Source organism: Nicotiana tabacum, chromosome 17 (assembly GCF_000715075.1).
Source record: "Nicotiana tabacum cultivar K326 chromosome 17, ASM71507v2, whole genome shotgun sequence".
NCBI lineage: Eukaryota > Viridiplantae > Streptophyta > Magnoliopsida > Solanales > Solanaceae > Nicotiana > Nicotiana tabacum.
The window spans coordinates 134,043,014-134,186,261 of record NC_134096.1 but is presented as its reverse complement, the minus strand read 5'-3'; the positions used below and the strand labels follow the sequence as shown (position 1 = coordinate 134,186,261).

Sequence of the window (143,248 nt, the reverse complement as noted above, 5' to 3'; positions counted from 1 at the left end):
GGAGGACACCATTCCATGGCCGGACTATCTCTCAAAAGTGAACATCATTATTCAAAGGCGTCATGGTTCAAAGTCACCATTCTCATAGCCCGAGGACATCATTTCATGGCCTACGAATCCCTTGTCACATGATTCATGGCCCAGGACGTCATGGTCTAAGGACATCATCCTCACCGTCCAAAGACAACTTTCACTGTCCAAAGGAAATTTGCATCATGTCTAAATTCTCGCAATAATCCATATATACTTGCGTGCATAGTGTTTAAGTTTTGCAGGTAATCCAGGAAGTAATCGTTCTCCTAACGGGAGCAATCTTCGCTTCGGTTTCCGTTCAACGTTCACATCCTGCAATTATTTCAAACGCAACCAACCACCATCAGTTACCCACTTTTACTTGATAACCATTCAGATACTCGTTCTGAGATACATCCATAACATTTCAAGATTCACATTCATGATTTCGCGCAAATTCATCTGATATTGTCCTACCCTAAAAGAGCCCTTTCCGAAGCATACGACTATTCTTATAACAACTCCGTCGGTTCAGTTCACCGTTGGATCCAGAACTACACACGGCCTGATTCCCGTAACACTAGGGATATGTAGGCAACTCAATAATAATTATTGTATGCAAAAACGTATTATCGCTTTTAAATATGATGAAGATCAAAGTCATACTGCTATGTTTATAAGTATTACTATTTATGAAGTTATTGAATTTTATAATCTTAAGAAAAAAGTATTGTGTATGTCTTTTGATAATGCTTCTAACAATTGTTGATACCCAATTTTGCCCTCATATTTTCTCAAACAGTATATATATTTTTAAAATATCACTTTGTGTCATTACTTAGTTTACAAGCATTTTCTATAATTTTTCATAATTTTTAAAACTCAAAAATTAATTTCTTTCTACATTTTTATTATATAAATATCTAATAATTATCCTTTAAAATTATTTTGGGATGACTTAAGTACCTAAAATTATTATTTTCATCCATAATACATATTTCAAATATTTTCACTTTATTTTGTAATTACAGTGGTATTTTAAGCTATTTGCACAATATGCTAAGTGTTTGAATTTGTGATAACAACCAGCTCTTTGAGTTTTGTGATTCTCTTTGCTTGTATGTCACCTTTGTCATGCCCGCTTTCAAAAAAATACAAATGTACCTCTTCAAATTCTACCCTCTTGATCACTATTCCCTCACTCTCATTTGTTACCTACACTATTCTGAATATATCACTCTTGGCCGGCTGAAAGCCAAGGCTACTAAGACTTCTGTATTGACCACCCTAGTGTAAGCACTGCTCGGGGTCCATTTGAGACCCTTGTGAACTCTGACACACTAGGGCTTGGTCCTTAGTCACTCCCTCAATCTCAAACTGTTCCTATTCACTCTACTTCCCCTTGTTATGTGTTGTGTACTTAAATTGGCTGATTTAAATGGTGCAACACTTGGTGCCATGGTTGAGTAAACTGGTTCTAGACTCCTCTATGGATCCCTGAGTTGTGTATCAAATGTGGCTCTTTGTTGAAGGCCTGAGTATGCTGTGTAAGAGCTATTGAAGGCCTAGACAATGCTGGGTATTTATTTTATTTGGGCATGTTGTGGGCCTCTTGTCACAGTTATGTAATATTTGTTAATTTACTCATTATTGGGCCTGTAATAATCTTTGTATAAACAATTGGGGTTGTTAGTAAAAGGGAATGAGGTAGATTTTAATATTCACATGTGATGGGTAGATAACATGCCTATAGGACTTAATGATATGTTTGTTATATGTGTTGTTCACTCTCTATGTACACTATAGAAATCATGCCATTAGGAGAAGCACACACTCACACTACTTGCCTACTAGCAAAGCATGAGCTCAAATGCTTTAATTATCCTCGTTGCTACATGTTATTAGAAAACATGCCTATAGGATTTGGATCACTTCATTTGCTATTGTATCGCACTGATCACTAGAAATCATGCCTATAGGATTTTGATCATTTCATTTGCTATTGTATCGCACTGTTCACTAGAAACCATGCCTATAGGACTAAGTACAACAATAAAATGAGTTCCAAGCGTCAGCTGGTAGAGAACCTACCCATAGGGCATAGTTACTCGTTCTATATTAATGATGAACCTCTAAAAACTGTTTACTGCTTATTCATGCCATTGTCATCAAGCATAAGTAATTCTGGGCTCCCCCCAATGGTCTTCATTACTCCTTACTGCGTAAGTCACCTAGAGTCAACATGGTTAATAAACTGGAAACATGTAATCTTAATAATCATCGTGTATAATCCTGTCTATGAGCAGTGCCTGGCCTCTGAAGCTGCTTGTCTACTTCGATGCCTTGTCACATAGAAATCATGTCTATAGCGCTTAAGGTTCTTAATTAGGAATTAACTAATATGAAAACTTGTCTTGCGTGCATTTGTTGCTTAAGTGTGGAGGCAAACTTGAGCCCTTAATTGTCCATACTTGAAGTCCAATGTGTTTTTGTATGTCGCCTAGTTTTGACATTTCTGAGCAGCCAAAGTAAGGTCTAGAACCACCCAAATAGAGGTCCAAAATCTCCTGGACCATAGGTATGGGACGGGTAGTGCACGCATAGGGTACAACCTATAATTGAATTAGAACGCTTTTAGGTAACAACTTTAACATAGTAATCGGGTAGCAGGAGATGATAGTTTGTGCCCGCTGAATAATATGAGTAACACCCCATCTTGAGGGAGTTACAAAGTATTTTTTATGTTGCACGGGGTGATCCTTTAGGCTAAAAGACTTAGGACCCCCCTCTTCTTTGTATGTCGTTATTAGATCTAAATAGTCGTATCCCTATATTCTCACTAAGATCTGTATTAATCATGTTGTAATAAAGTTCTGTAACTTCTGAACTCCTTGGTTTATTTGATCACCTAGATTAATCATAATCCCCATAATCTTAAGTTCAGTCGGGACCCACAATTGTAGACCTCGAGGAGTGCATAACACCTTCTCTTTGAGGTAACTTGAGCCCTTACCCGATCTTTGGTGTCATAGATTAGTCAAACAGAGTTATTTGCAAATAGGTGCCCTAACGCACCTTAAAAGTCATTAGGTGGCGACTCTCCTCTTTTAATACCTCCTTTAAAAGAGTTGTCACACGTCGAAATCCATTTTTCGCGAGAAAAATGGGGGAGCGACATCTGCTCCGTTTATATAGTCCCCAAATTTTCCGAGGGGGACTGATAAAGCTTGTTCGTCGGGTCAGCAAAGCCCCATTTTTGAGTATCGATGAGGACCGGGACTGAGGCTGGCAGGGTTGTTTTGTCCGGGTGAGGACCTCAGATTTGCCGAATTCACGCCATTCCTCTAGAAGTGGAATACATTACGTAAGTAAAACTTTCCCTCAAATGTTGATTTCATGTTCATCTCTCTTTTTCTCATTGGTATTCGTGGTGGTGCAGCTCTCGCCAGAGTCCCAAATGTTGTTCTTCGACTCAAGGAGTGGGTCGAACGTATCATATCACAGATGCCCTACTCCGAGCGCTCATGGCGCAAACTCTCGAAGGGTCGTTGGGAGGCATGTTCCCATGGTAAGATTTTTCCCGAGTAGGTTGTGTTAGGCTTCTTCTCTCAGCACCATGTTCTCATTATTTTTTCTTTACTTCCCTTCTGCAGGTTTTCCTAAGACCGTCGAGCTTTGGCCTTCGGTTGGGGATGAGGACTTACCTACCGGTTCTTCCGCTTTAGGATAGGCCGGGGCCACAACAGTAGAGAGGAAAAGAAAAAGGGCCCCAAGTTCACCAAGCTCGGAGAAAAAGAAAACGAGAAGGAGGCTAGTTCGTAAGCCAAAAGAACCTCCAGCTCCCAAGTGCTTGACTCGGCATCACTCCTCCGGCTCAGAGACGAGCCTGAGGAGGACGACATCTTCATGGCCCATGTGCCATCTGTCCCCGAGGAATGGGTGGCAGCCGAGGGGGAAATGACTAAAGCTCCCCCCCCCCCCCCAAGTTTGCAAGGCTAATGCCGAGGATTCGTGAGATGTCGATCCTGCCCCACCCGGCATTATAGGTATTTCGGGATCGCCTTTGTTCACGGAATCAATGTTTGATGAAGTGCGAACGACGAAGGAACGATCCCATGAGGAGGCCCATGGAGCAGATGATCCCCTCCGAGGCTTTTATGACGGTATAGACTCATCCGTCCTGGAGGATTTTACCGGGTTGGCTGACGTAGAGGTACCAAGGAAAAGTCCACCTTTGGAGGCTGGCAGGTCGAGCTCAAGCCCGAAATTAACCAGCTGGTTCCCTGCTCCGAGCACGGATCCTGGTCGGAAGCGGACCATCATTATCACCCTTCCAGAGGATGCCAGAATCCTTTCTGCCCCCGTAATGTTAGCCAGTTACCTCCGGTGTTTGGTGACCGAAGCATACCAGGCCAAAATGAACGAGGTAGACGCGCCATGCCTATTCAACGTAGCATAACAGGCGCTGAACAGGGTAATTCTTGATAATCCTTGATGACTCTAATATCTCTCCTGATATTTGAACTAATTTTTGACAATTATAACATCTCTTCTTCATATATGCAGGCCTCGGTGCTTCACCATGAAACCTTCCTCCGGAACCGGGATGAGCTGAGCCAACTCGAGGCCGAAGTCAAAGAGCTTGCTGAGAAGAGAGGCATGTATAAGCTTCTCAGCGAGTAACGTGAATGAGAAGTCAAGATCCTCCAAGACGAGTTGGATGCGACTCGGAAGGAACATGCCGACCTATTGGAATAGGTAAAAATCTTTGAATTTAGTGATGATGATCTAGACACGATGTCTAACGGTCAGAATCCATAGGTCCAACAGAAGATCAATCGGATCGACTAGCTCAGGGCTGAGATGGATGAAGTCTAGGCCATGGCCGAGGAGTGGAAAGGCAAGATGGACCGATTGGCTTTGGAAAAGGAGATTGCCCAGGAGCAGCTGGCCTCGGCGGAGGCGCAACTTCGATCGGTAAAGGAGAAGGTTGAGATCTGGTCCCGAGAAATCGAAAACCTCCAGTCTCAACTGGGATCGGACATTGCCACCTGGGATACCCTTGTCAAGGAGCTCGAAGTAGCTAAGTCAGAGGCAGAAACGACTAGGGCCGATGCTGAAGAGATGGTGGCCTAGTACAAAGCCGATGTTGAGGCAGCTCAGAAACGCCTAAAGGCCATAGTCGAATATATGAAGTGGCAGTCCCGAAGGGAGGCTCTCGAGGAGGTTCATCCCGGGGGTTTGATTTATCGGCTGAGCTTGAAAATGTTAAGAGGCTCGAGACCGAGGCCAAGAGGTTGGTGTACCCCAAGGATGAGGAAGATTCTGAGGGTTCAGACAGATCTGAGGACGGGGAAGATTCTGATGGCCCCGGTAATGAGGCGGGCTCCGATGAGGCCTTGTAATTTTTGCTTTCGAACTTTTGCTTTTTGTTGAGGTCGTTTGGCCTTTGTAAAAATTTATGTATATATATAAGGCTTTTTCCCTTCGGCAAATTTCAAGCTTGTTTCCTTTTGCTTTTTTTCTTTATGATTGCAAAGATTTTGGATGCCTTACCACGTAATAATTAGGTCTTATTCGGAGGTTCGAACATTATTCGTTTTCGATCTTATTTTGCTTAAGACTCGTGGGGGCTTGGTATGACCGGAAGCTTTTCCCAAAATGTTTACTTAAAAGTTTTTATAATTTTGCCGAGGGTAGCCTTCGAACTAGTTTAGAAATTTTGAAGGCCTTGTGTTTTGGTTACGGATCTCGGACGTCTCTGAGCTGTTCTAGGACGGCCGTAGCCTTTTAAGTTCGGGTGTTGCCCAATGAGCTTATTACCCCGAGCCATCCGGGCTTGCCTGGGACAATAGTCCCCGAATAGAGATGGCCATAACCTTTGAAGTTCGGGCACTGCCTAATAGGTTTTGTTCCCCCGAGCATCATAGCCCGAGCTGTTCTTAAGGTGTGATCTCTTGAATTCAGATAGAGGTGGACCTTGGGCCCGATGTCCTTAAGGTACATAATACAGTAGTTTTTCAAGAGGAAAAGTTTGTATCTACAAGGTAGAAACTTTCTTTTATTTTCGTGCAACATACAAGACTGCAAATGTGTACAAGTTTCATCTCGGCTTAAGTGGCCTATGTGGGCACGGTTCATTTGACCGTTTGGCCCTTACAACAAATCCTATCCACCAAGCCTAGACTTGTTTGAGCTCGAAGTTTCCTTCCTTGCTAAAATCAATATCCGATGGTGATGGCCCCCAGTGTTCGAGGTCGATTTTAGAGAGGGCTTGGATACTGTTGATGCGAACCTTGACGCCAGTTCATAGTCGGTCTCCAATTCTAAGTTAGCACGATCCACTGTTGCCTCATTAAAAAACTTGCCGGAAAACCCATTTGGGACAAAACCGGTTCGAAGGGAAAAAGAGTGCAACGCGTGCTTTCAGGCCTAATAGTCGCATCGTTCCTTGGTCATTACCTGCAAGTGTCAGCCCAATCCGTAATATATTTAAAGAAAGTCAATGAATGGGGTCGTACCTTAGCAGTAGTATTATTTTATGTGGGATATGTTCCAGTTGTTTGGTAGTCGTTCACCGTTCACCATTTCGAGTTTGTACGATCCTTTGCCGGTGATCTCGATAATTCGATATGGGCCTTCCCTATTCGGTCCCATCTTCCCTTCATTCGGGTTCCGGGTGCTCAGTGTCACCCTTCTTAACACCAAGTCCCCGACACTGAAGTTTCGAAGGTTGGTTCTTCGATTGTAATACCTTTCGATCCATTGCTTTTGGGCGGCCATTCGGACGAGGGCGGCCTCGCGCCTTTCATCTAATATCCAGGTTCGTACTCATGGCCTCATCGTCTGATTCTTCAGTCGCATATCGGACCCGGAGACTCGGTTCTCCTACTTCAACCGGTATAAGAGCTTCAGCACCATAGACCAACGAGAACTGAGTAGACCCGGTACTGGATTTTGAGGTCGTACGATATGCCCATAGGACTTCGGGAAAGATTTTCCTCCATTTTACTTTGGCATCGATCAACCTCTTTTTGAGGTTCTGGAGTATGGTTTTGTTCGTGGACTTTGCTTGCCCGTTTCCACTAGGGTGATAGGGTGTTGATAGGATCCTTTTGATCTTGTGGTCCTCGAAAAACTTGCGCATTTTGCTGCCAATAAACTGCTTCCCATTGTCGCACACGATCTCTGCCGGTATTCCGAATCGGCATATTATGTGGTCTCATATGAAATTAATAACCTCATTCTCCCTTACTTTCTCAAATTCCTAGGCTTTCACCCACTTAGAAAACTAATCAGTCATAAATAAGATAAATTAAGCCTTACCGGCCGCCCAAGGCAGGGGACCAACGATGTTCATCCCCCATTTCATGAATGGCAAGGGCGACAAGACTGAATGCAGCGGATCCCCGAGCTGGTGGATCATCGGAGCATGCCTCTAACACTCGTCGCATTTTCGTACGAACTTCTTTGCGTCTTTTTCCATATCGATCCAGTAATAGCCGGCTCTGATTATCTTCCGAACCAATGAATCGGCACCTGAATGGTTCCCGTAGGTGCCCTCGTGGACTTCCTCAAAACGTACTCGGTGTCTTCCGGACCCAAACATATGGCAAGTGGGCCATCAAATGCTCTTCTGAATAGGGTACCGTCTTCGGACAAGCTGAACCCGGCCGTTTTCGTACGCAAAGCTCTCGATTCTTTAGGATCCGAGGGAAGTTTTCTGGTCTTCAGGTAATCTATGTACTTGTTTCTCCAGTCCCAGGTTAATCTTTTTGATTTTATCTCGGCGTTGCCTTCCTCCACTACCGATTTCATGAGTTGCACGACCGTTCCCGAGTTGAATTCATCGTCGTCGACCGACGATCCCAAGTTAGCAAGAGCATCGACCTCGCTGTTTTGATCCCAAGGTACATGTTGTAAAGTCCATTCCTTGAACCGATGTAGCGTTACATATAGCTTATCCAGGTATCTTTGCATTCGTTCCTCTTTGACTTCGAACGTTCCATTGACTTGATTCATCACGAGGAGAGAATCGTACTTAGCTTCGACCACCTTGGCCCCCAGGCTTTTATCCAGTTCAAGACTTGCAATTATGGCCTCATATTCGGCCTCGTTGTTAGTCAATTTTACAGTTGTAATAGATTGTCTAACTACATTACCCATCGGTGGTTTCAACACGATGCCAAGTCTGAACCCCTTTGCGTTCAAGGCACCGTCCGTAAAGAGGGTCCATATTCCGGAAAAGGTCCTTGAGTTCAATAACAACTCTTTTTCGACCTCAGGAACTGGGGCCAGCGTGAAGTCGGCCACGAAGTCCGCTAAAATCTGTGATTTGATGGCGGTTCGGGGTCTATATTCGATGTCGTACCCGCTGATCTCCATGGTCCATTTGGCCAATCGTCTCGAGAGCTCGGGCTTATGCATTATGTTTCTCAGGGGTAAGTAGTCACAACATATATGGGATGGTATTGTAAATACAACTTTAGCTTCCTAGAGTCACTTAGTAATGCGAGCGCCAATTTTTCTAGGTGAAGATACATAGTTTCGTCCTCGACTAGAGTTCTGCTAAGATAATAAATAGAAAATTGCGTACCTTCCTCTTTTCGGACTAGGACTCCACTTACTGTTACCTCGTATACCGCTAGGTACAGGTACAACTGTTTGTCTGCCTTAGGAATATGAAGGAAATGCGGGCTCGAGAGGTACCGCTTAAGTTCCTCCAGGTCCTTTTGGCACTCAGGGGTCTACGAAAAGTTATTCTTCTTATTTAACAGTGAAAAGAACTGATGGCTCTTATCAGAGGACCTCGAGATGAATCGATCCAAAGTGGTTATGCGCTTGGTTAACCTTTGTACGGACTTGACACTATCCACAAAAGTGATGTCCTCGATGGCCTTGATCTTATTGGGATTAATCTTGATTCCTCGGTTGGACACCATGAACCCAAGGAATTTTCAACACCCGACTCCGAATGCGCATTTCTCCGGGTCCAGTTTCATGTTATACTTCTTCAATGTATGGAAGATTTCCTGTAAATGTTTCAAATGGTCCTCTTCTCGCAGGGACTTAACTAACATATTGTCAATGTAAACCTCCATCAATTTTCCTATTTGTTCTTCGAACATTCGATTTACTAAGAGTTGGTAAGTGGCACCGACATTGTTTAGTCTGAATGGAATTACATTATAGCAGTAGGTACCGTATTTAGTGATGAATGATGTTTTTTCCTGGTCGTCCGGGTCTATCCGAATTTGGTTGTACCCAGAGTAGGCGTCGAGAAAACTGAGGATCTCGTGGCCGGTCGTTGCATCTATCATGCGATCGATGTTTGGCAGGGTGAAAGAGACCTTAGGGAATGCCTTGTTCAATTCTTTATAGTCTACACACATTCTTAATTTATTTCCCTTTTTAGGGACTACTACTACGTTTGCTAACTAATCTGGGTACTTAACCTCCCAGATGGACCCTATTTTAAGGAGTTTAGATACCTCGTCCTTGATGAATGCATGCTTCACTTTGGACTGAGGTCTCCTTTTCTGCTTGACCGGATGAAACTTTGGATCCAGGCTTAGCTTGTGAGTGGTTATCTCTAGCGGGATCCCTATCATATCGAGATGGGACCAAGTAAAATAATTTATGTTATCTATAAAGAATTGACTGAGTTTTTTCTAAGATCGGGACTTAACCCCGTGCCCAGGTGTACCTTACGATCAGGAAGATGTCCGATCAATATGACTTGCTCCAGTTCTTCTACTATTGATTTGGTGGAGTCGGAATCATCGGGGACTATGAAAGACCTGAGAACTCTGTAGTCGTTGTCCTCATCCATCCCCTGCTTCTCTGGTTCCATCGAGGCCGGTATCGGTAATCGCTATTTGGTTTCGTCCTTGGCTATCAGGTTCAGCCCCTTTGATGTCGAAATTGCGGATACCAGGATAACCTCTTTGACTGTAAACATCTCCTTTATGGCTGGTTTCTCTCCGTAAACTATTTTAATTCCTCCAGGCGTTGGGAATTTCAGCACCTGGTGCAGGGTCGAGGGTATTGCCCTCATGTTATAAATTCGTGGTCTCCCGAACAAAGTATTGTACCTCATGCCTCCTTCGATCACGTAGAACTTCGTTTCCTAAATGGTCCTGACAGTGTTCACCAGTAATGTTATCTCCCCTTTAGTGGTCTCGCATGCCATGTTGAATCCGTTTAGAACCCTGACTGTAGACACGATTTGGTCTTGCAAACCAGTTGTTCCATGACCCTCGATCTAATGATATAGGACGAGCTACCTGGATCAATCAACGCACGCTTAACTCGAGATTTATTTATCAGCACAGATATTACCAGTGCATCATTGTGGGGCTGCACGATACCTTCAACGTCCTCGTTGTTGAAAGACAAGGTCTATTCGGGTACGTAATCTCGAGTCCATTTTTCTCTCGTGATGGATACTTTGGTGCGCTTTAACATCGGCACTTGGGGGACATCAACCCCACCGATGATCATATTAATGATGTGCTAAGGTTCCTCCTGCTCGGTCTGTTTATTAGAATTTCTATTCCTGAAATAATTTTTGGCTCGATCGCTCAGGAACTCCCGGAGATGTCCGTTGTTGAATAACCGGGCTCCCTTAATTGTCAGCAATCCTCTGTTCTGTGGACGTGTGTGCCATGATACTTGCATATTAAGTTGGGATCCCTTTGGGCTTGATCGTACAGTAGAGTTCGAGGCCATTTGGTGTCTCTGATGCCTCCGATGGCAGATACGATAGCAATAGCATCGACATTGAAGTTGTACTCTGATAACCTCGGCGCTTCCTTAGGCCCGTTGGGCCTGTAAAAAAAGTTTTTGCTCATGAGTCCCCGATTATTTTGACTCCAATCGTTTCTCTTTTCATTTCTCACAGGTTTTCGTCCAGATCCGTTACCCCTACAATCACCATTGTATGGCTGATATCGATCCCTACTTGACCTTGATTCACGATCAATGACTCTTTTGGGTTTGTCACTAGCTCGGACAGGATAAACAGACCCGAAAGGGGCCCCAAGCTGACCATCTCCGACTCTAATTTTTGACTGATATTGGTTATGCATATCGGCCCAAGTTATGACCGGATATTCTACCAAATTTTGCTTAAAATGTTGCGAAGCTAATGAGCTTCGAGTATTGAGTCCTTGGGTGAAGGCCTGAACGGCCTAATCGTCTGCCACCGACGGCAGGTCCATCCGTTCTATTTGAAATCTTGACACGAACTCCCCGAGAATCTCGTTATCTCTTTGCTTTTACCTTGAAATGGTCTGAATTCCTGGTCTCGACCTTGATGGCTCCAACGTGCACTTTTACAAAAGCATCTTCAAGCATGCCAAATGAGTCAATACAATTGGGGGGTAAGTTGTGCTATCATATCATGGCTCCTTTAATAAGGTCTCCCCGAACTTTTTCAACAAGACAGATTCGATCTCACCATCTTCTAGGTTGTTCCCTTTGATGGCACACGTGTATGAGGTCACATATTTATTTGGGTCAGTTGTCTCGTTGTACTTAGGAATTTCAAGAAGGCGGAACTTTTTAGGGATCGACTTTGAGGTTGCGCTCGGAGGGGAAAGGTTTCTGAACAAACATTTTGGTGTCTAGGCCTTTCAATATCGGTGGCACTCCGGGGATTTGGTCAACCCTGGAATTTTAAGTCTCCACCTTCTTATCGTTGGCTTCGATTGTCCTTTCTCCCGTTTCCACCCTCTTTTTCAATTCCTCGATCATCTTTATTATCTCGGGGTTGGTCTCGGACTCAGCTTCATTTGGCCTATCTGCGGCTGGTTTATTTCTGCGAGTGTTTTTCCGGGATGATTCAGGATTAACTCTACTGGGAGCGCAGCTTTGGTTCTGTAGTTGAGCTATCGCTGCCTGCTGAGCCTGCATTATTTCGAAGATCACCCGTAAGTTGATCCTATCTCCTTCACAGTCACGAGCATTTTGGGCTACTGACCAGACTCCCCCGCGGACATTGTTCTCAGGATCGGTGGGTAAATTCGTGTTGATGGCCACATGTGAGCTGGCGTTGATCGGCGGAGGGCACCTCGTTACCGGGCGCTATATTGTTGTTCTCGCCATGGTGGCTAGAGTCAGCATCCGTGTTTAGAGGGGCAGTTGGGAGTTCGACATTTTAAACATAGACCTAAAATCAAAGACACTTCAAAGAACAAGTGTGAATTAGGGTGTGTTATGGAAATTTGTATCAAATTGCCACTATTATCCTTAGCCCCATGGTGGGCGCCAAACTCTTTACCCTCAAAATTGGATAACAATTAAATTTGTAAATGGTTTTAAGGATACGCGGATTAATTTGATACAAAACGATAAATTGGATTAAAATGAACAAATAGAAATACAATAAATCCAAACCACGCGGGGATGATGTCTTCAGCCTTAATGAACTATTTGCCCTAGATCCGGGCTCACAATGGTCAATATTGATGAATAAAAGAAAAGCTTAGAATAATAGTGAAAATAATAGTATATTGCTTTGGAATGCGTGTTACAACTTGGTTAATGAATTATCAGACCCCCTTTATTTAGCAGGGGAATCCTACTTTTAAGTATAACTCTATAAAAGATAAAAAAAATCTTCTGTTTAATTGATTGCTGGTTCTACATCGATACGTGCCAAGATCCACGCCGTGATATCCGGCCGGTCACGGATATTATGGCCTCCTGTTGGCCGCGCTTGATTACCCGGCGACGCTCTCCTAAGTCCTTCAGGTTTTAGGTCGATCTTGAATCATGACCCCGATATTATCGAGGGTCGATGGTCGGCCCCCGTACTCTGACTCGAAGAAATCCTTGCTTCGATTCCGATCTTTCGCAATCATATCTCGAGCTCGTTTTACCCTGTTGGAGGCCAGAGTGTATCATGAGCCCGGTTTTTACCCGTACACAGTTAGTTTATTATTAACCGCTGATTTAAGATTTGAATGGCCCTAAGCATGAAGAAACAAAGACAAAATTGTTAAAACTTCCAATTTGATACACTTTCTTTTCTTTTCTGTTTTCAATTTATACTCGGAAAGACACTTTCCTTGAATGGCTAAGTTCATATTACTTTGACTTATGAAATGGTATTCTTTGCCTTATTCGCGATGTTGTTAGGTAAGCCTCTGAATTAGAAGAAGATCCACTTGTTGCTGTATACTATATGTTACTATTACAACTAGCTCATTTAATTATTTTCTTCTTTCTTTTGGCCTTTTCAATGTTTTGAACGGAAGATCTGCTTACGTCCCCTTAGCTTCATCTAACTGTAATTGTATATATATATATATATATTTAATTCTGTTTTCCCTTCAATTTGCTCATCTTCTCTTCTTTTTTCCGCTGCAATTTCTTCAAAAAACTCGTCACCTACGTAACAGCTTTTTGCATCCAAGTGAAACTTTAGGCAAATTAACTGAACTTATATCCTCCTTTATCTCAAAAGTTTTGTCACTGTATGATTCTTTAAGGAAAATTTGGATACGGTACATTTGACATGTACTTTATTATTTGAACATATATAATTTAAACATTATATTCTGAAATTAAACATAATTAGTACTAGAAGGAATTTTTTCTCGAAAATTTTAAAAAGAATTTTATTTATAATTCTAATCAGAAGCTAACACATTGATGCTTGAAAGGTCTAATTAAGCGATGGGATAATACTTACAAGACATGAGGAGAAATTATGTCAAATTACATAGGCAGAAAATCCTATTAAAAAGCATTACTTAAATAAATATTTCTATATTTGATTGATTTTGAATTCCTTAATTTAGAATAAAGGGCCTCGCATTGCCCGTTAAGAATAGGTAAGCGGTTCTCTATCTTTGCTTCTATTATATATTCTAACTCATTGTATCACAATATTCTATTTTGCGAGATTAGAAAATTACGAGAAAAATTTATTCGCACAGGGTGTTTACACCCCGGTTGAGTTAAGTTAACCATAAATAAACTCATTAAGGTCTATTAAGCTCCTATTTTAATAAATAAAGAAATATAAAAAGAAGTAAGCTCATATATAATAACGGAACATTTGAAGGTTTTAGGTTGCAATGCATTTGTCTTTCTTCTCCTTCTGCACGGTATTTTACGAAAAAACTCAACCGAGAGTGTAAGGGGGAGATAATTTTTTAGGTATTATTTAGTTTGTTATTTTGTGCTGAAAATTTTCCCTAAGCTTCAGTTCAGTAGTAACCCCACTTAGGCTTTTATTGTCTTCACACAAAAAAAAAAAAAAAGCCGTTAAAACATAATTTTAAAATTTCTTTTCAAGATTAAATTTGATAATTTTTTCATGATTAGTAACAGTGTAATTATGCAAAGCCGAGTGCATTTTCTGAAGTTTTTTCATATGAGTTTATTCTTTTTGAATATACATGTCCGATGTTTTCACAAACTAAGCCACTTTTCTTTTGTGTGGTAATAGCATATCAAAATAGAAGGCCACACATATTCATCATTAGTAGAAAACAGTACTGTCGATGTACTTGACGTCTCCGTTTAGATGATAACATGGAATAGCAAGATGTTAGGTATTTTTATATTAATAACTAACTAAGGTTATGTAAAAAATATATGGTACTTAACTATGATTAAGTACTAACAATTAAAGTTAAATAAAGTGACATGTATCATTTATTTATTTGTGGGGTGTAAATATTCGGTACGGATAAATTTTTACCCGAAAATCATCATCTTAACTAAGAATTGTATGCCTAGATACTAATGTTTATTTAGCTAAGGATTCTCTTCAACTAGTTTTAATTATTCTTCTAGACACAAAACAAAAGACAAAATTGAAAATTCAAAAAAGTCTAGTCAAGTAACGCGTAAAATTGAGACATTTAATGTGAACACTTTCTTAAATTAGTTTTCTAACAGTCATCAACTCGGAGAAAGTAGCCGCTGTTGAATTTCAACATATTTAGACTGCTCCTTTATATATAGTCTGACCAATAATGGTGGATCTTGCCCAGAACCATTATCTCCAAAATACAAATCCTCAATTTTCCTCTCTTTCTTCCTTAAATCTTTCAACAGAAATGGACAAGAACGAATTTATCTCTCTTAGAGATCGTCCATTCCCTTGTAGATTTCGTTATATACCAGAAGATAACATTCAACAAACATCAATTACTGCCAAAAATCATCAACCAAACCATAAAATTGATGAGATAGAAAGAGTTGGCAATAATGAAAGAAAACATTTCAGCCATCGACATAACTTGTTAATGTACTCGTTACGAGCATCAGATTGTGTTCATTGCTATTTTTGCGAGACAATTATTTCAGGCATGGCATATGGTTGCAAACGTTGTAGATACTTTCTACACGAATCCTGTTCTGAATTCCCACAACTTATTGAACATTTAGCTCACCCTGGCCATCAATTAACCCTCAAGTACACTCCCACATTTGATAGTGGCTATATTTGCAAAGCTTGTCACGTTGGTGACAATCCAGCTTTGTTATTTAACTTCCATTACTCTTGTAATCTCTGTGATTTTGCTATTCATATGGGGTGTGCTTCTATGCCTTGTAAAGTTTTTCACAAGGAAACTGGGCTATCCCTTTTCTACTCAAATCCTTTGAAAAATGAAGCTGGACCACTCCTTTGTGATATTTGCAACCACTCAATAAACAAGACCAATTCTTGGGTATATTATGACCATAGTCATAATTTCATAACCCATTTTGGTTGTGCTGCTGATTCTATATATGGAAAAGGAAAAGATGATAAATCTTATATTATGGGTGTGAAAACTGGATTGACAAATCTTGACGGAGATGACACTTCTATAGTTCACTATCAAAAATATGATGAAGGAAAAAAAGATGAGCGATTTTTTCACAGACATGGTTTGCATTTATTGGACCGTTCACAGGACAATATAGTGAAGAATCATAAATGTGGAATATGTGGATTAGATCTAAGTACAGACAAGAAAAAAGGATGTTCTACTTGTGATTATATAATTCACGAGAGATGTTCTCAATTGCCTGAGAAAATTCAACATCCATTTCATCCACATACACTTACACTTGTTCCAAAAAAAGATGGAGTTGAAGTTCAGTGCAATGGATGTCGTCAATCTAGTGGTTGTCATACCAATTACACAGTTCTTTACCAATGCAAGATTTGTGATTTTCAACTTCATCCATCTTGTGCAGCTTGTCCAAGGAGATTGAAAAAGCTTGATTTGACTTTATGCTATTCATTTCCTTATAAGAATGAGGTCTCAAAATTGTTTTGCAGCTATTGCTCCAAAGTTATTAACAAGGATCAGTGGCTCTACTATGGAAGAAATAAGGACGAGAAGAGACACATTACTTGTCAACTTGCTGTTGGTGTTTCAAATTGCTATGTCACATTACGTGATTTAGAGGTCGAATAATCAAAATAAAATATCTCTCCTACATAATGATTATGGTCTAAAATTCGAGTGGATAACAAGTCGGTCATAATCCATATTCCTGGTAATTCGGACAGATCGACCCTTAAATGCTTCATTGTTTTATTTATGAATAAATTAGAATGAATTGATATGTACTTAGGAAAATTATTTTTCTGCTGCGGAAGAGACTATATGTTTTGTTTTCCTAGAATCAGGTCCTCTTTCTTTGTAAATTTCTAATAGTACTCTCCAAAATAGAAGCTTCCACTGTAATCTAAATTCGTGTGTTATATTTTCTTTTATTGATTTATAATCTTGTCTATATTCATTGTTTTGCTTTGACTTCTTGCTTTCTCAACTGTTCTTTTTAACACGGAATACACTTTCTTCGTACTCCCTTATTTACAAAAACTGTTTTTCTTTCAAGTTGACTTCTCAAAACTAAAAGAAAATTAACAACAATTGAACGTTGAATTTAGTTGTATTATTATATTTGAAATTACGAAACCGTGCACCGTACCGTAGTAGAATGTTTCTATTGCGTATTCTATCGTTTTCGTTTCTATCAATTTATCTAGAGGAAAATTGAAAATTCTAGTTTGGAAAAGTCTCGTATTACAGTTTGATTGTTTAAGTGCGCTATAAATTTACCCTACTATGGCTTTTTAGTGTATTTTTTCTTCGAGCGTTCTCAAACGGATTGCTCCATGTGCTTTTAATCGAAACTAGTACGTAACTTTTTTAATTAATTTTCTGCATGTGTTAAACCGGTCGTTACTTCCCTTTGAAAATAAAGAAGATTTTCATTGTACTCTTCATTTTTAAATTAGATACGATATCTATCAAACCACGTCAAAAGATCTTCCATGTTGAAATTAATTATTGATTCTTGTCTTGATCCACATGCCTAAATCAAAAAAAAGTAATTCGAATTACGTCTTAGACGTAAAAACTTTTACATATATTATAAAAATGAGAACGATGACGATTATATCGGGAGAAAAGAAGTTTCTGTAGTGAAAATGATGACGTAAACTCAATATGTTAGAAGTTTTCTTTTGGGAAACTATTGGAACATAGCAGATAAATATTTAATGAACAATATAACCTTCTTAGGGAAGTAGCTTTCAAAACTGTCCATTCCAAAATACTTGTTACGTCTAGCTTCTCAAGAGTAAAACTATATAAATTTTGACTAACATATTAATATGTATTTTTTCACCATATTAATATGAGTAGAATTGCAAACTATAGTCCTTTCATTTAGTTTATGAATATGTAAATTTTGATGTAAAATATTGAATTAATCTAAATCAATTTAGCTTCAAAGATTAGTTAAATTGACACTCAGAGGAACGACTTCCCCCTTAAGGAAATGTTCACAATCCACAGTACACCCTGACTTTGTTTGCTTAATCATTGTCCAAGAACTTCCAGAATAAGAAATGAAAGATCAGACATTCGGAAGCAAAAACCTACATATAGCTGTGATTTTATATATAATGATGTACAACAATGTAAATACAGACAGAATTGCTTCTAGCCACAGCAATTCTCGAGAGACATGCATATGATGCATCCAGGTAGTGTGAAATGAATAAGTAAAACTATGTAAATATCAAAATATACTAGACCGATCCTTATAAAATCATGAACTGGATTTTCTACCATTTAGCAGGGATATTAAATTAATGGATGCAGATAGCAGCAATATCCGCAGATACAAGTTAACAGCACAAGACTCTTGATCTACCATCTTCTCCCCGAGAATCGGATCTTCAAGGTATGAGCAGACATTCTCAGATGATCCAATATGTTCAGAGTGAAAGGTGATTGAGAAAATGTCGCCAGTGTGGATCATAATGTTGTCAAGATCCCTGACTGGTTTGAACACAGACAAGAACAATCTGGTTCAGTGAGCTCCCTTTTCACCAGTCGCTTGTCACGATTTATCATTAACTTAACAAGCGGTAACTTCAAAGAAACCTGTCGCCAAATTTCTTTTACTGTTCCATTTGGGTCCTCATATTCAAAGTAATGCTTCACCTGGAGATGTCACAAATTTCAGGAGTACATATGTAAAACTCTTCATTCTAGAAAACAAAAAAACAGATCCGAACATGTTGCTACGAAAATCAAAGGGTTTCTTATGTTGATTAGATGTTAAAGAGTCCTATAAGCTAAAGCATGAAACACTTGAAGTTCATTCAGGAAAGATAAGATGGAGGAACAAGCAACACAGTAACCTATCCAGAACAGACCATAGTATGGTCTACTTGCAAGGAACTATATCATGCATCAACTAGCTGATCTAGCCACCAATAGGTTTTATATTTCATGATTAAATTGCTGACATAAAGCACTAGAATTAGCTGGATAAGAGATCTTATGCCTTCGCTTGAAATTAAATGAGTCAAGTACTTGGAGAGCTCATCTATGTTTCCAAATAAACAAGATTTATTCAGCTGATACCTCATATCTGAACTTTTTCAAATGAAATTGAACCCCTTTAGTTTAATATGTTTTTTCTTTCTTTAGCTTAAATTTAAGGGCTGTCCAATGTCCATATATTGGCACCATTTTTATACAGTGTTCAAAGAAGTAACATTTAGAGAAAAAATAATAAAAGAAAATGAAAAATTTAAACTAAAAATAACCAAACCTGTTGATACATGTTTCTCACCCTGAATAGAGTTTACAGTACCTATTGTTTATGATTTCCTGGCATCTGACCTAAATTTGAAACCGATTAACTGGATATTTGTCTGTTTGTCTCTTGAAACAATGCCCAAAATTCACAAACTAATTTCACAAATTGAGAACCAAAGCTGCATCCATTTGCAGATCTGAGCATTAGAAGAGACAACTTGAGATGCACGCAGTCACAATATCTATGTTTTCAGTGATCCAACAGGTAGAGAACAGCCCTATAGACAATGGGACATAACAGACTTACACTAGTCCTTGCCCATAACTCCTGGCGATATTTCTAGCCCTGTTTTTATAGTCCATGTATGGTTGTCTAGGAACTTTAGTGCGATAGGTAAAGGAATTATATTTTTTTATTAAGGTACAACAAGAACTAAGCTCAATCCGAACAAGTTGGAGTCGGCTAATATTTTGATAAAGGTAAGGAATTATAATTTATTGGTTAAGTTAAAAGAATTATAATAAAAGAGCAACCCAAGGGAATATCTCCTATAAAAGAAGTATAACTCGTAAGAGTCCAATAAAGGCCAAAAATAATAATGAAAAGATTCTGTTCTTGCCAGATTACTCCCTCGATATGATGTCACCCCCAGGGGTTAATAAGCTCAATTCTCCTTGTCAAATTATCAAGATTATTTCACACATCTTAAGTGCATCAGCTTTTGATGTTGTTTCTCTAATTCTTTTTTCCTTTTGCTTTTTCTTCTCTGTCTGAAATTCCCCAACCATACCCCCCTTCTGCTACCGCAGATTCCCATCTTTAAGGTAGAAGTAGGATAGGTATTTCCGTATAACTTCCACTCATTTGCATCTTTGTTGTCTCTGTCAAAAGACATCTTTGAACAAGACAAAAAAAGGAAAACACGCACGTCACACGCAAACACACACACACACACACACACACACACACACACACACCGTAGAGTGCATGTGTATATCTATTGGTTTTACCACTTCTCAATCATAGCAGCAAGAAAAAAAGGGCAAAAAGAAGAATTATGTGCTAGTGCAATATATGCATGACTACTTTATTTTCTGGCTGTAACAGGAAGAAGAATTATGTACTAGTAAATACCTTTTTCAGCTCCCGTTGGAATTCCAAAATCCTCTCCATGCGTACTTTCCTTAGCTTTTTAACCAAGAACCCCGGCTTCACAGCTGTGTTAGAGTCTACAAAAACTGCAATTTTCTTGTAGTCTATAACATCCTCAAATGGCAATTCAATGTAATCACTGATGATTACAGGGACGCACAAGCTCACAATAGCATCAAAAAGTCGGCAAGCTGATGGAGTATCACCAGCTGGATGCAAACAAAATTTTGAAGTGTGCATCCCTTTTCTTGCCTCACGACGGCTCTCCCTAGATTGTGCACCATGTTTTATGATGACATCTTCTTCTTTCTCAAGTAATTGAAAAAGCAAATCACGAATCTTTCCTCCCTGAAACATTAGCAAAACAAGCTTTACGTAAATAACTATGGAACTATGATGTGAATTGATACCAATAAACAGGAGCGATATCATTTTTCTTTTTTTCTTTTTGCTGACAAGTATAGTGATACCAATTTCGTCAAATAAAGTATCCTTAACAGAATAAATTCAGTAGTAGCAATTTCTGCAAAAGAGATGTCTTAAGGAAAGACGTTATTCTTGTTAAGAAAATAGACCTTAAGCCTAAGTCAACCCCAAAATGAGATGAGGAATACCCAAGACCATATAAGGGGACATCAGCCAATATCCTCAACCAATGTAAGACTCTAACACCCCCTCCCTCTCGTATGCACAGGCCTAGACATTTGGAGAGTGGAAAACATAAAATGGAGCCCGACATTGAGTAGACCAAAAAATAGAGATAGGCATGGCTCTAGTACCATGCAAAGAAAGTAGACGTTGGGCCTAACTCAGCCCCAAAAGCTAGCTCATGAGGTAAGAATTGCCAAAGATCATATAAGGAGACAACAACCTATACCATCAACTAATGTGGGACTCTAATAAATCTCTTTCATCGGTTTGAATCTCTGAGAAAAAATTTACTGAACAAAGCCAGTAAAAGAGATAAAGAAAATAGTTAAGTTAAAAAAGAAAAAGGAAACGAAATGAGGTAAAGAGAATTTTGTTTTGAGCAGAGAGCAAGAATTTAAAGATTATGTAATGACTGCACACAAGCTCAACACATCCATTGACCTCAGATACCATTTGACCAGTCATTAATGGGTTGGCCCTTTTGTATGCTCTTCACTAGTATTAGCTCAAGGAACTTGAGCACTTACACAAGTTCTTTTAATAACCGAAAAATCCCCTAGTGCCTGGCGCACTATTAAAACTCGGTGGATAATGGACTCGTTTCTCCAAATTAAATAACAGGCCCTATGGTAGGGTTCGAAACCGTGACGTGCACCTAACCCACACATCACGTGCTGCACTTGTACCACTAGACCAATGTCATTCAGCCATCACTGCATCAGATTAAGAACCCTATGTCCTAAAGTTTAAACTGTGTGCAGTGAATTCATTATTGCCTTGGTGGCTGTGTCAAAATCACAAAGTCTTTTCTTTCCCAGAGTTTCCCATTTGGGGGGAGGGGGTTGGAATGTAGGAGGTGGAAATACTCTGTAGAATTTTGAATAGCTTACAAGTGATGAGAATGGTCAGGACTCAGGACAGATTAGCTTACAAGTGGAAATACTCTGTAGAAGTTTGAATAGCTTAAGCATTTCTATAACTTATAAAAAAGATTTTAAGCCACTCTATCAAGACAGGTTAGCATAGCAGACTATTCGGTGAACTTATGGAAGACCATCCCAACTCGTACTTGGTGGATTTTATTTATAAAGAGAAAGACACCAAAGAAGTTTGAGGGCAGGATAGATTCCAACCTTAGTGGTCGGTACAACTGCATAATTTTACTAGCTTTTTGGTGTAGGTTGGTATATGTAAATGATATAGACACACTCCTAGTTTTATCAACTCCTTACAAGCTTAAAGAAGGAAAACTTCATCAAAGGCATATCTTTCAGCACCACCTTGCCATAAAATCTGTCTTATTCAGGAAAAGAATGAACTATGTGCCCGTCTGTAGTAACTCGGCACAAGGAAATGCAGGATATCTTACTTGTCAAAAAATGCAGGATATCTTAGTTCCTTCAAGTGCTGTTGCTTTCTAGACTTTGGACTGGATGGATGACAGTTAATCAGTTAAAAGTGTTTATTCATAGCAGACGCTAGATAATCAAATACCAAATAAAGAAAATTTTCCTATCAATTACCTCCTTTCTATATCGATTGCCCATGAAGAAGAGCAAGGAATTCCGATTTTCAACGCCAATATCCCCAGTATATGTATTGATCCGATGTGAGTAGGGCAAGATGACATCCTTAACAAGTGATGCTTGATTACGAGCCAATCTTCCAAAATCAGAAACTAACAGCACCCCGTTCTTCACCCTATCTACAACCTTGTATAAAGCATTAGGATCCTGGCATATAAACACATGATCCCAGCCATTGTTCCTTTTCCAATACTCCTGCTGCTCCAACCATTCAATTAAAGACTCCTGCAACATGAACTATGCTATCACATGCCATTTTTATGCAAGAATTAATTTCTGAACCAAAAAGTTATGATCAGAAACAAATGCATTTACGGATTTAAGAAGCATGAGGAGACCAAAATTCTCTCTCTTTTTTTGTTTTTGTTTTTAATGATTACAATGTAGTCCAACCCAACTTGTGCACACCTCGGCTAATACATTGAATACCGGCCAACACAGGTGAATAATTATACCCACCAAGTTTAGCCAGATGGAAAGAATTCACCTGGTCTTCTCGATCCTTGGTTTGCAAGGTTGTCACACCAGCTCTTAAACGGGTTACCACCTTTAGGGTTGAGAACCATAATTCTCAACAAGACATTTGCAACAAACAGATCAGGGTGTATAAGTATTAATCTATGTTTCCCAAACTCAACCAGGATAGATCATTTAAAACACAATTTACCAATTATAGCTAGCGTAGCTAAATTAACAGTATGGACTAAAAACACAATTAATGACAAAAAAGATAAAAACTTTAACTGAAAAACACAAAACAAGGCAATTCCAGAAGCCCAAATAATGAAAAAATCAAACAAATAGGCATAAAAGGGACCAAACAAGCTGCATTAAACTCAAAAGAAATGCTACCATGCTGAGCCTGATTGCTAGAATTGATAACATTTTGATAATTTTCACATCTGACAAACTACAAGTTAAAGATATACAAGATCAAAACTTTTAACTTGATGACACCATAATGCCAGAAAATCTGACAAAAATGCAAAAGAGTCCAACAAATGCAATCACATTAACCCCAATTGAAAACAAACGCTTCCACAGCAAATAGCAGTGAATTCCCACCTGCATTTCCTCATCACTGTATACAGGCCTATCCCCGGGTGCAACAACTGTACCGGGTCGAATCGGATTGGCCACAAGGCTCAACGACGAGAAGAAGGGGACGTAAAAAAGGTCAGCTTCCTCAGGGTCCAAAACCCGAGTGAACGCCGAGTCAACCCGTTCTCGACTCGGCCGGTTCAGGTCAGAAAACAAGTACCACTCAGCAGAATGCTGATTCCCAGGATACTTAAGCAACGAATCATCACTCTGTTTCTCACCTCCCCTTGCTAATGCATAGCTCACGATAACCCCATATGTAAACTTCCTAGGCAGATCATACATATATACTTTCACGGGTGGAAAATTCTGGGTATTTTTATCTCTGAAACCAAATAAAGAGTTTCTTGTAGTGGAATTGTTTGGTGGGTTAGGGAAGATGAAGTTGTTCAAGAAAGCATATAAAGCTAAGATTGAGAACAAAGTGGTGGCAAGTGTAAGAGTAGTGGGTTTGAGAGTTAATTTTCTGGGGGGCATTTTGTTGTTGAGATTTGGGGTTAGGGATTTGGGAGAGGGGGGAGAGGGCAGTGGTGGTGATCTGAGTTTGGGTCTTGGATTCATTGATTGTTCACAAAAAGCTCAGAGGTGGAACCATGGGAAATCTGTAATTTTCCTTTCAGAATGGAGTAACTTTTTTTTTCGGTCGGGATTTAGACGTAACTTCAACAAAAAATTGCACGGCATGTAGGCCAATGAAAATGGTCTTGGCAAAATGTCTTAGTAATTTTTTACGATTTTAGCAAAATATATTTTACTTGAACACTATAATTTTTAATATTTAAAGCTTAAAATTCTTATTTGGTACTAATAGAAAATAGAAGGTTAATGATCCATTATTGTTAAAATTTATTTGAATGTTCATAATTTATGCTTAAATTTTTAGTTCAACCACTCATTTTGTGATTTACTGTAAAAAAGCACAAAACTCTATTGTTGGACCTTAGAAAATATTTTTAAAAAAAAGACAAAGTGTTATTTGACTAAATTTGTAATTCGGGATTGTTTGTGTTGGTATTTGGAAGCTTTGTTTCAAATTTGAGATCATTTAGAGCAGATTTAGGTGGTTTGGCCGAAGTGAAAGTTGCAAATTCGAAGAACACTTTGTTAAAATAACACAAACACATTATGCCATTCGAATAGAATTCGGTGAACAACTTAACATATATGTAGAGTAAATATAACATAAACTCTATCAATCCTGTAGAGATCCCTGAAGAGCAAAATCATGCCAACCTGGTAAACTTTGACAAACAACTTAACAGATAGGTAGAGTAAATATAGCATAAACTCTACCAATCCGGTAGAAAAATGCTGAAGAGCAATAACTGAGTGCGGGTCCGGGGGTTATTTTTTAAATACGGTCAATTTTAAGGACATTCGGCTAAGACTAACCCCTTGTAGAACCATTCTTGTCAATTAAAATATTATTTAGAAAACAATATTTTTTTGTTATTTTAACTGAAATTGAAAAACTTGTTTAATCTATTTCACCTGAATAAATGATTAATTCACAAAACTTTAACTAATTTTCCAACTTCTAACTCCAAACACTCATTTTTTTCATCTTCAACTTAATATTGCCCAAACGGGAAAGGGAAGGGAAGGAAATGGAAAAGTGAATGGTAAAGGTGAAATAAAAGTGATGAAGGGATCAAAAAGAAATGATACACCTTGAATTATTTTTACTCCTCTTTTATCTTTTATTTCTAATATTCTTTATTTTTTTTATGTAACCATCTGGTAAGTGTTTCTATCATAGGTTTCTTTTTATCGCCTATGCATTTTCCATATCAACAGTCTTCAAGCGTTGAAGGAAGGCACTGAAAGTATGATTATTCTATAAGCTTAATATGAGTATATAATTCAATATATTTGTATCGATAAAGGAACCCGTAAATAGGAACTTAAAGAAAATCATAAGGATGGTGCTTTCAGGTTTATAAGTATACAATAGTCACCCAAACGAAATGGTTGACAAATAGTTACAACTTGGAGGAACTAAGGATTATCAATGCCTGCCACAAATTGACTAAATCAGACATGAATCTCACATTTGTATTCAACATTGGGAATTCGATGTTTCTTTTTTAAGCGCACCTCGATTATTCCCATGGGTAACTGCTACTTCCCACTAACAAAGATATCGAACAAACCCATCCTTCAAGGCTCAGGAGATAGAAAGAAATCACAGAGTGTTTTTTGTCTTTGCTTGGAATTGAATGTTTAACACTTCGTTCTTTGTGGCTGTTCTAAAATGGGAAAACCAAATGTCTAGCTACTTCAAGAAATAACTTTAGAGAAACAAATCATGCAGAATAGGGGTTCAGCATAGCACATACATAGATTAATACCAACAGCAGAAATTAACGGCATTATGGAGAAAGAAACCAGTTGGAATTCTTCACAAAATCCATGCAATGAAGAAAAATATCTAGAGTCATTCACCAAATACACTTGAATCATTTTTAACAATAGTACTTTAATAATGGCAGGCCACAGAAGTTGAACATTGGTTTACATGTGATGTTTACATCAATGCGGGGAAATGGAAAGCTTGCAGGCAACCAGGCTTGATTCTAACCGGGGGGCCATTTCAGTTGTCTCCCACCAAGTACGTGCAAGTGAAGATGGTTTTGGCTTGCACTTGCAGAGAGAGAGAGAGAGAGAGAGAGAGAGAGAGAGAGAGAGAGAGAGAGAGAGAGAGAGAGAGAGAGAGAGAGAGAGAGAGAGAGAGAGAGAGAGTAGTAATAACTTCAGTAACTAGGTACTTTTTTTTTCTTTCAGTAAGTACTGTTAAACTTTTTTTTGATTCCTAAAGATGCAAAGAAAACTTAAGATGCATATGAGATGTAAATAGCATCGTATCAAAAAATTCCCCTTTTAGTTTGAAGGGAGATAGACTTACATGCAGAGGCACCACTATTAATGACAACTCGAAAGCCATCGACAATGCCTTCTTTCTCCGCTACTATCTTGGCAGCATAAAGGAGGTGACCCAATATATCTTCATGTCTTTGTTCAGCCTTCAAAGATTGGAACAGAACCAATCAATTACCAGAGGAAATGGCACGGAAATGAACATCAGCAAAATTGACTTTTTTTTTTCCGAATGACAACTGCTAAGTTGCTAACCTATAAAGTTGTTCACAGCCCCAAGATTCCACTCTTTCCCTAAATACTTCTATTCTTTCTTCAGTAAAATCATCACTGCAAACTACAAGCACTTTTCACATACAAGTGCTACAACTTCATAATATCACACAAAAACTAATGCAAGGTGACCGCCTTTTACATCCAAAATATGTGTTTGCCTTAACCAACAGGACTCTACAGATCCCAATTACAGGGGCAAAAGCCAGTACGAAAAGGGATATCACCTTGTGGAGATATTGTGGTCATCTATTTCTGCTGTGGGACAAATAATTTCGACTCTCACACCCCAAATTTTAGTAGAGATAATTTGTGATTTGTGCTATACCAAAAGTCAAGATGCGCATTCCTTGAAATTAGGCATGGAATGTGTGCTAGAATACATACCACAGTGATAATATTATCAGAAAAGTAGATGTTTTGCTTGTACTTTGAAAGTACCCCCTTGGTACTTTTTTGAAGTTTCTTAAAAAAAGTTACCTTACCTGATCAAAAAAAAAAATGTAGATGAAGGGAAAAAAAAACACCACCTTTCCAAGCTCTGTTAATCCATCCCTCGACTTCGGGATAACTAGAACATGAATGGGAGCTTGAGGATTGATATCGCGAAAAGCAAGAACCTTTTCATCCTCATATACTACAGAGGCAGGTATCTCCTTTGCAATGATTTTATCAAATCTGAATGCAGAAACAAATTAATCAGAATGCGGTGAGCCCAGATGATCATTCAGTCACCGTGTCTGACATCAAGTCAAACTGTGGATGTTCACGTCAAATTTACTAATATGAAATAAGAGCTTAAGCAGATCGTCCAACTTGGGGGAGGGGGGGAGTATTGAGCTTATAGAGTTGCAGTATACTATTGTATTGTATTTATTTGTTTGTGTTGTAATTGAGTTAGTTAGTCAGTTGGTTAGCTTAGGTGGTTAGGAGTAAGGAGTTGAATTAGTTACAAGGATAATACGGTAATTAGTTGCCATACATCTGTCACACTTTCTCATTTTTATTTTTCCTTATACGTGTATAAGTACTCAGCTTAGTTAATGAAAAGAGATACAGAAGCTTTACCCATTTTACATCATCTCTCTAGAATCTTCCTTTCTTCTCTCTATACGAGCTCAAGGTCAGACAACAATGGAGGTTAGTCTGTCATCTTAGCTTCAATTTCGATATGGTATCAGACCACGCTCTAATTTCTCGACATAAACTTTCTACAATTTCATCAATCTCTTTTCATTTCACAAAATCGGAAATTACAAGTTCACACTTTGACAGAAGGATTTTTGAAATTTTCATCTGATTTCTTCAAATTGAGGGATCAATCACTAATTTTCTAAGAACCTACTTCAATCGATGGCAGGAGATGAGGAAACTCAAGGTACAACTAGTAATTTGGATTCGACTAACCCACTGTACATGCACCAGTCGGAGAGTGCCGGAACGACGCTAGTTCCTGTTGTTTTTTACGGAACAGGCTACAGATCCTGGAGAAGAGGAGTTCTTAGAGCTTTGTCAGTGAAGAACAAAGTCGGTTTTATTACGGGAAAGTGTAAGAAACCTAACGCAGATGAAACAACTTATGATCAGTGGGCTCGTTGCGATGATATGGTTACATCGTGGATTCTGAATTCACTCTCAAAGGATCTAGCGGATAGTCTACAATATGTCAATGACGCTAAGGAAATATGGCAGGAGTTGGAAGACATATATGATCAGACTAACGGAGCGAAACTTTATCAACTACAAAAAGAGAGTAGTGACCTTAGTCGAGGGACTTTGGACATCACAGGGTATTACAAGAAAATGAAACGACTTTGGGAGGAATTGAACACCTTGAATGCACTTGCACAGTGCAATTGCCAATGTACTTGTGGTGCAAAGGCAAACATGCATAAAGTTGAGCAGGATCGAACACTAATTCAGTTCTTAATGGGCCTGAATGAGGTTTATACAGTTGTAAGAAGTAGTATATTGATGATGAATCCGTTGCCCAGCATAGCACAGGCTTTTTCTATCCTTATCCAAGAAGAAAAACAGAGAGAAGCCAGACCAAACAACAGATTGGTCATGGAATCTACTTCATTGAGTGCAAATCGACCTGGCAATACCAAATTCAAAACCAACTACAATCAGAGGGGAAGCAGTACTGGGCCTAACTCATACAATTCAAATAAGTCAAACTATCCACCTGCCAAGTCTTGAATGTTTTGTGACTATTGCAAAAAAGCCAAGACACACCAAGGACAACTGTTACAGAATTCATGGTTTCCCACAAGATTTCAAGTTCACAAAAGGGAGAAATGCAGCATCTGCTGCAAATGTTCATGCAGATTGTGAGGAGATGGAAGATGGCAATCAAAATCAGGGACTTCAGAGCCTGACAAAGGAGCAGTACAGCCAATTACTCAGCTTATTGGAGAAATCCCCAGGAAGAAACACAGGAGAAGGTCCTAACAACAACATGACTTGTGGAGCTGCAAACTTCGCAGGTATTCTAGCTTGTTCTACTTATAAAGAGATTGCTGAAACAACTGTGTGTAGATGTTCTAAATCAGTTGCTGACTTGTGGATATTAGATAGTGGAGCTTCAAATCATATGACATATAGAAAATCCTTTTTAAAGAATATTAGAACCTTGTCCTACCCTTTCCTAGTTACTTTACCTAACGGATATAGGGTGAAAGTGACAGAAATTGGAGATGCATTTCTTGGTCCAATGTTAACCTTAGTCAAAGTGTTGTATGTGCCTACTTTCAAAATTCAAATACAACCTCATCTCTACTCATTCCTTGACAGATTACCTCAACTGCATAGTTAACTTCAATAAGTACCTTTGTATGATGCAGGCCCCTTCAATGAAGAGGCCTCTGGAGATTTGTAAGGCAAGGAGTGGCTTGTACTTCCTTTGCCCTAAATGTCATGGTTGTTCAGAGTCTGATTCAATTTCTGTTCCTGTTAATCTTTGTTCTCACTCTTGTTCTCCTGCATTGACTGATGATGTAAATACATGAAAGAGTCACAATCTACCTTTACAATCCTTGTCAAATGTAAATAGGTCATCACATTCACATAACAATGTAAATACTCTTCACTCAAGCAATAAAACTGACTCTTCCTTTAATGTGAATATTCTTCTATTGTCTTCTGCATCTCATAAAGAGAGTGTTGAGCATCTATGGCATAACACGCTAAGCCATGTACCTTTTGTGAAAATGAGAAGCCTTTCCACTATAACTGTTGATTTTTCCCCCAAACAGCCATTCACTTGCCCTGTCTGCCCTAGGGCAAAGCAGACAAGGTTGCCTTTTGCCCAAAGAACTTCATTCACCACCAAAATATTTGAACTTTTACACATAGATTTATGGGGTCCTTATCACATAGCCACACATGACAATTACAAATAATTTCTTACCATGGTTGATGACTTTAGTAGATCAACCTGGACATATCTTTTAAGTAGCAAAAGTAACACTCTTCAAGCCATCAAGGCTCTTGTTTCCATGATTGAAAATCAGTTTAGTACCTCAGTCAAGACTGTTAGGTCAGATAATGGGCTGGAGTTTGTAAACAATGAAGCTATATTGTTCTTTCAAGAAAAAGGCATAATCCACCAGAAAACCTGTCCATACACACCACAACAAAATGGTGTGGTTGAAAGAAAACACAAATACCTACTAGAAACAGCTAGAGCCTTACTTTATCAGTCCAAATTGCCAATGAGATACTGGGAGAGTGTATATTAACTGCTACATACTTGATAAATAGACTGCCCTTTTCAATTCTCAACAAAAAAATGCCCTTTTGAGCTCATTTACAACATAAAACCAACTTATTCACACCTTAGAAGTTTTGGTTGCTTGTGCTACACCACCACACTCAAAACTCACAAAGACAAATTTGAGCCTAGAGCCACTCCCCATGTGTTTATAGGATACCCTTTTGGGACCAAAGGATATAAGGTCCTTGATTTAGCCACAAAGAGGGTACATGTATCTAGAGATGTGTTTCATGAAAATGTTTTCCTTTTTGCCATTTCACCTGAACATTCTTCTTTTCCCATAATTCTCCATAACCCAATCCTACAGTGATCACACCTGATGATCATTGTAATCATAATAGAGATGCATCAACTTTTATCACTGACAATCCTATATCTGAAGGCACACTCACCAGACACTAGTTCATTGCCAAGCCCTACAAGCACACCAGACCATATTTCACATGTCAACCCAAATTCAGAACCAAATGTTTCACCTTAAGGCCATTCAGAGTTCCACACAAAATCATTCAACCAAGTACAACACAACATAGAACTCAATGTTAATCAACCAAATACCACACAACATAGAAGATTAGGCAGGAGACTCAACACCCCTTCACACATCAAGGACTATGTCTATACACTACCCAATCTACAACTAGACAATCACTTAAGCAACAATACAAACCTTGAACATCAATCAGCCTCTACATCACTTACTGTTCTTTTCTCCAATAACCATTCTGTGTCCTTTAATACATTGAGCCATGACAGCCAGCAACTAGTTAAGAACATTTCACATGAGTGTGAACCATACTCTTATGAGGAGGCAGCTTTGAATCCTGCCTGGCAAGTAGCAATGACACAAGAATTTGAAGTTTTATATGCTAACCATACTTAGGGATCTAGTTAAGTTGCCTGCAGGAAAGAAAGCCATAGGGTGCAAGTGGGTGTACAAAATAAAGCACAAAGCAGATGAAAGTGTGGAAAGGTACAAAGTAAGACTTGTTGTGAAGGGATATACACATGAAGTTGGGATTGACAATACAGAAACTTTTTCCCCAGTGGTGAAGATGACCATTGTTAGAGCCCTGATCAGCATTGCAGTAAAGAGAGGATGGGATCTTTACCAGCTGGATGTGAACAATGCATTCCTCCATGGGGACCTACATGAGAAAGTGTATATGGAAATCCCACAGGGCCTAATGGTAGAGAACACACAACTTGTGTGTAGATTAAGAAAGTCTTTGTATGGCCTCAAACAAGCCAGTAGACAGTGGTATGATAAGTTGACAGAGTCCTTATATTCTAGAGATTTCAGACATTCAACCAATGATTACTCCTTGTTTTATAAAAAGCAGGGTAATTCATCAGTCTTTGTAGCTGTATATGTTGATGATGTGATCCTCACTGGGACTAACATTGAGGAAATTAAAGCACTGAAGACTTACTTGCATAATCAGTTCAGAATAAAAAACTTAGGCAAGTTACACTACTTCTTGGGGCTAGAGATGCTCTATAAGGATGGTGGAGTGTTGATCTCCCAAAGGAAGTTCACCACTGACCTATTGAAAGAGTATGATTGTCTGGGGTATTTTGTTGTTTCATCTCCTCTAGATTCATTAACTAAACTAAAAGCTGAAGAAGGTACTTAGCTTTCTGATCCATCTTATTATAGAAAACTAGTTGGAAAGCTCAACTTCCTCACAAACACAAGGTTGGATATCACATACAGTGTACAACACTTGAGACAATTTATGCAAGCACCAAGAGAGCCCCACCTTAAGGATGTTGTACATGTACTCAGGTACCTGAAGAATGATCCTACTCTAGGCATCTTTCTGTCCAATGATCCTTCATACAAAGTCACAGCTTATTGTGACTCAGATTGGGCAGCATGTCCTGATTCAAGGAGATCTGTAAGTGGGTATCTTGTACTCCTTGGAGGCAATCCTATTAGTTGGAAATCAAAGAAGCAGAATACTGTCTCATTGTCTTCTGCAGAAGCAGAATACAGATCATTGAGAAAGGTGGTTGGAGAATTGGTATGGGTACAGAAATTGTTAGAAGAACTAACAGTTCCAAGTACTGATCCTATTCAAGTTTTTTGTGATAGCCAAGTAGTTGTACACATTGCTAGGAATCCTGTGTTCCATGAGAGGACAAAGCATATAGAAGTAGATTGCCACTTTGTGAGAGACAAGTTGCATGATAGTCTTATTACACTTCATCATATTTCTACTCATGATCAGCTAACTGACATTTTAACAAAGGCTCTCACAGGGATCAAGCATTCAGATCTCCTTAGCAAGTTGGCAGTGAGTTCTTCACCTCCAACTTGAGGGGGTATTGAGATTATAGAATTGTAGTATATTGTTGTATTATATTTATTTGTTTGTGTTGTAATTGAGTTAGTTAGTCAGTTGGTTAGCTTAGGTGCTTAGGAGTAAGGAGTTGAGTTAGTTACAAGGGTAGTCTGGTAATTAGCTGCCACACATCTGTCACACTTTCTCATTTTTATTTTTCCTTATACGTGTATGAGTACTCAACTTAGTTAATGAAAAAGAGATACAGAAGCTTTCCCCATTTTACATCATCTCTCTAGAATCTTCCTTTCTTCTCTCTGTACGAGCTCAAGGTCAGACAACAATGGAGGTTAGTCTGTGGAGGTTAGTCTGTCATCTTAGCTTCAATTTCGATACATTCTTTCTCAGGAAAGGCAATCAAGAAGCATATAAACAAACTATTGTCACAACAAACATTTGTTGCCTTGTAAAATTCAAATGTCCAATTAACTTCAAATTTTTCCTTTTTTCTCTTTAAGATAGAAGTTGTTAGGTGATTTATAGTACAAAATGTATTAGATGGAACAGTTGGAGGCCAAATATGAGGTAACATCTTGAACAAAAACTGAACGATGATATTTAATGAGAATTGAAGTAATTATTTTTTTGATAAGGGAGAATTGGAGTAATTATTTGAAGAGTCAGAATATCCAATTACTATCTAGGTCACATTCTTCTCAAAAGTAGACATATTTGTTGTTCTTAGAGATGCATTTTTAGTTATCATCTACCATAAGTAATCAACAAAATATACGGGAAACAAATAACGGATGTTGTAGCAATCAGCCTTTTTATTTTTGCTGACTGCTATGTGCGTAAAAAAAACCCTACGTTCCAATGCATCTGATTCCAAAATCCAAACTCCAGTTCTTGAGCAAACCTATACACTAGGGAGGTTTTTGAAATGAGAAATGCAAGTGAAAGGATACCTATCCAAAAGAAAAGCACAATAGACAAAAAGATGCAGACTTCAAAAATAATGGTATTGACGTAAAAAATTTAGTGCCTACGACTTCGACGTTTTACTTAAAGGATAACTCTACAGTGTGATTCTTCTCAATTATTATCTCCAGTAGTCAATAAAATTAAAGGACTTCTATTTCCATATTCATAAGGAACACTTAAACTCTATAGACAATCAGAAAGAGTGATATAAACACTCTGTTAATTTGTTTCAAGTTTTGACAATCTAAACTTAATCAAGTAATAGAACTAAAATCGTTCTATCCACAGGAAAATAGTACATGGTTGGAGCTCCAGTATCAGCATTTACAGCAGCTGTCCTGGCAGCTGCTTCCTCATCATGTGCAGCAGCTACATAAGACCTGTCTTTACAAAAAGAAAACAAAATTCAATGAGAAACTTGAAGAGGAACTCTGGGAGCAGAGAAAGCACGTTCTAAATTACAAATATTCCTATAAGTAAGCTCCCGATTCGCAACTCTTTTAATTAAACATAGATCATAACTTTTCATGCTCAGGGGCTACGCTACAAACTTCTTTTCTAGCACAGAAATAGTTTTTTATAAGTATTTTATTGCAAAAGCAGCTTCTAAGATAGTGACGAGATTATATCAGATTCTTGCCTTAAATTGTTTGATTTGAAACTGTTATCTTGTGTAGAACGTGAAGATTTGGGATATGACTTGATTGCTACTAATTGGAGTTAAACTAACATGTAAAATTTACTAATCTATGTAAGTAGTACAAATTCATAACAGCTTGTGAGAATAATCATGCTTGTATGCCATAGGTTAAAATTCAAAAAAGTTGTTCACAGCTGTACTGATCTACTCTAAAGTTCCTATCTCGTGAAGTCCATCCATGCAGTTGATAAGAGGTCATCATTACCAGCAATAGAGAAAGCATATGAAAAAAGAGAAAAACTTCCATGCCAAACAATACCTTTCCGACTACAAGATAAAACTCTACCCACCAGTAAAAGAAGATTATCTCCCATGCACAAGTTACTACAGGTAATGCAGATTCACTGACAGATATAGACCCTTAAATAATGTATTCCTGATTATAATTCCTCGCAAAGGATTTTAAACACATCAAAAACAATTAGGAAACCTTTATGAGGATCAAAGTATTATTTCTATGATATTTTGGAACAGTCAAAGTCTGGATTATAGCCTCAGTTACAGCTTTAAAGAAAGAGAACGACAACGATGAAGGGAATTCACATTCAAATGACAACTCACATGACTACAATCACATATTATGCGTAATGTAGTAAAAGAGAAGCAACGCAGAAAAAGCATTCCACTTTGAAATGAAAACAACAAAGACTCAGACTACCAAGAAGAGTAATCATCCCTCGAAGAAGATGACATAATCAAACATTCAGTAGCTCCACACACTGTACAACCTCAGACAACCATCACAAGAACTTGCATTCAGATGACAAAATATGTATGGAATGACTTGTCAGAATTAGTATCACTCTGTCTCAATTTTTGTGACACTCTTTTCATTTGGGAACAACCCGTAATGTTTTAACACAATTACATTTCTATAAACAACTGTCAGTAACTCGAAATTCATAAAACTTAATTCAAATTTTTAAAATTTTGACCTGTTGTTTTGTCTATCAAATAAACTTTTCAACCATTACTGAAGTAGATTCTTAACTATCACTAATATATTTGCAAGTCATTTAATATCTTAAACACAATAATTAAAACAATACAAGAAACCCAGTCTGCAGGAGCATGTCAGGAAATGATAGATTCCTCAGCAAAAACAAGACAAAGTTAATAGTACAACAGCTCCAGCATGCAGTACAAGCTCACCCCACCAAGAACAACATATAAGCAATGTCTGTTTAATCGAATATGGATATATTATTGAACCGCTGAAGTCCGGTTTTCGTGAGAATTTACAAAACCTGAGAGAATGAAGGGGATGACGCAAGGCTGGTGGAGTTGTTGCGATGAAATTTGATGCCTTTATGAAACCCAAAGCTTTCACTACGGAAGAAGGGCCTCTGCAAAATCACATCTTTCTGAGAGTAGAGATGGAAAAAAGGAGAAAATGGGCGGGGGTGGGGAGAGGAAAATGTACCGGAAAAGGGTGAGAGAGCTCGTCATAGCAGCCATGGGAGTGAGAGAAAACGACAATGCTGCAATTTATTGATCGAATAGAGGAAATTGAAGAAAATCTAAGGGTCTCTGAGCAATTACTTTTATTGCGTAATTTCCATGATGGCAATTTATTTTTTAAAGTAGTACTAGTATGGCGTAATTGTTTTGGATAGAATTCGTAAATGCAATTCGCAACTCATAACATTTTCTCTTTCGGGAAATTTAACTACTCCCTCGTTCTTATATTAATAGTTATGATTATTAAAAATAATTATTTCAAATTATATGTCATTTTAAAAGTTTAAGACAAAATTAATTATTTTTTTTCTTTTTTACCCTTAGTAATAATTATTTTTGAAGATAGAGATAACACATAAATAGAATAAATATTCAATGAAGAGAGGTTATATCTTAAGACATAAATAATGGTAGAATTGTCTAATTCTTTTCCTAATTAATATTCCTTAAGTAACGTGTAAAAAAGAAACACGACACATAATATGAGCCGGATGGAGTAATTCATTAGTAAAGTCAAAATTTGCATAAGGTCAATCTTCAATTTATGGCATATTAGCTTTGTTAGGATCAAGAACAAATAATATTTGCTAATGACAAAAAGTTTTGAATAATTCGAAAATTTAACCGATATTAAAATTAAATTATTTATTAAACTAATATTTTATACCATTTTCTTTCAGATTGGACAAATTAGGGGGTTTCTCTTCTTCTTTTTGGGAAGAGAAATCTGGGACAATTGGAGACCTCTTTATATTTTGTTTACCTGGGGAGTACTTACTATTTACTCTGCTATACGATTTCTCTTTTTAATTTATAAGTAATTCTCTTTTTGTTTTATTTATTGTTATAGTTTGATTTGGCATAAAATTTTAAACGGATGACTTTTGAAATTTGTGATATTAAATAAGTTATCTATATCTATATTATTATAAAAGTATGAATATAATGTCGGTTTAAGAAAATAGTCTTAAAATATCTATTTCATATTGGATAAAATTGTAATAACCAAACTTTTGCCTAATAGCTAGACGTTGAGTTATTTCTATTTAACGTTTGTAACGGAGACCACTAAAAGAATCTTAGTTTGAATAGCCCTGCGACTGGTTTGATTACAGTCTGTATTTACTTCCATATGTGGTATTCCTTCGAATAGGGAAAATCGTAAGGTAAACATTTTTTCTAAAACTAATACTTAGGTTTCCAAAGTAAATTGTGAAATGAATATGAATCATGAATGAGCTGGCGAAAAACCTTAAGCCAATGGATTATTTTCATATTTAGAGGTAGGTCTTGCACATAGGACAAAAACGTACTACTTTGGTGTATGTATCTTAAACTTAAAGTATACTACTAATTATTATATTGGAATGTGCTTCCACTATTTTTGTGTGCTTCATCTAACATCTATGTAAAGTGATTTCTTGCTACTTTCAAGAATTTTTTTTTGTATATACAATTTTCAAACTTTTAGCTTTTATTCCAAAGTTTGATTTTGCTAAAGACTCTATGTTGATAAGATAAGAAAATTCAGTAGGTTGACAAGAAGTTATTAATACTTTCTTTAATTGTTCTTATTGTTCTTTTCTTCTGAATTCAAAGTTCAATTTTGCTATAGAGTCTATGTTCAAAGGAAAAAAAAATTAATTGACAAAAGTTGGTAAAGGGGAAACCAATATCCATTACCAAGTATTGTGTTTTCCCCCTTCATAACACTTTTGTAGTTTCCTCCTTTGGTTTGTTATGTTGACATTTTCTATATACCGGATCATGTTATAAAACCAGTATAATTCACATAATATTTATACAATTATTATTATTATTATGACAATACAATTGTAAGTACTGAAATATAAATCAAAATAGTTAGAAAAGGTAATTTTCACATGTAAAGTTTACAACGATGTTAAAGAGTGTAAATCATCGTATGCTATCAAGTGATAGTTTATACAAATTTTGATGTAAAAATTGCAATTCCTATTCAAATTACGACTTTTAAAGCAAAACCTTTTTGGAAACAAAATAACTTTTTGGGAAAGGACATAACTGTAATAATTTATTTTTGGACGATAATACATTTTATGTTAATATTTTTTAATATTTAATATTTTAAAATTAATAAAATTTTATCTTTTAAATTCTTATTAATAATATGTATGAAGGTTTAATAAAATTAATTTCATAAGAATCTTTCATATTGGTAATACATTACCACTTCATAATGTCCAATACCAAGAAAAATAAAAGTAATATTAAATGAACTGCATTAAGCATTGAAATTGAGAAAAAATATCTCCACAATAATATATTTTTATATTATATTCGAACTGTTTTCCTACTCAAATAATATCTTTTTATTATTAAATTTTGGATAATATTAAAAAATATACCCAATTATCTTAAAACAACTAAGAAAATATTTAAGAATATACATGTGTGAGAAAGAAAAAAAAAATGGTTGGTAAGAGTCAATACCACTAATGATTTTGAAAACATAAAAGATCTAAAATTGGAATGTTAGATCGATCTTTTTACTACTTTGAAAATAAAATTTATGGTGGATAAAATTATAATTACAATTACATATTCAAAACAAGAAATTAACTAATATAAAGAATTTGAATCAACATAAAATAAATTAATTTTTATGGTAAAATTAAATAATTAAATCTTTTAATTAATTATTTAGCAAGAGATACCTATTCAATTATTTTTTAAATTCATCATATGAGTAAAATTATTTTTCAAGTTAAAAAAAAGTCTTAGGGTACATAAATTTATTCCATAAAAAGAGCGTTAGAGATTAAAAAAAATTAAAACACAAAGTAAAAAAGGGTTAGTATAGTATTAAAAATCAAAAAGTTATACAAGTGTCTGAGAAAGCACAATCAGAGCTAAATCCTGAATAAGAACAAGCTTTCAAGACTATATTATAAACAGTAGACTCTGGTATTGCAGGATTATTCTTTATAGATGTTTCCTACGGAATCAAAATAATATTCATATATCATGCATTACTTGCAAATGTTAGATCAAGAGGCATGATTGTCACGACCCAAACTAGCCCTGTCGTGATGGCGCCTATCGTGAAACTAGGCAAGCCGACTCATTTCCGAAACAAACTGAAATTTTCATTTCAAAGAAAATTTCAAGGCTATTTAACATAAAAACCTTCGTAAAGGAGTTCGAATCAAAATAAAAGTACGGAAAAGAAAAGTCTGACATCGGGGTGTCACTAGTCATGAGCATCTACTACAATTTGTCTGACAATATCGAGACTAACATAGTCTGAAAAATAGCTAAATATAACTAAAGGAAGATAAGAGAGAGAAGAGCAGGGCTGCGATCGCGAGGCAGCTACCTTGCTATCCCCGAGAAAATCTGCAACCGGAATAGTTAACAGTCGCTACCATGTTCAGCTACACCTAGATCTGCACACAAGGTGCAGGGAGTAACGTGAGTATGCCAACTCAGTAACTAACAACAGTAAATAAATACTGAGCAGTAGGGACGAGCAATAAAGCATATGAAGTTCATATCATGAAATCTCGGTAAAATACAACATGCTTTAAAAATAAATATTTGAATCAAATCATCTCGTTTAAACCCAATTCCAGTAAAAATCATTTAAAGATATATATTTGTTTCAACAGTTTTTCAAACAAAGGCTCAATGCAAAAGGTGAGCAAAAAAATGATGAAATCATAGTCAGCCCCTAGGGCAACATCACTTGTATACAGTCCCTCGGGCAAACCTCACAATCACTCGTATACAGCCCATCGGGTAAACCTCACAATCACTCGTATACAGCCTATCGGGCATACCTCACAATCACTCATGCCTCCCAGTCACTCGGCACTCGCACTCAGTAGGTACCTGCGCTCACTAGGGGGTGTACAGACTCCGGAGGGGCTCCTTCAGCCGAAGCATTATATCAAGCCAAATCATGGCATAAATCAATCAGGCCCTCGGCCTATATCAAACATGTTGCGGTGTGCAGCCCGATCCCATAAATATCCTCACAAATCAGGCCCTCGGTCTCACTCAGTCATAAACCTCTCAAGCCACCCGGGCTCTCAGTAAAGACAGGGTACTCAGCCCAAAACAACATTTATATGCATCAAAACAGAGTAATAAAACTGAGTTATGTAGTAAACAAGTATAACCATGACTGAGTATAGATTTTCAATCGAAAACAGTGAGAGGATAGTAAGAAAAAGGCCCCTAAGGGTCCAAACAACACTGGCACAAGGCCCAAACATGGCACTCCCATCACAATCCCCAACGGTGTACGCCCACACGCCCGTCACCTAGCATGTGCGTCACCTCAAAATAGTATAATGATATGAAATTCAGAGTTTCATACCCCCAGGACTAGATTTACAATCGTTACTTACCTCAAACAGATCAAATCCCTACTCCGCAATGCTCTTGCCCTTCGATTTGGCCTCCAAATGCTCCGAATCTATTCATAATCAGTACAAATACCATCAATTTATGCTAAAGGAATGAATTCCACAAGAAAAACTACCAATTTAGACCAAAAACCCGAAAGCGGCTAAAACCCGGCCCCCGGGCCTACGTCTCGAAATCCGACAACATTTACAAAACTAGAAAGCTTATTCACTCACGAGTCCATACATATGAAATTTATCAAAATCTGACCTTATTTGGTCCCTCAAATCCTTAAATCAAACTCTCCAAAATCCCAAGCCCTAACTGTCACGCCCCGAACCTGGGAGCAAGACCGGCACCCGGTGCCTCACCTAACCTAGCACACCAAATTGCAACTAAGGGACTCTGAACATATAATGTCATAATTTGTCCATGGGGCCACCTTGCAAGACAATTTGTGAAGCAAAATATAAAATTGAATGAAAACTAGCGATGACTAAACATCAATGTAAAGCTGGGCCGACAAGGCCATCATAACTACTACAACTGACAAATCACCAAAATATACATACCAGGCCTACAAGCCCAACATACTGCACTAACTAACAGGATATGTCTACAAGCCTCTACTGATGGATATATTGTGATCGGAACAGGGCCCCGACCTACCCATAACATATATACATATATACAGAAGATGTACACGAAAACCTAGACCCGATAACTCCGAAGGACGTGGAGATTACCGATCAGGCAGAACTCTGGAAACACCTACTGAGGAGGTCTACCCGTCTATCCATCTGAACATGCATGCATGAAATGCAACGTCCCCAGAAAAAGGACGTCAGTACGAAATAATGTACCGAGTATGTAAGGCAATAACATAACTGAAAGCTGAAACTGAACTGATAATATAATAACTGGAAGTAACTGGGAGTCAAAGATGATCTGGAGATATACTTACCTGCTGATACTGACTCAACTCCTTCAATATAGTAAGTAAAATAAATGTCTGGCCCTATAAGGCTCGGTACGTGTAACTGCTCGTACGTAGCAGGCTCGCTCATAGGTGCTCGGCCATACTAGACTCTGAATCTCGGCCATCCTGGGCTCTCTCATAGGCGCTCCGCCATAGTAGGCTCGGTATATATAACGTACCATCTAATCAGAGGTTGCCCAATAAGGGCCTGGCCATCAATTATAGCTCGATGGTGGTGAAAATACTGTAATACTATATAGATATATAGACCCTCTGCTCACTTGACTGGAATAAAATAATACTTAATTGAATATAAAGTCCCGATAAGGGAGAATACTGTAACTTCTGAGACTAGGATAATGTTAATAAACTCATGAATACGAACTTCTCTTTATGTCTCGTTATCAAACATATGTAGTTACGGGATCATGCCAAAATGAAGGAAGGGCTTAGCCTTAACATACCTTATCACAATCTTTCCAATCACCAAGTTGAACTCGCCTCTTCTCACCTTAATCTACAACAACGATAATAGTACTATCATTAAGTTACGAAAGGTACAACTATCGCACAACGAACGACATGCTTATTTTGTATTAAAACGGACATCATCTCCCCTATAATCCTTACTTCCTCCAAATTCAAGATAACACCAACAGCACCAAAAACAATAATAACAACATATATACATTATTTTCTAACCTTATGTACACCACACAATATTACAATATGGCCAAACACACCCCAATCTCTTCATACACAAAACGACCACCGTAGTAGTGTCAACAACCCAAAAATGTTACGACAAACGACCAGCCCAACATCCTGCATTTATGTGGTGTTTATCCACACCCTTCCTCCTCCAAAACTCTGCAAAACAATAGTAAATTACGCAGCCCAATAGCAACACAAAACAGTCCACAAAACAATCCACAAAATAATACGCTATAAGTGAATAACTCGAACTCATGACTTCCGATCACTGTCACGTGAGTTTTTACAAATATAGAACAACTTACTATGCATCTACAGTAGTAAATAATGGATTAAAGAGAGCAGTAAACTTACCTTATTTGTTGGATAACTCAGCTCCTATCTTGGTTCTTCAAACTCTAGGCTTTACCTCCAATTAGAACTTGAAAGGGAGAAAAAATCAATTGGGGTTTGTGGGAAATATTTGGGAGGATTTTTGCAGAGATTAAGTCTGATTATTTTGCCTTGTTATCATCCTAATATATGGAGGGGATAGGCCTTTAAAAATGCCTCTTGGAACGACCCGAACTGGTCCAGTTTTGGACGACCCGAACTGTCCCAGTTTTGGATTCTCGTTTAAGCAAGTAGGTGACAGTCTGCGCAGTCTCGCAAAAACGCTCATATCTCTCTACTCCAATATTGTATTAACAAACGGTTTAATGCGTTGGAAACTAGATTCATAGATATTTAATTTGATGGGTGGAACACCCTATAACTCTAAGTATATTGGGAGAAAATAGCAGTTACATTTGACCCAAAGTTTCAGTAAAACTTATGAACGTAACTTGTGATGACTTTCATCGACTTTTGTTCCACCACTCGCTTGACTTCAAAACATAACACACGACTATCATACGAATAACATAACTCATAACATAACCTCCTTATCATGTTAAACACCCTGGTATCATCACAAAAGTATATGTTATAATATTCCCAACTTGTTGGCTTTCGATGAAATATTATTTTCTTCAATCCTTTAGCTTCTGAACCTTCCAACCCTCCTTGTACTTGTTGTTCATGATGTTCAATATTTGTAACTTCCGAGGTAACATAATTTACTTGATTTATATATTTTCAAAAATGATCTCATTTTTGGGTCCTACATTAGTTTGCTCACAATGCAGTTTTACGTACGAAAATATATGGTGTAACACTAACCCCTAATTTTCACTAATTACATGATTAAACAACGAAAAATCACCATATATACGAGTATTAGGGCTCACGCAACTTACTTCACTGATATCCCCTTGAATCCCTCTTCAAAATCACTTCCAAAAGCTTCAAAACCGACTATAAATGGTGAAGAATGGACCAAAATTCGCGAAGTGTGCAATTTATACTATCTGCCCAGACTTTTCGCACATGCGGCCTATTCTTCGCGTATGCGGGACCGCACCTGCGGTCAAATCGCCGCACCTGTGAAACTCACTTAATTCTTTAGCCTTCGCACCTGCGCCCAGGCCTCGCAACTGCGAGCTCGCAGGTGGGGCCAATCCTCCGCACCTACGCTCTAGCTTTGGCCTCCCATTTTCCGCATCTGCGCTCCAAGTCTTGCACCTGCGGGCTCACAGATGCGACAGACTTCTCGCACCTGCGCATCCTGCCTAGCCCAGCACTGTCCACACCTGCAAACTTTCCAAATGCACCTGTGACTCCCCTTTCGCAGGTGCGGAAACACCAGCAGAATTCACACCAGCAGCTCTCAAATACCAAAAACTAATCTGTCGATCTGAAACACGCTTGAGGCCCTCGGGACCTCAACTAAAAATACCAACAAGTCATATCTCAACATACAAACTTAGTCGAACCTTCATATCACTCCAAATAACATCAAAACACCAAATTACCCTCGGATTTAAGCCTAAGAACTTCAAATCTTCTGAATTCCACAAACAACGCCGAAAGTTACCAATACACATTCGAATGACCTCAAATTTTACACACACGTCATAAATGACACCACGAACCTACTCCAACTTCCAGAAAATCCATTCCGACCCCGATATCAAATTTTTCACTGCCGACCAAAAATTGCCAAATTTCCAATTCGCCAATTCAAGCCTAATTCCACTACGGACCTCCAAATCACATTTCGGACGCACTCTCAAGTCCAAAATCACCTAACGAACCTAACGGAATCATAAAAATTCAAATCCGAGATCGTTTACACATAGGTCAACATCCGGTTGATATTTCCAACTTAAACTTCTAAATAGAAGACTAAGTGTCTCAATCCACTTCGAAACTACTCCGGACTCGAACCAACTAACCAGGTATATCATAATATAGCTTAAAAGCATAAAAGAAGTAGAAATAGGGAAAACAGGGCTATAACTCTCGAAACGACCGGCCGGGTCATTACATCCCCCCTTCTTAAACAACCATTCGTCCTCGAAACGGATCTAGAAACATACCTGGAGTCTCGAATAGGTGTGGATATCTGCTCCGCATCTCCCGCTTGGTCTCCCAGGTGGCCTCCTCCACAGGCTGACCTCTCCACTGCACCTTCATCGAAGCTATGTCCTTTGACCTAAACTTCCGAACTTGCGGTCCAAAATAGCCACTGGCTCCACATCATAAGTCATATCACCCTCCAACTGAACCGTGCTGAAGTCCAAAACATGGCACATATCTCCAATATACTTCCGGAGCATGGAAACATGAAACACTGGGTGCACACTCGACAAACTGGGTGGCAAGGCAAGCTTATAAGCCACCTCCCCTATCCTCTGAAGCACATCAAAAGGCCCAATGAACCGGTTGCTCAACTTGCCCCCCTTCCCAAACCTCATGACACCCTTCATGTGTAATACCTTCAGTAAAACCTTCTCCCCAACCATGAAAGATACATCATGGACCTTCCTGTCCGCATAGCTCTTATGCCTAGACTGCGCCGTGCCAAGCTGCTCCTGAATCAATTTCACCTTATTTAATGCATCCTGGACCAAGTCTGTACCCAAGAGCCTAGCCTCACCCAGCTCAAACCATCCAACCGGAGATCTACACCTCCTTCCATATAAAGCCTCGTACGGAGCCATCTGAATACTCGACTGATAACTGTTGTTATATGCAAACTCCACGAGTGGCAGAAACTGGTCCCATGAACCCCCAAAGTCAATGACACAAGCGCACAATATGTCCTATGATATCTGAATAGTACGCTTGGACTGCCCGTCCATCTAAGGGTGAAAAGATGTGCTCAACTCAACCTGAGTACCCAACTCTCGCTGTACAGCCCTCCAAAACTGCGATGTGAACTGAGTACCTCTATCTGAAATGATGAAAACAGGGACACCATGCAGGAGAACAATCTCTCGGATGTAAATCTCAGCTAACCGCTCTGAAGTGTAAGTAGTACCAACTGGAATGAAGTGCGCGGACTTGGTCAGCCGATCCATAATCACCCAAATAGCATCGAACTTCCTCGAAATCCGTGGGAGCCCAACTACAAAGTCCATGGTGATCCGCTCCCACTTCCACTCTGGGATCTCTAATATCTGAAGCAAGCCACCCGGTCTCTGATGCCCATACTTAACCTGCTGACAGTTGAGACACCGAGCTGCAAACCCAACTATATCATTCGTCATCTGCCTCCACCAATAGTGTTGTCTCAACTCCTGGTACATCTTCGTGGCACCCCGGATGGATGGAATACCGCGAGTTATGGGCCTCTTAAAGAATCAACTCCCGAAGTCCATATACATTAGGCATACATATCCGGTCCTGCATCCTCAACACACCGTCATCACCAATAGTCACATACCTATCATCACCTCTCCGAACCCTATCCTGAAGAACGAGCAAGTGAGGGTCATCATACTGACGCTCCCTGATACGGTCATAAAGAGAAGACCTTGAGACCATGCAAGCCAACACTCGACTCGGCTCTGAAATATCCAATCTCACAAGATGTCCGGCTAAGGCCTGAACATCTAATGCTAAAGGTCTCTCTGCTGCTGGAAGATATGCTAAACTCCCCAAACTCTCCGCCCGGCGACTCAAAGCGTCAGCCACCACATTTGCCTTCCCCGGATGGTACAAAATAGCGATATCATAGTCCTTAAAAAGCTCCAATCATATCCGCTGACGCAGATTAAGATCCTTCTGCTTAAATAGATGTTTCAGACTTTGGTGATCAGTATAGATCTCACAATGAACCCCATACAAATAATGGCGCCAAATCTTCAAGGTGTGAACAATGGCTGCTAACTCGAGATAATGGACAAGATAGTTCTTCTCATGGGTCTTCAACTGGCGCGAGGCATAGGTAATCACCATACCCTCCTGCATTAAAACACAACCAATGTCTATCCTCGAGGCATCACAATACACGGTATAAGAACCTGAAGCTGATGGCAGAACTAATACTGGAGCTGTGGTCAAAGTAGTCTTGAGCTTCTGAAAGCTCTCCTCACACTTGTCCGACCACGTGAATGGAGCACCCTTTTGGTTCAATTTGGTCAAAGGCGGAGCAATAGATGAAAATCCCTCCACAAAGCGATGGTAATAACCCGCCAAACCAAGAAAGTTCCTAATTTTCGTGGCTGAGGATGGTCTAGGCCAACTCTGCGCCGCCTCTATCTTCTTCGGATCCACCTGAATACCCTCAATGGACAACATGTGCCCCAAGAATACCACTGAACTGAGCCAAAACTCACACTTGGAGAATTTTGCATAAAGCTTCTCCTCCCTCAATCTCTGTAATACAATCCTCAAATGCTAAGCGTGCTCCTCCTAGCTACGAGAGTACACCAGGATATCATCAATGAATACAGCAACGAATAAATCTAAAAAGGCCTCAAATACGATGTTCATCAAATGCATGAATACTGCTGGGGCATTGATCAGCCCAAAAGACATCACCAAGAACTCATGATGGTTATAACGGGTCCTGAAAGTTGTCTTAAGAATATCTGAATCCCGAATCTTCAACTAATGATAACCAGACATCAAATCAAACTTGGAGAACACCCTCGCTCCCTGAAGCTGGTCAAATTAATCATCAATACGAGCCAAAGGATACTTATTCTTGACTGTGACCTTGTTTAATTGCCTGTAATCAATGCACATTCTCATGGAACCATCCTTATTCTTCACAAATAGAACAGGTGCACCACAAGGTGACACACTAGGCCGAATAAACCCCTTATTAAGGAGTTCCTTAAGTCGTTCTTTCAACTCATTCAACTCCGCCGGTGCCATACGATACGGTGGAATAGAAATGGGCTGAGTGCCCGACACCAAATCAATACCAAAGTCAAAATCCCTGTCATGCGGCATGCCCGGCAGGTCTGCAGGAAACACATCCAGAAAATCACATACCACCAGAACAGAATCAATGGTAGGAGTCTCTGCACTAACATCCCTCACAAAAGCCAAATAAGACAGGAAACCCTTCTCAACCATACGCTGAACCTTCAAATATGAAATCACCCTAATTGGTACATAATCTACAGAACCGCTCCACTCAACCCTCAAAAATTTCGGCATCGCCAACGTCACGGTCTTTGCGTGACAAAAGGTCGAGTATTAGGGCTCAAGCAACTTACCTCATTGATATCCCTTTGAATTCATCTTCAAAATCACTTCTAAAAGCTTCAAATCCTACTGAAAATGGTGAAGAATGGATCAAAATTCGCGAAATGTGCAATTTATACTATCTGCCCAGGCTTTTCGCACCTGTGGCCTATTCTTCGTGCCTGCGGGACTGCACATGCGGTCAAATCGTCGCACCTGTGAAACTCACTTAATTCTTCAGCCTCCACACCTGCGCCCAGGCCTCGCACCTGCGGGCTCGCAGGTGTGGCCAATCCTCCGCACCTGCGCTCCAGCCTTGGCCTCTCATTTTTCGCATCTACGCTCCAAGTATCGCACTGAGGGCTCGCAGATGCGACAGACTTCTCGCACATGCGCATCCTGCCTATCCCAACACTGTCTGCACCTGCGAACTTCCCCAGCGCACCTGCGGCCTCGCACCTGCGACCCTCATTCTGCAGGTGCAGAAACACCAGTAGCATTCACCCAAGCAACTCTCAAACACCAAAAACCAATCCGTCGACCATCTGAAACACGCATGAGGCCCTCGGGACCTCAACCAAAAATACCAACAAGTCATAAATCAACATACAAACTTAGTCGAACCTTTGAATCACTCCAAACAATATCAAAACACTAAATTACCCTCGGATTCAAGCCTAAGAACTTCAAATCTTCCTAATTCCACAAACAATGCTGAAACTTATCAAACCACGTACGAATGACCTCAAATTTTACACACACGCCACAAATGACACCACGAACCTACTCCAACTTCCGAAAATCCATTCCGACCCCGAAATCAAATTTTTCACTGCCGACCGAAAATCGCCAAATTTCCAATTCGCCAATGCAAGTCTAATTCCACTACGGACCTCCAAATCACATTTCGGACGCACTCGTAAGTCCAAAATTACCTAACTGAGCTAACGAAACTATAAAAATTTAAATCCGAGATCGTTTATACATAGGTCAATATCTGGTTGACTTTTCCAACTTAAACTTCTAAATAGGAGACGAAGTGTCTCAATCCACTCCGAAACCACTCCGGACCCGAACCAACTAAACCGTTATATTATAATATAGCTTAAAAGCATAAAGAAAGCAGAAATTGGGAAAACAGGGCTATAATTCTCGAAACGATCGGCCGGGTGGTTACAATAATACTGTTAGCAATAATAACAAGTGGTATACCAATAACGATTTTATTATGAGGTCGTAAAAATCACTTAGATTTGATATACCTCTTCAAACAACTGAAATAATCATCACAAATATATCAAAACAACGCAATGGTGCTAAATTTATGAGGAAAACAAAATTGATAATATGGAATGAAGCGCTTATGGCTAAGCGTCAAACGATCGAAATAATTGACCAGAATATTTAGAGATACATTGGATATCAATGAACCACTTGGTGAAAAAGTATTGGTTTGGGAGGTGATTTCTGTCAAGTACTATCATTAGTTCCAAAATCGACGAAAGCAGAGACTGCAAAAGCTAGTTCGCCAAAATTATACGTATGGCCTCAAATGAAAAAAATTCAACTAACAAGAAATATAAAAGTAAGAACATATCCAACATTCAGTGACTTCTTGCTTCGTGTCGGAAACGAAGAAGAACATCCAATAAAAGACGATTTCATTATTCCAGAATACTTGGATATCAACCCCAATTGTAATAGTAGTGCATTTAGTAAAGGAAATATTTCCATCATTAGATTAAAATATAGTTTATACAAATTACATGATAGAAATTAAAGAGCTATCTTATCTAGCAGAAATAAATATGTTGATCAACTAAATAAAATGTTGAGTGCTAAGTTTCATGGTAAAAATAATTTTTTTTCCAGTTTATTACCAAGAAGAATACTTAAATACTTTAATACCAAATGACCTTCTACCATACATGTTTGTTGTCAAGTTTATTATTTCTTACGTATGTTAGTGTCACCGTATATATAATAGACTAAGTTAAAATTGATCTTCAATTTTATATATTGATTTTGAAGAAAAATTTACCTGGCATGCTACTAAAAATTTTAGATCCACTGAATCGCTTATTTAATAGCACACATATGAAATATATAGAAGTTTTGATAATAACATCATACATACAGAAATTATGATACTGGTCAATGTACTTCTATAAATGTGTTTATCCCCAAATTTAACTTTCGTCTTCTGAAACTAAAGAATATCCTTTCAAATTTTGTGAAAATAATTTTCAGTATGTTTATGTTTTGTAATTATAATAAATAAACACACAGGGAGAAACATCCTAAATATTGAATAATTTTTACCGTAATATGTTTTATTACAGGAACAACTATATGTTGCACTTTCAAGAGGGATATTATATTTATTTAGTTTCTTGACAGCACGTTGAACGAGAAGCTCTAACGTCTCTCTCTGATATCATTCACCGGACTTCCGGCGACCACCAGACCAGGTAAGACCCCTACCCTAGCCCAGCACCACCCACCCCACCCCTGTCTTCTTTTCCTCTCTCTCCTGTGTTCTTCTTCTTCCCCCTTACTCCCCTCCCCCCTTTTTTGCTTTTCAGATCTACCCCTCCCCTTTTTTATATTTTCCTTTTCTTCTTCTCCTTTATTTCTCTCCCCTATACCTCGTCTCTTCCACCCCCGTCCCCCTATTTTCTGGTGCACTGATCTAGCCTAGCGGCGGTGGCAGTTGCGGCTTAGAAAATTTTTTGGCAAGCCTTGGGCAAAGCGGACGGGAACTTCCAAAACATAGTTGTTGTGGATAATACCTTTCTCGGCACTCGTGGTGACTTCAGATTCTATTGTTCTTGCTTTGAATTTTCTATTCTGCTCGCGGGAGTTGGTACCTCCCGTTTTCCAGTTTCCTTTTGTTGTGTGAGTTAAATTGCTGGCATCTTACCTCGTACTAGTTTATTTACCATATTAGTGTGTCTGTTGTTGCAACTTGTATTCTTCTGGTTTGGTCGGTTGCCTTGTGTGATAGTGATTCCCCTTACTCTGCCCTAGGTATAGTGGCTGTGGTCTGGGATAGTCGAGTGAGGTCATGTCCTCGGGGGGTGGGGCGGGAGGTAGGGCAGGGTTTAGGGTGTGGGGCGGGAGGCAAGGGAGGTGAAGGGAACAAGGGTGTCTGTAGGTTGAGAATTGGGTCATGGAACGTAGGTACATTGACAGGTAAATCTATAAAGTTGGTGAAGATCCTCCAGAAGAGGAGTCAATATCGCGTGTGTCCGGAAGACAAGGTGGGTAGGGTCCAGAAGAGGAGGGACGTGGACGGGTATAAACTTTAGTACTCAAGAGTCCAGAAAGGTAAGAATGGAGTGGGCATCTTGGTGGATAGGGAACTCAGAGAGTCTGTAGTTGAGGTTAGACAAGTGAATGATAGATTGATGATTATTAAGTTGGTGGTTGGAGAGTGCACCCTAAACATCGTTAGCGCCTATGCGCCGCATGTGGGCCTAGATGAGGAGGTTAAACGGCACTTCTGGGAAGGGTTAGATGAGATAGTGCGCCAGGTTCCGCCTGTTGAGAAGCTATTCATAGGAGGGGATTTCAACGGGCATATTGGGTCGACTGCAGGTGGTTATGGCGAGGTGCATGGAGGCTTCGGTTTTGGGGAGAGGAACGGAGGAGGTACATCATTGTTGGACTTTGCTAAGGCTTTTGGGTTGGTGATTGCGAACTCTAGATTTCGGAAGAGGGAGGGGCATTTGGTTACTTTTCAAAATGTGGTGGCGAAGACCCAGATTGACTATCTCCTCCTCAGGAGGTGTGACAGAGGGTTGTACAAGGATTGCAAGGTGATTCCGGGTGAGATACTCACGACGCAGCATAGGCTCTTGGTGATGGACGTTGGTATTATGTTAAAAAGGAGGAAAAGGTCTACTCGAGGAAGACCGAGAATCAGGTGGGGAGCCTTAACTAAGGATAAAGCCCAAGTGTTGGAGGGGCGGTTGTCGGCTATGGGAGCTTGGAGGAGCAGTGGTGACGCGAGAACTCTGTGGTCAGTGACAGAAGACTATATTAGGGAGGTTGCGAGAGAGGTGTTAAGAGTCTCGACGGGCGTATCTGGTGAGCACAAAGGAGACTGATGGTGGAATGAAGTGGTCCAAGGTAAAGTGGAAGCAAAGAAGGCGGCGTACCTGAAGTTAGTGGGGAGGATAAGTGAGGAGGAGAGGCGAATGTGCATGGAGAGGTATAAGGCAGCTAGGAAGGAGGCTAATTTAGCGGTCACAGAGGCTAAGACTGCGGCTTATGGTCGTATGTACGAGGAATTGGGGAAAAAAGGTGGGGAGAAGAAGTTATTCCGGCTGGCCAAGTTGAAAGAGAGAAAGGCTCGGGATTTGGACCAAGTGAAATGCATCAAGAACGAAGATGGTAGAGTATTGATGGAAGATGCCCAGATTAAGAGGAGATGACAGACTTACTTTCATAAACTTCTGAATGAAGAAGGGGATCGAGATATTGTGCTAAGCGAATTGGAGCATTCCGAGAGTCACCGTGACTTTGGAGTACTGTAGGCGTATCGAGGTTGAGGAGGTCGTGGGAGCTATGCGTAAGATGAGTAGGGGCAGAGCGACCGGGCCAGACGAGATTCCGGTGGAATTTTGGAAGTGTGTGGGGAGAGCAGGTTTGGAGTGGTTGACTAGGTTGTTTAATATTATTTTTAAGGGGAAGAGGATGCCGGATGAGTGGAGGTGGAGTACGGTGGTTCCATTGTATAAGAACAAAGGTGATATACAGAGTTGTAACAATTATAGGGGTATCAAATTACTAAGTTATACCATGAAAGTGTGGGAGAGGGTGGTTGAAGCGAGGGTGATGATGACAGTGTCTGTATCTAACAACCAGTTCGGGTTCATACCGGGTCGTTCGACTACAGAAGCTATACACCTTGTTAGAAGGTTGGTGGAACTATACAGAGAGAGGAAGAAGGATCTGCACATGGTATTTATTGACCTAGAGAAAGCGTATGACAAGGTTCCAAGAGAAATTCTCTGGATATGTCTGGAGGCAAAAGGTGTGTCAGTTCCCTACATTATGGCGATTAAGGACATGTATGATGGGGCTAAGACTCGGGTTAGGACAGTAGGAGGCGACTCTGAGCATTTTCCGATTGTAATGGGGTTACACCAAGGTTCTGCACTCAGTCCGTTCTTATTCGCCCTGGTGATTGACGCATTAACACACCATATTCAAGGGGATGTGCCATGGTGCATGCTATTCGCCGATGACATAGTTCTGATTGATGAGTCGCGAGCCGGTATTAACGAGAGGCTGGAGGTTTGGAGACAGGCTCTTGAGTCTAAGGGTTTCAAGCTGAGTAGGACGAAGACAGAATACCTGGAGTGTAAGTTCAACGCTGAGCCAGGGGAAGAGGACGTGGATGTGAGGCTTGATTCGCAGGTCATCCCGAGTAGAGGCGGCTTCAAGTACCTTGGTTCGGTTATCCAGGGGGGAGGGGAGATCGACGAGGATGTCACACACCGTATTGGGGTAGGATGGATGAAGTGGAGGTTAGCATCTGGAGTCCTGTGTGACAAGAGAGTGCCACCGATACTCAAAGGTAAGTTTTATAAAGCGGTGGTTAGACCGGCCATGATGTATGGGGCTGAGTGTTGGCCCGTTAAGAACCCACATATCCAGAAGATAAAAGTAGCAGAAATGAGGATGTTGCGGTGGATGTGTGGGCACACTAGGATAGATAAGATTAGGAATGATGATATCCGGGAGAAGGTGCATGTGGATCCCATTGATGACAAGATACGGGAAGCGAGGCTTAGATGGTTCGGACATGTTCAGAGGAGAAGCCCAGATGCTCCAGTACGGAGGTGTGAGTAGCTGGTTGTGGATGGCACGAGAAGAGAAAGAGGGCGGCCTAAGAAGTATTGAGGAGAGGTGATGAGGCAGTATATGGCGAGGCTCCAGATTTCCGAGGACATGACACTTGATAGGAAGATGTGGAGGTCGAGTATTAGGGTTGTAGGTTAGGAGGTAATTGAGCCATGCCTTACTTCGTACCATTGTGGGACTAGCCATGTAGGGTTTTTGTCTAAGATAGCTATTGGCAATGTTGTGGCTTACTATTTCGCTTTTCAGTGCATGTCCTATTTACTAGCTATCGCTTTTGCTTTGCATCTTTCTTCTAGATTTCATGGTGTTCCTATTTTTCTTATGATTGTTGTGGTGATACTAATATTTACTAATATTGTCTCCCTTTGCTTTGCATCTTTCTTCTGAATTTCATGGTGTTCCTATTTATCCTATGATTGTTGTTGTGATACTAATATTGTCTCCTTTTTGTCAATTTGTCTTTTTATTTTTTTTGAGCCGAGGGTCTTTCGGAAATAGCCTCTCTACTCCTTCGGGGTAGGGGTAAGGTCTGCGTATACACTACCCTCCCAGACCCCATTAGTGGGATTTTACTGGGTTGTTGTTGTTGTTGTTTCAAGAGGGATATCAATATCGACAACAAAAGTGATGGTTATGGCAGATCAACTAAAGAATTAAAAGGAAACATATACCAAAACATCGTCTACAAAGAAGTGTTTGTTAAGATACCATTACGTTAAATACTTTCAAACTGTAATACATAATTATCTAACTAACATGACTAAATTTATCATTTGTGGAAGTTCAAATAATGTCCTATCATTATGAATTCACGTACTATACTGATGTAATAATATTTTTCGGCATTCAGATGATTGTTGTATTATTATACATAAATTTCTCTCAATAATTAAATTTCATTGTTCATTCATATAAATAAATGTTTAAATCATCACATGTCATTATTAATGTGCAATGCACGTTCATAGATACTAGTAGAAGTAACATTTATGTGACTATAAGACTTTTGAAATTTGTGATTTTAAACCAACAAAAGCTTTTCATTAAAAAAAATATATTATTTTTTTTAAATAGACTAATAAAAAATAATGTCAAACATGAACAAGGAAGTAATAATATTATATATATATATTATTAAAAGCAGAGGAAAAAATCCTCTCCTTAAGCCAAGTGGCAGCTTAGAAAAAGAACACATGACATAAGTATAACAACAACAACAACAACAACAACAACCCAGTAAAATTCCACTAATGGGGTCTGGGGAGGGTAGTGTGTACGCAGACTTTACCCCTACCCCGAAGGAGTAGAGAGGCTGTTTCCGAAAGACCCTCGGCTCAAAAAAAAAAAAGAAAAAAAAAGACAAAATGACAAAATGACAAAAAGACAAAAAGAAAACAATATTAGTATCACAACAACAATCATAAGATAAATAGGAACACCATGAAATCGAGAAGAAAGATGCAAAGCAAAGGGAGACAATATTAGTAAATATTAGTATCACCACAACAATCATAAGAAAAATAGGAACACCATGAAATCTAGAAGAAAGATGCAAAGCAAAAGCGATAGCTAGTAAATAGGACATGCATTGAAAAGCGAAATAGTAAGCCACAACATTGCCATTAGTTATCTTAGACAAAAACCCTACATGGCTAGTCCCACAATGGTACGAAGTAAGGCATGACTCAACTACCTCCTAACCTACAACTCTAATACTCGACCTCCACATCTTCCTATCAAGTGTCATGTCCTCGGAAATCTGGAACCTCGCCATATCCTGCCTGATCACCTCTCCCCAATACTTTTAAGGTCGCCCTCTACCTCTTCTCGTGCCATCCACAACCAGTTGCTCACACCTCCGTACTGGAGCATCTGGGCTTCTCCTCTGAATATGTCGGAACCATCTAAGCCTCGCTTCCCGTATCTTGTCATCAATGGGAGCCACATGCACCTTCTCCCGGATGTCATCATTCCTAATCTTATCTATCCTAGTGTGCCCGCACATCCACCGCAACATCCTCATTTTTGCCACTTTCATCTTCTGGATATGTGAGTTCTTGACGGGCCAACACTCAGCCCCATACATCATGGCCGATCTAACCACCGCTTTATAAAACTTACCTTTGAGTATCGGTGGCACTCTCTTGTCACACAGGACTCCAGATGCTAACCTCCACTTCATCCATCCTACCCCAATACGGTGTGTGACATCCTCATCGATCTCCCCTCCCCCCTGGATAACCGAACTAAGGTACTTGAAGCTGTCTCTACTTGGGATGACCTGCGAATCAAGCCTCACATCCACGCCATCTTCCCCTGGCTCAGCGCTGAACTTACACTTCAGGTATTCCGTCTTCGTCCTGCTCAGCTTGAAACCCTTAGACTCAAGAGCCTGTCTCCAAACCTTCAGCCTCTCGTTAACACCGGCTCGCGACTCATCAATCAGAACTATGTCATCGGCGAATAGCATGCACCATGGCACATCCCCTTAAATATGGTGTGTTAACGCATCCATCACCAGGGAGAATAAGAACGGACTGAGCGCAGAACCTTGGTGTAACCCCATTACAACCGAAAAATGCTCAGAGTCGCCTCCTACTGCCCTAACCCGAGCCTTAGCCCCATCATACATGTCCTTAATCGCCATAATATAGGGAACCGACACACCTTTTACCTCCAGGCATCTCCAGAGAATTTTCTCAGGCCATAAGTAGTTAATAATAAAATAAAATATATTATAATAAAAAACAAAAATTAAAATCTATTTATATATTATTAAAAGGAGAGAAAAATGTCCTCTCCTTAAGCGAAGTGACATCCTCGAAAAAAGCCACATGACATAAGCAATTAATAATTAGTTATTTAGTTAATAATTAGTTATTGGTTATTATTTTTGAATTTAAATATCAATAAAATAATAAGATAAAATATTTTACAATAAAAAATGAAATTAAAAAAACTATCCATTCAAATTGGAAAGTAGTATCAAGTTGGAGTTTTTAAATTATTTTAAAATAAAAAACTAAATTTACAAAAAATAAAACATTGTCAATTTATAATGTCTTTGTTATTTTAATAATTTTTGTCTTACATTAAAAAAGGTTTATTTATTCAGAAATATTATTGAGAATAATACAATAAAATAAAAAAAATATCTATCCTCTATTATATTATAAAAATAAAGTAGCATACAAAAATGTAAATAAAGTAATATGCTGATAAAAAATTCTATTAAGAATGCAATAATACTATATATTGAATAAAATTTAAAAAATATTATCTATTCAAATTGGAAATTAGTATCAAGTTGGAGTTTTTATATTATTTTAAAATAAAAAACTAAAATTTTAAAAATAAAAGCTGCCAATTTAAATTTTCTTTATTGTTTTAATAATTTTTGTTTTTCTTTTAAATTTTATTTATATATTGAGAAAATATTATTGAGAATAATAGAATAAAATATAAAAAAAATATGTATCTTCTGTTATATTATAAAAAGAAAGTAGCATACAAAATTTTAAATAAAGTAATATGCTAATAAAAGTTTCTATTAATAATGCAATAATACTAAATATTGGATAATATAATAAAAAAAAATACAGAAAAAGTTATTCGATGCCTATATAAGTCTCATTAATTTAATAGAGATTTTATTCATTAATGTCGGATAATATTATTGAGAACAATAGGATAAAATTTAAAATAAAAAATATTTCAAGAATAATAAAATATATATCTTCTATTATATTATAAAAAGAAAGTAGTAGACAAAAAATATTAAACAAAGTAATATTCTAATAAAAGTTTCTATTAACAATGCAATAATATTAAATATTTGATAATATAATAAAGAAAAATACACAATAAAAAGGTTATTCAACGACTATATAACTCTCTTGATTTAATAGAGATTTTATTCAATAAATTTTAATTAATATTATTGAGAACAATAGGATAAAATTTAAAATAAAAAAAATATTTCAAGAGTAATAAAATATATATCTTCTATTATATTACAAAAAGAAAGTGGTAGACAAAAATATTAAACAAAGTAATATGCTAATAAAATTTTTTATTAACAATACAATTATAATAGATATTGGATAATATAATTAAAAAAATACATAACAAAAAAGTTATTCGATGACTATAAGTCCCTTTAATTTAATAGAAATTTTATTCATTAAAATTCAGATAACATTATTGAAAACAACAGAATAAAATTAAAAAAAAATATTTCAAAATTAATAAAATATATATATCTTCTCTTATATTACAAGAAGAAAGCGAGTAGACAAAAATATTAAATAAAGTAATATTCTAATAAAAATTTCTATTAACAATGTAAAAATATTAAATATTGGATAATAGAATAAAGAAAAATATAGAACAAAAAAGTTATTCAACGACTATATAAGTCTTTTTAATTTAATAGCGATTTTATTATTGGTTATATCACATTGACAAATAAGATGACAATTAAAATTTATTAAATCAATATGATCTAATTTGTTCAAACAAGTACGATCACAATTTAATTTAAGTAATGTTTGTCCAAAAAGATAAATTAATCAATGAAGGACCGTGCTCCTTTCTTTTTTTTGTATAAAAATTGTGGATTCTAATTTCTAATCCACAAAAAACACGTTTGAGTCTACAAAAGTATCTAACCACTTTTTTTTTTTTTTTTTTCAAAGTGTAGAATAATTCGTCAAATATTTATGACAGTCATGTCAGCTTCAAACACAAGAGGTCCCTTCATATTCATATCATCAGATTCTGTAAGATTCAAGAAGTTAAAGAGAGAAAATGGCGAATTTTGTATTGCAACTTCCAAATAACCTGCGTTTGCGGAGCTGCACTGTCTCATCCTCCTTTAATGGTATCCTTGTGCCTTCCTACAATATTACATTGTTGTTGAGAATTTCTGCTAAAAATCTGTACTTAAAGAAAAGATTTATCTGTTCTTTTAGTAGAGTTTAGCCCAAAATAATAATTATGGGTTTCTGCTCAAATCAAGTGATTGTAGTATATATAACTGTTATGTGAGCACAATTTAGATAAAAACCAATTTGGGTTATCAAAGATTCTTTTTTTATATTATGAAATGCTATTTCGTTGCTTCTAAAATTGCCAAAGATGTGTGCTTTTGTTTGTTTGTTTGTGTTGTTCTTTAGCATGAACCCCTATCAACCAAATTTGTTCTGATTGAATTGCCTCATAATTGAGTTATTTTAATGATACATATCTTGCTTCATGTCTTTGTTTGGATTTAATAGTGTTGTAGAGATTTATGCTGGGAATATTTTCTTGGTATAGACATTATATATTGGTTATTCTGGCATAACCAGTTATGGACTCTGCGTAATACAAACAATTAGTGTATCCATAATAGTCAAATTGGTTAAAGGCTGTGCTCTTTGAGTTGAGCTTAGCATAGGCATTTCTGGGTTCTTGCTCAAAATTGTTAATTGTTGCATAAGTAAATAAAAGCAGAGAAAAATAATGGTAATAGAATTTTAATCTTTATATCATTGTACAACATACGGAGGAAAATGCATCGTTTTTTTGCTGGCGAATACCATAAAGCTATGTTGCTCGGACTCTCCAAAGATGCTGCCGTGCCCATGTTGGGTCTTCCAGAAATGCACTACTTTTGGCGGATCCGACACGCACCCGGTAGCAACTTTGAAAAGTCCGAGCAAAATAGCCATAAAGAATGAAACATACCTACTTCAGAGAATTAGGAGATCACCCCTAGTTTCTCTCATTGCAAATTTGCAACAATCCCCAGCTGCAAACCAGGAAACCGAAACTGAAAGCATAATTACAGGAATCATGTAGTTAATGAATCCGGTTTTCTCTCCTGTTCATACTAAATGTTCAGTGAGCCTATATATACCAAGTTGGGTTTTCAATGTTTTCTTTGAAATGCAAAGTCTTTACTCCTAAACCTATCAGTTGTGTGTGCTTGTGTTGGTCATGTAAACTTGTTGTGAGTGAAAGAACATCTTCGAGTTCTTAATGCTTTTAACTGTTTCTTAAAGTTATTCTTCTAAATTATAATATGGTTTCAGGGTCGACTCCTGGTGTGCCTCAATCAGCAGGGCCAGTGATTCTTGAACTTCCCCTTGATAAAATCCGACGGCCACTCATGCGTACCAGAGCTAATGACCAGCAAAAAGTGATGGAACTGATGGATAGTATTAAGGAAATCGGGCTTCAAGTACCTGTAATTACAAATCCTTTGCTGTCATTTACTTTTCACATGATTTGATATTATTTTGTCTTCAAACATAAGTGGAGATGAGAATGTACTCGCGTCGTTGTGAATGAATTTGTTTGTCCTTAGATTCATGACTTATTCAACTCCCACTTCCTAATTTCCTATCTGATGACCTATAACCTCAAGAAAATAATCAAGTCCTAAAATTTCTTGTAGGGCGTAAGCCATAGATCTTATGCCCCAGCTTGAACTAAGTTTCCAGCAATCCCTTGCTAACAGATTGACATCTCAAAACATTGTCCTTTATTAGTTAATTATGGGAAAGTCGCTTTTGACACTTCAATTCCTTTTTGTATATGCACGGTTAAAGTACTTACCAATAGAAGTTTTGCCTTAGTTCATGTTAACCCGTCTGCGGGTGAATATTAGACTCAGAGACAGTTTTATATCTTATGCAGATTGATGTGCTTGAGGTGGATGGAGTTTACTACGGTATGTCTTCTTTTCAACTTCTTGCCTAAGCATTAAGCTATTCATTGTGATCTTTCAACTGATACTTGATCTTTAATTGCTAAAGAGAATTAAAATACGGTCTCTTGTCTTGTCCAGGGTTTTCTGGTTGTCATCGCTATGAAGCTCATCAGCAGCTTGGCCTTCCAACTATTCGTTGCAAAGTTCGTCGTGGAACAAAAGAAACTTTAAGGTGCCTCCCCTTTTCTTTCTCTATCTTCTTTGTTTTAATTTCTAATATCATTCTAGCTTTTAGTTTTCTCCACTGATGTCGTACCATCTTTGCAGGCACCATCTTCGATAAGATCTTGCTAAATTACTCTAAATGGGAGATACATGATAATAGATCGTCTTCCAATACTGATGATATATATGTAATGTATATGCATACAAAATTTGCCAACGTACCTAAAGTTGGAGTTTGTACATTAGACATGGTTGATGATGCAAAAGAAGATAATGAGTTTATGCATTGCTATACAAATCCCAGGCCATAACTACACCAGTAACCCAAAGCAACGTTGCACAATTGTTGTTTCACTTTCCCTGGAAGGGATTCTCATCTTTCTCGTTCTTCCCCTTTGCTATGGGCTACTATTTGGTAAAAATGCCCCCTTATGTTTCTCTCATGGTAAGAAAAACTTAAAATAAAGGCTCAAGCAACATATTGCAGTTCTTCAAAAGGATAAGAACCAGTGACATCTCTCCAGACCATGTTGGTTTGGTTGAGGGTGTCGATCATTGAATTGGCAGAGGCTGGATATAGGAAGTTCCCCCCCCCCCCCCAATCTTTCAATTCCATTTATAGAGCAGAATAGTCAAGGAAGGTAATTGTGCCAAGGCGAAGACACTAGTGCAATGGTGAAACTTAGAACTCGAGGATGCTACATGGGAGGACTGGGATTACATAATATCGCTATGTCCGAGTTCATTACACAACAAATGCAAATTGAAATATTTCATAATTAGCTTCTCACAGCCTGATTATTCGTTTCCTACAGCTTCTACTGCTAACCGTCAAGGAATAAACAGAGGAATTTTATGTATAAATACACCAAAATTTTGTATGAACATCGAAGGCAGTCCACTACTGACTAATAGGTGACAGGAAGACGGAAATTTACATATTTCAAAAGTTCTGTATTTTTTCATTTATAAGATATAGGACCCGACCTAGACATTGCAAACCTTGGCAATGGACTGGGGCCTGTGCTTGCCGAGGTTGAGCTGTCCACATGTTTTAATTTGCGAGTTGCACTATATTCCAATGGTCCAGATCGCCTAATATTTCGAGGTTTATTTTCAATGGTTCCACTTTCTGTATCATATAGTTGATCCTGGGCATGGCTTGAGGATGGCTTGAAATAACCTGAATCATTAGAATTTGACTGAGGAATGGAATCACCGCGAGGCTGCCTCATTGCAGGGGATGAATGTGCCAGCGATACAGCCGGAGAATGGCGGGGTGAGCCACTAAGTAATGCAAGTGGCGCTGGAGATGAACTTCCATAGTATTGACTGTATATTGAGCGGATAATGGAGTAAGGAACATAGGCGTCCAGTGTGCTCCTTGGTAGGTAAGGAGAGATCTCACAAAACTGGTCCAGGAAAATGAGCTTTGACACGAGATGGGATCTGAGCAGAAGAGGTATACACACATTTCAGATTCTTGAACATTATAAGACAAGTTAGAAATCAACCCATGTCAATGCATGATGCTATATGAAAGAAACAAGTCAGTTAATATAGGATTGTCTCTTAGTGCTCATCAAGTTCAAAACTAGACCAACCAATGGTTAATAAATTGCCAATAGAGGTGTGGTGCGACTTAATTGGCCTTTAGTTATTTTCAACTTTGCACAGGCTATCTATATGATTTTATTAGCAGTATTTCTAACACTCGAGTGAACAAAAAAGAAGGGAGTAGTTTTCGATTTTCACAATTTTACGATGACCTTATGTAGACACTTTAGAGACATGAACATACCTGATGTTCTCACCCCAAGAGTCGAGTATAATTCCAGATGAGAACTTCACAAAGAGCTGCATTGTGGATTTTATGTTTGTCTCAACAGTTAATCGGTTGTGTGTTTCAGGATCCAATGTCTCGCCAACATGGCCATTTGAAAAGGATTGTTTCATCTGATGCTCTCTTTCAAGTCTAACAAATTCACTTCCTGCAATTACTGCTGAAATGCACCTGCCAGAATAAAACCAAGTTACAGAATGAGAATAATGGATAACCAGAAAGCCAAAGCACTTAACTTTTGAAATGTTTTTAAGCATACTTCATGAAAGAAAAACAAAGGTTTTTAAGCATACGCAAGCATTGCCCAGTACTAGTCACATGATGATCTACCTTGCCATCCATGACTGGATTTCAAGAAACAACTGTTAGTTAACTTGATATAGGCATAAAACTAGAGTTTACCAAATAAGTCACATTGAGACAGTTAAATTTCTTTTTTCTTCTCTGACTCCAAAAGAACCCAAATCAAATTACTCCTTGAAACAGAAAAAGGTTTAGCACCATAGACAGCAAAAACTGCCAAAGGTATTATATAAAGCGTGCAACATATGATCACAAGACTGAAAAACGGGGATCAAGGGATGCACAGCAAAAAGAGAAAGGAAAGAAACCAGCATAACTAAGAAAAAACTGTAGAAAGATGGAGGAGCCAAACTTCCTTATAACTTAACACACAAGAGATTTTAAGCAAGAAATGAACCTTGCCAAGCAATAGATGTTGTTGTTGAAGCTCCCAGTGTCAACATTGAAGCCACTACTGTTCCATATGTTAGATGTCATTAGAGTCGCAAACAAATACGGCAACAAGCTCCAGGAAGCATCATTTGCACCTCCAACCTCTTCTAGTATGGATCTGACCCACTCAGCGTCATGGTCACCAGCTATATTAAAATTGTTTGCTACTCTTTTCAACCTTCTAATCTCCTTTTTCTCAGGTATTTCATCAGGTAAATGCTTAGCAGCCGCTGTCAGTAATGAATGTATCAAAGGAGCACCTTCTTCAAGCACAGCCGTACCAGCTTCTGCAAGAAGGCGGTCAAAAGCAATGGCCTGTCCAGCCTGAATACAGAACCCGACCATAGTGTCCAAATCAACAATTTGCTTGATATTTGTGTCTCTGTCTATCCGGTCACCACAATGCATGCGTCCAGCAACAGCCTCCAGATTCTCTCTGTTTGCCCGTAATGATGTGTCAATACAGTTCAAGAGTGCAGCTGTGTGCTCTTTCATCATTCTGTCTAACCTGTCGACTCCATAACCACCAAAAACACGAACAAAGGCTTTCAACTCCCTGAGATCTGTCACTGACTCAGCAAAATATCCGCCCACTGGCCTCGTGCTCTTGAAGCATCTGTGCCGAGGCGCAAAGAGGATACCTGCGCCTGAGACGTCCTTGACCACGTTTTCAATGTACCAATTACATACAGTTTCAGTAGCTGATCCTGTATACTGCTCTGCAGCTTTCTCAAACAAGTGTAAAGATGAAACTGGACCACAGAATGTCTCCATAAGTAATATCTCTCGGATACCTTGCGTCAGGTCCATGCTAATGTGTTGTTCTGCTAGATGAACAATAGCTGTATGTCTGCGTATCAGTGATTCCAAGACAGTAGGACGCTGAAGATCATTATCACTTTTCAGAACAGCAAGCAGTCTCCTTCTGAAGTTCCCTAGGATACATTCTCTCATGTACTGCAGCATAAATAATTTTTCAGTATGAAATATTAGTAAGAAATTTTTTAGAGAGGGTTAACTTAAAGTTCGTCTCCATGGACTAAAGAAAAACCTGATTCAAGAATATTTAGTCTCAGTTTATTAATCAGAAAGTCTCCCTTTCTTTCTTGAACTCCGTGTCCAATGAAACGGAGGGAGTAAGACACAATAATGATCGAGATCTAGACACAATAATGATCGAGATCTAGACATCTCTGACACAATCATTTCAAGGATGGAAAGATGAGAGGTTTCTTACCTCCCTCAGAACAAAAACGTGGTTTAGAACACAGATAGGCTCCATGTCGTTTAAAACTGAGCAAAGGTTGGTCAACCTCTGCATTGCAGCCTCTAACCTATCATTACAAAGTACAAGGAAGTCAAGAAGCAAAATTGTAAGAAAGATAGATCTAATGTAAGATTAATATGACTTACATTTTAATGGAATTATCATTTTCAGGGTAGCTCTCATAGCCTGGTAAATGATAACCAGACATGGCTCTTGGGGATTTCCCAGAAGGAACAGAAATTCTGGAAGTCAAATTCATGAGATGTGCTGCCTGCTCTGGAAAAAGCTGAAATTTCACTTGAATTAGTCTTGAAAAGAAAAACATCAGTCTTTCAATGTGTTGAGAACATGATAAAGGATACTAACCTGCATCTCTAAAGAGCCAAATCCCCCTTCCGAGTCAAGAATATTTATTAACCCTTCCAAACCTCCCATGATAGACTCAATGAGGGATTCAACATAGAGAACTGCATCACGACCAATTTTAGTTACCTGCAATCAACAAAGTAGCTATCATTTCAGTGACTCTTCAACTCAAAACATTCCAGATCAACATTTAACGATTAAAGAATTTTATATTACTATAAAATGTAAAATGGCAGCATGGAATTATCTTTTGGTGTACCCTTATTAGTTACTAATACACAGGATGACATTGTGGCGGAAGAAAAGGCAACTGAAACTGCAACAAAATCACTGCCACATCTGAGCAAGAAACAATAAAATTATGCTCAATTTTTTCGAAACTTTCATTCTGTAATTATTTTTTTTTTTTGAGAAGGTAACATATTTGTATATTGATATATAGTCTTCACGAAATTTGTGAAGACACCCATAATTGCATAGGAGTGCCCAAAAAAAAAAAAAAAAATGGGAAAGCACCTATGATCCTTGGTCTTCTCACAAGGAATCTAGGACATCAAAAATGGATTCATGATCCTCTAAAGAATTTCCTTTACACCAAAAATAGAAAAGAGCTAGACACTTCATCTTTATCTTCTGGATGTTACTGGACTTGTCTTCAAAACATCTCCGATTTCTCTCTTCCCAGATTGTCCACCAAATGCAGGCTGGGACACTGCTCCATCTCTCTTTATGGCTAGAAGAGTTGCCCTCTTTATTCCAGCATGCTAGAACATCAAGAATTCTTCCTGGCATTGCCCATACGATTCCTTTTAAGCTAATAAAAATTTCCCATATTTGTACAGTGATTTTGCAATGCAAAAAGAGATGACTAATTGTCTTTGCCTCCTCGCCACACAAGTAACATCTAGAACACAAGTGAAACCTCTTTTACTTAGATTATCCCGAGTTAGAACCGCTTCCTTTGCTAGTAGCCATGAAAAGCAAGCAACCTTATAGGAGATTTTCACTTTCCATATCATCTTCCATGGCCAACAACCAACCTGGTTGTTTGATAGGTTGAATTCCTTATATGCAGACTTAACAGAAAATTTCCCATGCATGTTCCCTTGCCATATGATGAGATCTTGATTAGAGTTGGTTCTGGTGAATAGCTCCGGGGTCTTGTAAAACTCAATTACTCTATCAATTTCCCAATCATTTAGAAGTCTTCTGAATGTAAGGTTTCAACCTTGATTAGTCCATACCTCATCTAAAGTTGCTTGTTGTTGGTTCAAGGTGTATATGTCAGGAAAGAGTAGCTTCAAAGGGCCTTGGCCTAGCCAATTTTCTTCCCACAAGGAAATTTTCCTACCATTCCCAACTTTAAACTTTGCCTTGTCCCTCACTTTTGGCCATAAGTTCCGAATTGACTTTCATACACTGACACCATATGGACTTCTCACTAGTTTGGTTGTCCATTCTCCTTCCATTCCATATTTCTCCCTAACTACCTCTCTCCACAGTGTTTGCTCCTCAGCCACAAATCTCCATAGCCACTTCATCAACAGACTCTGGTTCTGGATTCTCAGATCTTTGATTCCTAATCCCCCTGTCTTCTTGCTAGTGGTAAGAGAGTTCCATTTGACCAAATGGAGCTTCTTCTTGTCACTGTTGCCTTCCCATAGGAAATTTCTTCTTAATGCATCTATTCTCTTTACTACATTAATTGGCATTGGAAATAGAGACATCATATAGGTAGGCATGCCATCAAGAACAGAGTTTATCAAAATTAGCCTCCCTCATAGATAGGTATTGGTTCTTCCAGTTTGCTAACTTCTTTTCACACTTCTCCAGCATACCATTCCAAATTCCTTTTGACTTGTTCTTGGCTCCCAGCGGCATCCCCAAATAGACAGTAGGTAATTCACCTACCTTCCCTCCAAGAATCTCAGCAAGTCTTTGAATCTCCAAGACCTCATTAACTGGATAAATGAAGCTTTTGTGCCAGTTAATGTGTAGTCCAGAGGTGGCTTCAAAGAGAATGAAGATCACCCTTAGCATTTTCAGTTGTTCTCTATCAGCTTCGCAAAATACCAGAGTGTCATCAGCGTACTGCAAGTGGGAGATCCTCATGTTGCTATCAGCCCTAGAGTTCACCTTGAATCCACTGATCCAATTATTTGTTTGAGCTCTTTTTAGCATAACGTTCAGTCCTTCCATAGCAATGATGAATAGAAAAGGGGACAGGGGATCCCCTTGCCTCAAACCCCTCCGAGAAGGGAAGAAGCCAACTGGTGCTCCATTGATGAGTACTGAAAATTTCACAGTAGATATGCAGTATTTTATCCAATTTATCCATCTTCCTCCAAAGCCCATTTTTCTTAGAGTTTCCAGAAGAAAGTTCAAGTTCAGGTGGTCATAGGCTTTCTCTATGTCCAGCTTGCAAAGTAACCCAGGTTCCTTGCTTGTTTTCCTAGTATCAATGCATTCATTTGCGATTAGGGCTGCATCCATAATCTGTCTTCCCCTAACGAATGCCATCTGTTGAGTATCTATCATTTTGTTGACCACTTTCTTGAGGCTCTCAGTCAATAATTTGGAGATGATCTTGTATATACTGCCTATCAAACTGATAGGCCTGAAATCTCTCAGTTCTTTTGCCCCCACCTTCTTAGGAATCAAAGCCACAAAAGTAGCATTGAGGCTCCTTTCAAACACTCCTTGTTCATGAAAATTCTGAACAGCAGCTACCACTTCCTTTTTAACCACATCCCAGCAGTTGATGAAAAAGGCCACTGAGAATCCATCTGGGCCAGGTGCTTTGTCTCCAGCACATGCCTTCACACTATCCCATATCTCCTGTTCTTCAAATGGACTCTGTAACATTAAGTTTTCTTCTGGTGTAATCATCTGGTTGTTTCTGATGGAGCCTGGTGGCCTCCATTCTTCTTCTTCTTTGTAGAGCTTTTGGTAGAAATTGATCACCTCCCTCTTGATATCTTCAGGATTCTGAATAGATTCCCCTTCCACTATCAACTGGTCGATGTTGTTATATCTCCTGTGAGCATTAGCTGTTCTGTGGAAGAATTTTGTGTTCCTGTCTCCCTCTTTTAACCAGAGGGCCCTAGATCTCTGCCTCCATGCTACTTCTTCATGGCTTGCAATCTCCTCAAACTCCATGGTCAATGAAGTTTTTGTGAATATTTCCTCTTCTGTCAAGCTCCTTTGGTCATGTATCTCTTCCAGCTCTGCCAGTTGGCTGAGAATATTTGTTTTCTGCAATGCTAAGTTGCCTTGTAAAGTTTTGCTCCATTCTTTAAGCTTTGCCTTCAGTGCCTTAAGTTTAGACACTAGAATGAGATCAAGCCTTCCTTCACATGTGAAAGAGTTCCACCATTCTTGCACTCTGTCTTTGAATCCTTCTGTCTGCAGCCACCAGTTCTCAAACTTAAAATATGATTTGATTGGATCCCAACTGCCACATTGAAGCATCAGTGGGGAGTGGTCTGAGGTTACTCTATGAAGCACAGATTGTTTTATGTTTCTAAAGTCTTCATTCCATTCAGTAGAGATCAAGAATCTATCCAGTCTTGCTGCTATTACATGTCTGTCACCTTTTCTCCACGTGTACTCACTCCCTGATAATTGGATGTCTACCAGCTCCATATCTTCAATGAAATTTGAAAACTCAGTCATAACTCCTGTGAATCTGGAACAGTTCTTCTTCTCTGATGGGAATCTTACAGTGTTAAAATCCCCACATACCACCCATGGCCCATCAAAAAGACCTCTTACACTTGCCAGCTCCCACCACACTTCCTCCCTCTTTCTTCTGTTGTTAGGAGCATACACTGCTGATAGGTGCCATGAGTAGTCCTGAGTCTTGCCTGAGAATTTGCAATTGATAGTATGTGCTCCCACACAGCATACTTCCCCCTTTCATATTCTCCCATCCCACATTACTACAATAACCCTTCTAGTCCCACTAGCCTCTAATTGTGCAAATTTCACTCATCTATTACCCCATAATTCTTTTACTTTTTCCTCTGTAATTGTACTTTTGCCGAACTAAGAAAGAGATCCATCACGAACACAGTTGGGAGAGAACAAACAATCTCTTAATGATGTTACAGAAGAGGGCCACTAAGATAAGCTGATAAATGGACCTTGGGCCTAACTCAACCCCAAAAGCTAGCTTATGAGGTGAGGATTGCCCAAGCCATATAAGGAGACCAAGGACCTCAAATCCCTCCGATGTGGGACAACTTAACATAAGCTATCACCTGAAAGCTCTCCAGGCTGTTGGCCAGTTTAGAACCCAGAATATCACGATCCATTACCATCCATACATGAAAATGAACATGTTGATGATGCTATCGAAATAATCAAGAAGTCATGGGCAGCAAAGAACTCAGACAGTCTTAAGCATTAGTGATCTCTTCACGGATTGACATTTCACTCTAAACACTTAATGAACTTCTCCTAGTTTTTCTCTCCTCCTCTCTCAATTTTTGTCAGATTGACTTCTTAAACGCATGCTAGAGCATCCAATGTCAACTGTCAATGGCAGGTTCGAGAATTAAGAGGTTGAGCAGAAGCGTTAGGTTGAAGAAGGTTAGCCTACATCTAAACCCGTCCACTCACTCACATCTAACAGTTTGATATTGGAGGAATCATGTATTAAGAAGTTGAACATAATTTAAAACAGTGATACCGCAAAGTGGAAAGATAAATATAACGAATTAGGTCATGGTTAACCCACAAAAGGATTAGAAGCATCAAACTACATGTGCTGTAATCCTTCTGATGAAACTAATCATGCCCCCAGTGAGTTGAGTAAAACATTTACAAGCACCTTAAAAATTCAAGTTACCACAATACCTCTTCAGGGACTATTGAAGAAGCGCATTCAGGAAAACTACTAGCGACACCAAGCCATGCACAGCAATGTTGTGGACGACCTTCTGGACCAAACATGGTATTACGGAAAACCTGTAATACAGTTGAAACTCAAATTAAAAAACACAATTTCAAATGGCAAGAACTTACGCATGAATTAACTCTTTTTTGATTGATAAAGTCAGAAAGAATATCTATTTAAGTCAAAGCACTCAGAGGCGCTTGAAGAAAGAGGGAGAAAGAGCAAAGTCAAAGACTGCAGAAGGTCGGCAAGAGATATTCATCAACACTCCTAAAATTATGGAACAAAAGAGTGGATGAACGGCACAAGCTCTTCAATCTCTTTTGCAGAGCATAACTTACTGTTGTAAGGTGTTGGTGATAGAAGTAAAGCTTCTTTAGACTCCCATGTTTAGATAACAGGTATTCAAGCTCATCAACACACCTGCCCTGACACAGACAAAAGTCATTTCACACATGTATTGCACAATCATGCACATAGGTCATCTGAAATAAGTGCTGTCTATATCCAGATTCCAGACAATTTTACAAGGAAAAAATCATTTTTTCAAGTTTGGTAACTAAGTGTAGATGAAAAAGCAAGGAAAAAGTCATCAATTTTAAAAGTAAAAGAAATTTAGTTCCTTGGCGCCAAGTACTTTTGGCTTTTGGATATCATAAACTACTATAGTATCCAGAATTCACCATCTAACTAAATGGACAAACAAATGCAATTATTCCCAGCAAGTCAAGTAACTTAAAAAATGAGAAACCTAATAATATGTATGTTACATCAAGAAGGATCGTCATTCTCCTAGACACCAATAATCAAGTTCAAGGGCAAAATTCCTATCCACGCCACATGTACCTTTGGATGAGATAACTTTAAGGTCATGGGATAAGCAAAAGTGATTTCATCATTGAAAAATATCATGCAGTTAACTTAATTTTAAGCCACGATTTCAAGGTAAAAGCAAGAACCTGGACCAGTTGTATGCAGAATTTCCTTCTGATAGTAGGCCTTCCTTTCCAGTAGACACTGTAGCCTTTTCCAAATGTCGGATGTTTATAGACGAACGAGCAGAAGTAACAATCATCAAAATAGATAACCAATCTTTGCGTAACTCCTGATAGACAAAAACATGCCTTGTTGTCAGAAGAAGACGCAGAAACAGAGTAAATGCAGTAATGCATGTAAGAACGAAACATGAAACATACATTAGCTCATACGTGCTTTATTCATGAATGTTCACAATGTATATGTTGAAGACATAATTAAGTAAATAAATATGTGTTCTCTCTAACAGCTTAAGCTTTTAGATGAGATGGTCACACACTTCAATATGGTATCGGGGCAGGCAGAAGTCCTGGGTTCGACTCTCACCGCCACCCAATATCACACAAAAAAATTCCATGTGCTTGGCTCATCAAAAGAATAAAGCACGCACGTGAGGGGGCGTATTGAAGACATAATTAATAAATAAAGGTGTGTTCTCTCTAACAGTTTAAGCTTTTAGATGAGATGGTCACACACTTCAATAGTATATATTAGCTTAACTCAATAAAAACTGAATTAAATAAAAAAAGGAAATTTCTCTTTTTTGACAAAGGATTATTGAAAACATGGCTTCCATCTGAAGTCAAAACTATTGAAGCTGTGATTGATAGTTCTTCAAAACTGAAATATGGAACTACAAACTAGCTGTCGTTGAACAATCAAACAGAAGACTGCATGGAAAAATTCAAATATGATGAGCTGCTTACCGATAAATCACATGTGATGGCAGAAATATTTTCACCCTGTGGCTTGGGTATATTCTCAAGATATTGAACTATCTTCTGGAAAAGTCCTTTCAGAGTTGCATCCAGGTCGAGAGCCACCATGCCAGGCGTGCCCAACAAAAATCGGATTCTACCAGCACAGGATAATAGATATGATAGAGCGTATCCTCTAATAGCTGAAGAAGCAATAAGAGGTTTTGCAGCTTAGCTACCGCCTACCAGAAGGAAATTAATGGATAATATTATAGCAAAATCAACGAATAAAAGATAATAGGATGCAGGTACCCCGTGGAATTAGTCAAGGCGTGCGCAAGCTGGCCCAGGCACCACAGTTATCAAAGAAAAAAAAAGCTACATGAAGTTCATCATCTCATTTCTCAGTATTATTTATAGCAGGGAGAATTTTGCTGCATTATTTTCAGTTAATATAGAGCCCAATCCAAACAATATCAGTCATCTGGTTTCATTATAAGGCCAAGATATTATGAGACCTCAAGTATTTGATCTATGTCATTACAGTATGATTATATAATATTTTTATAAAAATTAAGTCTAACCTGCAATATACTTGCGCACTAGGCAACAAAGGCGATCCATTCCATCCAACAAGAAGCCAATGGTTGGATCACTTGGATCCTGCACCAATATAAAAGAAATCTAATCAAACACCCATAAGAGCAAACAGTAAAAGAAGACAGTGCATAATAATGTATCAGTTTTACGCACAAAAAGCCGACATGAAGATCTCTTACTATTTCAACTGGAATCATTCTAGCCGCTCTTGACTTTGATGAAGCTATTCCTACATGTTGGAAATACCATAGCACCTCACTTTGAGCGAAGGCCAAGGCCGAAAATACCATCTGCGGAAGCATTCAGAAATGAATGTGGAGAGTAACATAATTTGGCTACATAAGCACATCTAGAATTGTGCAAATAATACAATTTTGTCATCCAAGCACAGACAATGGATACAGAAGCAGTGCTTTACTCATAAATAAAATACTCACTACAAGATATGCATATGATATAAACCGAAGATAGAAGCATAAAAAAAAGCATCCTATATGCATGACCTAAACAATTAATGAATCAACAAAATGAGCCAGGTACAAAATAAGGTTCCATCTTAGTAAACTGTGTAGAAGATGGAGAATGGTTGGTGGCAAGTGATCTCGAATATGGCCCTGAATAAAGAAAAGCAAGGCTGGTAAATGAACAGGGTTAGGGGTGGTGGGTGGACAGGCAAAGGCAGGGCCCATGCCAACAAGCTGAATCTGAAACACGAAGATTAGTGTGATTTATGGCACAACATACCTGGATATTAGGTGCCAACAAACTGGGCTGGTCAGAGAAAAAAAGTACCATTCTTCCAATCTCCTGTTTTAAGAATATCCTTCTTTCACGGTGTATGGCATCACAGGAAAATAATGCTTGGTCATGCACTTCACTACAATCATTAAAGAAGTCACTGAGTAAATTCAATGGCTCTGCCTCAAAGAACATGAAGGAAACAATGCAACAATCTGTTAATATCTAAAGGCAGTAATTGACCTAAATTTTAGGTTAATCCACAAATTAAGAAGGGAAGTGAAGGGAAAAGAGTTAGATGACTAGATAGTTATCAACAGCCAAGGTGCACAGAAATATTTTAGACAAGCATAAAGAAAAGTAAAACAGGATATTTGTTGAATTATCCCACATAGGTGGGATTTGAGGTGATTGGTCTCCTTATATGGTCTTGGGCAATCCTCAGTCCTAGGCGTGAGAGGGGGTATTGAGTCCCACATCGACAATGAAGGGGATGGGTAGTAAATGGATCTTGGGCCTAACCTAACCCCAAAAACTAGTTTATGAGATGAGGATTGCCCAAGACCATATAAGGAGACCAAGGACCTCAAATCCCACCGATGTGGGATAACTCAACAATGTCAATAATGGAGCGTGAACAACATAAATAGGGGCCCAACATCGGTAACAATAATTGGGATGGGCTTGGCTCTAATACCATGATAAATGGACTTTGGGCCTAACTCAACCCCAAAAGCTAGCTCAAGAGGTGAGGATTGCCCAAGTCCATATAAGGAAACCACCCATCCCCTTCATTGTCGATGTGGGACTCCACCATATCAAAGTAGATCTAAACAGTCATCCATGGATCCAAGTGCATTAGGCCTTTTTTAAATAAAAAGGATGACAGTGATTGTCATTTGGTGTCTTCATTATACTTGATTCTTTAGTGTGCAATATCACCTTATTTCTTGGTGTGGTTTTAGGTCCCAAGGCCTACAATTACCAAAGTAAGTATATAACAGATGAGTTGATTGCTTTATGTACGATTTATATAGCAGAGTGGTTCCTGCGAGAAGAGAAACTAAAAGGTCTTGCCAAAAAGTCTGAACTATGATAGCCTTATCTAAGTGTATAACTCAGCTTAGTTTCCATTTCAAATCCCCTTAAACTTAGAATAATTGAAGTCTTGGAGATGCAGCGACATCTACTTTCTCATCCCCGTAGCCATGCAAGTGGAATGCTTGAATAGCTTGGAGCTCCGCCACTAGAAGTACATGTTGAAAGTACCATAGAACCTCACTTTGAATTGTTCTTCCTATTAGGGATTTTTGATCGGTATATCACAACTAACTAGCCAAATAAAAGGGTGACTACCGGAGAGATTTTCAAACTCCAAATGCACTTACAATTTTCAGTGCCATGGAGAGATTTACTCTACCAATAAATCACTGCTGATATATAGAAGCAGCATCAGTTACTAACTGCTTTTTCCTAAATTTGACAAGCCTTTTCTTCAATTCAAATTGCATCATGGATCTCTCCCCAATCATGACCCGGCTTTACGTCATAGGAAGTTAAAGCATTTCTTTTCCTATAAGATCATTTTTTTATATGGTAAACGGTAAACCTCACCCGCACCCCACCCCAAAACTCCACTAGGAAGAACCCCAACAGTGGATTTTTCTACTTTGCCCCCTTGGTAACTCGAACCAACAACCTCATGGTCGGAGGTAGAAGACCCTTGCTTCCTTGGTAACTCGAACCAGCAACCTCATGGTCGGAGGTAGAAGACCCTTCCGCTAGGCTATCCTTCCCTTATCTTTCCTACAACATCACTTGTCCTTGCTTTTTCACATACCTATTCCACTGTTTTTCTTAACCCAGATAACCAAAGTTATGCCGCTTGGTTACACAGTTCCTTCATATTCACTAATTAAGCAAATTTATACAATAATACTTTAACAAATAAAAAGCAGAAGAGAAACCTGTCATTTTTAGTGTCCAATCTCACGTCAGTACCTTATCATTTTCTCAACCTGCTTGGCTACACTATACTCTAGATCCGCTTCTTTTTGTTTCGTCCGTCCAGATTTTGCCATCTTCTTTGACTCCAGTATTCGTGGTAAGACATATAACTGATAATCCTCATGCAACAATATATACTGTGCATGGAAAATACAATTATGTTACACCAGTCCAGATGAAAGCATGTTTACACTACTGGCATAGATAACCTGCAACTATGTGAATAACCCACCTCATCCCTGAACAAAGGAAGGACTAGATTTTCCTTGAGCACAATCTGCAAGGAATAAAACAAAATAAAGGTTAAGAATATTACTAGCTAGGTTTAATTATGGGCAACTTGCAACCGACTTCAAAATGTCAAAAAAAGACCACACTGGTCAAAAGCAGAAAGCTAGTTGCTCGTATGCAAGTAAGGTAAGGAGATGTAAGACATAACACTGCAAAAATATATATACCAGATCCTAAGCATTGGCTAGTAAATATGGGACAGTGTTTATCCAAAATCAATATTGCAACTACGCAGCAGATTAATGCACCATTTAAATTCTTTATTCTTTGATTAAATGCATCACCAGTTTAATAAACATGGCCATATTCTTCCAGAGACTCAACATCTTTCCCCTATCTTAGCTAGAAAATGCCCTCTTTCTTTATCATGTTCTTTGATATTACCAGCAGTCTGAGCTTCAACAGGATACACATAATATAAAACAATTATCTTTGGAAGGTACCGAAGCAATATCGATGCTGGTGACCCTGAGAAGCTCGTCAGGACAGACAAGATAACCAAATAACACCCACTCTCGATAAGATGTAACATTTGCTAGATCTTGGGCTCTCTGCAAATAAGAAAAGGATCACAAAATGTGAGTGGAACTGTGAAATCCGTAAATCATTCTATAAAAAAGTAGGTATTTAGAGAGTAAATTTTGCTTTGATTGTCATATGTTCATGAGACGACAAGTTGCAGTGCCTGAATATACAGCAATAGAAGATACCTACCATTGGATGAGCTGAATTTGTGAGTATATCAGGGTATCGAGGATGGAAAGGACTTAAAAACCCCTCATTTCTCAGCTTCCTTGTATCAGTTGATAAGAATATAATGGGACCTACAGCCTCTAAAACCTAAAAGAACAAAAAAACCTTTAGAGCAAGATCTCACATAAAGCAGTGCCTACTATTCATGCTTAAGGCAAATGAAGTTCAATGTGGAGACTCTAATGTACTCGTAGAATGTAACCACAATTTAATGCAAACGCCATTTGCAACAACGGAAACCCATAGCAATAATGAAGTGCAATAATGGCTGAGAGCTGATTTAGTTTTCCTGTAACTGGGAATTGGAAGATTTTGTGTTTCTTGTTTAATTTTTTTGACTGGATTTCATCCCCTGGTAGTTAACTACAAGAAGCCGTTTAAAAGGATCTCAAATTATTGAAAATTGAAAACCCCTTTTTTTTTCTTTCCTAGATACCTACATCTAGCTGAAATAGGTTAAAGTATAGAATATATATCGAGAAAGTAACTTATCAATAAAATATATTTTTCTGTTTCTTTTTTATTTTAATGTGCAATAGCAGCGCAAGCTAGACACAAGAACTCCTTTTGACATTGTAAATGAACAATTTAACTTCTCCACAAGATTGTCGTATTCAGGAGAAAAGACCTCTCCAATACGAGGGCTGACAAAATTCAGGTCTTCATGCAGACCCTTCAAGGGTGGATCGTAGGAATCGACAAACTGGATTAACCTGGAAAAGGAAAACAAGAAAGAAATTCAGCGGAACTTCTTTTAATGCTTTGTATTATATAGAATCACTTTTATTCATAGTACAGTGGTCGGAAGATACAAAGTCACAGAATTATCTCATCATAATTGACTGTAGGGAACTGTCAATTTATCGGGTTATCTATGTCATGTACAACATTTAATTTACACAATAAATACAATGTAGACATAAATTCTCGTAGACCTCTGACGCCAACCTCTAAACCCAAAGAGAAGAGAAATGAGAACGAGCCCCCATAAGAAATCTGACCTATGATAAAAATCGCAGTCTCTGTCATTTCTTGCCATGGCATGAAGCAAATTGTATGTTTGCAGCATCATTTTCCTTGGTATCTGTGGTGGAAGTAAAGAGAAGCACAGTTTACAAAGGAATTAATACACTATAAATAACACCATAAAAGTTCCAATCAACCATATATAGAGCAGAAAATAATGAACAGAGAATCATTCGTATACTTGCCTTTTCTGAGAATATATTTACACGAACAAAAGCACAAAAAAGGTCCATAAATGCATGCAGTATGAGAGAGTTCTGGTGAGGCTGCAGCAAAAAAGGCATGTAAAATATCACATACAATATCGTTATAACAAAAGATTCAGCATTACCCTATTAGCCAAGACATAAACCATTTAGGCTATAACATCCCTTTTTTTATTTAAAAAGAGTAAGTTAAGCTATAAAGTTGCTCTTTTCTGCTGAATCAAAGACCAAAGGTTGTATCAAGAAAAACTTTAGTTGGAGGTAAAAAGTTGATATCATCACTCACCAACAAGGTAATCACTGTACTGCTTAGATCCAATATAAGACGCAAGGCATGTTCTCGAAACGCCATCAGGTCAAGAAGCAGCTGATCAAGACAAGAAAATTTGAATTAAGTGCACATACTCTTTATATCAACTTTTGATAACAAATAATCCTTTTATCCACAAATAAGTATCAAAACTATGATAGAGAAAACACCCAACAGGTGATATCCTGGACAAATTTTGCACCAAATTCCAGAACTGATAACAAAATTCAACCCTTAACACAATCTTTTCCTGTATTTGATTTCCTACACTCTTTTCACTTCAAAATTGTTGTTGCAGTCCAACCTACTAACAAATTGACGCACCAATATACCTCTCCCACTCCCTTTTTACCCTATTATATTTCGTGCAAGTATCAATTATAAACTTATTATGAATTATGCAAGACAAACAGGGGCTAGTAAGTCGGTCATCCATTGGAAAAGTAATTCTTTTTCTTTTTTTGAACTGGTACACTGGAAAAGTAATTCTGTTGAAATCAACTCTTTTCTCCTATGAAATGTTGGTTATTAATGGCTCTTTTCCAAGTCTAACCAATACTTCTTAAAAACAAATAGAACCTCTTAACGCTGCTCAAAAACTATTTGGTAGAAAGTGCCTAAAATTTACTAACTCCATCTTACTACTCGGCATTCAGGAAAAAAAATAAATGGGATAAAAGATATAAACTATCGTCCTTTCTATATAGCCAAAGTTGAATGTTGTTCTTAACTTGTCCTATCAGATAGTAATAACATACTCCATAAGTGAATCCCGATATCCAAAAGGCATACAGCCTCAACATTTTCTTTATAGTTTAGATTGTCATGCTTGCTTTACTTCTCATCTGCTCTCAGGTGCCAATATTCCCTGGTGGTAAATCTAGTTAATTTCTTGACAAGTTTTTGATAAAGGAATTTCTTGACAAGTTATGGGCCTTTAACTCAATATGTGCCTTACAATTCAGTCCTACCCAAACAAATTTGATGCTTCAGAAATACTTTAAAGCTTTTTGGTAGTTTCAGTATCATCGAATTATGCAGTTATACTGCATCTAAAATATCATCCAAAGCACAGGACTGGAATATGGAGGGCAAAGAAAGAAGAAGAGAACAAAGCAGAGCTAACTTACTTGAATCCATGGTTCCAAGCTTTGCAAATGGACTTCAGCGCCGTCATTCATAGCATCCAAAGCAAACTTATCAATCTATATCAGCATTCACAGTATAAATCACACAAACAAAAGAATATACTTTCCATCAGGAATAACAAAAATACAGTCTATAAAAGGACGGCCATATTTTCTTACTCTTTCGAGCTGTAACTTGCTGTGGTGCTCCGGAAACTTCTTTGATAGTAAAATACAAATTTTTGGATAATTTGGAAACACACCAGACTTCCAAAATGCTTCAGAGAATCCATGTCCACTGACATCGGGGTAATCTAATATCTGATTAAACCTATACATTTTTGCCATCAGCCCTTCAGCTACTTGAGTAAGTTGGTTTACCCATTGCATGTTCAACCCTTTATTAGTCGACCCCCCTGAGCTATGGGCAGTACCATCAGAGCTACCATTTCTAGAAGCCTTATGACCTATAGTTGGAGAAATATCAGGACCCAAGTACTCCGTCCACCTGCCTGGTCCTTCCCATTCTCTTGAGCGCACTGCAGTTGGCGATGTTGACAACACATCTTCTGCTTGAAACTGCTGCCTCGATTTAGCCATTGTGAGCACCCAAAGGAAATCCTCACCCCGAGTATAGCTCCTTTTACTGCATACAAGACAGAAGATTTCGTAAATTCTCACCTGAAACTCCAGATTCGAACTTAACAAACTACCAATTAGTTCAAGAATCCCTCACGATAACCGTAGGAGTTAGCAACAAAATAAAAACCACAAATTCTTCCCAACATCAGCATTTCTCCTCCAATGCAACATACACTGCTAAAATGTCTATAATGCTCAACTTATTTTTACAAAGAGAAAATTAACTGCAAGAATCTTCAAGAAAATACATCAACTTGAGTATAAAACGAAACCTAAAACTTTAAAAACTGAAATGGTCCAACAAGTAACCAAGAAAACAAGAGAATAAGTACCAGCGTTAAAAGGGATATAGCTAGAGACTATCAAAGCTATAAAAAAAATGGAAGCAAACAATTTTACATAAATGCACCAACTTTAAGCTAAATGTCTGTAATTGTCAACTTAATTCTGATCATAAGCATGAAATCACACTAACAATTTTGACCACAAAAAGAAAACTTACACATACTCAAGTACTACAAAAATTGAAAGGGGCAACAAAAAGACAATAAAAAGAGAAAAATATACCAGAATCAAAGGGAATTTGAGTTAGCAAGAGACCATAGTGTAGCTGAAAATGGTGTACATGATTCAAGAAGTTACAAATTCAGATCTGGGTATACTCTAAAAACAACATAAAAAAGGGTAATCGAGTAGTAGTAATGTGAGGTACTTATTTAACAAAAAAAGATTTCTAAGTCTTGAAAAAAGTTGAAAGGGGTTTAAGAGAGACAGTAATTATAGTGGAGACTAGTTTGCTGGCTTTGGTGGTTATATTAAGACAAAGAAAAGAAGGACCCTCTTCTTATTTGCCTTTTTCAAGTCAATTTCTTTTCTGTTTTTTTTTTCCCTTCCTTTCTATGTTTGAGAGAAATTGACGCAATAAGAGGAAGAGAAGCACTAGGAGAAAGAGAAAAAAACCAGCTCTGCACGATCTTTGTTCTGTTGCCTTTTTCTTTTATTTTTCTTTCTCTTCCTTATTTTGTTTTTGTTTTAGGACAACAATACTTACATTAGATTATAAATATTTATTTAAATATTAATGATACAGAGAGGATATATATAATTATCATATCTATGTAAGATTTTACCATTTTCTTAAAATGAATTGAATATAGATTGATTTATTTTTTAAGCTAAAATTTAGGCAATTTCTAAATACTAAGATGTTTCCTTTTTATATATTTTAATATTTTTTTTCTTACCACATTCCATTCTATTTTTTTCGATAATACATTCCAATATCTGGAAGTAGCAATCTTTAATAATTTTACGATATATGTATGATGGGATGGCACAAATGAAATATCATGATAGAGAGAAATAAATACATGAGAAATGGGTAAAATTTAAAAGCGATGTATGTATTAAATCATGTTAATTGCCATAGTTAAATAATAAAATAATATAAGAATGCATAGTAATTGATTATAGTTAATCGATAAATCTTGTGCAAAAGACACAAAGGAATAGGGGGATTTGCAGCCATACCCTATATTTGTGCCACTTTTTAACATGTACCCTATTTTTAAAAATTATTAATTTGGTAGTCGGTTGACAAAAAATCCGTAATAATATGACAATTACACCCCTGATAGTATTAGCATTAGCATGCTACTTTGGAGATGACCTCATTCGCATTAGCATACTGTAAAACAAGTCCTGATAAACATAGCAGCATGGTAACGTTTGGACTTTGGAGATGACGTTGTTTTACAGTACCAGGTGTTATTCATTAGCATGCGAGATGGTGTAAAACTTCAGCCAATTACAGTAGCAGCTGAAGTTATTTTACATTGAAATTAAAATTCATGCTAATGCATGTTGAAGTTATTTATCCTGCAGTCAATATTTTTGTCATGAGTTTTATCCAAAACTTCAGTCTAAACATGCTGAAGTTATTTAGTTCATTTGCTAAAATTTCAGACTAAACATGCTGAAGTTATTTAGTTCATTTGCTAAAATTTCAGTTTAAACATGCTGAAGTTATTTAGTTCATTTTCGAAAACTTACGACTAAACATGCTTAAGTTTTTGTCTTGCAATATGTAATTTTCTAATGCGTTTTTGCTAATGCATGCTGAAGTTATTTAGTTCATTTGCTAAAACTTTAGACTAAACATGCTTAAGTTATTTAGTTCATTTGCTAAAACTTCAGACTAAACATACTTAAGTTATTTAGTTCATTTGCTAAAACTTCAGACTAAACATGCTGAAGTTATTTAGTTCATTTGCAAAAATTTCAGACTAAACATGCTTAAGTTTTTGTCTTGCAATATGTAATTTTCTAATGAGTTTTTGCTAATACATGCTTAAGTTATTTAGTTCATTTGCTAAAATTTCAAACTTATCATGCTTAAGTTATTTAGTTAATTTGCTAAAATTTCAGACTAACACATGCTTAAGTTATTTAGTTCATTTACTAAAAATTCATGCCAAAACATGCTGAAGTCCTGCAGTCTACAGTTTTGTCAATAGTCCTGAAGGGCAAAGTCGTCTTTTTAAAACGCTTTTAACAACAAAAAATGGGTACGGATGTAAACGGAAAAACAAAACGGGTATAAGTTAAAAGGGGGCAATTTTTACAAGGAATAGGGAGAACCTAATTGGATCCAGAGTACTATATATCAAGTTATGTTGATTTATCATAGTTAAATATTAATTTAAAATAAGAATACATATCAATTAATTATAATTAAGTAATAAATCGTGTGAAAAATATACTATATCATTCACTTATTACTTTGGTGCATGAACCGGATGCACATAAATATCTTCCAAATTTAAAATTTGTGATTTTTTTTGAAATAATAATTTGAATTAAAATAATTTATTCTGTTATGGCTTTGAAATTAAATTGGCACAAGTATATTAATTGTTCTAGTAAAATCAAGTATTTTTGACATTTTTTTTTCTTTGGCACCATTAACTTAGATATGTTGAATTGCGTAATTGTCAGGCACATTTTTTTTTGGGTGAAAATAAAACGTGAATGTGATATTTAAGAGTTAGATAACTAACCAAATAATCTATTTCACGAGCAAGTTGTTATAACTATTAAAGGTGGCTTTCATTATATATATTTGCCTACATAATTATCTAATCAATCTGACAACATAATGGTAGTTATAATTTCATAATCCAGAGTACTATGATTAACGATTAACTGTACATTTAACATATATTTGTAGAAAGCGTTGATTAAACCATGTGCTAAAAAGCCACAAATGGATCTATTCTTTTCATATAATTGATTGATAAGTAAATTCTACTTGAAGCTGTAATACAATATTAATAGTAAACACTAATTTCTTGTTATATACAATAATTTGAACGTTAAGGGAAAAACACACAACTTTTATAAATCGCATGTCTTTGATCCTATTATTAGTAAGATATATTTAATTAAATTATATTTTTACGAACTTGTGTTGTAAGGGGAACAAATTTTATTATGTTATAAGAATAAAGGGCATCCTGAATCCTGATACATAAAGCATCCCGCGTTCACATAGGATCCGGGAAGGAACGCACCCCAAGGGGTATGATGTAGACAATCTACCCTGATACAGGTATCAGTGATTGATTTCATGGCTCGAACCCGTTACTAGAATATTAGTATTTACTATTTAACCAAGTGTTGAGTTGTTTGTACGCATTTTTAGCTTAAAGAAAATTCTTTTTATTTATTATTAATTTTCACACAAAAGCAAAAGGGGGTGTGTGTAGTGATAACTAAATAAAAGCTATTACATTAACATCAACGAAATTGGATACTTAAGTTCTATTTTCAAATCTAATAAATTAAGAATGCAAGTGATTATCATCCTTTACTTTTGGTTAAGAAAAAAAGAGAGAGGAAAAGAAAAAGGGACACATAGCTAACTATTACAAGGATATGATGTAATAAATTCAAAGGAAATATTATTGTAAAATGTGGGATGCAACATATCTCTGCGTATTTTAGAAGTTTTGGTTTCATAAAATCCATTTGTGGAAGACATACTTAACTTTGACATTAAGCTTGCATCATTTCCATTTCCATTTCCATTTCCATTTCCCTTTTTTCTTATCCCTTTTTACTGTTGTTCCCACTACAGCCATGGTTTTTGTTTTAAAAATAAAACAAGGGTCACATTATGGCATAAGTTGATTTTCTCATGATTTAATTGTTAATGCCATTTTACCTTAAAGATTAAATTTATTTTGAAAACTACAACTCAAGAGAATCAAAAGTTTGATCAGGAATTTAAGCATAACAATTCCTTAATTCACAAATGCGCAAGATCAATTTGAAAAGAAGAAAACGAATATATTAAAAAGAAGAAAAAAAAAGCTGGGAATTTTTAATAGTAACAATAATTCAAAAGAAAAAGTTAGGAATATACTATGAAAAGATATGAACCGGCTTTGCTGTATAATCACTCTTTAACTTCTTTGTAAAAATGGTTTTCTTGAACTAAAATAGGAATACCATTTATATAAAAATGGTTTTCTTGAATGTGATGGCTAAATTTCCAGTATAATTTAGCTACGTTAGTGCTCCAAAAACTCCAAGGTCATACGTTTCGGGTTTGCTGGATTTAAAGTATAAGAAAAAAATAATTACAACATAAATTCTTGCATAATTAATATAGGATTTGGATTGCACCAAGAAACGTTGCAATGTTATAATGTTTGAATATTAGTTTGGGTGCCCGTATGGATCACTAAAGAACTTGGTTCTTTACCGTGTTTCTTAAGCGTAAAGTAAATAAGCAATAAAATGAACACAACAATTTTTACGTGGAAAATCACCCGACTCAAAAGGTGCAAAAAAACACGACCTACTACGTAGGATTTTCAACTCCGACTCCAATAGAACAATGAGCCAAAATGTATCAATTACAAAACTGTAATTCAATACTCGCTAGTACTCCTACTACTCCTATTTGATTCACAAGTTACTCTAACTTGGAAAGCAAAATATTCACTCCAACTCACTAACTGTTTATGACGTTTGATTATAACTCAATTTCCTAAAACATATTCACTAGACTGACTCAAAAGAGTACAAAGCAAGTGCTCAACACAAGTAAAAATAACTTATGACACTTTAGTTGATGTGTAAAAGGATAGTTCAGAAGTCCAAAATCAATCCTATTTAAACACGACTTGAGATCTTCTAGGAGTCCTATTCATAGTCAGCTTCCTCTTTGATAGGACTCCTACTGTTCCAAGGATTCCACAAACTTTAGGACTTTTGTCTCTGACTGAATTATCCGTATCTTCTTGAGTAACGACCCTTATTACTTATAGCAGATCCATCTTCATCAGATTCCTTTGTATCTCCATCACCAGTGAATCCTATGTCATAATCTTCATCATGCACACCTTTTTCAGCCAAATTGTTAGATTCATTGAAAATAACATTAATATTTTCTTCCACACATATAGTTTTTTTTTATTAAAAACCTTATAAGCCTTACTGTGTGGAGAGCAACCCAAGAAAATTCCTTCATCACTTCTGTCATCAAACTTACCTAGAGCTTCTTTCCCATTATTATGTACAAAATATTTGCACCCAAAGGCTCTCAGGTGAGTGATGTTGGGTTTTATTCCTCGGAGTAACTCATAGGGAGTTTTCTCATGAATGATTTGATCATGCATCTATTTAGCATATAGCAAGCAGTACTGATTGCCTCGGCCTAGAATTTCTTAGGCAGACCACTAGAAATCAACATGGTCATCCCCATGTCTTCTAAGGATCTATTCTTTCTTTCTATAATCCCATTTTATTGTGGAGTTCTAAGTGAAAAGAAACTATGGTCAATGCCATGTGAGCCACAAAATTCAAGAAATTTTAAATTTTCAAATTCAGTTCCATGGTCAGTTCTTATACTTAAAACATTACATCCTAGATTTTGTTGAATCATTCTGACAAATACACAGAAAACATTAAAGGTTTCATCTTTGGATCCCAAAAACAAAGTCCAGGTATACCTGGAGAAGTCATCAACAATCACAAATACATACCTCTTACCTCTTATGCTCCTTATTCTCATTGGTCTACATAGATCCATGTGAAGGAGTTCCAGAGGTTTAGAAGTACTTACAAACTTCTTAGATCTAAAGGATGACCTAACATGTTTCCGTCTAACACATGCATCATATATCTTGTTAGAAGTGAACTCAACTTTAGGTAGCCCAAGGACCAAGTCCTTTGCTGCTAACTTGTTGAGTTGAGAGAGACTGACATGTCCCAATCTTCTATGCCATAGTGGTGGATCATCTTCCACTACACTCAAGCATGTGTGCTCACTATGGGGAAGTGACATAATCGATATCTTGTAGATATTGTTATGTCTCTTATCCTTTAGCACAATTTCATCAGTATCAAGTTCAGTGACAGTGCAAATTTTTGAATTAAATTTTACCTCATTTCCTTTATCGCACATTTGAGAGATGCTAAGAAGATTGTGTTTAAGACCTACCATATAATACACATCTTCTATAGCATAAGAGAGTGACTTACCAACCTTGCCAATACATGTTATCTAGCCATTTTTTCTGTTTCCAAATGACACACTCCCTCATTGGAAGGTTGTCAGTGAGAGAAAGTTTTTTCTTTTCTCCAGTCATATGTCTTGAGCATCCACTGTCTAGATACCAGTCCTGATTGTTTTCTCTCACCTTATCCTGCACCAAAATTTACAAGTTAGTTTTGGGAACTCATACTAGCTTGGGTCCCTTTTTGTTGGAAAAAGGATGAATCAGATCCCTTCTTGCCCAGAATGGGAGAGGATTAGAAGCTATTTTCTTGTTAACCTTAATCCACCTAGTATGGACAAGAGGATTAACCTTTGGCTCCTCTTCTTTCTTTATATTTTTAGCAATACCAAAAGGTGTTTCTAAACTGAGCATGAATTAACGCAGGACAAGTGTCTCTAAAGTGTCATACTCTTCCACAATGAGTGCACATGTTATTATCAGAAATTCCTACATACTTTGGGTCAAACTTAGGGACAGATTTTCTGTAGCCAATTCCATATTTGTTAGAGCTACCGTTTTTATTTAGCCAATTCAAGGCATCACAAGATCTATGCCAATTGCTTAGTCTAGAGAGTTCATAATTAGCCTTTTCTAGGTTTTCATGCAGGACTTTATTTCTACATTCAATATCACAAAGATTATCATTAGCAATTTTTAATTCCTTTTCAAGCTTATCCTGCAGATCATCCGTGTGTATTAAGAGACTTTTCATTCTCAGAAGTAAGTTCAAGAACCTGGTTCTTAAGGTCTTTGACATGTTTCTCTAAACTAGCTTTGTCAGATTCAAGCTCTTTGATTTCAAGTTTGATACAAGAAAGGTTGCTGATTAGCTGATCATTTTCATTACTCATTTTATCTATTTCATTCATTAAGGTCACAATTATGGCCATCAGTTGCTTTTTGGACATAGCATGAATATTTTCTTTCAAGTCAGATATACTTACCTGGTTTGCCTCATCTTCAGTTTCTGAATCACTCATGGCCATCATTCCTATCACTTCTTCCTCTGTTTTTGATTCTTTAATCGCCATCAGAGCCACTTCGATATTTTAATTTTCAAAGTCAGTTTCCAAGGTCCTCCATATATCATGAGAAGATATGCAAGAGGACACTTTGAGGAGGGTATTTTTAGACAGACTTCTGTAGAGCAAGTTCTTTGCTTTAGCATTTTTCTGAACTTGCTGACAATCTTCCTCATCGTATTCCTCTTCTCTTTTGTTGCACTTGTTACCTTCACCATCCAATTTGGTTGGGAGAATTGGTCCATGACTGAAAATTACCCATAGGTCAAAGTCGGTAGCCTGGAAAAATATTTCCATACGTAGCTTACATTCATCATAGTGGTGTTCATCAAACAACGGAGGTCTTTCAATGTGCATTCCTAGCTATACTTGGGGCTCTGTCTTTACAACTTGGTGTTCATCAATCACAACATATAGACTTATAGCCTCATCCTCCTTATCTTCCTCTTGATCACTCCCACTATCCTCATATGCTGCCAAGAATGCCTATTTCATTGATTCAGTAAATCTTTTGCCTGGATTTTTCCTTTGTTAGAACCTTTTTCTCTCATCTTCTCGCGTTTCTCCTTTTCAGATAATTCTTTCCTCCACTTGATTCCCTACATTGGGAAGCCCTTTACCATGTGATCTATCTTGTCACACTTGTAGCACCCATCATAGTTAGCTTTGTCGATCTGCTTGTGCTTCCTACTGGTCTCTCACTTGGATATACTTTTGGAATTCTTCATGAACCTCTTGAACTTGGAAAACATTGCTAGATCAGGATCATCATAGTCAGATTCATCATCCTCAGATGCTTTAAGAACCAAGGCTTTATCCTTCTTTGGTTCTTCTTTGTGCAATTCTATCTCTCTCATCTCATGAGTTTTTAAGTTTCCAACCAACTCATCGAGTGAGATTTTATCTAATTCCTTGACTTTCTTGATTGCAGTGACTTTTGATTCTCATGAAGCTGGAAGGATTCTTAAAACTTTGCTAACCAACTCTTCAGAGGTAAACACCTTTCCAAGTGATTTCAGTTCATTGGTTATATACTGAACCTAGTCATCATATCCTGGATGGACTTAGACTCCTTCAAGGAGAAAAGCTCATAGTTTCTCATGAGTAGTTCAATCCTTGATCTCTTTACTTGATATGTTCCTTCATGAGCAGTTTGGAGTGCATCTCATATCTGCTTCGCATTAGAGCACACAAAAATTCTATTATACTCATCATGACCAAGTACACAGATAAGGATTTTCTTAGCCTTTACATTCTTCTTCATCTTTCTGAAATCTGCTGCCACAAATTCGGAAGGGTCCTTAGGAACTGTTTCACTTTGTGCATTTTGTTTAGTAGGAATCAAAGGACTTTGGTTTACTATGGTCCATAGTTCATAGTCTTCAGCTGTCAAGAAATCTTCCATTTTTGCTTTCCGCCAATAGTAATATTTTACATTGAACAGGGGTGGTCTCGTAGTTAATTATCCTTCATTAATTCCATGTGGAGCACTCATCTATCTTCCAATATCTCTCTAGGTATTAGCCGTGTAAATGAGAGAACTTGCTCTCATACCAATTGTTAGTTTGAGTGCCCGTATGGATTACTAAAGAACTTGGTTCTTTACCGTATTCCTTAAGCGTAAAGTAAATAAGCAATAAAATAAACACATCGATTTTTACGTAAAAAATTACCCGGCTCAAAAGGTGCAAAACCACGACCTACCACGTAGGATTTTCAACTCTAACTCCACTAAAACAATGAGCCAAAATATATCAATTACAAGACTGTAATTCAATACTCACCAGTACTCATACTACTCCTATTTGATTCACAAGTTACTCTAACTTGTAAAGCAAAATATTCACTCCAACTCACTAACTGTTTATGACGTTTGATTACAACTCAATTTCCTAAAACACATTCACTAGACTGACTCGGAAGAGTACAAAGCAAGTACTCAACACAAGTAAAAACAACTTATGACACTTTAATTGATGTGTAAAAGGATAGTTCAGAAGTCCAAAGTCAATCCTATTTAAACACGACTTGAGATCTTCTAGGAGTCATATTCATAGTCAGCATCCTCTTTGATAGGACTCATACTGTTCCAAGGATTCCACAAGCTTTGGAACTTTTGTCTTTGACTGAATTATCCGTATCTTCTTGAGCAACGACCCTTATCACTTATAGCCACCAAACTCGGACTCGGGTAACTTTAAGACAAAGTTATTGTCTTGTACATACGTACAAGTATCAATCATGAGTAGTTGATCCTTTAACGTGAGGAGTTGGTTCTTCACAACAGTTAAGCAGCTACATTGAGGACCTGGTTCTTTGAGCAGTTAGTCACACTTTGTTAATCATCAAAACTTCAATACTCAACATTGAATAATTAATAATAATGTTGATTTTCAGTATAAACTCTACACAACTAATGCAATGTATGATTTCCAGTATTAAACTCTACATTGTTCAGTTTAACATAATTTATGTAGGAATTTGTTTATTGTGTATTACTTTATGCAAGACACAAAAATGGAACAAAAATTTGTGTATGTTACATTACTGGATAAGTGTTCAAATGGTAATATACAAAAATGATGTATAGCAATCTCATTATTTCCATTTAATATGTAACAATTGCTGCATTATTATTCATCTTATAATAAAAATTTCCATGCATATATCATATATGTAATCGCTGAACCAAACAACTGCTTAATTCTTCTACTGTGATTTATATATCAGCATTCCCAGAGATAATCTGTAAATCATTTGTTTTATTCAGTATTTATTTGCTCGTTACATTCCTTTACCATAACAGATAACTTTGGTCCTATTGTATATTTGAAAACATTACAAATGAAAACATGAACAAAGAAAATTATCGTTATTTTTTCACCGGTCATATCTTCTTTTACACAGTGCGAAAAAATACAATTTTAAGTGTAAATCATAATAGTCTTGCCATATGATGTCAAAGAACAATGATTCATAAGAGGTCATAGATTTAATAAAGATGTCATTATGTAATAGGTATATAGGGTTATAGACCCCTTGATCTGCTAATAGCTAAAAGAGAAGTGCTTACTTAAGAACTTGCCAAACACCTAATCCATGTTAATTGTCATACCCTACTTTTACATGAGGAAATGATATTTTGTGACGATTTATAATTTGAATGGAAGAATAAACATTCTTCTATTGCATAATAAATCCATTTAAAATTCTAATCTAATGTTTAAAAATTAGAAGGGATTTTGTTAGATTATTCTAAAATATTAAATTTTCAATAAAAATCTACTACTTAGAATGAAGTCGAATTCCTAAGATTTATTAATACGGCATATTAACTTGTAAATAATTAATCATTAGAGAATTGACTGTAAATTTTTTGCTTATTTTTGTGTAAGTATTTAGCCCTAGGGTGACATTTCTGCTTGAGCAACTGAAGAGCTCAAATTTTCACTTGTGACAAATTCATCAATTTGTACAATTCCAAGTAACCCATCTAGTACCTGAAATTCGCTGGCCTGACTAATCAAGATTCATGTTGCGTTTGATCCACTTAAGGGAACAACGTTCCCAACTAGGAATTTCTCTATTCCTAAGAGTCCAACTCGAAACCTATAGTTAAAGATCCTATCCATCTCACTATATCCTGCTGTTAAAACTAAATGAATCCAGATGTTCTTTGATATTTGAAAAGTTGGTGACACCATGACTATTAAATGGAGGGCCTGCAACAAGAATATCTACAAACAAAACTATTATTTGGAACCTGCTTCCAAGTTCATTTTGCATTACAATATAAACTCTAGTGCCATATCTTTTGTAGAAATAACTTTGATTTAAATGTTAAACTCTTCTTAGCTTTGCTAAACATAAACATTCTCCCAGCTCACAATTGAAAACTTCAATTAGTGTGAGCTATGAAACTACGGCTACACACCATGAAGTCCAGAATGAACCCAAATACATGCAAAATGAAACAGAATAGAAATAGAACAAAAATGATTTTAAAGAAAGAGGGGGTCAGGGTTTACAAAGTAAAACAGCTATTTAGCCATTTTATTAACATAGGATTTTCATTTTCATACCATTCATCTGAAACCTGTCAGCAATATGCAGCTGTTTTTTCCTTACTTTTTGTTCTTAAACATTTGGTACCCGAAATCTACTGGACGGACTACTTATAGAAACCTGAAAATGATGATGCTCCTCCTGCAGGAACAAGTACCACTAAAACAAGAAGGCTCTGTGCTGCTGGGATCAAACCAGTTCCCATATACTCGAGGATATCCATATTTCCCTACCAAGAATCAACAATAGAAAATGCTTGTGCTTGGATATAATTTTATCTACAATGACACAATCAGTAGTATCAACATGGACCAAAATTCTCAACTCTTTCCAATGTCTCAGCCAATTCAAAACGGCAGAGTAGAGCTTGCCTTTTACTATGACAACATCATGAATTTGACCCTCTCCTTGTCAAGGTGCTTCAACCAGGGTTTATCTTTTATCCTTTTAAGGAGTTATACCAGGAATCTGAGGGACAAGCGGTTTGGGCTCCTTGGTTTTCTCTACCATTATTGCTTGAGTAGTTAGGACTATACCAGCAACAGAGACAGCATTCTGAAGGGCACACCTTGAAACACGGCAAGGGTCAATAACCCCAGAAGCAAGAAGGTCTTCATATCTTCCAGTCATGGCATTATACCCCATTTGCCAGTCACAACCTCTAACTTCTTCCACAACTATATCTCCATCCACTCCTGCATTTGCGGCTATTAGCTTTGCTGGCGCAAGAAGTGCCTGAAATAGGTTGTAGACCATTGAATTCTGGAAGCTAGAAAGGTTACTCATGAGTATAAATTCAGAAAGTCTCTTCAAAATTCACTCGTCTATACTGACTTAGTAAGATTCTTTTTTAAAGGGCAAACATATAAGAGAAAAGAAGCAAAAGATAGTAGTCGGAGAGAAAATAGACTTGTACACAACAATAACAAACATAGATGTTTCTTTTTCCCACTTGTAAAACGCGATCCAATATTTGATCCCTCCTTAGTCCTTACCCCTTCTCAATCAGAGAACTACCCAACAAATGTGTAAGCATGTTCAAATTGAGGAATGCAATAAGCATAAAAGAAAAGGAATCAATATGCCATACCATTCCTATTATGTCAGCACCGATCTGCTCATCTGGATCTTGAAACGATTCTTTTATGAAGGGTACGTGTTCAGAGAGATGAATAAAAGTGGCACCACCACCAGGCACTATTCCTTCATCCATGGCAGCAAATGTAGCACTTTTTGCATCCTCAATTCTCAGCTTTCGGTCTTCCAGTTCTGTTTCAGTATGTGCTCCTACCTGAATCCATAAAGGATCTTATCAGAGGATATCTTTTTTGAAAAGAGAAACAAATATACAAGTGCAAGGATACATCTACAAAATGAGGGAATATTTTATTTGGAAATATAAAGATAACAAGTGTGAAGTTGGCACCCTAGGAAAAGCTAAAATCTTTTACCATTTGGATATGAAGGATAATCAATTTCCGTTGGATCAGATTTTTACCTCAATTTAATCAGTATGCCAGCTCACAGGTTAACATTTAGATCTCGTTTGGTTCGAAAACAAGTTATCCCAGGATTAATTATCCCGAGATTAGTTATCCCGAGATTGTTATTCCACCCTCCCATACGGATAAAAATAACACTACAATCCGGGGATAACTAATCCCGGGATTAGTTATACAGCTCATCTCAAATTTAATCCCGGGATTAATTATCTCTTATCCCTCGTACCAAACGAGCCCTTAGTGTCATCATCCCAGAGCAAACACATCTACCAGCAAAATGCAACAGCTACAGTCTGAATGAGTTATTCTTATTTGATTATAATGGGAAGTCATTCCAAATATTATGAACCATATTAACAGCTTAAAAAGTCAATTATACATTTAAAATTTATTCGCTTCTAATTTTGCAGTGATCTGAACATAAACTTGAATATATCTTTGATTATAACAGATATAACAAGCAGGATAAGGTTCAAACATGTTGTAAATGGTTGTATAGGGATGTTTGATCCGAAAAATTATGCCTTAATCAATACAGACTTTCAATATGGCCACACCACCAGAGAGTTTTGCTATTCTTTGTGAAAGCTTCTCTGACAAATATTTACTATCTGTTTCTGCAAGATCCTTCTTTATCTGCATTATTCTGGCTTGTATTTCAGCTTTTGTGGAGGGGTCAGCCACGATGGTCGTAGAATTGCTTGTTATTGTTATTTTCCGAGCAATACCAAGCTGATCTGAGGTTGCACCTTCAAGATTCAGGCCTAAGTCTCCAGAAAGAAAATCAGCACCTAATTGCAATATAATGTCAGTTAGATGTGATGGTAAAGGAGATCATGGCAGATACTTGGCACTTGCAACACTATGTCTTGGAGACGCCCATATAGCATACAAAAACTATTAATGGTCAAACCTCTTCTATGAGCATTGCTAGAGCAACTGTACATTACAGAAAATACTGATTTGGCTAACTGTAAAAACCAATGTTTTTAGTGCTGAAGCATTACAAGAAATTGTGTATACATGCACTGTGGATAATATCACCAGGATTCAAATCTATCCTCACAATGAGTTAAAACTAATGTTCACTCACAGGGAAAGTTCACATAATATCAAGAGTTTACAAGCTTCACATGATAAACTCTCTCTCTCTCTCTCTCTCTCTCTCTCTCTCTCTCTCTCTCTCTCTCTCTCTCTCTCTCTCTCTCTTGGTGGCGCTAGAAAGCCAGACCACTCTATACACTAATTCCATTTCGACACTTTTTGGGGGGTTTGGATACATTTATTAACCTATTTCAAAACAGAATGAAGTATTTGGTTCACCTGTCAACAGGGCAATGTCTTGCAATACAGCTTTCTTTCCTGCTCCAAATCCTGGACATTTCACAACAGCAACATTAAGCACTCCTTGCACCTTGTTAATGACTAGTGTTTCTAGCACTTGGCTTGAAATATCCTCAGCAAAAATCAGCAGTGGCACACTCAGCTGTGTGGCCTTCTCTAGCAAAGGAACAATTTCTTTGACAGAAGATATCTTTTGATCGGTTACCAGAACTTTGGCATTTTCAAACTCTACTATAGATTTGTTGGGATTGTTGATGAAATGGGGTGACATGTACCCCTTGTCAATCTGTAGGAAAAGAATGCCTGAATACAAATCAAGAAAATAATGAAAACAAATGGAAGAAAAAGAATCTTTACAAATGAAATGGTGAAATTAGCTAAAGAATATAAATGGATAACTAGAGGTTAATTCAATTTCTTAGTAGAACTATAATCAGGCAAATAATGTTCTTATGGCACTATGTTTGAGCTTTGAAATTTGCTTCAAACCTGAAAGGCTTGGAAAAGTTAAGGAGGCATCATTTTTAACCAACCTGATAGCTTATTTTTCGATACAGTATGATTAATTGCAATTCTTTAATTCGAAGTCAGAGAGTACACATTGAAGAGCAGATATTACCTTCATTCCTTCTTCAACCATGACTGAGGTTTCAGCTGATGAGGAAGACTCAATACATATGACGCCATCGGGACCAATCTTCTTAATTGCCTCAGCAATCAAACTGCCAATGAACTCATCATTTCCAGCTGATATTGAAGCTACAGCTGCAAATAGTAAGAAGAGAGAGGGAGAGAGATCAAAACCTTTAATTTTTTAAAGTGAATAAAGGAATTTTCTAAGTTGAATAAATATAAAGAATAAATCAAGTTACCTTTAATATCATCATTTCCTCTAACAGGATAGCTTTTCTTCTTCAAAATTTTGACCAGCTCTCTTACTGTCTGCTCCATTCCTTTCTTCATAGAAACAGGGTTAGCCCCAAAAGCAACAGCTAGCAAACCAGCTTTGACCATCTCACGAGCCAAAACAATTGCAGTAGTTGTACCATCCCCAGCTAAACTGTTGGTCTTAGTTGCAACCTGAAATAGACATAAAAATGATTAGGAGTTTCTCAAATATTCAATAATCCAACTACAGTTTCAGGCTCAAATAATAACCTCCTTGATAAGTGTCACTCCTGCATTTTCAATTGAATCTGGAAGTTCTATGGCTTGAGCTATGGTAACACCATCATTAATTACTTTCAGCACACCAGATTCAGAGAGAACTACATTGCGACCTGCATAATTAGACACACATTCATTCATTTCAAAACAAGCAGGCCAACAACATATCATCTACACTATGTTTAAAAACAAGCTCCTCATATACATTTCATTGACAAGAAAAGGTATAAACCAACTTATTTCTTCCAGCCAAGTGTTAAGGACACGGTTCCTTTTATTTAAATTTCTTTCTTAACTCCTCCTAACTGGGTCGGGTCAGCCCACATGAGCGACACAACTTTGAATTAACTAACAACTTTGTTCTCCTTTTGCATGATTTTCCATTTCCTCTAAGGTCTTTATAGGAATTATAAATGGAAATATAGACCAATACAAATAATATAAGCACGTTTAAGAGTTTAAAAGAAGCGTAAAATCAATCCCATTATACCTTTAGGTCCTAAGGTGACAGAAACAGCATCAGCAATCTTATTGATACCAGAAAGTAAAGCTTCTCTGCATTCTTTATCAAAAGCTATTCTCTTTGGCCCAGCTCTCGCCACCATCATCTTCTTCTTCCCTAAGCTTTGCCCCAACGCCCACGAATTACACCTTCCTTTTTCTTCCTGAAAATCCAAGCCAAACATTGCAAAAATCAGCTAAAAACATGAGAGAGAAGGTGCTAAAATAGATTGTATTGTGAGAGTTACCGAGAAAGAAAGCTTTAAAGGGAAGTATAAAGGTGAAATTATTGATAGTGACATCTTGTAATGGTGTGGAGAGAGAGAGAGAGAGAGAGAGAGAGAGAGAGAGAGAGAGAGAGAGAGAGAGAGAGTCTCTGTGTGTGTGTGTGTGCGCGCGCGCGCGGGATGAGGTTTTGCAGTTGCAGATTGTGGAGCTCTTCCTTGAGGTTTTTCAAAGAGGTTTTAGGGGCGAAGAGGAAGAAGGGCATGCCAGCGCTAACCTTTACTCTGGTCAGGTTAGAGAAAATGACAAAAATGGTCCCTTATTTTTTGGAATATATTTAAAATAGTCCCTTAAGAGTACTCTTAAACAATTTTGGTCTTTTAAGTTTTACAAACTTGGAGCGGTTAAATTTAATGGCTACTGTGAGAAAAAAAAAGTATTAAGGTGAAGTTATATTTGGAGGAATAGTTTTTGCTATTTTTGCTAATTTTGATGTATTTCTGCAGTCTAGTAATTCTTTTAGATAGTTTTTGCAACTTTTTCCGGTCCCCACTAGTAAAATTCTACTGGGTTGTTGTTATAGTTTTTGCTACTTTGGTGTAATTCTTTTAGATAGTTTTTGCTATTTTGGTGTATTAGTGTCTAGTGCATTTTTTGGTATTGTAATTTTAGAGATTTGACAGGATCTCCCGGTTTTTTTATTAAATATATCTTTTTTCACAGTTTAAACATACCCCAAACATAAGAGACCGTTTCTGTCATTTTCTCGACCAAATTAACTAAACAAGTTTATTGGGATTCTTTTGGGGAGTCTAGAAGTAATTGAATTTCTAACTGTAGATTTTCTGGTCCAGTCATTTTTCCAAAACGTATTTTATATGAAAAATCTAAAGAACTCCCAACAATTAGAGCTTTTTCTTTTTGCAGGTCAGATCAACATTAGAGTTGCAACTATACTTGCATTATTAATGTTTGTAAGGTTCCAATTCCGCTTCAATAGGTTGAAGAAGTTTAATTGTGAAGGCTGTCGGAAAAGGTACGAGTAAATCGGTTAAGCAAAAGAGATGAAAGGGTGAAAGTAGGTTGACATTTTAATTTATGAGTTTAATACATCAATTCATCAATGGAATGCCAGAAGGAAAAAAACTAGAATTTAGCCCAGAAGAGATTCAACGTTCAGAGCACTGAATTATTTGCAAAGAAAGAGAAGATCTGCAACGGTAACAGATGTTGTATCAAAGACCAAATAGCACTACTAAAACTCCACCTTCTGGGGCTTAGAAATAAAGCCTCTTTATGCACTACGAAAAATCCTGCAGGAAAGTGTGTTCTTGCTCAGCTTTGTGAGGTTTCAATCAGTGTTTCGCGTCTTCTTCATCACAAAAATTGGAATACTGCTCAGGGTCCATCAACGATTTGAGCTCGTCAGGGTTGTTCATCTCCACCTTTATAATCCATCCTTCTTGATACGGGCTCCCATTGATCTTAATACACACATCGCAAAGTTGATCACATACCATATACGAACAAGTAAAGATGAAACATGAAGCAGTATCATAGAGCTGGAACTAAAATAAAGAACACTTGACGATTGAATTCAGCAAAAGGTCCATATAAAAGTCTCGTGGAGCATATGCATCGTAGAGTTGAGCTACAAACATCAATATCTTGATGATATGTTGGTGAAGTGGAAAAGTTTTGATGAGACCAGATTCTAGTGAGCCACATATTCTCTAAGAAACAGTGGTCTGATTATATGAAGTTGCGAAGACTACAGAGTTGGAGTATTTACCAAAATATAAACCTGTAAGCCCGCTGCTAAGTATCATTCATTATTAACTCCAAAGAGGTACATAATAGAACACTTGGCGCTGCAAAGCAGAAATATTTGACGAAGTAGTAGATTCATATGTCATCTTCTTTTTGGGTAAAGTATTACACATATCATGGCATACATGTTTGATTAAGATGATAACATATTGACTTAATAATACATTTGATAAGTTCATAGAGCTCGGACCTATTAGTTAGTCTCTGCAGGCTAACAAATTGGCTCTTAAATTTTTATGACGGTAGTACAAGGGTACAACAACTACTGCATCTCAATCCCAAACTAGTTGGAGTCAAGTCATGTGAATCTTCACTATCCATTCACTCATTTTGGACCCTTTACATTCCCAACTTACAATCAACTGAAGAAATTCTTGGAAAAGAACCAACTAGAAGGAAAAAAAGAGATCATTTGCACACGATATAAGTCAAAGAGCTAAGAAAGCATGCAACGCAGTATTGATATACACACAAGCAAGCACATCTTCTTCTCCTACTAGCCCAACACTATATGTATGAGGGGGAATGCATTACAGAGATGATCACATCCATGCAGACAGCAAAAATATATACACTACGGGTGTGTTTGGTATGAGGGAAAATGTTTTCCTTGGGGGAATAACTCACCAGAGCAGGAGAGGAGTCGAGCTTCTCATTAACTTCCACCACCTTCCCTGAAACAGGGGAATTGATATCACTGGTGGCCTTGACACTTTCAACAGCACCAAAACTGCCAAATTGATTTACAGAAGCCCCAACTTCAGGTAATTCAACATAGACAACATCACCTAAATGATCCTGAGCATGATCAGTGATGCCAATTGTTGCAGAACTACCATCAACTCTAACCCATTCATGAGACTCTGCATACTTTAAATCCTTGGCCACTGCAAAGAATTTGAACACAAACCATTGTTATATTAGAGAGAGTTTTAGTGATATGCATCTGCGTAGCCGTCGATTGTGTTTGTTTGTTTGTTTTTCTTTTTTGATCAGTGGCATAGCCATAGGTTGTTGCTACATTATTCAAATGGGAGCCTTTTTTTAGGGGTCAAATGTTCAACCATCTATGGTTCAGTCCAAAATTGTTCCTTTTACTCACATGTCCAGGCAATTATCTCTGTTTTAAAAGGCGTTTCTGGGCGAGCCCCGGGGCGAGGCGTACCAAAAACGCCCTGAGGCAATGGTGTGGGGCGAAAGTCTCAAGAGGCGTACGCCCCGCAATTTGGGGCGTACGCCCGGGCGTTCGGGGCGTGTTTTTTTAGTAAGGAGTAAGCCCCACAAACTTTTTCAAATTAAAACAAAATTTGTTGAATTAGTCCTTCATATAATACCCAAATTCTCAAAAGTCAGTTTGGTAATTACTCAAAAAGTTTAAAAAGGAACTCAAAAGTATTAAATTTAAAAGTAAAGACCTTTTTTATTGATTTAAGCCCTAATTCATGGTTTTTCCAATTTTTTATCTTGTCCGCTAGTCTGCTAATATCTCCCAAACGCAACGAATATTTGATTTTTTTTATAAATACAAAGAGAACTACATTTTTCTTCATAGCAGCAAATTCAAAGTTCAAATTGCAGGTTAATTATCCTTTTTGTTCCTCCATATAGAAAATTTTATTCTTTTAGACTCAAATTACTTGTGCTTGTAAGTAACGTATAATAGATTGTTTTGATTAGTTTTTTGTGGGGATGAAGCACGCATATATATAGTTTTTTTTAATTTTTATGCAATTTTACCTGTTTATAAATATTAACTGTCATTATATTATTTTATAAAATATTAAAAATTAAATACCTATGGGGCTTACACCCCGGGCCTCGAGGCTTACGCCCCGCTGAGGCATATGTAAAACGCCCCGCCTTACGCGCACGCCTTTTAAAACACTGGCAATTATTCATTGGATTCAGACACAACATGGAAGTCAAAACGGACTAAAAGTATCACGATAGGAAAAAAATTCACCCAAAAATTGTGTATACAAAATATAACACAAAAACATATGCTGCACGAGGAAACAATCCCTTGAGATTTTTTAGACTATAAATATTTTCTGCCCAATTTATCAAAAATATAAATCAATTAACGAACATTTTTGTGCCCAACTTAATTTGAACAGAACTACTATGTCAACAGAAAGCAATAGGACTACGCTATTATTAAATTCATTTTTCCTGGATGTTTTATTTCTGATGTACAGGGAATGAAGGATACTGTAGAGTATGAACTAGGTTCCCTACAACTTGCATCTATAAGGATCAAACGTAACCAAATCAAGGTAATATGGGGAATTAACTTTAAGATGTGTTACATTTGTCATATAACGAAAGACTAAGCCTGCGAACTCTATCCTGATAGTCCACTAAGCAGTGCACCTAATTAGGAATTTAGCATGTTCTCTATATATTAATGTTCAAAAGCCGTACTGCACTAGTAAGATGCCTTCAGTTTTGCAGTGCAAATATAGAGGACAGGCTCGACAGAGAAAAAAGAGACATCTGAACTGGAGAATTTCACATAGTTACAGAAAATTATGCACAACTACCATTCCTGAAGTCTTTACAGAATCTGCAGAATTTACAACCAGTTACTAGAGAGGTTGGCACTTGAAGGAAAAAGGATAACAACGATGATTAACACACTAAGCATCATCATAGACTTTGCTTTAGAACTTTTTATATTTGCAATACATTAATGCAAATAAAAAAGAAAAAAAAACATGGATACATTTTACGGTAATGGTAGCTAATATTCAACAACAACAACTCAGTAATAATCCCACTAGTGGGGGTCAGGGAATGGTAGAGTGCACGCAGACCTTACCCCTATCCGGGAGGGGTAGAGAGGCTGTTTCCGGGAGACCCTCGGCTCAGAGACTAATGGTAGCTAATATAGTTACTCTAAATTTAAAAGCTGTCCATAAATTTAGAGTTGTACAATTAAAATAAGAACACTAGTCCTGAAAATTTCATTGCATTACCATCTTCCAATCCTACATCAGGCTGATGATATCAGACACAAGTACAAGTTCACAGGTCATTATCAAGTCTCCATCATAATAAATTCCAGATGCGTCTAAGGGACAGATTCACTGAGCAAACAACAAAAATATCATTCTCAATCAACATTTGTAAACAAATTGACAAATACACAATCCCATACTTACTTACCAAAAAAGAAAAAGAACACAAACAATGCCCTACCTGATACACTTCAGAACACAAAAAGTGACATAGTGCAAAATCAAATAATGAAGTACAAATCCCTCAACAACCCAAAAAACCTTCTGTTGATCTAAGGAACCACATAAAATTCACAACCCACTTCCAAAAATCGGATCTTTAATCAAGAAAATGACAGATCAAGCCGGTTCTTTTACAAAAAATACATGAACAAGATTCACACAACTCAAAGCCAAATAAAAAACAAGCATTAAAACATTAAAGAAAAAGACAAATGGGTGATCCCAGAAATAAAAACATAACTGCATAAGCATATTACCAGTGGCAAAAGCTCTGTGGATTGTTGAGATCCTGAGATATGAAGCAGCCCTTGAAGCCCACAACTGTGTTGCCATTTTTTGTCAGTTCAATAGAGTTGTGGCAAACGTGTAATGTATTAGGGAAATAGCTTTTCAAGTGGAAAATAAATTAGTGTATTGAAGGGTAAAGTGGAAGCAATAAAAATAGGGAAGAGAAAGGTGGTGGCTGGTGGGTCGAGGTGTCAACAAACACATTCAGCAGAAGTTGGTGAGGACTGAGGAGTGCTTTGTAGGTGTCACTTCTAACATTTGTTGGTAGCCGATTGTGATTCCATGAGGAAGGCCTCATTGAAGATGTCCTGTTTCCTAGCTTTATTTTTAGGAGCAAGTGTCTCAAGAGCAGGGGTGTACAAATGAAATCGACAAACCGTACCAATTCGATAATCCGAGTCAAACCGAGAAAAAAACTCGACTATGATTTGGTTTGATTTGATTTGGTGTTTGAAAAAAAAACGATCATATTTGGTTTGGTTTGATTTTAACTAAAAAAAGTCAAAACGAAACCAAACCAACCCGATATTATATGTATAAAAGTTTTAAATATATTTAATACATAAAAATATTTATTGTAGTGTAGTTTATAAATATTAATATTTCAACGTAATATTAATTTTTTATAGTTTTATCTTTTAACGTATTATTTCAAACTTGGGCTTATAATTTTTGGATGCTCCAATAAGTTTCATAGTCCATAAATATTAGTAACTCAAATAAATCCTTAACCAAAATCAAATCAATACTAATGCTAATAAAAGACATTCAATTCAATTGTACTATAAATGAAAATAGTATTGGATATCTATTTTTTAGTTTTTTTCATGAGTTAAATAAAATGTATAATTTGTTTTTCTTTTAGTGGTCAGTCATGTAAAATAATAGTACTTATTAGTCATAATTTTAAATTATGTTTGTTTTCATTATGACTTATTAATAATATTTATTTTATGCGATTTTATTATCTTTATTGTTGAATGTTTTAGTACAATGCCATGACTCGCCTCATATTTATATTGTTTTATTGAAAAATACCTTATATAGTTCTATCTTACTAAGATTAAAAAAATATTTGGAGCACTAATTTTGCGTTTTGTACTATGAAGACTTTATGGGGAAAAAAACCGAAAAAATTCGAAAATCCGAAAAAATCCGAGATTAAAAAATCTGACTTTTATTGGTTTGGTATTTAGATTTAATAACCCGATACAATTGGTTTGGTTTGGTAATTAGAAAATCCGAACCAACCTGACTCGTGTACACCCCTAGTCTCAACTAGTATAAAACGATATTACAAAAATACCCCTGACACTATTTTTAGCATTACCGCTTTTTCGACATGCGACTTAGGTGCCAACAGTATAGCAAAGTACAAAAATACCCCTGATACTTAGGATTGTGCATGGATCGGATCAGATCGAATTTAGCACATTTTGAATTTCGGATTCTACAAAATGCAATCCGAATCCGATCCGAATTAATATCGGATCAGATTTAAAAGTTTGGATCGGATAAATATTGCAAATTTTCGGATCGGATTATACATATTATTAAGGCTATTGCTAATCTAATCGGCTAATGCTTATGCTTCTTCTGTGTTCCGTGCTAATACAAACATCTCTTTGTTTTTCATCCATTTTATCAGCATTACATCTCGAAGAAAATATTTCTCTCGAGGTTCGAGTTGTTATGCCTCTAAGTTGCAAAACTCATACTTATATTTTCTTTGTAGAAGAGACAATACAGTAAGAAAAATTCATGTTTCTGCAATTATGAGGGTACTATGGTATTAGTATAACTAAATCCAGCAATTGTAAAGGTAATAACTTGGAGGAAGATGTAAAGAAAATACTAGATATCCGAAATTAAAGTTTAGTATTTATACATGCCCTAATGATTTCGGATTTCGGATCGGATCGGATTAAAATTATACCAATCACAGTCCTGATCTGGATATCCAAAATTTTAATAAACATAATCCGAAATACGATCCAAATATCTGAAATTGAGCGGATCGGTTCGGATTTCAGATATCCGATCCAAATGCACACCCCTACTCACACTATTTAATATTAGGCCGTTTTTTTTACGGGGCGACCTAGGTGTCAACACTGAGCAGTATAGCGAATTACAAAATACCCCTAAACTGGCAAGTGCACCGGGTCGGGCCCTAGACGGGACGGTCTCGCGAGCCGCAGGCCGGTCTCGCGAGGCGCGGGCCCGGACTCTAAGTAAACATGTTAAACGATCTCGGGCCTACGAACTCATGGTCCCGGGCTAAACTGGTCGGGGCCCACGATCCAAACGGGCTAAATGAGCCCAACAGCTAAGCAGTAATTTTTTAAAAAAAATAGAACTTAGAGACAAAAAAATGTTAAAAAACATCTAAGGCAATGCCTTGTAATTTTATTATAGAATTGTGACCTAATTTTTTAATTCAAATTTAAAGACAAAAATATTGTAAAAAAATATTCAAAATAATGCCTTGTAATTTTATTATAGCAATAAAAAATATGGCAATATCTTTCTTAGTCTTCATCTCCCCTATGGAATGAGCACAACAAGGTGCTAATACCACCATTGAGAAGAAAAAGGAACTAATCAAGAAGTGCCAAAATACAAGTTACATACTAATTTTTGTTCATACAAGTTACATATCATCTCTTACAAACTTCATAAATCATTCAAGGTTCAGAGGAAGTTCCGTTTGTGGTAGTGAAAAAGTAGCTTGTTCATCGCCGCTTCCATTGTCGGGCGAAGCAGCAGCCTCAGCAAGTTCAGCTAGCATTTCTTCGTAAACTTTGTCTACCTCTGGTTGTGATTCAACAAGTCCAAAATTTATTCTTTCTGAACGGATCTAATCTCTGAAAAATATTGTTTTCCAAGCTATCCCTCATGGATTGTCTATGATCACCGATTTGAAGTTTTGCTTGACTGAAAATGCTCTCTAATGCCAATGTTGAAGCTTGAATAGTTAAAATATTCCGGGCCATCCTTGAAAGAACCGGAAAGTATTTTTCTTTGTCCTTCCACCATTGCAAAATATCAAAGGTGTCGTCGGGATTCACTCCCTCAAGTTGCTGCGACAAATAAACTTCAAGCTCATTTAGTTATGAAAAATCATTACTACTACAACTAAAAGAACCCCTATACCCCGCCCAAGCACCCCCTTTCCCCCCAAACACTAAGTCTTCTTACTCATGCAGTTCTTTTAGAAGATTGAAAATTATAAGAAGATGGAGTTGGAACATTTGGTATAGAATGATTTAATGCAACTTGATAAGCATTATAAATAGTTTCAACATTTGTTCTAATTGAGGCTATTGTCTCCGAAAGTTTAGGCAACTCATCATCTTTAAGTGCTAAACCATTATAAATAGTTTCATACCAAAATTGAGGACCTCCTAATTTCACACAATGATTTAACAAAGCAGCAACACCATAAATAGGGGGAATATGAAAAAAATATTTTTTAAACTTTGCTCTCATAGAATCAATAGCAAATTGATAAATTTATCCACCATGTGAAAAATGAGCAAACAAATTTGCAAGTTCTGCAATATAAACTAAACAATTAGAAATAGTAGGATAATATTGCCCCGAAAATTCTTTTGTAACAATATAATTTTTTTCTAAAAAATCAATAAGTATTTTTAACATTAGTCCAATCCTCATTCGTAAGGTAATCATCATCACTTACATGTGCATTAAAAGTTGAGTTTATGGGGCTTCTATATTCATATGCAACAACCAAACTTTCATACATGTAATTCCATCTAGTTACAAGGCTTAGGAACCTTTCTTTCTCTTAGGGCACAATCATCACATCTTTTAAAATATTCTCTAAGTCTACTTCTACTGTTTGAATGAAAAAGTCAGTTAACAGTTATTTTAACCCTTTCAATTTAAATATTTAAAATTCTCCTACCATCACCCACAATTAAATGGTAAATATGATAAATACATCTAACATAAAAAATATTACTAAATGCATAATTTAGCGTAGTGGTAAGCAAGTCTATAGCATTTGTGTTATTAGTAGCATTATCCATTGAAACCAGAATTATTTTATCACTAATGCAAAAATATCTGCAAATATCTGTAACTGTGCTAGCAATAAACTGCCATGCGTGTCGTGAAACAATTATTCTATAAGCAATTATGCGCTTTTGCATTATCCAATCATCATCAATCCAATGACATGTAAGAGTAAGGTAATCACAGTCGTTGTTACTTCTACCATTATCAATTGTAATAGCAACACGATAATTTATATGAGTAAATAAATAGCACAAATATTGTTCATATTCATGCTTATATTTATAAATATCGCTCTTTACGGTTGTGCAAGGAAAATCTTTGTAAGTAGGATTATAATTTTTTCTAATGTAATGTACAAACGGAGGGTCAGAAGGAAAGCTACAGGGTAAGCACATAACAGTTATCAATTTTGCCAATTCTTCCCGATCTTTTCTTGGATCATAATATAAAATACCACCGGTAACAATGTTAATTCCCGGTTGAAATTGATTTGAATCGGTACTAGGGTCAGTCTGACTAGGACTAGGTACACTTTTTCCCTCGGCCAAAGCTTTCAGACGTTGATATTTGACGTTATCTTTAGGGTGTTTTTTATGTGTTTAGCCAAAGATCCCGTCCCCGACCGTTGTTCGGGCGACGTGCTTGTTTAAAAGTTTAACTTATTTGTGACCGTGGTTCACTTACATTATATTTGAAGGGGTGTAATTTCTTATTTAAATGTCATTTTAATTTGTTATGTTCTTTTTATTTTTATTTTTATTTTTAATTAATAGAATTTGAATGAATTATTTAAAATATCATTTTACTTTGTTATTTTCTTTTTAAATTTTTAATTAATAGAATTTGAGTTAAAATAATAGATCGAACTTAATCGAATTTATTTTGGTTTAATGATAGTTTGGTTCATAAAAAATATTTCGTAAAATAACTTAATGAATCCAAAGCGGGTTGAACATACAGAATGCAATCCTATTTGATCTTTGGCGCTACTGATCGGGTTGTAGTAAACAAAGTGATATTTGGCGATCTTCAAATCTTAAATTCGCCTCATTTTGTCATGTGTTTGGTTAGAGGCGGATCCAAGAATTTAAGTACAATTGTAAGAAAAATAAGCACTAATAGGGTAATTAACCACCAAAGAGTATAACGAAGTTAGCAACTAAGCATTTAGAAAAAGAAGGTAAAAATTAACACTATTTACATCTAATTTCGACATCCATGTGGAGCCAAGACAAAATCACCGGCATCCTCACTTTGTAGAAGACATATTGATGGTAATAAACCATTTCAAATCAACTGTACTGTCTTCACATTCTTGTGCATTGATCTAATTACAGTTGTAACTTGTTCAATCTGATCTTCACTCGAACAAGACGAGAGGAGCACTTTGGCTGTTCCACCATCTGGATAGCAACCTTCATCAATCATTTCCTCGAAAATTTCTAAGCATCTTTGGTACTGTTTCTTTTTAGAGTATGCTCCGAGCCTGGAAGTCCAAGTAACCACATCTGGCTTCAAGTTCTTAGCAGGAAGTGATTGGAAAATCTCTTCCATTTTTTCGATAAATCCTGATCGTCCATATGCATTGATCAAAATATTGTAGGTGCTGATATCGGCTACATAAGGTCCAGCTTCGATGACAATTAAGAGTTCTTCCATTTTTGGGAACTGACCAAGACGACCATACAAGTTGAGCATGTTGTTAAGAAGAAAAGTATCTAGTTTCACCCCTTCTCTCTGCATCTGCTTTACAATTTCTTCACATTTTGACACGTTACTGTTTCTTGAGTAGGCTGATATGAGTAACATGTATGATTTCATTGTAGGAGCTATTCCCAGCCGCTTCATCTCATCAAATACGGTTTGTGCATCTAATAGTATATATTTTTCAGAAGAATGAAAAGATAGCGTCAGTCAGAAACAAGGCAACTTTCATAAGATGCATATAGATCCAACAAAACTATGGCCGCTAAACTTGTTATCTATTTTAACGCTCTGCTGATGATCTTACACTATTTTCTTTACTAAATGCGAGAGAAGCGCCTCTTTAACATAGAGTAAAAAATACCTTCATGGAGACCAGCTCTTCCATAGGCATCCACCATAATATTATATGAAGCTCTGTCCGGTTCACAGCCCATATGCTGCATTAGAGAAAAGATCTCCGCAGCACCTTGAGGATAGCCTGCACGACTGTTAGACGAAAACATCAACTCAGTTCCTATGGATAAGCAAATATTTAAGAGAAGAACTAGTGGAAGGTGAACCATAACTCTGCATACAGAAGAATGTACATGTTTGAAAAAAGTAATTAGAGCACCTTGCTAGAAATTAGAGGACAATCCTTATTTTTGGCGTGTTGATGTTTCAATTATTCAACACTAAGACCGAGAACTCCTAGGGAGTCTTGACGGAGTACTATCATAAAGCGTGTCATTGCAAACCCGGCTTTTCTGTTATGGTCTAAAGCTCGTACAGGAAATGGAAGATGGGCTTGATGTGATTATCTTAACATTATTTCAGCAAAAAAGGCGTCCAATAGTGAAATATTAGCGGTGTTCACCTGTAAGCTTCCATCAAGGCATTATAGGTGTAAACGTCAGGCTCAAACCCAGCTTCTTGTAGCTCTTCGAAGACCTCTTCTGCTTTTTCGCATAGACCACCCCTTGCAAATGCATTCACAAGAGCTGTGTAGGTACAGATATTAGGTTTACATTTCTGAGTTTTCATCTCATTGAACACCTTTAGAGCCATGTAGGATTTATTCTCCTGCATAGTATGAAGAAGTCATTCAATCAATTGAGACACAAGGACAGAAAGATAGAGCAACATCAGCAGAGAATTATTTAATTAGCAAATGAACTAGAGCCCCAGAACTGGTATATAAATGAACATTTTCAGCTTGATTTCCACCAGGAATGTTTTTTGAAGTACCAGAAGGAAAAAGGGTCAAATGTTTTAGTGTTTTACCTTCCCATATAAGTTGATCAGCATTGTATAAGTATCTGTAGATGGTTGGCAGCTTTCTCGCTTCATCCTATCGAAGATCGCCAATGCTTTTTGTGAGTTCCGTCCCTTCATTAACCCATCAATATAAGCATTATATACAAGAGCACCTGCAGATGGCTGAAAGATCATATTATGCTGAGTCTTAAAATTACTTGGACTGCATGTAAGGCCGATCAAAATAACCATTTTTTTTAGTAATCTGTTTCCCTTTATGAGGGCGGTTTTGTGAAGCTTTCTTTCTTGACCTAAGAGATGCTAGAGGATCTTACAAGTTGAGCAAAAGAGAATAACTACAGTGACCATCAAGTGAATGGGAATATAATGTTCATATCTTTTAGCTTTCTTGTGCAATTTGTAAGATGTATACAACTTAGACATGTTAACTGATATTCTTCCAGAGCAATACGCTTGTTGTTTTTGTACAGTACATAGTTTGCACCCAATTGTGCTGCTTTTGAGGAACTCATAAAAGTCCGATAAAAAAAGAAAACAAGGAGGATGAGGTGTCGTCATTTGAAGAAAGAGGAAGTAGCTAAAAGTTTTCACTAGCATGGTATTGTGATTATGATGCCATTTGATTCTGTAGTACGTACAATACCAAATAGAAAAACAAGCAAACATACTTGGAGGTAGCCCATTCTTCCGCATCTCAGAGAAGGCAGCTTCAGCCTTCTCTAGCATCCCACATTTGGAATAAGATTTCAGCAGAAGTGCATAAGTATCTTCAGTCGGGACACATCGAGCTTCAAGAAGTGCCAGATACGTAGATTCTGCCTTCTTAACAAGTGAACTCTGCCCATAAGCTTCTATAAGCAAATTATAGCAAATCACATCAGCCTGAAAGGAACTCCTACACAGTATCCACTCACACACCTGCAAAGTTATTTCTGGTGTTAGTAAATTTTTAATCATTTAAATGAGGCTCCATCTTGTAGGCTTGAGTAGAAATGAGGAAGCTATTTAGAACCAGGTTAGCTTAGATTGTATTGTATCTTGCCAAGTGTGAAGTAACTTCCTAGAAAAGAATGACCTGCCTACAGATATACATGTTTTTCTGCTTAATTGTTCAAACATGAGCTGTATAGAAATTCTATGGAAGATATTTATACAAGATACATAATAGAAAAAAGGAATATAGACAATATGAATACATGATTCTAGTGTCTTTCAGCGTCAGATTGAAAAATGATTATAAACAATGTGATTCTACTGTCTTTCAGCGTTCGATTGCCTTGCACATTTTAGTAGGGAAGTTACGCCTAAAGTGTAATGGAAAATTCAAAGGAACAGAGCAAATGCCAAGGATGAGAAATGTTGCTTAATGATTCCATTACTCTTCAATTAATCAGCATATGTCGAAAATAATTCACATCATGGATTTAAATATTTGGCTCTCAAGTGAAACTTTGAGTTGTCCATAAGAAGTTGATAGTTCAAACAGGAAAAGCACTATCAGACACATCACATATCAACAGTTTTGCTCAAAAGCCAAACACCCCTTCTGAGAAAAGATACGTGGAAACATGGACAATTGAACAATGCCAGAATATGAATAAATGGAGCAACAGACACAAGATGATCTTTACCAGTATGATCAGATCCCATTGTTTGTTGATTCGAAGTTGAACTGCTACATTAATTATATCATCCCAAGTGTCATTGGTTGGACGTAGAGTATCCAAGGAAGACCAAATCCTCTCTGGATCACTTTCCTTCTTTACAAAAGTTAGAATTTGCTGAGCAATTGGGCTTAGAACTGGGAATATACCATCAACAAAACCAGATCCATATTTCCAACCTCTACCCCTTAAAGAACCACCTGCACGATAGTCATGAATTTGGCATCGGGAGGAAGAAACACAGATATGAAACTACTGCCATTATACATCAACGTACATCTTTTCCTTGAAACTTTTTTGTGATCAAAGTGTCTAAATCTGCCGCGTCTATCAATGAAACTGCTATCTTGCTTCCACTTCTCAGTGGAGACATTATTGGAGTCCTTTGCTTTCCATCTGAATCCACCTTTACTGATTCTTGGTTCAAAAAGGATATGATTCAATGGGCATTTAGAGACCAACCTACAATAGCTCAGAAGAAGAAAAACTACTTAGTAGTCCTACGCTCCTGATATATCACTACAAAGACACAATCAAATTAACATTTCCTAAAAATATGTAGTTAAAAAAATCTAAACAAAACTAAACAAACATTTTTTCAGGTGTCCTTTTGACAAGCAAAAAAGACTGCTAATAGAATAGGATTGAAGAATTAATCCGGTCAAATTGGCCATTGAGAGGTATTACTGAAGATGAAGAAGGAAAGAAAATCGCTGCAAGTGCCCATGTTGATGGAGGTAGTAGGTACCCAGTGTAATAGTCGAGCTATCAGCCACGCTGGCCTGGACTCCGCCGTCATAATATTTTTTTTTTTTGCTGCAAGATGGAAATTATTGTAGTCGGGCAGAGTGACAGAGAAGAGTTTCTGCCTTTTTCAACACTAAAATTGCACTATAAGGGTTCATTTCACAAACACCTACAGTACATGAAGTGAAAATAGAAGAGGCAAACGATTACAACCATTATTTCTCTAACTTGACTACTCAAGCTAATTTATTTTTTTTCAAATGTAAATTTACTTTAAAATAATATCAATCAAGATAAGAGAGCTGAAACACTTGAGATGTAATCCCAGGCTGTCTTACCTTATCTTTTTTTATCCTATTTTCTAGTTGAAATCATATTTTACAGAAACCATGAAATTATTACCAAATGCGGACACATGCACTCATCCAGAATATCTTACATTTTTCTACTGCAGAGCTGAAGAAACTATCTAAGAATGAAAGACAAACAATACAAAGTACAAATCAAATTTCAAGAAAAGATAATTTGCGTAGGTAAGTGCAAGATTGAATGCCACAAGAGATTAGCAGGGAGAAGAGAAGTTACATGAATGCATATGAAGATAAAACCAGGGCCTCAGCTCTATGTCCTTCACTTCTTCTGTAAAACCAACATATATATGTTACAAGCAATTAAGCACTCTGTTTGGTTTTTGGTATACTAGAAGATAATCGGGTACCTCGTAAGTCGTATACAGTTCTACGCATGCAGACAAATATATCTTGATTCTTGGCCAACCATCATCTTAAACGGTTCCCCAATGCCACCCATAAAGAATACACATAGGTAACCCCTAAAGAATACACATAGGTAAAATAAATTTAATGTACTCCTATCTCACCAAGTCTAGTAAAAGTGTACTCGGCGGAATAGTGGAAATATGCATAAATTGGCCGGAATACCACCGTCATAGAAAAGGGTAAAAAGCATTTATTATAACACAAAACCTTAAAATATTAGCGACAAGTCTAAAGTCTTTTTAGTAGCACAAGTTGTGATTAAACGGTTCATAAAGTCGACCATAACTTATATTTTGAAACCATAAAGATACTTCAACAACTTATATTTTTAAAGCCGATTTTATATATATTAAACTACTTAAAAATTTAAAACTACGTATTGTTACATCAAGAGAGTAGGTCACGTCTAAATTAGAAATTAGGAATTGACAAGAGTCCTGGTTGAGCCAAACTGGGCCAAGATTCCTAACTTGGCCCAAAAAAAGGCAAGTTACACGTAGCCGGCGTTTGGACCTAAGAATTGTAAAATTTTAAAATAGGGAAAAAAAAATTTTTAAATGAAAATGGTATTTGAAATTTAGAGTTTTTTTGGACATGAATATAATTTTGGGTTATTTTGAAGTTTTGTAAGTGAATTTTGACAAATAACTTTTTGGAGTTTTTCAAATTTTCGAAAATTTCCAAAATGCATCTTCAAACGAAAATTGAAAATTTTATGAACAAACGCTAATTTCGGAAAAAAGTAAAAAAAAATGGAAAAAAAAAAAATTTTCTTATGTCCAAACGGGCTCATAGTGTTTTAAAAAGTATGGGCCAGAGACGAGGCATTTTACCTAATAACGGCGAAGCGAACGTCCTGAGACGCTAAGCCTATTAGTATTTAATTTTTTATATTATATAAATTAATAAAGTTATTATATAAATAAGAAAAATACATTAAGAATATAAAAAAATTCAATAAAATTATAAAACTAAAGGGAAGAAATATATATCTATTAAACATGTTAACATGTGCATGAACCATACAACATTTTTTTTTAACTTGAAAAAATGAAAGACGATGCATTACACCTATATCATCAATACAATATCTAAACTAGAGCGACATCAAAAGAGATTCTAAATTAAAAAAACTAACTTAAATTAATAAATTAAAGAATGCAAAATATAATAATAATAATAATAAATGAAGCATAAACAAGGAAAAGCGTAGAAGCATAGTAAGAACTAAAGGGCAAAACTCTTTGCTTTGTTATTTGCACCTTGCAGGCAAAGATCTAAAAATATTCATTTCGCAGTAATAAATGGCAAAGAGTAAAGATTATGAAATTGAAGTAAACAATTAGAAAAAACCTTTGGCTTTTGAAATTTTTAGTTTGAAATTTATCGTGAGTTAATTTTTGGATGTTTAAGTTTTAAAAAAAAGATTTATTAAGCAATTAGTGCTCAAGTTTGAAAAAGTTCTCAGGGTTTACGCCCCAAATAAACGTCAAGAACGTTGGGACTTACACCTAAGTGAATGCCCGAAATGTCAGGGCTTATGCCCCACGATACTTACTTACACCCCGACAGTATGCCTTTGTGTATTTCTGGTATGCTCTGCTACAGGGCTCGCCTAGAAAACACCTTTTAAAATACTGGTTACATATTTGGCCGGTCAACTATAAATAATAATATTTGCTAGCCAAACATACAAAATAGATAGGCCGAATATATCGCCAGACCCTTAAAGTTGTCCACCATTTTCACTTAAATACTCAATCTTAAGTCTGTTTCATTTGAACACTTTAACCAGGCCTTTTGCTATGTCATTTAGATACAAAATTCGTAGACAGCAAAATACAAAAGGTACGTGTAATTCACATACCAAAGTGACGAATAAAATGAGGACACATGGATTTAACTTTTAAAAATTAATAAATAAATAAATACACAAACCAGAACCCCACCCCACCCCATCGTCATCTTCCCCAACGACCCGTCATCGCCGGAAAATTAATTTTCGGCTATTTCTTTTCCAGATCTGTCTTCTTCTCCAGAAATTTGGTCTTTTCTTCTTCTTCTTCTTCTTCTTCTTCTTCATTTTTCCTTTCTGGGCTAAAACTACGGAAATGAGCGATTTATTTGTGCAAATCAGCTGTTGTCATAGCAGAAGCAGAAAAGGAGTAACCACATGTCGGCAAATTATGTTGTAATGGAGATGGCATGGCAGAGAGGCAACCACCTGTCGACATCAAAACTTCTAACGAAACTTTGTAGCTTTCAAATTTGGACTAATACCGTATGCCACCCGACATTGCCTCGCCAGAATAATTAGTACCGACAAACTGCGACCCATTTGGATTCCCTACAAAACTTTCAGATCTGAAGGTGTTTTTGATGGGATCTTAAAAACGAGAAACAAAAATAAAAAATTTATAGTGGTAGCCAAATTTAAAGGTGGCGGTGGTGGTAGTATGCTTAGATTTGGAGGAGGAGATGATAGTAATAGTGTGAAAGATCTAAAATTTAAAAGAAATATTTACAGAAAAAGTTTTCCGGCAAAAGCTATTATTTTCCGACAAGAAGTATGAAAGGTTTGTCTTTCAGACCATTTTTACGTGCTTCAAAAATGTGAGAGACACTCACCTTGCCATGTCAGCATTTTGTATCTAAATGACACAGTAAAAGCCTGATTAAAGTGTTCAAATAGAACAAACTTAAGATTGAGTGTTTAAGTGAAAAGGGTGGACAACTTTAAGGAGCTAGCGATGTATTTGGACAAATAGATATATGAATATATACTCATATTATTTGTATATCATGCACTAATATACAAAGTATATTTTGTCGGCTATTATTTTTTAGAGTAGTTATACAGTGTAGTTTTCCCAAAAGGGTAACAAGAAAGTCTTGGGGCAAGTGCAAAAATAGCCATTCTCAGGAATGCTATTTAGTGATTAGCCAGTACTTATTTTATTCTTAAATTTAAAATTAAAAATCTTAACTTCAGGATATTTTTGTCTTGAAAAACTAATTCAGGACGCACTAGCTAAATCCTAAATAGCAACCCTTTAGAGTGGCTATCTGGTATCATTTCTACAATTTTTTTTTGTTTCTAACCCATTAATGTGTGCAACCCAATCCACAGAAGTTCTAAATAGGGGCAAATGCACAGATAGCCGTTCTTAGGGATTCTATTTAGACATTAGCCATTACTTATTTTATTCTGAAATTTTAAACTAAAATTTTTAATTTAGAACAAAAATTGAGCTGAAAAACTGTAATTTAGGACGTACTGATTAATTTCTAAATAGTAACCCCTTAAAGTGGCTACATGGTGTCATTTCTACAATTTTTCTAACCCATTAAATTTGCAGCCCAATCCACAGAAGTAAGTTTTTTTTCTTTCAAAAAAATGAAAGAAAAAGAGCACAGCATAGGGCAAAGGCAAGTGTCTCAACTCGGAAAACCTCAGCTCAGCCCATTGCTGGAAAACTCCCAGAGGAGCAGACTTCAGAGAGAGCGTTCCGCAGAGTAAGTTCTCAAATTTGATCTTCAACAAATTCTTGGTCGTATCACCGCCCTTCCTTTTTTAGTACGAGAGCTTAAAAAAACTCTTTTCTCTCCTCTTTCTTTTAAGTCCATTTCCAAAGTTCAATTTGCATCTACTGATAGTGGTCTGTGTGTATGTCCATAAGTCCATTTGTGCATCTTGTAATAGAACTTCGGTTTATGGTTTTGGGTATCTCCAAAATGGCTTATTTTGACAACTTTTGGATTGTAATTAGAATGGAAACATGTAATTCGTTAGTGGGCTCTGTGCTGAATTTGATTTTCAGCTGCTTTCTGGATTTTATGTAAACGATGAATTATTTTACAAGAATAGAAAAAAAATCATTCTCTTTTGGTTCATTTTGGGTAGAAAAAAGGTCCAACCCCATCCATTAGAGTCTTCAACGCACCTATACAAGATATGTGGAAGTAGGGAAAGTAAGATAAGGGTTAATAAAGAACCTAAGGTCCTAAGGTAAGGAGATCAATGAGTTTATCATCTTCAAATTTTGATTTTGGTTACATTTAGAAGTTGTTATTGATGTTTTTGAGTTGATGCTATTGTTTGGGTATGTACTCGCGTGGGCCAGTAATAATTATGGCGTAAGCTTGCTTTGTGATTTAGTTAGACAAGGTCTAACTGGACCAGAAAAAATAAAAAGTGAGTGAGCTGGAGGAAAGGGACTCCTAGATTGAGTGGGAATATTGGTTTAAAGTGATGCGGATTGATATGAGCACTTAGCAGAGCTTGACATTGTTCTACTTATAGCAAACTGTTTCTTCAGGATTATTGTTAGATCTTCATTGAGCGATATTAGGTTTTTTTCTATGCGGTAATAGAGGAAAGCACATCTTTATAGCTGTTTGCATTATTTGGAGATGCATTAAACTTGTGTCAGGTGATAAGTGACTAGCCAACCATTTTTATATTGAGAGAAATTTATGCACACTTTCGAGAGAACTTGTTTTTTCCATTCTTTATTTGGGTGAGTCGGTGTCCTCGCCTTTGGGGGGGGGGGGGAGTAGGAGTAGCTGAAGCTGAAGCTCACTCAATTGCCCTTGAAAGAATGCCGACATATATGCTCATGTAGAGGTAGATGGTGTGCATTAATTTCTCAATATTGACTATTCTCTTTGCTGGCAGGGAAGCAATTTATTTAATTTGACTAGAGCAGATAGTCAGCATTTTTGAACTGTCATAGAAATGTCGTACTAACTACTCTTCTCAAAATAATATAAAAGACCGGAGTAAAAGTTTTGGGAAATGTGAGAAATCATCATCTGATGTGTCATGAAGAAAAGCTGAGATGGGTATTTATAGCAGTGGATGAGAGGAAACTAAAAGGTGAAGTCAGTGTCTATAGTTGAGAAATGATGTTTACAATGACTTGCTCTTGAACATTTTTTTCTGATAACCATGGTGTCCGAGGCTCCGAGCCAGCTTATAAAAAAAATGTTCAAGAACAAGTTGTTGAACATTTTGTCATGTTCAAAACTGAGACAGATGAGAAAACTATTTATTACTAAGTCTATATTGTTTTGAAAAAACTCAAACAATCGCTGTGTAAATCTCAAATAAATAGGAGCAGAATTAAGTTTGTTATTGCCCTTCCATGAAGCATTTAAATCTGAGAAATGGGGGTATATAAAACATTGGCTTTTTTCAGAGTCGAAGTTCTAAAACCACCTTCACATATCTTAAAGGCAGAATAAATGATAGAAGATTTAAAGTAATGCATCAGCACTTCTGAATAAAGAACCAATGCATAGGATAAGAAAATATTATTCTCATAGAGATTCGACAAATCACAATGGTTTACGCTTGATTATCCTGTCATTGGTTCATAGCTCCGAAAGGCTCAGTTTTGGTGCATTATTTTATGCTTTCACATCTTTTATCTTGCCTCTGAATTTTGAAGTATGTGGTGATTATTGTAAAATGTGGGTTTCAAAGTCAAATATTCTAGTTCAAGGGTCTCAGGGGTGCTCGTTAGAATCCAGTTTTATGTCTTTACTTGGGACTTGCTGCATTGTTTTTTTTACAGATTCATCCTTTGTACTTCTATCCAAAACACACAAAAACATTGAGTTGTCTTGTTTCCACAGTTTTCTTCTTTATTTGTTGTACATTGTTCAGGAAAGAGTAGTTTTGACTCTTTGAGTTGTCCAGTTCCCTGTTTCCTTTTCGCATGCGTGTTAAATCGTGTGAATCACCTCATATAAAAGATCAGCTATTAAAGACTGGATACTTTATTTACTTGAATATATCTGCAATATGTTCCCTCGCAGATGGACTTGATTTTTTTTCCTGGGTCAAGTATGTGCAGTAATTTTGGGTAGTGGTGAGACTCGAATCTAGCAGTTCTGCTTGCTCTGATGACATGTTGAATTGTGTGAATTGCCCAATCTAAAAATTTTAAGTTTTTAGGGGGAGGAGACGTTTGATTACTATCTGTTTCCAATGGGTGGCTTCTTAGGGCTGCTATATGGAAGTTCTTCTCAGAGGGCAGAATTTCACCTAAGTACTACGCAATTCACATACTTCAATTTCCAAGCTATGAGTTTACTTTTGTTGATTGTGATGCAGTTTTCTCCAATTCGGAGAATTTTATTTCTCTGAGTGCCGCAATTTTTTTATAATATGCTGATTGTAAATTATATTACCGTTTTTTTTTTCCTTTTCAGAATCATGCAAATCTGATACATTTCCAATTTCCAGCTAACCTGCCTCTTCCTAATAAGATGCTCGTCACTTTTTTCTTTTTGGGACTCATCCCTGCAAATCTTACTCTTCTTAATTGAAGTGCTTCTTTTGAACGAAAAGTTTCTTGTCTGCTCTGCTACAGGAAAGCAGAAGCGGTAAAGCAGGAAGAGATGAGTGCTTACAATGCTTTTAAAGCTTGTGCTCCAATCTCATGGAGCCCTAATCTATACATAACCCTTGTAAGGGGTATTCCAGGCACTAGGAGGCTCCATAGGCGTACCCTTGAAGCATTGCGTCTGCGGAAATGCAACCGGACTGTAATGCGGTGGAACACGCCTACTGTTAGGGGAATGCTTCATCAGGTTTTGATAGTTTTTTGCTATCAATATGGACTAGTTTAATGAGTTCTCTTGCCTTCAAATGTCTAGTCTGGTATATACAACTTTTGTAGTTACCATATGAAGATTAATATATTTTGTATCTCTCCTTTTGATCTTAGGTGAAAAGGTTGGTTGTCATTGAGACAGAAGAGATGCACAAGGCACGTAAGGAGAAACTAGCTGATCACAAAGCTCTACGTCCTCCCTTGGTTGTAAACCATCACGCAGCCCCTGCAGCTGATTCAGTTCAGTAACTGTTGAAGCTCTTTCCTGGTCAGTTTTATAATTTTGTCCTGCTAGTCGACTGAGTTGATATAGTGCACCTAGTAATATTTTGGAAAATTTGAAAGCTGTAATAGGAGCTTTTGCTTCAGCATATGCTATGAAATAGCATTGCACCTTTGTATACAGGAGGTGATACAGTACGTGTGTGGTGGTTATTACTGTTTTGGCTATATCAAAATGCATGATGCCTCTGGAGTCTGAGCAATCTAAGGAATTGGTTAGGTTGTTACTGTCAAATGCCGAACTTGAAGAAAGATGATATAAGTTCGTATAAACTGAAAACTGGCTCTAGCCCGTTGATATGGGATCATTTAGCTTGCCTTATGTCTTGTTAGTTATAACAAAGTTAATCTATGATAAGTGGCTTGCTTTGTGTTTATCATTTACAAAGAATGCTAGCTTGATTTCTCTGCTTTCTTCCGCCATTTCCTTCCTTTTATCTTCTTCTTCCTCGTCTTCTCTTTTTACTTTGCTGCTATTTTGAAATGGCTCTTGACGTGATTTCTTTGTCTTGGTTACAAAATTTGAGAGCTAATTTTTGAAGTCTAAACATTCTATTTATCATTTACAAAGCCTCGATTGATGAATTCCTTCACAGTGATTTGGTTTTGTATCTTTTAGCTCTTCTCTTTCCTTTCTTCCTTTTGAGGTGGCATACATTTTAACGTCTGCTGCTTTAAAAGAATAGTATTAAATTTTAAAAGCTTTACTGGTGCTTCTATTTAAAAAACTCAACCAATATCGCAATAATCTCTTTGATTAAAAAGAAAGACGACGTAATTGTTATTTTGGCTTAAATATCTCTAGTCTGAAATTATGGTTGACCATTACCACTTCTGGACAAGTTGGTGCTTTGATTATTAAGGATTTTCTTAGAGAAGAAAAATGGGGTGAGGAGTTGGGGTTGAATTTTCCAAGTGGTCAATCTTAATTGAATATCTTCGACCTGTTGCTAGATAAAAATTATGAAATTGAAAAATAACATTATTAAGAGTGAGTGGCAGCGCACTGATTAGTTTTTTTTCTTTCTTTTTCCTCATGTCATTTTCAAAAGCCATCTTGCACTACAAGGACATGTACAGAAGCTGTTTAATGAACATGGGTCTATTATTCTCAGATTTATCTGTTTTTTTTATACATTAGTAAATATTAGTAATGTATATTCTTTTATACATTAGTAAATATTCTTTTCTTAATCTCCTAGATAATTAAGCAAGTGAAAACAGCGTTTCCTAATGTAAATACAATAGTCGCACACGTTAACTTAAGAATTCAAGTTTCGGAACTTACCACTTGAGTTTTTCAATTTTGACACTTCTCTTCAAGTCATAATTTTCCTGAAGAGTTAAGAATAAAAATATCTTTAATCTGTGCAAGTTCCTGCTACTTGCTACGCGTTCTTCTAAATTACTTGTTCCTCATGACTCAATTCTGTCTTCAGAAAAGAAGAGTAGATTATGTAATGCTGAACTTTTCTGGACATTTTCCCAATTTCGTATACTTAGCTCGAGTACTTGGCTTTATCACCATTAAAAGTTGCGGTGGAGTAGTAAATATTCTATCCTCTTCTTCGAGCCATAAGAATGGAATGCCTTTGATAGGAAGCTCGTTAACCCCATAATGAAAGTTAACCCCATAATGAAACTTACCAGTGTAAATGCAAATTAATCGAGCTCGAAACGAGTTTTCGAACCCGGATGAGAATTTTTTTTTAAAAAAAGAGGAGTATTTGGCTCTATTATTGCATCCTTTGTGCTGCATATGCTAAAGTTTTATGGAAGAAAAAGAAGCTTCGTTATGCTTGTGTGAGAATATTTTTGCCCCTCATGTGCCGGTCAATTGGCCAGCCCGAAAAAAATATGGTGAATTGTGGAGGAAGAGTTTGAAATTTAGATCAAATTTGAAGGGAAAAAATGATTTTGCTCTAAATTATGTCATGTAAAGTACGAAATAGTGATGACTTACTAAAAAAGAAGTACAAAAGAAAGCATTCAAATTGTACACAAAAAAAAAGAAGGAAAAGAAACAAGAGAAAGCATGTAGGAAATAGCGATGACTTACAAGAGAGAAGTACAAAAGAACATTTTAATTGTACAAAAGAGAAAAAAAAACACGAGAAAGCAATAGTGATGACTTTCAATGAGAGAAGTACAAAAGAAAGCATCCAAATTGTACCACCAAAAAAATAAAAATAAATACTAAGAGAAAACATTCAAATTAACCTTGTACAGTAGTCTTGGTTTTTATACTACTATTTACTGCACCTTTTCTTAACTTTTCAAGAACAAATAATAATCTTTTATATTTAAAAATAATATAATTTTAAAAAAAATTACATAATTTTTTATGATATAATATTATAATCACACAAATATTATAACACGTTTCAAAAATCTATTTGAAATAAAATGAAGGGGGTATATTATTTAAAAACTTCGGATTCTAGAACTTCAAATTATGTCATACATGTGTAAACAGAAAAAAAAAAAACAGATATTGAAAATCCCAAAGGTGTAAGTGTAACCACGCACTCCACCGACTTTACCATGAGTTCATAACCCATAACTTATCCACTACGCCACTTCTCAATCTTCATGTATAACTGCTATTCCCCTACAATTTGTATTTCCTTTTTTACCCTTTCCCTCATTTAATTTTTTCCTTCAATAATCATAAAAAAATGTATTCCAACTTGTTTGGATGGTTGTACTGTATCGTTTCATAATGTATTGTATTGTATTGTATCATTTGATGAATACAATATTTGAATAGATTGTGTCGTTTGCGTTGTTTCATAATATCATGCACCAACAATATGAAGAAAAATTATGATACGAGGTAAAATTGATATATAAAAAGGCAGGGTAAATGATATAATAAAATTATTTAATAATAATGAAGGGTGAGATGAGAGAAAAAGACAAGATAACAACGCGACCATACCAAATCAGTCGTTACATAAAGTGACACATTTCGTCGTTACGTCACGACAGATTTAACGATACGAAACAATAAAATTTAAGTAACAATCAAAACAAACATCGTATTTAAAATAATAATAAGATACAATACAATATGTAACAACCATCCAAAATTAACATATAGTAATAAAATAAATCAAAATATTAAAAGTTACTACTAGAATCTTTTGCTATGCAATTTTCACGCACGAGAAAACAATTTTGATCTTTATTGTATCTTTTATTTTATCTTAAGCTTAACTTTTCTTTAAAAATGTGCATTTCCCCCCTATCAAATGTCATTAGAGAAATATTTCAGTGTTTACAAAAATTGAAAAACTACTCTATTATTTGATTTTTTTTCAAAAAAACACTGAAGTAGTTTTTTCAAGAAAAATTTCAACACTTTTTATGGAAATTAGTTCCACCTAAAAGATCAATCAAATTGATTATATACGAGTCTCGAATCAATCAAAATAGTGAAAAGAGTATATATGCAATCATTTTTTTTTTAAATTTAGATTAAAATTTACAATTAATCTAAAAAGGAATACTAAAAGATTCCTAGAAATTTTGAATTACATTTTGATAATATATTTTAATTGTAAATATTTCAAGCTAACAAGCTTCCCCACAAAGCAATATCTATTGAGTATAAGTATTATGCACTAACGATATAAATTAAACACAATTCAAGTCATTTAAAAAATAATTTTATATAATTCTCTGTATAAATACGAATTAATAATATTTAAAACATAAGAAGCAATCTGTAAAAGATCAAAAATACATTAATAGTGAAAACTTTATTAATATTATTGATGCATATACTTTAAATCCTAATTTTCTAATCCATATTCAATTCAATTCAAAGAGTCGCAGCTCTCTATATATTTTCCTCGTTCCGCTCCAACTCAGAAACCCCAAATCACCGGTTTTTTCTGCATTGGTAAATTCTCTTTCTCTCTCTAGAATCCTCTATTCTCTTATATTTATCTATTGCTGATTAATAATCGATTTCCTCTAAGTAAAAAAAGTTAATCGGTTTGATTGCTGATTTGGGGGTTTACGGTAAGGGGTTTGGAAAATCTTAGTAGTTGTTTAATGGGTATTTTTCGATTTTTGATATCTGATGATTTTGTTGAGTGTTTAGTGATAATAGTACTGTGTTAGAATCGACGGAATCTATTGCAGTCATCAATTTGGCGGCAAAACAGTTGGATAAAGACGAGCAATTACAGGTTGAGATTTTAAGTTTTTTTTTTTAGTTTTTATTCTGTTATGTATTTTAGGGCTGTGAGTATCTGATTGCGAATTTCAGTTTATTGATTTGTAGTGAGTATATGTTGAACTTGATTAAAAATATTCAATGTGTATAGAAAATTTGATCTTGAGCAGAGTTTCTACCAGAAACAGCAGGATAAGGTCTGAGTACACTCTACCTTCCTCAGACACACTAGTGTGATTACACTGGGTTGTTGTTGTATAGAAAATTTGAATTTACAAAATTGTAAAAACTTGGGGCTTTTCTTCCCTAAACTTTATATCAATTTTCGGTGCTACTTTGTTACTTGTATTTCCTATGGAATCAATTGGCTATGGATGAACTGTCTGTTACTTATACGTACAATGAGAACGAGCTCTGGGCTGAATACTGGTTTGGATTGTCTTACTTTTAATTAAGTTCCAGGTGTATGTGAGAACTAAATAAATCACTAATACTTCACTTGATGGAGGCATATAGTACTTTTGTCTCTTCTTAACCCTCTCCCCTTTGTGGATTCATTCCAGGTCCTTACTTGTTTGAGATAGTTATTATAAAATTAATAGAACTTAAAATGAATGAATCATGAACGAAGAACAGAAATTTAAAAACCAACTACTTCAAACTGGCTGTAATACCAGTTAAGGTCAGATAGACCCCTATTACACAAGTTTGATTAATATTCATCCATACTTGGAGGCAATACAACAACAACAACAACATACCTAGTCTTATCCCACACCGTGGGGTCTGGGGAGGGTAGTGTGTACGCATACCTTACCCCTACCTTGTGAGGATAGAGAGGCTGTTTCCAATAGACCCTCGGCTTTGGAAAGCATAAGCACCACATTAATGAAAATATAGACAAGAAGGGTTAGTACCAAAAAGCCATATAAAAGCAGAATAAAAACAACAAGATATTAAGGTACAAACTTGGAGGCAATATTCATCAAATAACAAATTGGTTTTGTTCCGACAAATTTCTTACCAGAAAGTTGTCCAATTAATTACAGAAGCAAGGAAGGAAACATTATGTTCCTTATCCTAAAGATGTCGAGGGTGTTGTGAGTTGAGCACTGGGTTAGATCTGTATCCATTGAGCTTTCAACATTACCCTGTGAACTCTTTGCAAAAGCGTTTCCTTCCCGTCTTTTCATACTCCTAGTGCAGGGTTGAACCTTTTGTCTCTCTTGAAAATATGATTTAGTAGCTTCTTTTCTATCTGCCCCTTGAAGAAGATACCTTTTCTTTGTCTTCCGTCAAACTCCATGCTGGTTTGACATATCACAGTTTGTTGTTTTACTATTATGTGCCTTTAATTGGAGTGACAGGATAGAGTTTGCCAATGGAGTTTGACAAAGAAGAGAATGGTTTTATTAGTGTTCCTGCTCCTGAGTTTGGTGCAATATTCATGTCAAACATTGCAACAAAGAGAGACTACTTTAAACATAAGGTCTTTGGCCTTCCATCGTCCATGGCAAATTTTGTAACGGAGGTCAAAAAAGGAATGATCCTGTTCCTATTTGAATATGAAAGGAGACAACTATTTGGAGTGTATCGGGCTATCTCAGATGGGGAAATGAACATTGCACCCCATGCATTTAGTTCGTCAGGGAAGCAGTTTTCCGCGCAGGTATCATATGTCAAATGATGGTTCTTAACATTCAACAAGAACTATTGTTAGGTTGAATAATACAAGGATAATTTTGGTCTATTTTTGCTTTCATGTTCTCTTCCCTAGGTACGATTTGTGCCGGTTTGGTACTGTAGTCCACTATCTGAAAATGAGTTCCACGATGCCATTAGGGAGAATTACTTTTCGGCAAGGAAGTTCCACTTTGGTCTGTCTGATGAGCAGGTCTGATGATTATTCTCTGTATTTGGGCTTTCAATCATCATATACTTTAGCTGAATATTTCTGTTACTAACTGTTCCTTCTCAATAAGCAGGTTCATAGGCTTCTTAGGTTGTTTAGTTCAAGAAAGTTAAAGAATAAGTTACCCCCAAGAAAGCTCACAACTGGAGTGAGCAATGGAGTTGACGAAGACCATATAGTGGTCAATAACAATTCATATGCAGCAAGTGGTGATTTTGATATCAAACGTTCTGATGTTGATTTAGAGCCTTCCCTTTCAAGAGGATATCCAAGGTCATTCCGTGGAGTAAAAAGAGTCAACGATGACATGTTTTTAATTGAGCATAGAGTGAAGGACAGAGTAAAAATTGATTCTGCTGAACATCTCTACGATAATGATAAGAAGAGAAGATTAGGTTATGATGGAAGGTTATTGAGGGATACTGCTGCTGAAGATAGGCTTCATATTCACTCCCTCACTGAACATGAAGCAAATTTAGTGGTAAGAGATCAGATAGTAAATGAAGATAACATGGATGGTAATTTTGGTCTGGGCAGATCAAATCAGCAAAGAGAGCCTTCAGATGGTGATAGAACTAGAATTGGTACTCATTATGCAGGTTTTCTAAGGAACAATAGTGTGGATAAAGCACATGGCATGGATAACTCTCATGAGCCTGCCCTTTCTAGGAAGAATAAAAGTGACCCCTTTTGCAATATTGGAACTGTAAGTGATGACTGGCAGAGTTCCTTGGATAGAGTAGGAAAAAAGAGCCATTTGGACTCTGATATTTATTCTACAATTGTGTCTGAACGCTTTGTGAACTCACCATACAATCAGAAAGGAATGTGTGAAGATGGTAGATTATTCACGAGAGAAATAAGCAGAAATGAATCTAAGTTTCATACAGGTCTCGGAAGAGGATTTGATCATCAAGCGGCCACTGATGATGATGAATGCTTCCTTTCTAGGCGTAAAGGAGCAAATAAAAAATGTGTAGATAGCTTTCTTATCCCGGCTGCTTCAGATGGGAACTCCGCTTATGCCGGAGATGTAGGTAGACAAGTGGCTGGAGTTGGTAGTTATCCAATGAATGATTTTGATAGGCTGGTCCCTGGTACAGAAAACTTTCAGAGGCTTCTCACCGTGGCTGGTCGCACTGGTTACTCTCCAATGAACAAAAGAACCTCAGGGTACTCTACCATGTTTCTTGCTGAAACAGAATTTCCTCAGTCAACAGAAGCACAAAATCTTGGTCCCTTTTGCTCTAAATTCCATGACGCAACAATTCCAAGAGTCATGCCACATAAGCATGAATGCCCCAGTTCTTGTTATGAACATACCGAGACTTATGAAGTTGAACAAGGTTCAAACTTTGTGCAAAAGCGACCTTCTTCCGATGTTAATAAAAAGAATAACTATGCATCATCTAAAGGAATATCTTCTCCGTATTCCTATCCAGAATTTACGAAGAGGGGCCTGGAATCAGCTTCTGAAGATGGACACATGATTCTGCTTCGATCACACGATGGGTTCAACTCTCCACCTGTAAATGTTGGAATTTCTGAGGCAATGGAACCAAATAGGTCTCGTTCTTTTAGTTATAGAACTGCTTTCATTCCAAGGGAATCTATTGGTCAACAATTTAGGGATGATATTAACGAGGGCGAGAATTGGAGATTTTCATCTCAAGCTGCCCTCAGTTCAACTGCTCATTCTTATTCTGGTAACTATCAATGTGCTGATGAGGAACTAGGTGATGAGAATGTTATATGGCAAGGGAGTGATATAATTCATGTTAGAAGAAGATCCCGGTCTCCTAATTCAAGTTGGTTGCCCCGTCAAGGAAATGTTTTGACAAATCTTGACCACGCCAACAGCCCTGGAGCAGATATCGTTAATAATGAATACGAGGATAACGTTTTAACTGATGTTGTACATTCTGATTCCAGAAATTCCAGAAGAAGTGTGTTTAATCGCTTATCTGTGGCTCCTAAAGTACGCAAGTTGAGAGAACAAGTAGCTGATCACAGTATGAGCTATGATGAATATTATATGGATACGTCAGTTGATGAAATTATGGACTTGTTATACGAGGATCAGAATATTGTACCAAAAAAGCCATTGAATCGGAAACCATTTATTCGAAAAGTTGGATATGGTGAAACTAATAGGTCGGGAAAACATGCTGCAGTTGTCAAGAATGACGCAGAGCAGCCCGGTGATTCAATGGTGAGAGTTCTGAGAGAAAGTGCAAATGAAGTTCTTGAAGAAACTGTGAACCATGTCCTCGCAGAGACCAGAGTGGTGAACTTCAAGCGCAGGAGGGAGACAAATCGAGCTTCAGAACAGACTAATGCTAAATTCAATGAAGAAGAAAAAACAAATGCCAGAGAACACACGGTCCTTCAGAATGCACAAGAAAACAGTTGTAAAACTGCTGTGGCTAAGGATTCAACTGATAAGCCATCAAAGCGTAGAAAGCTTGTGCGTCCAGTATTTGATGAAAACAACTCCAGGAGTCATTTGAATCACCAACTTCCTTGTCAGACAGTTGACAAGGTTAACACATGGAATTCAGATTCGAGCGAAGTTCAATCCGCTCTCTAATAATTAACAATCTTGGTGAACAAAAAGATTACTCCATTGGTCATCAAGTTCCCCAACATGCTAACTCAAGGGGCGGTTTGCATTGTCTGAAGCTTAATATATGATGATGACGAAACTGAAGGAGGTAGTGCCATGATTGTATGCTAAATCATGTAGGTTTTCCCTCCAGCGTATCACTGTTTTGAGATCTTATGTAGATATGCACATCAAGTTTTGTTTGAAAGGTCGTATTTTGATATGCAAATGAACAAATTTGCCCCTTGTGTAAATTTGCTATTTGCTTCCTTCATTTGTACCGCATAACAATATGTTGTTATTTTAGTTGATCATGTATTTTATCCCTACTAAAGCCATTATCATCCAAAACAGTTTACTCACGATGGAAGAAGACTAGCTAATGAAATATAAGTAAATGTAAAATGAAGGAAGCAAAGTGGTGGAATTTCATGGGTAAATCATCTTTAGTTTTCTTAAGAATCGGTGAGACTCAAACATTAGCAAATGAAATTGCAATGATAATAATTCAACGAGAATAGAGGGGGTTAAGTGGGTAAAAGATGAAGGCAAAATATATAAAGGGTACTAAGCTTCCGCTATGCGCGGAGTCCGGGCGCGGAGTCCGGGAAAGAGTCGGACCACAAAAAGTATGTTTTCCAAAAAAAAAATAAAAAAATCTATATATTATTAAAAGGAAGGAAAAAGTCCTCTACTTAAGCCAAATGACAACATAGAAAAAAGTTACATGACAAAAATAGTTAATAATTAGTTATTTAGTTAATAATTAGTTATTGGTTATTGTTTTTAAATTTAAATATCTATAAAATAATAAAATAAAATATTTTATAATAAAAAACGAAAAAAAACTGTCAATTCAAATTGGAGAATAGTTTCAAGTTGGAGTTTTAAAATTATTTTAAAATAAAAAACTAAAATTATAAAAAATAAAAAAATGCCAATTTAAAATTTCTTTTAATAATTTTTCTTTTTCTTTTTAAAAATAAAAAGTTTATTCATTCAGAAAATATTATTGAGAATAATAGAATAAAATACAAAATAAAACAATATCTATCTTCTATTATATTATAAAATGAAAGTAACATACAAGAATCTATATCTATATTATTATTAAAAGGAGAGGAAAAAGCACTATCCTTAAGCCAAGTGGCAGCCTAGAATAAAGCCACATGGCATAAGTAGTTAATAATTAGTTATTTATTAAATAATTAGTTATTGGTTATTATTTTTGAATTTAAATATCTATAAAATAATAAAACAAAATATTTTACAATAAAAAACGAAAATATCTATATAAAATAAAATATTTTATAATAAAAAACGAAAATTTTAAAAAATTGTTCATTCAAATTGGCGAGTAGTTTCAAGTTGGACTTTTTAAATTATTTTAAAATAAAAACACTAATTTTAAATTATTTTAAAATAATTTATTTTATTAAGTTTATTTGTTTTTTTAATAAGTTTTGTTTTTCTTTTTAAAAATAAAAAGTTTATTTATTCAAACAATATTGTTGATAATAATAGAATAGTTTATAAAATAAAACAATATGTATCTTCTATTAATAAAATGAAAGTAGCATACAAAAATTTAAATAATGTAATATGCTAATAAATATTGGATAATATAATGAAGAAAAATATAAAACTAAAAAGTTATTCGATGTTTATATAAGTCTTATTAATTTAATAGAGATTTTATTCATTAAAATTTAGATAATATTATTGAGAACAATAGGATAAAATAAAATATATATATATTTCAAGAGTAATAAAATATATATCTTCTATTATATTACAAAGAGAAAGTAGTTGATAAAAATATTAAACAAAGTAGTATGCTAATAAAAAATTCTATTAACAATGCAACAACAACAACAACACAGTATATTAGCAATGCAATTATATTAAATATTGGATAATATAAAAAAAAATACATAACAAAAAAGTTATTCGATGATTATATAAGTCTCTTTAATTTAATAGAGATTTTATTCATTAAAATTCACACAAAATTATTGATAACAATATAATAAAATTTAAAATAATAAGATTAATAAAATATATATATCTTCTCTTATATTACAAAACGAAAGCGAACAGACAAAAATATTAAACAAAGTAATATGCTAAAAAAATACTATTAATAATATAAAAATACTAAATATTGAATAATAAAAAAAAAATATAGAACAAAAAAGTTATTCAATAACTATATAAGTCATAATAATTTAATTTAATTAATATTTTTAATATTGGCCGCGTGCGAGTACCACTACTAGTTAATAATTAATAAAACTGTTCAGTCTATTATCAAGACCCATATATCCTTAAAACCCGATCCATTTTAGCACACAACTCCATTTTTCATTTTACAGTTGTAACTTTTCATAACAGAATCTCAGTTACACTCCTGACTCCACTCCCCCTCCCCCCCCCCAAAAAAAAAATAAAAATAAATCCGGTGACTACTGGATCGCCACCGACCGCTGCCGTAACACATGCTTCGGAACTTACGCACGCGGCGGCGTCCGCTTTACGGTGCTCACATTTGTGCCTTAGCCGCCGCGATTCTCCTCCTCCTTTCCGTTTCACTCCTCTACAGTCGCCTCAACTTCTTCCTCCAACCTAACAATCACCACCCGCACTCCCTCCAATACGACACTATTTCACTGAACAATCCTCTCGTGGACGATTTAGCCGACGCTGATTACCGCTCCTCTGACGACCGCATCGACGAGCTCGACGTTGCTGACAATAACAACAACAATAACGATGATGAGTTCCTCTTATCCAACGAATCCGAAGAGGACGACGAAGAACTCATCAACCAATATCCTAGGGTTTCCTCCACGTATTTCTACGATCAGAGGCACGGAGTTGTACGGAGAGCGTTTAACAAGCGATCGATTGAGGAATGGGAGGATTACGTTAATTTCGAATCGAGGATGAAGGTAGGATTAGGGTTTAAGAGTGATGAATCTAAGGCCGCGTTTGGATCTGATGATTTTCCAGTAGATGTGCAAATGAGAATGAAATTGAGTGAGATTAAGAGTGTTGAAGATGCTTTGTTACTAAAAGGATCACCTTTGAGGGAAGGGTGGGGTGAGTGGTTTGAAAAGAAGAGTGATTTTTTGAGGCGGGATCGGATGTTCAAGTCGAATTTGGAGGCGTTAAATCCAAATAATAATCCCATGTTCCAGGATCCTGATGGAGCTGGGATTACTGGATTGAGTAGAGGGGATAAAATTGTATTGAAAGTGTTGATGAATGAGCTTAAGAAAGTTCCATTTCTGGTGAAAAAGCCACTTTCGGTTTCTGAATTGAGAAAATCTGAGCTGGTTAGTGATGCTTTGGATTTGCACAAGATGGTGGGGCTGGCCAAAAATGATGCCTTTGAGTCGAAAGAGTTGAAGTTCAATACTGAATTAGTGAAAACTAATGATGCGTATGTGAATAAAGGGAAGAGAGCGGAGCGTAGAACATTAAATGATAATGCTAGAATTGGAAAAAGAGCTGTACATGTTCATGATACTGATGAAGATTTAGCTACTAGGAGTAACAAAGGGATACACAATGGTAATAGGAAAGCTGTGGAAGGTGAGACAAGAGGTGAAGTTTCTGGGCAAGTCTAGGCTGATGGAAAGAGATGGGGTTACTTTCCGGGTTTGCAACCCCGGTTGTCTTTTGCTAATTTTATGAATTCCTTTTTCAGGAAAGCAAAATGTACAATGAGATTTTTCATGGTGTGGAATTCTCCTGCATGGATGTTTACCACTCGGTATCATAGGGGACTTGAGAGCGTACTTAACCATCACTCGGATGCCTGTGTGGTGGTTTTCTCTGAGACAATAGAACTTAACTTCTTTAGTGGTTTTGTGAAGGATGGGTAAATTCCTGAATTTCTTTCTGCCTTCAGTTCGTAATGTTTGTTTGAATTATTTGAAGTTTCCATGTTTGCGTCAGGAAGACTGTACTAATTATGGTGTTTCCTAGAAGTCTTAAGTTCTTCTTACAGCAGCAAAGGAAAAAGAAAAAGAAGATTGTCTTAAGTTGTTCTTTGTGCATATATGCGCGTGTGCATGTTTATCGTGTTGTATTCTTCTATTTGCAATTTTATTGGGAATGGATTTGATGATGGCTTATTTTCCGCAGCTTCAAAGTGACTGTTGTGATGCCCAATCTTGATGAGCTCCTACAGGATACACCAACACATGTATTTGCTTCTGTCTGGTACGAGTGGAAGCAGACAAAACATTATCCCTTACATTACAGTGAACTTGTCAGGGTGGCAGCTCTATACAAGTAAGGAATATGCGAAATATTTACTTGGCCTTGTATTTGTATTGTATGTACTGTGCAATTACTTGAAGTGTCATTTCTACGATGATGCATTGTAGTTACAATTCAAATATATTACCGTTTGCCTAGAGTGGCATAACAGAGTTCAAAAGCTCTAGTGTTTCTTGTGTATAACATTTTGACTCGACTAAGGCAAAGTAGATAAATAACCAGTACATAAGATCCCGATTGCATATTTGAATCAGTAGAATTACTTATTATATAAAAAAGTAAAAAACTTCCGAATTATCATTTCAATATTAACAAGTTGATGCGTGGATCATCAGAAAAGCAGAAACAGGTACCTTCTGTACCAGTATACAACTCATGAATGGATAACTGATGAATGTGATAGGAATTAGTGAAAGAAGGAAGAGTAGCAATAGATGAGCTTCAATTGAATGAAGTTTATTTCATTTTAATTTTATATTTGTGTACTTGTTTCTCCTAATCTTCTTCATATAAACTGATATTCTTAAACTTGGACTAGAAAGCAACAAGGTTGTTCATGAAGATAAGAGATGGAATTAATGATGGTGAGAAGACTACTAAATAAGGATCTAAGTTTATGGGATATGCAAAATTTTGGATGTTAGCATATATGTTAATGGATAGTCCACTGAAGTTGTCTGTGGCACATGGTAAGGGTTTTTTAAGATCACATGTTTCTCAGAATTTTTCTGCTCCTAGTGAGGGTTTTGTTTTAGCAATATATGCCCATAGCTGAATTATATGAGTTTTCCTTAGGGAAAATAAATTGTTGTTTGCACCAACATCTCTTGGCGAAAGCCAAGAACCTTATGACATCATGATCGTGTTAGAATATGTTTGCCATAAATATAGAAATTTATGTGTAATTGTACCTGTTTTCTCCGAAATGTCTAAGTCACAATCTTTTTTGCTGTATCACATTGTTTGAATAATGATTGAAGGATTGACTAAAGGGGGCATTTGACAGATGTTGTCCTATGGGTTATTTACAGCTGTGGTCCTGTTTGTAATGAACTTCTTGCTAAGTCCTTTTACTGCAGCATTGTTTTTGCTTCAGTGATAATGATCTTCAATTTCTTTTGATGAAATTCATAGTTTTTCGGTGTTGTTAATAAACTTCATGTGCTCTTTTGCCTTGTCGCTTGCAGGTATGGGGGAATCTATCTTGACTCGGATATCATAGCGTTGAATTCATTGTCTTCGCTTAATAATACTGTTGCTTTTGAGAATGACCTACGTGGAAAAACTTTGAATGGTGCTGTAATGGCATTTAGAAAGCAAAGGTACTTGTAACTCCACTTTTGCCGTCTGTAGTTCTTAACTGCCATGCTCTAGTTTGCGTACTTGGACCTTGCAATATCCATCTGTTCTCTGGTATTTTGTAAGTAAGCAATAAAGCAGGTTTGCACGTTCTACAATTGGGGCCAACTGAGGAAGAAATTTGGATATTGAAGTAAGGGCAATTAGGAAGGACATTTGGATTGATAAAATTATTTTCTTTTACTGTTTAATCTGATGCTGGTGGCTACTGCCGTTTTGTGGATAAAATAACATATTCTTTTAGTAAGATAAAGATCGATGCACCCCCCCCCCCCCCCAAACACACACACACACACAAAAAACCCCAACCAAAAAAAATAAAAAAATAAAGAGGAAATAAAGGGTTCTTTCATCTTGCAAATGAACAAACTATTTTGGTTGTCCTTGCTGGTGGGAGGTGTATCCATTGGATTAGTCAAGGTACATGCAAGTCGGCCTGGACACACCACTGTTCTAAAAAATAAAGTAATGTTCGAGTTGTCATTTGCCTGAAAATGCTACCAAAGGATTCCATTTTAGAATTAGAATAACCTCAAACCGTGCTACCTCTTAAAGTGTATTGTGGGAAAAGGACAGGACAATACAAGTATTCCGTAGCAAAAGTATATAAAGGATGTAAAGTATATTCTCTTCTGTCTACCCTATGGCCAAGATTCACTTTCTTGTACGCCTTTTGCAGTCCTTTTATAATGGAGTGTTTGAAGGAGTTTTATGCCTCTTATGACGACGCACAATTGAGGTGGAATGGAGCTGATCTTTTGACAAGAGTTGCTAGTAACTTTTCTGGCAATGATAATCCGATAGAACGATGGAGATCAAGTTTCAACCCTCTTTTCTTATCTTCCCTATCAGTCATAATAATATTACCAGGTACAGACTTTACTACCTTTTAGTCTTTAGTTTAAAAGTATAAAATGTGGTACTTAGAATTGTAAATGCTTAAATTTATTAGTGAAAGATTTATTATTGTTATTTCAAACTTTTAATTGTTAGTAACATTACCATTTCAAAAAAGAAATTTAGTCATATTAACATTATTGCCTTTTTCCTTTTCTTGCCATGATAGGTAGTGTCACAACTAGAGTTATTGTAGAGTTATTGGTTGCACTTACGGTCATGATGTTATTACTAATTTGGTTAAAATATACTGCTCTAACTAATGCATAATGGTGACGTCATATAACTTTGTTGAGTCTTGTACTGAAAGAGAGGAACATTAGTCTAGCCCCCTTACAGCATAAGCAACACTTTCTGTTTTAGTAATGCTGCAAAATTTTAAGGGGCAGGATCCACAAAGCTCATTTGGGATGAAAGTCAAAATCCTTAGTTGGAACATTAGGGGGTTGAATGAGAGTAAGAAGAGGGGGATCATCAAATCTTTGTTGATGAAGTGGAAGGCAGATATAGTATGTTTGCAGGAGACAAAAATTGAAGAGTGGTCACAACAATTAGTAGGTTCTTTATGGGGAAATAGATGGGCTAGCTGGGCAGATTTGCAAGCAAATGGCACAAGAGGTGGGGTCATCATTTTGTGGGACAGGAGGTTGTGGAAAAGCATTAGCATTCAGCAAGGTATATACTCGGTTTCTGTCATTCTAGAAAGTCTCCAGGAACAATTCATGTGGTGTTACACTGGGGTATATGGGCGACATTCAAATTCAGCAAGAAAGGATCTTTGGCATAAATTGACAGCAATAAGGGGTATTTGGGATGAGCATTGGGTGATAGGGGGAGATTTTAATGTATGCAGATATGAGCATGAACAATTCAACTGTCTTAGTAGGTCCAGAGCAATGAAATCTTTCTCTGATATTATATTGGAATTGGAACTGTTGGACTTATCCCTACAGGGAGCTCAATATACATGGTAGGGAGCTCAATATACATGGTCCAGAGCTCAATATACATGGTCTACAGGGAGCTCAATATACATGGTCTAGAGGTGAAGAACAACTTCAGGCTTCTAGAATTGATAGGTTCTTAATCTCATCTGAGTGGAATGACAACTTCAAGGCGATAAAGCAGGTGGCTTTACCCAGAGTCTGATCATAAGCCATTAATGCTTGAATGTGGGGATTGGGACTCCAATTCGTCTTATTTTAAATTTGAGAATATGTGGTTGCTAGCGGAGGGATTCATGGACTCAGTTAAAGAATGGTGGTCCAGTTATCGGGTAGTGGGCAGTCCAGACTTCATCTTGACTCAAAAACTGAGGAACCTGAAGAAAGACATCTCATGCTGGAATAGGGAGGTATTTGGAAAACTAGAAACTCAAAAAAGTAAGGCACTTAATGAACTAACTATGTTGGAACAATCATCTGAAGGCAGAGTTCAAACACAAGTTGAGAAGGCTCAAATGATCAAACCTGCAATCACAAATTCAGCAGTTAGCAAAGATTGAGGAGGTTTTATGGAGACAAAAATCAAGATGCTTATGGCTTAAGGATGGAGATAGAAATACAAAGTACTTCCAAAAGATGGCTAATGCTCATAGAAGAAACAACTGCATTGATAGGCTACAGATGGGGGAAGTCATCATTGAAGATAAGGAGGAAATCAAAAGTGAAATCCTGAACTTCTACCAGCAGTTGTACATAGAGAATGAACCTTGGAGGCCGTCAGCTAGATTTGACAATCTAGCTAGGATTTCAGAAGCTGAGAGAAACTGGTTGGAAAGGGAGTTTGAGGAACAGGAGATTCTTTCAACTATTAGAAAATGTGCTCCAGATAAGGCTCCAGCACCTGATGGTTTTACTATGGCATTCTTTCAACATGCTTGGGAGATTATCAAAAAGGAGGTTATTGATGCAATGAATCACTTTCACCACAACTGCCACATGGTTAAATCTATTAATGCCTCTTTTATTGCTCTGATTCTTAAAAAGAAAGGCGCAACCGAGCTCAAGACCAATCAGTCTTATAAGCAGTGTTTATAAGATTGCTTCTAAACTTTTGGCTGAAAGGCTTAAAACAGTCATTGGGAAGTTGGTATCGGGGAGTCAGAATGCTTTTGTGAAAGGGAGACAAATCACAGATGCTGCTCTCATTGCAAATGAGGCACTAGATTGGAGACTTAAGAGTGGAGAGCCAGGGTTGTTATTTAAACTGGACATTGAGAAAGCTTTTGACAAAGTGAGCTGGTCATACTTGCTCGCAATTCTGATGCACATGGGCTTTGGGAAAAGATGGATAAGATGGATCAAGTTCAGCATCAGTACTGTTAAGTATTCGATCTTAGTGAACAGTGGTCCAGTGGGTTTCTTTTCTCCACAAAGAGGTATCCGACAGGGTGACCCTATCTCACCGTTCCTCTTTATCTTGGCCATGGAAGGGCTTAGTAAAATGCTGCAGAAAGCCAGCCAGTTACATTGGATAGAAGCTTTTAAAATTGGGAGGAATGTTGGGACTCAAACTGCTGCCAATTTGTTTTGTTGGTCTAGACTGTACCCTATCAACAATATTGATCATCTTTTGGATTTCATTAGCTCCTTAGCTAAGAGTGGGTTGCTCTAGTGGTAAGCACCCTCCACTTCCAACCAAGAGGTTGTGAGTTCGAGTCACCCTAAGAGCAAAGTGGGTAGTTCTTGGAGGGAGGGAGCCGAGGGTCTATCGGAAACAACCTCTCTACCCCAGGGTAGGGGTAAGGTCTGCGTACACACTACCCTCTCCGGACCTCACTAGTGGGATTATACTTGGTTGTTGTTGTTGTTGTTGCTCCTTAGCTCTGGCTTAGCCAATTATGTATAGGAGCCGGAATATTTTTGTAAGCTCAAATTCCAAATCATGTACTTCTTGCATCTTCTTGATGCCATCTATTGAAATCACTTACTTTATCAAAAAAAAAATGCTGCAAAATTTTAACAACAAAACAGGTAATTTTAATATTGATTTGAATTTCGATATTTTTCCTATATCAGGAGTCAATTTTGACCTCGTAAAACATTGATTCGTGTAGTTTAGCCCTAATAATATTCTTAAATCCCCGACGAAGTATAAGCTAAAGGGAATAAAAACTGATGACGTTCAATCCTACGCCTCTAAGTGAAGCGTAGACGGTCGTTAGCAATAATAAACCCAACTAGGTTGGGATCGAATCCCACAAGGAGTAAGTGTGTGCTAAAGTGTTTAGAAGTGTGCAAACTCGATGTTTCTTAAGTTTATCTTCTAACAAAAGAGTGGTGATCAGTTATGTCTAATTTTCTACTAAAATTTAACTACGGACTTTTATTGAACACGTAGAATGCAAATAAAGATGGTTTGTTTTCTGATAAAGAGAAGGACCGGGATTGCAACCTCAATATGGCATAATTAGTTCATGGGTGTCCTTAATCTTGCCTAAATACTTCGCATTAGTGATTATGATCCAATCGATAGCTGCCCACTAGAATTTTCCAACTATAGCCAAGCTTTTCCCTAAAAAGTTCTTTCAAACCCAAAGGAATTCAATAAGCCCCAATTGATAATGACCTAAGTAGAAATTTTCCAATTCCTAGTTCGATTTTATTAATCAAGCTTCATTAATTCCTTAATAAGCTCCAATCCTTGCTACTTGTTGACTACCCAATCTAATTTCCACATTTCCAAGTAAGAAATAGATAAAAAGGGCTCAATCTGGTGTTTGCAACCACCAAATTAACACTAAAACATGGAAACAAGTAGATAATCAATCCAAGTAATAATAAGCAAGATGAACAAAGACCCATTCACACTAATGCCATTAGAGTTTATAATCCAGCTATGGAGCTTAGCTACTCATGCTAGAAATGAAAAATAAGAGTTGAGATGAAAAGATAAACATAATTAAGACTTAAAAGAGTAAGAAAATCCAAACAAGGTGTTGATTTTTCCAATCCTTCCCAAATTAGCTAAAGGCTAATATGGAGTACAAAAGAGAAGCAAAGATGGCCTAAAAATGACCTAAACTTCTATATATATTAAGTCCCAAAAGTGGACAAAATTGCCCTTGGTTAGCCCCCCGTAGCTTCAGATTCAGGCTTCAAGTAGGCTGCTTTTTTCAGGGCTTCACGTAGGCTACGTGAATTTCAGCTTCTTCAGGTGATTTTTCCCATGTAGGCTGCGCATGTAGGCTATGTGCTTCTCGTATGCAAAACCAGAACATCCCAGTCTTCAGCTTAATCCCATTTTCCAGGTACGTAGGCTACATGCTTCGCGTCGTAGGCTACGTAAATTTTTGGCCTTCAGTTACAACTTCAATTCTTCCAATTGTTCACTTGGACTTGGTCTTTTCTTGCTATTTGTCCATGTTTATCATTCTCAAAGCGTCCACCTCTTCTTAATCCTGAAAATACACCATTCAAAGCATAATTACTCAACTTATTCCAACAAATGGGGCATAAAACTCTATAGAAACACAAGAGAAGTTAGCTAAAAAGCTAACTTATCAAAAACCTTGGCTGTCTAATATCTCATTCAGCGAGCTTCAGCAGCATCCGAACATGTCATGGTTTTTGTAACCAAACATCAACATCGGTTTATTTTTCTTCTTATTGCTGGGATGATAGTCCAAAACAGGGGGTTATAGACAAAAGTATGTACCAACTCTCCCTTTTCCTTTGACAGATATTTCTCAGCACCAGCAACAGAGAGTGAGAAAGCTGAACAAGATATGCTATTTAAAACTATACTCAAAGAAGCAGTCACATTTCACTTTTGGAATGGCTTAACTTCAGCTATGGTTCCAGAGACTGAGAGCCTTGCATACCGGATCATTAATTACAATTGCCTACATTGCTCAGAAGAATTATGAATCTCTTGCAAAAGCATTAAAGCAGACGGCCTTGTAAAACATTTTATTTTCATGCCATTAGATACCTCACAGCTTTTAAAGAGATTCAAAAGAGTGTCAGTTATGAAGATGTACATTTGAAATTCCGGTGCTGTTTTCCATGAAGAAAGGCTGCTTGCAGTGGTGATGTCCTGTCTATATACAAATTGTTGTTGTAGGAAACATGAATCTTTAGTTGGCTGAAGGCTTCTGGATCTCGTGTTCTTAGTCTATTAGTTGGTGTAGATTCTCACAAGGGAGGATTAAGAGATCCCACTTTTTATAGCTGAGATCTTTTTGTATATTTGCTTCCCTTTGATTTGTGTAGTTCTCACTTTATCGGTCTGATTTAGATGATTCACTTAGTTTAATCCAAAGTTTTGTAGAACTATTTGTAGTCATTGACAACACAACAATCATATATTTTAGTGATGTTTCTTTTAAATTATTTCTACATCTGCAGCTTCACATCATTTCTTCTCTTTTCTCTCATCTCATTTAGACTGCCATATATCGTCAATGTCACATTTCATGCCTTATAAAACATTTTTACTCTCATGCCAGTAGATACCACAGAACTTTTAAAGAGATTCAAAAGAGAGTTTAAAGTTGTGTGGTATCTCTTTAAAGAGATTCAAATGAAGTTGCACATGAATTCTACTTTTTGATTTTTTATTTGAACGTTATATATTAGAAATACCAGGTTTATACGATGTAACCAAATTTAATCTCATTATTTGGAAATTATAGGAATCCAGAGCCAATGGTCTAATTCCACCTAGTGGCGACTATTGACAAACTGGAGCTTGATCTTTTTGAGGGTTGAAAGAGCATCTTCCATGTTAATTCTTGCATCAGGTATCACTACAGTGCAGCTCAAAGCTAATTCCATGATAGATAGCATATACTGCATCTTTGCGTCGGTTTGTTCATCCACTGGCTGTACCAAATTAGCATCCACCACCTTATGAATCTCACTTGGAAAAGAATCACTAACCCAACGTCGTATGCTCAAGTCTCCAGTAAATATTTCATCACTTGGTCTCATTCGTGTAAACGTCTCCATCATCAAGATGCCAAAACTATAAACATCACAACTTGTAGATACTATTCCATCTTGTCCATACTCTGCAATCATGGTCAAAATAATTAGAAAAGCTTACCAATCTATATCCAGGGGAAAAATTAATGTTTTGGATACTCTAAGAATATGAGGAAGCTTTAAAGTTATAATACCTGGAGCAATGTATCCAATGGATGCAATTGTCCTAGTTTGAACAAAAGCGTCTCCTGCACCTAACAATTTTGCAATGCCAAAATCACTGACATGGCCAACCATATCTTGATCTAGCAAGACATTGCTTGGCTTCAAGTCACAATGCACCACATGTGTTGAATAGCCATTGTGAAGATAGTCCATTGCAGATGCAACATCTATCATTATATTCAATCTCTGCAACATGTCTAAGAAAAAGTTATGAGAGTATAGCCATTTTTCAAGTGTACCATTCGGCATGTATTCTAATACTAATGCTCTGAAATCAAGGTTAGAGCAACTAGTGATGACTTTAGTAAGATTTCGATGGCGGAGGTTTCTTAGCATCTCACATTCTGTGTCAAAACTTTTGAATGCACCCTCTAATTGCACATTGAATACCTTTGCTGCCAAAAGAGTACCATCCCTAAGCATCCCTTTATAGACCATGCTGAAACTCCCACTACCAAGCAAGTTGCTTTCACTAAATCCTTCTGTTGCTTGTTCAAGTTCATAATAGGAAATTCTTTCATGCCCTTTGACCAGAGTCACATCTGCTTGACCTGCATTCTTCTTTTTCTTTCGCAATCTTAAAAATACATATGCAAGGGCTAATGCAAGAAATAGCAGCCCCACTCCCAAAAGGACGTACAAAGCCAAGATTGCCTTTTTCCTCTTTGACCTCTTAGTAGATTTGACGACACATGGTGGCACATGAAACTTAGAATCGCCACAAAGAGCATCATTGGACAAGAAAGATTGACCCGTGGCATTTGCAAAAGGACCTCCGGTGGGAATCTCTCCACTGAGTTTATTTAATGAGATGTTCAGATATTTGAGATTCTTAAGAGCTTCTAATGGCTTTGGAATTTCACCACTAAGATTGTTAAAAGACAACTCCAAGACTTCCAAGGCCAACATTTTGCCAAATGAATCTGGAATTGGCCCCTCTAATCTATTATGTGCCAGAGAAAGTTTAGTCAATTTATCTAAGCCCCCTATAGTGCTAGGCATCTCACCAGAAAAATCATTTTTCGACAGATCAATGAGTGCAGCAGCCCTTAAATTTCCAATCTCTTGAGGAATTTGCCTACTTAATAAATTGGATGAAGCATCTAACTCTATGAGATCTTCAAGGCTTCCCAAGCTTGAAGGTAAACTCCAATTCAGGCTGTTGTAGGCTAGATAAAGTTTCCTCAAACTGGTAACGTTTCCTAAGCATGGTGGCACTGAACCAGAAAACTGATTTCCTGACAAGTCTAGTGCTCCAAGATTCTTTAAATTGCAGATAGCATCTGGTATGGTTCCTTCTATCTTGTTGCTATCTAGGTAAAGTTCTTGAAGGTTCAGCATGCCTAGGACAGTTTTTGGAATATGTCCAATCAACTCATTGTTAGACAGAGTCATCTTCGCCACTCCAGTAAGATTACCAATTTCTTCAGGAATGATGCCCTTCAGTTTACAATTTTCTCCATAAAAAATTTGCAGAGTGTCAGAGAAATTTCCAATAGATGCCGGAAGAACACCATCCAACGGATTTTCAGCAAAACCGACTTCTCTTAGATTCCTACAGCTTGTCAAATATGTCAGAAAGCTCAATGAGGAATCGCTAAAAAAATTGTTCATCTGCAAGTTCAAAAGCTCAAGCTGTTCTAAGTTACCAAGTGATTGAGGAATTGGACCTGTGAAACTGTTGTAAGCGATGTCAAGTATTCTGAGTCTTGAAGAATTTGAGATAGAAGGAGAGATAAAACCACTCAGATTATTCCCTCCAATATAAAATTCTTCTAGGTTTTGCATGCCACGGCCTAAATCTGAAGGTAAAGTACCTGAAAACCTGTTACTGCCAAGTGCTAGGATCAGCAGTGTGGACATGTTCAAAATACTTGCAGGGACAGAACCAATAAACTCATTTTCAGATAAATCCAGTTGCTGTAGTTTCTTAAGGTATCCTAGCTCCACTGGTATCTCTCCTGTCAAGTGGGGGAAATATATCAGTACCAGCTTGGTCGAAGAGAAAAAAAGGGAGAAAATTTCGGATTTCTTTGTAAGGAAATATCATACTACCTTCCAAATGCATAGATCCAAGAGCTAATCCTCTCAAAGCTGTTAAGTTGGCTAATTCTCTTGGTATAGTTCCAATGAATTCATTTTCATACAATGACAAGAGTTGAAGCTTTCTGCATTTTTCTAAGTTTGGTGGAATAACTCCATTGAGGTAGTTGAACGAGATGTAAAGTCCTTCCAAGTTTGGAAGATGGTCACATATAGTTGTTGGAAGCTTACCAGCGAGATTGTTGCCAGTAAGAGCAATGCGTTGAATTGATGTAATGTTAAATATTGTTGGTGGTATAGAGCCAGTAAGTCGGTTGCGTTGCAGGTCTAAGAAAGTCATGCAACGGAGATCACCGAGTTCTCGAGGGATCTCTCCTACAAGGAAATTTTCCCTTATTCTTAACACTTCCAGCTTTGTTAGATTGGAAATGGAAGATGGGATTTCTCCAGAGAATTGATTGCTGGAAAGGTACACAAAGCGAAGTTTGGGTAACAAACTTAAAAATGATGGTATGATACCAGTAAAGTTATTGCTAGTGACATTAATCAGTTTCAATCTCTGCAAATGAGCCAACTCTTCAGGCAAATCCCCATGAAAAGCGTTGTTACTGATGTCGAGGGAAACTAGAAATGAGAGGTTTCCAAGGTGTGGCGGAATGGTACCATGAAGTTGCATGCTTGAAATGTCTAAAGCTGCGACTCTATGGTGGCGAGAGCTGCAAGTGATTCCAATCCAGTTGCATACTGGGCTGGAAGAAGACCAGTTAGTTGCTAAGATTTTGTTAGGATCAGAAGAAGAAATGTGAGATTTCAAGGCAAGAAGAGCAGCTTCATCAGTGCTGATATTGGGAAACTTAGCCATTGAAGTATGGTGATGAAGCAGAATGAAAACTGCAAGAGCAAAGAGAAGATTGCAACTTCTGTCCATAACTATAACATGCAGGCTTCTTTTAGAATGGATAATGCAAAGCAATGATAGTTAGATGATCTATTTAATGATATCAAATTCACAGGATACCAATATACTGTTGTTAGTCTGTGGAGTGTCAAGTCAAAGTCAGTCAACCACTGACGGGATAACTTTTACTGGTTGTGAGTTGTGGCCACAGGTCCATCTCCATTTTGGACTTTACACTTTAAAAATAAAGTTCAAATGTTATTTAGTGGAATTAGATCAACTTACTGACTGAACACTTTTGAAAAATGAACTGCAAATGTTATTCCAACATTAAATTATATTTTTGAACTGGGTGCTGCATTATTGAGGACTGTAAAACTGGAAAATGGCACTACATGCCTTTATGGAATGTGCCAAAAACGTCAACCAGGAAATCCTATTTTTTCTGGTCGCTTCTGGTGTTGCATTTACAAGTTGACTATATGATGACAGGAAAATTCTTTAAGAAAATGAAGAGCAGTGAAGACAACTTGTTAAATATCAACCAATAAATCTTGACAAAATCGAAAAATACCTTAAGCTCAAATACATGATTTGAAAATTCTTTAGGCATGATTTTTTATGACTTCCAAATTGCATGATAACCTCCAAATACATTTTGCAATTGATGAATCAAGCAGTATCAAAATTATATACTCCAACAACTTATGGACTAGGAATTCTAGACGTAAACCATTTGAAAATACACCAAATGTTGGTCTAATATAAATTATACATTTCGAACAGGGCTGCTGCACTATTGAGGTAAGCCCAGGGCTGGAAAACTGGAAAATAGCATTGGCAACCCTACAGGCAAGTGGCAACAAGTCTCTTTTGCCTTTACTAGATGTGCCAAAAATATCAACCTGGAAATTCTATTCTTTATGGTCAGTTGTGATATTGCATTATGTCCCATTTTCCAAATTAGAATTAAAACACAAAAAGTTGCCCCTAGTTCTGAGAAGATGTCCCCAAAAAGGACTTAAGTCATATACACTAACAATGTAATTTTTTTTTAACACCATCAATGCAATTTAATTACTTTCAAGTTTACCATATCAAACTTGCTGCGAAGA

At 36.9% G+C, this 143,248-nt stretch overlaps 11 protein-coding genes and 1 pseudogene across 14 annotated transcripts; 5 read left to right on the top strand and 7 right to left on the bottom strand.

The window, feature by feature from the left end:
• The first annotated feature begins 14,990 nt into the window (after positions 1-14,990).
• On the top strand, positions 14,991-16,764 carry LOC107811313 (uncharacterized). The gene has a single exon (XM_016636213.2). It carries the CDS (start codon positions 15,006-15,008, stop codon positions 16,440-16,442), a length of 1,437 nt encoding a protein of 478 aa, XP_016491699.1. The 5' UTR covers positions 14,991-15,005; the 3' UTR covers positions 16,443-16,764.
• A 1,138-nt stretch (positions 16,765-17,902) lies between these two features.
• On the bottom strand, positions 17,903-24,264 carry LOC107811312 (putative arabinosyltransferase ARAD1). Its single transcript, XM_016636212.2, has 4 exons — positions 23,547-24,264; positions 22,419-22,706; positions 20,227-20,592; positions 17,903-18,488 (listed from the first exon to the last, which is right to left on the bottom strand). The coding sequence occupies exons 1-4, from the start codon at positions 24,141-24,143 to the stop codon at positions 18,300-18,302; spliced, it is 1,440 nt and encodes a 479-aa protein (XP_016491698.1). The 5' UTR covers positions 24,144-24,264; the 3' UTR covers positions 17,903-18,299.
• A 1,662-nt stretch (positions 24,265-25,926) lies between these two features.
• LOC107811311 (14 kDa zinc-binding protein) lies at positions 25,927-36,130 on the bottom strand. 2 transcript variants are annotated; one of them, XM_075235125.1, is made up of 6 exons: positions 35,906-36,130; positions 35,730-35,828; positions 34,082-34,162; positions 27,263-27,410; positions 26,488-26,605; positions 25,927-26,219 (listed from the first exon to the last, which is right to left on the bottom strand). In XM_075235125.1, the coding sequence occupies exons 1-6, from the start codon at positions 35,938-35,940 to the stop codon at positions 26,176-26,178; spliced, it is 525 nt and encodes a 174-aa protein (XP_075091226.1). In that variant the 5' UTR covers positions 35,941-36,130; the 3' UTR covers positions 25,927-26,175. The 2 variants fall into 2 exon arrangements, with proteins under 2 accessions (XP_075091226.1, XP_075091227.1); XM_075235126.1 differs by having other exon boundaries at positions 26,045-26,214; positions 26,476-26,605.
• A 22,056-nt stretch (positions 36,131-58,186) lies between these two features.
• On the top strand, positions 58,187-60,678 carry LOC107776142 (sulfiredoxin, chloroplastic/mitochondrial-like). Its single transcript, XM_016595988.2, has 5 exons — positions 58,187-58,346; positions 59,542-59,696; positions 60,149-60,182; positions 60,300-60,393; positions 60,489-60,678. Exons 1-5 carry the CDS (start codon positions 58,274-58,276, stop codon positions 60,502-60,504), a joined length of 372 nt encoding a protein of 123 aa, XP_016451474.1. The 5' UTR covers positions 58,187-58,273; the 3' UTR covers positions 60,505-60,678.
• A 425-nt stretch (positions 60,679-61,103) lies between these two features.
• LOC107776150 (protein NAP1) lies at positions 61,104-79,901 on the bottom strand. The gene is made up of 24 exons (XM_016596001.2): positions 79,498-79,901; positions 78,469-78,934; positions 78,292-78,366; positions 77,138-77,218; positions 76,831-76,911; positions 76,621-76,703; positions 76,248-76,332; positions 75,581-75,706; positions 75,310-75,417; positions 74,808-74,852; positions 74,570-74,712; positions 72,575-72,707; positions 72,010-72,120; positions 71,815-71,893; positions 71,240-71,433; positions 70,457-70,602; positions 69,839-69,920; positions 69,458-69,568; positions 64,598-64,723; positions 64,378-64,517; positions 64,202-64,298; positions 62,930-63,921; positions 62,188-62,400; positions 61,104-61,835 (listed from the first exon to the last, which is right to left on the bottom strand). Exons 2-24 carry the CDS (start codon positions 78,886-78,888, stop codon positions 61,349-61,351), a joined length of 4,158 nt encoding a protein of 1,385 aa, XP_016451487.2. The 5' UTR covers positions 78,889-78,934; positions 79,498-79,901; the 3' UTR covers positions 61,104-61,348.
• A 10,643-nt stretch (positions 79,902-90,544) lies between these two features.
• LOC107776143 (chaperonin 60 subunit alpha 2, chloroplastic) lies at positions 90,545-95,578 on the bottom strand. The gene is made up of 9 exons (XM_016595989.2): positions 95,349-95,578; positions 95,090-95,264; positions 94,591-94,712; positions 94,305-94,512; positions 94,052-94,197; positions 93,412-93,718; positions 92,629-92,879; positions 91,677-91,877; positions 90,545-91,321 (listed from the first exon to the last, which is right to left on the bottom strand). The coding sequence occupies exons 1-9, from the start codon at positions 95,400-95,402 to the stop codon at positions 91,034-91,036; spliced, it is 1,752 nt and encodes a 583-aa protein (XP_016451475.1). The 5' UTR covers positions 95,403-95,578; the 3' UTR covers positions 90,545-91,033.
• An 871-nt stretch (positions 95,579-96,449) lies between these two features.
• On the bottom strand, positions 96,450-100,911 carry LOC107776144 (glycine cleavage system H protein 2, mitochondrial). The gene is made up of 3 exons (XM_016595990.2): positions 100,655-100,911; positions 97,783-98,042; positions 96,450-96,809 (listed from the first exon to the last, which is right to left on the bottom strand). Exons 1-3 carry the CDS (start codon positions 100,728-100,730, stop codon positions 96,681-96,683), a joined length of 465 nt encoding a protein of 154 aa, XP_016451476.1. The 5' UTR covers positions 100,731-100,911; the 3' UTR covers positions 96,450-96,680.
• A 4,920-nt stretch (positions 100,912-105,831) lies between these two features.
• On the bottom strand, positions 105,832-111,049 carry LOC107776145 (uncharacterized). Its single transcript, XM_075235124.1, has 8 exons — positions 110,690-111,049; positions 109,635-109,819; positions 109,325-109,557; positions 108,362-108,611; positions 107,700-107,845; positions 107,293-107,498; positions 106,798-106,922; positions 105,832-106,600 (listed from the first exon to the last, which is right to left on the bottom strand). Coding segments are annotated over exons 1-8 (1,731 nt in total). The 5' UTR covers positions 110,692-111,049; the 3' UTR covers positions 105,832-106,016.
• Positions 111,050-114,241: 3,192 nt separating this feature from the next.
• Positions 114,242-118,176, top strand: LOC107776146 (uncharacterized). Of its 2 annotated transcripts, XM_016595994.2 has the most exons (4): positions 114,242-114,399; positions 117,264-117,483; positions 117,621-117,774; positions 117,876-118,176. In XM_016595994.2, the coding sequence occupies exons 1-3, from the start codon at positions 114,281-114,283 to the stop codon at positions 117,753-117,755; spliced, it is 474 nt and encodes a 157-aa protein (XP_016451480.2). In that variant the 5' UTR covers positions 114,242-114,280; the 3' UTR covers positions 117,756-117,774; positions 117,876-118,176. The 2 variants fall into 2 exon arrangements, with proteins under 2 accessions (XP_016451480.2, XP_016451479.1); XM_016595993.2 differs by having other exon boundaries at positions 117,621-118,176.
• A 3,381-nt stretch (positions 118,177-121,557) lies between these two features.
• Positions 121,558-126,745, top strand: LOC107776147 (uncharacterized). Of its 2 annotated transcripts, none has more exons than XM_016595995.2 (4): positions 121,558-121,987; positions 123,342-123,643; positions 123,752-123,868; positions 123,960-126,745. In XM_016595995.2, exons 2-4 carry the CDS (start codon positions 123,356-123,358, stop codon positions 126,474-126,476), a joined length of 2,922 nt encoding a protein of 973 aa, XP_016451481.1. In that variant the 5' UTR covers positions 121,558-121,987; positions 123,342-123,355; the 3' UTR covers positions 126,477-126,745. The 2 variants fall into 2 exon arrangements, with proteins under 2 accessions (XP_016451481.1, XP_016451483.1); XM_016595997.2 differs by having other exon boundaries at positions 121,618-121,695.
• Positions 126,746-128,860: 2,115 nt separating this feature from the next.
• On the top strand, positions 128,861-138,377 carry LOC107776149 (uncharacterized protein At4g19900-like; annotated as a pseudogene).
• A 300-nt stretch (positions 138,378-138,677) lies between these two features.
• Positions 138,678-142,325, bottom strand: LOC107776148 (uncharacterized). Its single transcript, XM_016595998.2, has 3 exons — positions 141,248-142,325; positions 139,162-141,153; positions 138,678-139,053 (listed from the first exon to the last, which is right to left on the bottom strand). Exons 1-3 carry the CDS (start codon positions 142,161-142,163, stop codon positions 138,704-138,706), a joined length of 3,258 nt encoding a protein of 1,085 aa, XP_016451484.2. The 5' UTR covers positions 142,164-142,325; the 3' UTR covers positions 138,678-138,703.
• Between the last annotated feature and the right edge of the window lie 923 nt (positions 142,326-143,248).

Coding starts and splice junctions, on each gene's coding strand:
- LOC107811313 (XM_016636213.2), top strand. CDS start 15,006: ATGGTGGATCTTGCCCAGAACCATTATCTCCAAAATACAAATCCTCAA.
- LOC107811312 (XM_016636212.2), bottom strand. CDS start 24,143: ATGAATCCAAGACCCAAACTCAGATCACCACCACTGCCCTCTCCCCCC. Junction 20,593..22,418: donor GCAATCGATATAGAAAGGAG/GTAATTGATAGG, acceptor CTAATGTTTCAG/GGAGGAAAGATTCGTGATTT. Junction 18,489..20,226: donor TCCAACGGGAGCTGAAAAAG/GTATTTACTAGT, acceptor TGACATCTCCAG/GTGAAGCATTACTTTGAATA.
- LOC107811311 (XM_075235126.1), bottom strand. CDS start 35,940: ATGGCTGCTATGACGAGCTCTCTCACCCTTTTCCG. Junction 27,411..34,081: donor GATACTGGAGCTCCAACCAT/GTACTATTTTCC, acceptor TTCTGCATTCAG/ATTTGATAAAATCATTGCAA. Junction 26,606..27,262: donor GATTAACAGAGCTTGGAAAG/GTGGTGTTTTTT, acceptor CAATCTTTGAAG/GCTGAACAAAGACATGAAGA.
- LOC107776142 (XM_016595988.2), top strand. CDS start 58,274: ATGGCGAATTTTGTATTGCAACTTCCAAATAACCTGCGTTTGCGGAGC. Junction 58,347..59,541: donor TGTCTCATCCTCCTTTAATG/GTATCCTTGTGC, acceptor ATATGGTTTCAG/GGTCGACTCCTGGTGTGCCT. Junction 60,183..60,299: donor GGTGGATGGAGTTTACTACG/GTATGTCTTCTT, acceptor TGTCTTGTCCAG/GGTTTTCTGGTTGTCATCGC.
- LOC107776150 (XM_016596001.2), bottom strand. CDS start 78,888: ATGGCTAAATCGAGGCAGCAGTTTCAAGCAGAAGATGTGTTGTCAACA. Junction 69,921..70,456: donor TCTGCATACAACTGGTCCAG/GTTCTTGCTTTT, acceptor GTGTCAGGGCAG/GTGTGTTGATGAGCTTGAAT. Junction 61,836..62,187: donor TCTTGGGGTGAGAACATCAG/GTATGTTCATGT, acceptor TCTTCTGCTCAG/ATCCCATCTCGTGTCAAAGC.
- LOC107776143 (XM_016595989.2), bottom strand. CDS start 95,402: ATGTCACTATCAATAATTTCACCTTTATACTTCCCTTTAAAGCTTTCT. Junction 95,265..95,348: donor CTTTAAAGCTTTCTTTCTCG/GTAACTCTCACA, acceptor TTGGATTTTCAG/GAAGAAAAAGGAAGGTGTAA. Junction 93,719..94,051: donor TGGTTGAAGAAGGAATGAAG/GTAATATCTGCT, acceptor CTTTTCCTACAG/ATTGACAAGGGGTACATGTC.
- LOC107776144 (XM_016595990.2), bottom strand. CDS start 100,730: ATGGCAACACAGTTGTGGGCTTCAAGGGCTGCTTCATATCTCAGGATC. Junction 98,043..100,654: donor CCACAGAGCTTTTGCCACTG/GTAATATGCTTA, acceptor AATTCTTTGCAG/TGGCCAAGGATTTAAAGTAT. Junction 96,810..97,782: donor TCGACTCCTCTCCTGCTCTG/GTGAGTTATTCC, acceptor GTGTGTATTAAG/ATCAATGGGAGCCCGTATCA.
- LOC107776145 (XM_075235124.1), bottom strand. Junction 108,612..109,324: donor AATGGGATCTGATCATACTG/GTAAAGATCATC, acceptor ATAACTTTGCAG/GTGTGTGAGTGGATACTGTG. Junction 106,923..107,292: donor GCCTTGATGGAAGCTTACAG/GTGAACACCGCT, acceptor TTCGTCTAACAG/TCGTGCAGGCTATCCTCAAG.
- LOC107776146 (XM_016595994.2), top strand. CDS start 114,281: ATGAAAGAAAAAGAGCACAGCATAGGGCAAAGGCAAGTGTCTCAACTC. Junction 114,400..117,263: donor CAGAGAGAGCGTTCCGCAGA/GTAAGTTCTCAA, acceptor GCTCTGCTACAG/GAAAGCAGAAGCGGTAAAGC. Junction 117,484..117,620: donor TTAGGGGAATGCTTCATCAG/GTTTTGATAGTT, acceptor TTTTGATCTTAG/GTGAAAAGGTTGGTTGTCAT.
- LOC107776147 (XM_016595995.2), top strand. CDS start 123,356: ATGGAGTTTGACAAAGAAGAGAATGGTTTTATTAGTGTTCCTGCTCCT. Junction 123,644..123,751: donor GGAAGCAGTTTTCCGCGCAG/GTATCATATGTC, acceptor TCTCTTCCCTAG/GTACGATTTGTGCCGGTTTG. Junction 123,869..123,959: donor TTGGTCTGTCTGATGAGCAG/GTCTGATGATTA, acceptor CTCAATAAGCAG/GTTCATAGGCTTCTTAGGTT.
- LOC107776148 (XM_016595998.2), bottom strand. CDS start 142,163: ATGGACAGAAGTTGCAATCTTCTCTTTGCTCTTGCAGTTTTCATTCTG. Junction 141,154..141,247: donor TGGATCTATGCATTTGGAAG/GTAGTATGATAT, acceptor CCCACTTGACAG/GAGAGATACCAGTGGAGCTA. Junction 139,054..139,161: donor CATTGGATACATTGCTCCAG/GTATTATAACTT, acceptor CCATGATTGCAG/AGTATGGACAAGATGGAATA.